Below are 144,179 nucleotides of genomic sequence, written 5' to 3' on the forward strand. Positions count from 1 at the left end.
CATGGCGTCGTCGCGTCACCGCACTCGCATTGCGCTGTGGTGTGTTTGCGGCTGTTCTGAATGTGCTGCCGCTGCCCTTTGCTATGTAAGTGTTGCAGTGTTTTGCTGTCAAGAAAACGATATTCTGTGATCAGTTTGGGTTGTGCGATATGTTTGTGTGGTTTTAATTTGGAAATCAGTAGTGTTTGCAATTGTTATGTGACCAAGGCGGCCATGTTATTCGTGAAGCCGGGCATAGTTGCGTTATCGCACTCGCATGGCACTATGGTCTGTTTGCGACTGTTCTGAATGTGCTGCCGCTGCCTTTTGTCATGTAAGTGTTGCAGTGCTTTGCTGCCAAGAAAACGACATTCTGTGATTAGTTTGGGTTGTGCGATCTATTTGAGCCGGGCATAATAGCGTTATCGCACTTGCATTGCGCTGTGGTATGATAGCGGCTGTTCTGAATGTGCTGCCGCTGCCCTTTGTCATGTAAGTGTTGCAGGGGCAGACCGTCAAGAAAACGACGTTCTGTGATTAGTTTGGGTTGTGCGATCTGTTTGTGTAGTTTAATTTGGAAATCAGTAGTGTTTTCAATTGGAGGGCGCAGAGTGGAGGGCACTAATCAGCTCTTCAAGTTCATTGTCATGTTATGTGAGGTGCCTTTTCACTGACGCTGTAATTAAGGCGTTAAGGGCAGTATAAGGACGAAAGTTAGAGGGAAGAAATCGTGCCTGTATGTCCCTAGCGTCGGGATCGGCCGCTATGCATGATCCTAACAAGAAAGCATTTTGCAGAATGCGAAGAAAGGCGGCAAAATTTCTGTCTGTGCGCACCTTGCCGATCTCCGCAATAGAGCCGTCATCGTGGTATTTTAGTCTCCCGTTTAGCAGGAGTGTTGCAGACAAGGGAACTGGTTCAAACAGGCTTTTTTTTAATGATTCAGTACTAGTGCGGTATCCCAAAAGGTGAGGGCAAGTGCTCGCCCTATTTTCTTCCCTCGCGCTACAGCGCACTGACAGAATTTTGCGTGCACCATACCGTGCTTTTATCGTTTGCGCTTCAGGTTCTCGATTGTGTTTTCGCCCACTTTACCCACGTGATGGGCATTTCATGGTATTACCGGGTACCACATGTGTCCATATATTGTGTCCAATATATGAAACGGCCAAATTTTATTTTATTTGACGCCTCAAATGGTAGTAATGTATTGAGTCCCTTGTAGCTTTGTGCTTGTTATCAATTTTACTATTTGGCGAATGGATACAGCATGTACGCTGCATAACTCGCTTGTGGACACTGCATACGTGAGTCGAGTATGCCCTTGGTATAAAATAACTTGTATGCTTTAGGTAGTACGATTGTTTGCAGTTTGGGACATGTGTCGGAATGTACGCTGTGCGCCCTTCGCGCTTTACGGCGGCCTGCCGAGCTCGTGCGGGTGCCATGTGTGCGCATGGAGTTCGCGAAGCGCTCTCGCAGTTTTTATATATATATATATATATATATATATATATATATAAATGTGTTCTGTTCGCGCGCTTCGCACAACAGGGCATGTCGCATCGCAGTTCTTTGTCCTTGTGCAACACATTTTCCTAGCGTACGTCTGTGCATTATTTGATACCGGTTTCACACGGGGCTCATTTAGCCGCTATCCAGTCCGTTACAAATCGAATTTCTCAGTCGTGATTGGCTACTCTGCGCAAGCTACGAGAGTGAGCCAGTCGCATAGATAATTTCGATCCGGATCGGGCGTGATCGCAATCGAGAGTGGTCGTGTGACACCGGTATTACACAAGGCTCCCACATAGGGAACACTTTAAGTTCAATGCTACTGAGTGAAGAGCAAGTGCATATATATGCCAGTGGTGGTATGTGGGCAAGTCTCTCTGGTGAAGCCAATACTTGTGCATTCAATACATTTCAATTACCAGCGTAGTGCATCAATGTGTCTACTTCGACAAAATGGAGCACCAGTGCAGATATCTGAGCATACCTGTCCAGGGCAGCAAGTGTGTCTACATTGAAACCACTACCAGCATGTGCGGCAGTTATATTTCCAGCAGCGGGACTGCACAATAATCAGTAGGGTGCTCTCAAGCTGTTTATCTATGAAGCTCTGCCTGGACTGTGTGCCAAATATTTTTGGACGTGAAAGTGGGGGTGAATTGGTAAACATCAGTGGAACTGTGCCTGGACTTTGTGGCAAATGTTTTTGGATGTGAAAGTGTGAGTGAACTGGCAAAGAATTTGCTCTGGGCTACATGTGTTAAACGTTTTTCTCATTCAGAGTGCTTTTTTTTTACTTTAGGAGACTGGAGATGTGCGCAAAGTGTGACATGTCAGTGTGCTAATTAATGTATTTGCTGGTTTGCAAATTATTCGTTGCAACTTTGTTTTTGCCAGAGAGGTACAACTTTGCCTCTTGTAAAGGGCTTTTTAGATAAAACACATACTATTTATTATGACCATTGCTTCCTTTGTTACACAAATGCAGCTTCCAGTGCATTCCAGTTTACTTCCATGTTTATGTAAGTTTCTAACATGAGGCTTGCATATTCATTTCTCACGTTCTGGAGTGGCAAGATGCAGCATTACTGTCTCATCGTTCGCTGTACTACAGTAGTGTTCACTTGTTAGACTGAATCCCCCATTTAAGTATTCTGTACTAATCTCACTTTTTGCTTTTTTGTTGTATGGTTATTTTTTCTCGCCATATACCTTCTTTGATATATCCTAAAGGCAATATTTCCAATTTTGCATTGTTCCCATTTTTTTTATTTCTGTCACAGGAATGCTAAGCGGTGGTATTTCTTTTTGTGCTCTTTTCAAGCTTCTAGCTGATAGGTAACATTGCTTGGAAGCAGTTACCATCCGAATCATACTCTTGCATTCTTCAGTCTACTTCTTCCATTCGCTCCGATGTCACTTCTGCATAACTCTAGTCCATCTAATAGCACGTGCACTTTACTATGATAAATTAGACACTTTAGTACACTCCAGGTTTTTCTGTTCATTTTTGTATGTGCACTTGGAATTTTGATTATGTGCTAGTGAATGTTCACTTTCGAGTTCATTACGAATCCTTTCTGCGACTTTTGTCATTGTTGATGTACCTTTACTTCTATTTGCATTTCTCACACAGTTTGTTCGAACCCTGCATAAGCATTACATTTTAATAAAGTGTTTTTGCTTTGTCACAATGTTCTCATTTCATGCACTCTTGGCATGAAGGGCTTGGTCTGGCCACCTGCCAAGACGTGGGCATTTGTTCTTTGCAGGATGTCATTCCCATTGTGGCTGTAAGCATCGTAGCTTACTAAAGGCGGTATTAAGGATTTATTATTCCTAACAGGCTCATTTTCGTGCGACTTGGTAGAGGATGCGCCGGCCATGCAGGGAACAGTGCTTGGCACTGCGCCGTGGCTCTTACAGTCAACACCGACGCTTCTACTCATCTGGGGCGCGATTGGAGATCGTTGTTCGAAACGCCCGATCAGTTTCACCTCACGCGATTGGCCTAGGCCGTGCCAACGGGTGCGGCTGACGACGTCTGCGCGGCATAGGCCAGTCGCGTGAGGCGAAACTAAACGCGTGTTTTGAACGATGTCTGATCGCGCCCGTCACCCGCGAAAATTAGCTTCAGATGATCGTAAACCTTTCAAGACCGCTTCTAGACCAGCTTTTTGATAACGTCCTAAAAACGTTTAGAAATTGGTTACGAATAGTTTTGCCAAAGGGATTACTTGTGTCTTTCCCAATCCTATTTCTAGACCAGCTTTTCGAATACGTCTTGCAGACCTGTTCTAGATCGTCTCAAGAAAGTAATTAAGCCGGACATTAGCAGAGATATACGACGTTTTCCCGCCGAAGTTCTCTCATTCGTGTCTTCTTTAACCCGTTTTTATCGTCTTGGATAAACGCTACGAAAACGTTACGTATCTCTTTTGTGCTACCTGGGTTACTGGACATAATAAGAGTTCTTTAATTATACACTCGCGCACCCGCCGCCTCTCAGGTCGCCTAAGTGGACATTACTATGCTGGCTGATAGCGGCCCCCTCCCACTTCTGCGGCGAAGAAGCCGTACATTTGTATTGAGTGAATAAACAATGGTTTTTACAACAGTACAGAAATAAACGCGCACCATGCATCCGTCTACCGCACGGAAGAGCGTCGCAACATACGGTAGCTGATTCACACAGGCCGTGTAGCCCACTTATCAGTCGTAAAGGGTATTATGGGTAATTCAAAATTTCAGACACACGTGTTTATGTTTACGTTCGCACTCCTTGCGTAATAAGACTCCCAGAACTTCCACAACAGAAAGTAATTTACAACACACAAACGCAAAGAACACAGACATATGTCTCGTTTTCTAATCGGCCGTCATGCAAATGACATATAGCGCGGGAAAACGTGAACATGCTGTGTGTTAGCGTCGTAAACTTCATACTAGGCAAGGAGCTAGCACACCACAATCCCGCGACAGCCGCTAATGAGACCAAGACGGGACCACATGTCTGTGAACGCGCAAACGAAGCCCCTAAGCCACTCTACTCCTCCGCCACCCCCGCTGCACGGCTGCACCACTCGTTTTAAGCACAGCACACCAAACGCACATTCAGCGCTGAACAGTGGGCGGTCGACGCAATTTACATGACTTGCAGCGAGCAGCACATCCCTCGATGTCCGTTAAGCAAAGTCGGACACGGCGACGCCACATCGCGGTTCGCAGAACTTCGCTGCCGAGGCGCTAGGCCGGTTCGATATTTCAATTGTCACCACCGCCGGGTTCTCAAGAAAGCACGGGTCACACAACGCAGATTCTGTATATACTGCCAGAGCTCACCGAGGCCAAAGCCGCACTGCCGCACCGCCACTACTCACGGCTTTCCGCCAAGTAACACAGAACCTACAACCAACACACAAGCAACGCAAGCATAATCACATGTGCAATGTTGAACAACGCGCGGTCCAGAGACCGATCACGCCGAGGACGAACACGCCACGGCGTCGCTCGGCGCCAGCATCGCGCCTTCTCAAAAATCCCTAAACGATGCTGTCCCTAGACACCTAGGATCAGGTCACGTGAGGGATTTTTGTACGACAAATAGACGCACGCCTTTATAGCGTCCTCGATCACCCGCACCGGGGCGCCTTGGTGCGCACTTTCATCCTCGATCAACCGCACCGGTGCGCACCGACCATCCTCGATCACCGGAAGCGCACCCTGTTGGAGCGGTTTTCCATTGCCCCGTCTCTAACCGAGGAAATCGGCAGTGCGCCAGGGTGCAATCCCAGCAAGCAATGCGGGACGCGCGCGCGCACTGCCGACTGCAGAACCGCGGACGCTCTGGCCCGATAGCTGCGGTTGCAACGGAGTTAGCTAGTGGAGATGTCGGCAATGAGAAAGGAAGCGCTGCTAGTTGCCGCAATCGATGAGCTTTTTTCAAGTTCGTCTGACAGCGAAGACGACATGCTGATCGACTTCGTCCAAAAACAATGTGGTGAAGAGCGGCCGAAAGTGAACAGGTTCGTTGAACGGGTCGTCAGGATTAATGATAAAATCCATTGGTGTTTGCTTACAACCAGGTATGTCGGAGCACGCAGTTTGACAAGGTTCAAGCGCTTGCCGCGGATGCTCAGCACCTGCAAACAATAAAATGTTTGCGCGCGCGTGTTCGGACGTTTTGCGCGCCAGGGGCACTGCATGCGAGCACCCTGCACGGGGTGCAGTTTTGTCCTCGATGTTGACCCTCCGCAGTGCGCCACCACCGCGGTGCAAGGCGCACCATTCTGGTTTCGGGGCAACCCCGGGGCAAGGTGATCGAGGACGCTATTAGTTCGGGTTGTCTTGGGATCCCAGCCCACGTGACTTCCTATCAGAATCGGAAGTAGCTGGCTGCCATCTGCCTGCAAGCGGGCTGCCAGAACTCCGAAAATCGAAAAGGCCCTCTAGAGTCGTATATGTATTCAAGGAGCAAGAGCCCCCGGATTTTCTCTCTCGCGCCCGCTCTTACTCGCGCCTGCGCACAAATGATTTCGCCCCTCAAATGAACGCCTTGTGGCGGCGCCTAGCGGTTCTCACTTTCTCGGGCCAGCTTTTCCGCTAGAGTTTTTCTTGACTACACTATGGTGTTCGACAGGATGGCGGAGTAAGGCCAAGAACGCCAACTACCGGCGTCACTGTAGCTTCACGAAGAGTGACGTCAGAATCTCTCACATTTTTCTCCCTCCATGATACCACATTACAAGTTGTCGCGTCACCTGGGGGTTGAAAACAAACTTACCAAACTGAGGTATTGGACGTTGTTAACAAATAATTGTATATATTAGCAATGACAGGCATTGCAAAACACTGCGAATGCATAGAACAAATTTAATACAGTGAACGAACAGCTAGAGAAGCGCAAGCTTTGGTGTACTGGAATCATACTCGGGCATTGCTCAGGCTGAAACAACTGAAACGTTCAACGCTCGTTCAGCCATAGCCAGCTAGCCAGCACTCAAAAAGGTTGAAACACGGAGGAAGGAAACTAAGGAGAGGCCCTACCCCCTCCGCGCGCTAGGAGAAAAGTGTGGCGGAAATGACGTATAGGTTCTCATTTCTTTTGCTGCTTTTTTATTTTTTTTGCTGCATGGCCACGCCTTTTGGGCCACAATGGCGGCGTTGTTCTGATTTTTTGAGGGCGCACACGTGTTGCTCTTGTAGGTTTCGTGCCGTGGCAAAGGCGCTGTGTGGGCGGGTTTGCGTTAGTCACCGTGTCTTGTTGCGCTGTGTTACCTGCACCGTGCTCTGCCGGATGTTGCGCGAGCGCGAGCGCTCCGCGTGCGAAACCACGCGCAGCGCGGCGTGGTTTCGCGAAAGATGTAAACAAGAGAGGAGGGTGGCACAAAAGGCGGAGCATCGCCATGAGCAACGCCAACTTCCGGCTTCACTTTTGCTTCACAAAGAGTGACGTCAGGGCCTCTCCTTAGTTTCCTTCCTCCGTGGGTTGAAAGCTATACTCAAGCGCGGTCGCGCCCTCTGGGTAGCATCATCGACAAGTCGAAGCCAAGTCTGCCAAGTCGACCAAGCTGTGCACGCATACGGAATAGCCGGACGAGCCACCGGGCGCTTAGGCTGCGCTTGCGTTGGTCAACGTTTATGGTGACGTAAACTGCACGGTGGACGATCGCCTTTCTACACCTAGTAACGGCCGTGAGAAGCCGAGTGGCTACTAAAGTGAACACCTGCTGGGAGTTGCCGCCGGAGACGACGTCAGGTACGTAGTTCTGTCGCGGGGCACCACGGTGGTGCCCCGCGTCACCACTGCTCGGCTCCGTGTTTTCTGCACTGTCCAGACACCGTCGAGAAGGTTTGCGTCGCCGTCCAGGCGGCGGCGAAATGTCGCTGGCTGCGGTTGGTTTCATCCTGACAGCTGCAGATGGCCCACACGACCATGTTTGCCTTGGCGACAAGCACTGCACAGGGACGACCGACGACACGGCGCACCACTCCCGGAGAGTGTGGGCATGCTCGTGTGCCGGGCTACTTGCATGCGAAATGCTTGGCAGGCGGTCGTTCTGCCATGGAGGCGCCGTGTGTGCACAGGTTGCCAATCACTTGCCGTCAGTTTTTGTTAGTTCAGGGGCGTACACCAGTACACGTGCGTAATGTTATCTCCAGTAGTCTAAAGTGCGTATCCACCACTCTCTGAGGGTAATGTGTGAAGGTATAGTGACTCCTGCTTGCCAGCTTTATTGCACAAGATGGCTCTAGTTTATAGCACCCAGCTGCTGATATAAATGTTCTGAAGAAAAGTTTTACAGCTGAGCATGCAAGCAATAGAACTAGGTTGCAGTTGGTGCAGCCTGAGCGACATCTGTCCTGAACTGTTTGCTTACCTAGTGTAGTCACATTTGTGTAACGATATGGACAGTGACCACACCAATACTACAAGTAAAAAATGTTTTGGCTCCCTTACGGGAGCTTTGTTGACAATAGTGACAGGAGTTTGTAGGCAACATAAATCCAAAAAAGGTGGCGCAGTCGGCCTGCATAAGCAATCGGGAGGATGTTGTAAGTGCGATTCATTGTCGGCACGGTTATTAAATAGGTAATGATTCAAGATGAAAGCATGCCCATTCGCTTGTACTTGGTGACAATGGTGATTCAATCGAGCAGTACATGAAACAATACAATGTTGCTACCAGAGTAGATGCATGCATTATCTCAGTCAATATAATGGCCAATGGTAGCAGCATTCCTTCCCCTTTTGACATTATAGCAATGTTGCTTAATCCGTGCCAATGTTCTTAGTTTCACCTATGTAAATTTTTCATGCCTGTTGTTTTGCAGTTCTGCTTTAGCACTAGCCAAGTGCTGCCTGGTCCCAAGTTATCGCTTTGCCTGCCTACAACCTTTTTTTCATTTGGTATGCTCCTTTTTTCTAACTTTCTTAGTGATGTCTAAATAATTTTTTTGTTCGTTAGGTAGTCAGTTCACACTTCAAGCAGTAGTGTAGTGTTAACAAGACAGACACAACGAAGGTGGCCGGATGAACGCTACACTTTCAACTAGTGTATTTCCGGAAGCAAGAAAGCAATATAGGTGCACGAGCAAGCGTCATGTGCAGACCTAACGGTAGTGAACTTTTAATTACACATGTATTATTACATTTTATTATCAACAAAATTAATCTGCAGAAGACAACGAGATGGGCATGTCACTGATACAAGCAGCGCTGGGTGTGTGATATACTTCGCACCGTTCACGTGCAGTTGTGTTCTTGGTCCTACCCATTAAATTTATTTAATGTAGCCATGGTTCAAACTTACATTCGCTACAGTGTGCAGATAAATGCGCTGGAGTAGGGCGACGGCAGCAGCTCGCACAGGCGCTCGAGGAGTGGAGTCTTGAACTGCGTCGTCTGCTACGGCAGTGTGCACTGGCCACATTGTCGGGAAACGTGCTACTGCCAAGGGCAGTGTGTGGATTTCATCGTTACTGCGGGAACTGAGCCGATAGTCTTTACTAATCAATGTGCGACGCCAACCTCTGAGTCTTCATTAGTGATAATGGGGTTGTACAAAGTTATTTTGACAGCATGCTTCGTTTGTTCTTTCAAAAAGCTGGGGTACTGAGTGCGTGCACATATATTTCTTCACTGTGTGTGCTACCATAATACGCAGTGACTAGAAAGAGACACCAAAATGTGTGCTTCTCATGCTCGGTATTTGACGTGAAAGGAAAAGAAAGCACTCAACAGTAATAGCTATGTGGGTCAAACATGATGAAACGAACGGTCAAGAATAAAGGAATGCTTAAATTTAAGACAATGAGCTAGAACTGCTTCTTCTGGACCGACAATAATTAATTACACCAGACAGGCCCTGCTCGCTGGCAGAGAAGTGCACGTGTCATGCTCCGAACTTCACTTATTATATATAGTATATAGTATATATAATATAATATACTTAATATACAGGGTGTGTCCTGTCTTCTTCCTTGTGATCGTCTACAAAGCGCATCCAATCTTTCCAAAACCTTGATATCTCGTCATGTCCCCAGCGGCAGCGATGATAGTGCTCATACTGTAGGGCAGTGAGGTTTGGGGGGGGTAGTGTGTAAGATTCCACCTAGTGGACTGCCCACTTCAGCCACTGCTGATTGGCCACGGCCGCTCCTCTCCTCCTCTCTCGTACAGCTGCATCCAATTAACAGCGGCCGAAATGGACAGTCCACTAGGTGGACTCTCACAGAATACCCCCTGAAGGGATTCGGTACTTGACCATCGTCAGCACACCCTACTCGCTGACGATGGTGGACTTGGTGGTGATTTGGCCCTCTTTGAACTGCTTCAGATAAAAAGCAAAGGACCTTAAAAAGCCAACATGCAATGTCATCTCCTTCCTTCAGTCATTTGTGACAGAAGAATGGCACGACTCTCTGCAGATACAGGCAGCTTTACAGGATTCAAGATTGATCTGAATAAAGCTGGTGCTCGGCTGTCTTACCACGTTCCAGCTTTTCCATGGGACCAGAACAGTGCTAAATCGTTTGCCTTGTTCACATGGCCCGTCTGCCGGAGAAACAACTGAAGATTATTGAACTGTGTTTTAGGAACTATACTAAAAAAAAACATAGCAGAGATGACAAGACGGTCGCTTAAAACTGTGAATAGGATACTGCAAGCCTACAATAAAGAAGGGTGCATCAAGGATGCCCCTCGCAGATGCCCGCCAAGGGCCACAACGGACGAGGAGGATTTGTCCATTGTTGCGGCTGCTGTGGATGCCCCACGGGCTTCGCATTGGGAGCTGTGACAATGCGTGAAGCTGAGGGCTATGAGGTCTACCATGAGGCCGTGGCTTAATGGGTCCACCCTAAGGAGCAGATCAGCCACCCAAAAGCCTTTACTTAGTGCCACAAATGGAGCAAAGCGGCTCGGTTTTGCCCAAGAACATGGAGGGTGGACTGTGGAACAATGGAAAAACATTGTATTCAGGTATGAATCCACGTTTACGACCACTGGCGTCTAGTGAGAACGAATTTACCTCGCATGTGGGTTCAGCCTGATTTGCTTTGGGGAGATGAATAATTCAGTCTGAAAATATTTCTCCACTTAAGGAAACAATGCAACTATATTAGGCTAGCAGATTGGCTTAATAAAGTGGCCAAGTGCACCATGATGAGAACTTATTGCGGTGAGTATTGCAGTTTCACCATCGAGCTTGACACTGTGCATGTGCTTGTGATTCGAGCTACTCGCATTCCATGCTGTGAACATAAACTTAAGTGAGGTTTGCCGAGATTCTTAGACAACTTGATTACCTAATGTAAAATATCGGTACTCAATATATGCTTTCTTTCTTTGTCCCAGTTGCATGCTGCAGTACCTGCAACGGGTCGCAGCAAGCAGGCGCACTAGTGTGAGCGTGTTGGCTTGCATTACCAAAGATGGTCTTGGCCCACTGATACGCCCCGAATTCAAGTTCACTGCTGAAAGGTACGGGGCAATCATAGATGATGTACTGATTCCATACGTTCTTAACGGCCTGTTCCCAGAAGGGGACTATATATTGACACGTGTATTTATCTTTATCGGCCGACCACGTTTCGCCGCCTAACAAATGTAATCGCACAGCGCGGGACGCGCCTGCATGTATCCGAAGTTTCTGGAAAGTTATCGATGCTTCTACCCGGCTGTCTGTTGTCGCCGAACGTTGTTATCTGATTTCATCGCGTGACGCGAATGGTGTAGAACTTTGTGCAAGGCATGCAGGTCCTAACGATTAGTCTGGAACCTTCGATGACTGCTGTATAAAAGCCGACGCACTTGACCCGCTGATCAGATTTCCGACGATCGCCGACCGTTTTTGCCGCTATCGTTCTGCTATAAGTGTAGCCTGTTTTTGTGGGCACAGGTTCGCCCAATAAAAGTTAGTTTCGTCACCACCACATGACATCTGGTGGAGGTGCTTGTGCGTTCATGTACCGAACGCTCCCGCAAAGCCGCGATCCAAGCCCGAAGCCCGAGGACAGAACCAACATCGCCCAAGACTAGCGTGCTAGCCGCAGACTGCAAGGACTGCCCCCAGAGCACGGATTTCTACCTGAGACGACAAAGAAGATTGTCGTCAAGACAACCCCAATGGCTGCCCCAGCGTCCCCCGTTATCCTACAATAACCTCGGGACCCACCAACCTTCCATGGAGCAGCGACTGAAGACCCGGAATCGTGGCTGGAGACCTACGAACGAATCGCAACATTCAACAACTGGGACTCCGACGAGAAGCTGCGGCATGTCTACTTCGCCTTAGAAGACACCGCCAGAACTTGGTTCGAGAACAGGGAATCGACCTTGGCAACGTGGGACCTGTTCCGTAGCGGCTTCCTACGCACCTTTACAAGCATCGTGCGCAAGGAAAGGGCTGAAGCTATGCTGGATGCCCGAGTGCAGCTACCAAACGAGAACGTTGCCATCTTTACGGAAGAAATGAGCCGTTTGTTCCGCCACGTCGACCCGGATATGGCCGAGGAGAAGAAAGTTCGCCTACTGATGCGTGGTGTCAAGTAGGAACTATTCGCCGGGATGGTAAGAAGCCCACCGAAGACCGTCGAAGAGTTTCTTTGTGAGACGACGAACATTGAGAAGACACTCGAGATCCAAAACCGGCAATTTGATCGCCGCACGAACTCTACAAGCTACGTCGGGGTTCAATCACTGGCTACCGACAATCTACGCGAGACTATCAGAGCGGTCGTACGGGAGGAGCTACAAAAGCTGTTCCCATCATTACAGCCCCAAGTCGCTTCGATTGCCGACGCCGTGCGTGAGGAGCTCCAACAACAATTTGGAGTAGCCCCTGAATCGCCGCAGCCTGAGCTGAAAGCGATGACCTACGCCGTCAAGGTCCCCCTGCGCGAGCCGCCGCCGCCAGCACGACCACCCGTCGCCCAGCGCACCTACGCGAGGAAGACGGACATTTGGCGAGCCCCCGACCACCGCCCGCTCTGCTATCACTGCGGAGAAGCCGGCAGCAACCGATGGAGGTGCGGTTGCTGTTCATCGAACTGACGAAGATCCTCCGCCGCCAACGCAGACGCCGAAGAAACCATCTCGACGACATAACGACACGTCGCCGTCCCGAGGAAGTCAGGAAGCCAAGACTACACCGACGAAAGACGACTTAACGACGCGACGTACCAGCTTCAGTTCAACACGACGCAGCCGTGATCCGACGCCAAGACCCAACTGCAACGCAAGACAAAGAACCACCGACCTCGACGGGCTTCTAGACGGCCACGCAGTCACCGCCCTAGTCGACACAGGTGCCGATTACTCCGTCATGAGTGGACACATCGCCGTCCAGTTGAAGAAGGTTAAGACTGCATAGGAAGGCCCTCAAATTCGGACCGCTGGAGGACACCTGATTACGCCGACAGAAATGTGCACGGCAAGAATTACCATTCACGACCGCACTTACCCTGTCACCTTCGTTATCCTCCAACAGTGTTCACAAGACGTCATTCTCGGCATTCCTCAACCAACATGGCGCAGTCATCGACCTGAAGTCGAAGTCAATAACGCTGTCGGAAGATCATGCGATACTGCCGCAGAGCCCTCGTAGTCACCATGCCTTGAGTGTGCTCGAACATCAAGTGAGCATCCCGCCTCGCTCCAGCATTGTTATTTCGGTCGGCACCGAAACACCCGCTGACGTAGAAGGCGTCATCGAAGGCGACCAACGTCTACTGCTAGACCGTCAAATTTGCGTCGCAAGAGGGATCGCTCGACTGCACGGAGGAAACACGAAAGTGTTGCTGACAAACTCCAGCCAGGAGTTCAAGCACATCAACAGGGGCACGACGAACGCATACATCGAGGAAATTCTGGAAAACAGCAATGCGTTTGTCCTCTCGGATTCTGCCGCATCTACCCCGACGACCGTAGTTCCCAAGCCAGACTTTGACATAAATCCAAGTCTCCCCACGATTAAGCAACAACAGCTCAGAAGTCTACTTCGACGATACAAAGAGTGCTTTTCGACGTCATCAAGGATTCGACGAACCCCAGTCACAAAGCATCGCATAATAATCGAAGAGGGCACTCGACCTCTCTGCCAGAGCCCTTACCGAGTTTTGACGCGAGAACGTGAAGCTATAAGGCACCAAGTCGACGAAATGCTGCGCGACGACATCATCCAGCCGTCCAAAAGCCCGTGGGCATCTCCTGTAGTCTTGGTGAAAAAAAAGAGCGGAACCCTACGTTTCTGCGTCGATTATCGTCACCTGAACAAGATCACGAAGAAGGACGTATAACCCCTCCCACGGATAGACGACGCACTGGATCGGCTCTGCAACACTAAATACTTCTCGTCGATGGACCTCAAGTCTCGCTATTGGCAAATAGAAGTCGACGAAAGAGATCGCGAAAAGACCGCCTTCATCACCCCAGACGGCCTCTACGAGTTCAAGGTTATGCCATTCGGACTGTGCTCGGCGCCTGCAACGTTCCAGCGCGTCATAGACACGGTGTTAGCAGGATTGAAGTGGCAGACCTGTCTCGTTTACTTGGATGACATCGTCGTCTTCGCCGGAAATTTCGACGATCACCTTAGGCGGCTTGCAACAGTACTAGAGGCCATCAAATCATCAGGGCTCACTCTGAAGCCAGAAAAGTGCCGCTTCGCTTACGATGAGCTTCTGTTCCTAGGCCACGTCATCAGCAAATCCGGAGTACGCCCCGACCCGCAGAAAACAGCTGCCATCGCAAAGTTCCCGCAGCCCATCGACAAGCAGGCAGTGTGTAGATTCCTTGGCATGTGTGCCTACTACAGGCGCTTTGTCAAGGACTTTTCACGCATCTCGGAGCCGTTAACACATCTAACCAAATGTGATGTCCAGTTCAAGTGGGAAACACTGCAGGCCAAGGCATTTCAAGAACTCAAACGACGCATGCAGTCGCCGCCGGTACTTGCACACTTCGACGAGGACGCCGATACCGAAATCCACACTGACGCTAGTAGCCTAGGCCTCTGTGCCGTCCTAGTCCAGAGGAAAGAAGGACTTGAACCGGTGATATCGTATGCTAGCCGGTCGCTGTCAAAAGCGGAAAGCAATTATTCTACGACTGAAAAGGAATGCCTCGCCATCATTTGGGCTACAGCTAAATTCCGCCCTTACCTCTATGGCAGGCCATTCAATGTCGTCGGCGACCACCACGCATTGTGTTGGCTAGCTAACTTAAAGGACCCTTCAGGACGGCTGGCGTGGTGGAGCCTCAGACTACAAGAATATGACGTCACGGTAATATACAAGTCCAGAAGAAAACACTCCGACGCCGACTGCTTATCACGCGCCGCCATCGATCCCCCGCCGCAAGACGACGAGGACGGCGACGCCTTCCTTGGGATAATAAGCGCGGAAGACTTCACTAAACAGCAACGAGCAGACCCGGAGCTAAAAGGCCTCGTCGAGTATTTGGCAGGGAACACCGACGTTGTCCCTAGGGCATTTAAGCGAGGATTGTCTTCGTTCACGCTACATAACAACCTGTTGTGAAGAAGAACTTCTCACCAGTCCGCGCCAGCTACCTTCTTGTTGTACCGTCAGTGCTGCGTCCAGAAATACTGCACGCCCTACACGACGATCCTACCGCTGGGCACCTCGGGTTCTCCCGGACACTGTCGAGAATACACGAAAGGTATTACTGGCCGCGTCTGACCGCCGACGTCGCCCGTTACGTCAAGACATGCCGAGACTGTCAACGACGCAAGACACCACTGACAAGGCCAGCAGGATTACTACAGCCGATCGAACCTCCTCGCCGACCATTCCAGCAGATTGGGATGGATTTGTTGGGGCCGTTTCCGACGTCAACATCCGGGAATAAGTGGATCGTCGTGGCGACGGACTATCTCACCGGCTTTGCTGAAACTAAAGCTCTACCAAAAGGCAGCGCACCCGAAGTGGCGAAATTTTTCGTCGAGAACATCCTGCTGCGACATGGTGCTCCAGAAGTCCTCATCACCGACAGAGGAACGGCTTTTACAGCAGAGCTCACCCAGGCCATTCTGCAGTACAGCCAGACAAGCCACAGGAGGACAACTGCCTACCATCCGCAGACGAATGCTCTCACGGAGCGCCTGAACAAGATCCTCGCCGACATGCTAGCAATGTACGTCGACGTCGAGCACAAGACGTTGGACGGGGTCCTGCCGTATGTAACCTTCGCTTACAACACGGCGGTGCAAGAAACAACACAGATCACGCCATTTAAGCTGGTTTACGGCAGGAACCCGACGACGACGCTCGACGCCATGCTGCCCCACGTCACTGACGAAGAGAATGTTGACGTCGCTAGCTATCTCCAGCGCGCCGAAGAAGCCCGACAGCTCGCCCACCTACGGATCAAGAACCAACAGAGGACCGACAGCCGACACTACGACTTCCAACGACGCTTCGTCGAGTACCAGCCGGGCAACTGTGTTTGGGTTTGGACACCAATACGCCGACGAGGACTGAGTGAGAAACTATTGCGCCGCTATTTCGGACCCTACAAGGTCATTCGACGTATTGGAGCACTGGACTATGAGGTCGTGCCAGACGGAATTTCGCATTCACAGCGGCGCTGTGCACGATCTGAAGTGGTCCACGTGGTGCGTCTGAAACCCTTTTACGGACGCTAACGAACTTCCTTATTTTGTTGTTTTCTTTGCTACGGGTGTTTTTCTTTATTACTTTCGTTTGTATGCAGCATCGGGTCGATGCTTTTTAAGAGGGGGGTATTGACACGTGTACTTATCTTTATCGGGCGACCACGTTTCGTCGCCTAACAAATGTAATCGCACAGCACGGGACGCGCCTGCATGTATCTGAAGTTTCTGGAAAGTTATCGATGCTTCTACCCGGCTGTCTGTTGTCGCCGAACGTTGTGTTATCTGATTTCATCGCGTGACGCGAATGGTGTAGAACTTTGTGGAAGGCACGCAGGTCCCAACGATTAGTCTGGAACCTTCGATGACTGCTGTATAAAAGCCGATGCACTTGACCCGCTGATCAGATTTCCGACGATCGCCGACCGTGTTCGCCGCTATCGTTCTGCTATAAGTGTAGCCTGTTTTTGTGGGCACAGGTTCGCCCAATAAAAGTTAGTTTTGTCGTTCACAGTACTGCTACTGTGTTCTTCAACGTCACCACCACGTGACAATATTCCTTCACAATAGATCACCATGCCATACTGCTTGTGTTGTGCAAGAACTGCTCGAACAGCACGGTACCACTCTCCTGGAGTGGCCGCCCCAATTTCTGGACCTCAACATGATTGAAAATCTCTGGGGCTTATTGAAAGTATCGCTGGTGTGCCATCCTCGGCATGATTTGTCCGAGGATATGCTGCGGTCCACCATCGTTGACGAGTAGGGAAAGCTGCGAATGAACACATCGTTAACCGAGTCACTTTACACCTCACTGCCCTCCAGAATGAGCGCTATCATCGCTGCCACTGGGGACGTGACGAGATACTAAGTTCGGAGCATGATGCCTGCATTTCCCAACCGGCGGGCAGGACCTGTCTGGTGTAATTAACTATTGTTGGTCAGGAAGAATCACTTCCAGCTGATTGCCTTAACCTAAAGCATTCCTTTATTCATGTCTGTTTGTTTCATTGTGTTTGACCCGCATGGCTATTGTTGAGTGCTTTGTTTTTCTTTCCCGGAAAATAAAGACCGAACATGTTAAGCGCACATTTTGGTGTCTCTTTCTTGCGCCGCGTCTTACAGTAGCACACACAGTGAAGAAATGTACGTTCATGCACTCAGTGTGCCTGCCTTTTGGAAGAACAATTGCAGCATGCTGCCAAAAGACGTTTGTAGAACCCCATTATCTCCAATGAAGACTCTGAGGTTGGCATCGCGCAATGCTTAGTAAAGAATATCAGCTCAGTTCCCGCAGCAATGAGGAAATCCGTGCATTGCCCATGACAGTAGCACGCTTCTAGACAGTGTGGGCAGTGTGCACTGCCGTAGCAGACAACGCGGTTCAACGCCGTTCCTCGAGCACTTGCCGCATCGCGATGCACTGTGCTGGGAGTTGTCCCCTAAGTGTAAAACAGCCTGTGCATTCATTCTCATACCGCCGTTGCTATGTTGTTGTGTTCGTTCCATTGTCATCATTCCAGCTTCGTCATCCGATTCTCGTTATACCTTCGTCATAATGCAGTTGTCAGGCTATTGTCATCATACACTCGTCATCACATTGTTGTCATGCTGTCGTCATCACACTGTCATTTTGCCATCAGCATCACTTCAGAATTGTCATCCCATTGTCATCATGTCATCGTCGTCATGCCGCCTTCGTCCCTGCAGGGACGTTTGCGTCAGGGGGATTTGGTGACTTGCGACACCATGTACCTGAGCACATGAGGTTTGGACCCTCCCGAGTGTAGCTGTGCACAGCTTAGCCGTGTCTGGGAAAAGGGGCATCCTGGTGTTTGAGCCGACCATTCGGACCTTTAAAGGGACTGAAAACCAATTTTCATGGTACCTATTTCTTTAAAGCAATGGAAAGCTTATTGGTCCAATCATGAAGTGGTAACTCGAAAAAGGCTGTGGAACATTTATCAGAATTTTTCAATCTGCAGTGAGGATGTAGTCATTAACTGGAAGCATGCTGAAAATGGTGATAGGTGAATGCAATAGCGATTATATGCCAGCATTAGTGGGAGACAGACGACAAGTACGGCCATAACTGTGAGAATGTTGTTTATCAAGTCGATGTTCCTGCGATGCATGTTTTCCGAAGTGTTGAAGTATCTCTGTAATAACAGCTACTTGTTTTTGTGGTTTTTGTGGTTCATCTGCTTTGGTATTTAACCAGTCAAGACAAAAGCAATAGGACCGAAAACGAAACGACACTTTTACGTGTGATACGCAGTTCAGCGTGTTGCCATAGCCATGCGTGTGCTTTTTATTTCCAAAGTGTAGAATTAAGTGCAAGGGTCTAATTATAAAGCAACTGTAATTTTAAGCAATAAAAGTGTTCTTCTTTTAAGTGCAGACTCGCATAGAGTAATCTCATAGACTACATCCGAAGTACTGGGATTTCACCACCAGGTTTCGCCACTTACTGGTTTTTGAGACTTTCTTTGTCAATTTAAAATTATAATTCCTACTTACTGTGAACAGCATGCTGAATTCTATCACTGTAAATCCTGGTAATTTCATTTCCATCAATGTCTTACAACACATTCTCGCCAGTTGTCAGTCCCTTTAAAACCCCTTGGCAGAGGCAATACCTCTTTGGCTTCTGCTTCGCACAGACGGCTCCTCCAGACTGACCCACTTGACTGACCCACAGGAATCGGCAGTCACCTTTTCCGGTCCTCCTCCTAAATCTTCGGTTTTCTCTTTTCTCTTCCATTTACTTCCTACATTTCTGGCGGCAAAGATTAACCTGGTGTGCTGTGGCCTACCTTGGTTATAACACGTGTGGTTATAGCAAAAATGTACAGGTTTCATGGCAGAGCTTGCTTCACCACTACCTCTGCCCTGTTGCCTCGTTGGGCTCGATGGTGAGTGACTGGCATTCATACCGAATACACAATACATTCCATGGGACCCTCCAACCCCTTCTCACCTAATCATACCCAGAAATGGGGATGCGCAAATGCAACGTTTCAATTATTCTTGAAGAAGACGGATACATTCTCGAAATATCACCTGATTCATTGTGAGAACGCCAAGAAGAAAGCGAGAAGCATTTAACCCTTCTTGGTATCAAGATGCCTCACGGAGACCATTGGAAGTGTCTACAAAGCCACCAAGATGGCAAGAAGGGGGGCCTGCTGGTCGAAGTACAAGACAAGACTTGGTACGAGAAACTGACACACCCTGTGGCATTTGGAGACAAATGCATATCTGTCGGCGCACACCAAACAATGAACACTGTAAAAGGTGTGGTTTCAGACGACAACCTCGTGGATCTAACAGAAGTAGAACTCTTGAATAGATCAAAAGAAAAATGTTCTACGTGTACAACGTACCAAATCAGTTGCGATACCAAAGAGCTACCAACCAAACACGTGATACCTTTGGCTCTAGCACAATCCCGGACGCAATAGAAACAGGTTACCTCCAACTGCAAACCAAACTCAACTCAAACTGAAGCACAAAGAGTGATGGAACGAATAATGTTAGGCGGAACATTAAGAGACAGAAAAATAGCGGTGTGGATCAGAGAGCAAACAGAGATAGCCGATATTCTAATTGACACTAAGAGAAAGAAGCGGAGCTGGGCAGGTCATGTAATGCGCAGGTTAGATAACCGGTGGACCATTAGGGTTACAGAATAGGTGCCAAGAGAAGGGAAGCGCAGTCGAGGACAGCAGAAGACTAGGTGGGGTGATGAAATTAAGAAATTTGCAGGCACTAGCTGGAATCGGTTGGCGCTGGACAAAGGTAATTGGAGATCGCATGGAGAGTCCTTCATCCTGCAGTGTACAGAAAAGATAGGCTGATGGTGATGATGATGATGATGACCTCAAACTGCATGTAAGACTGTACATTCCAAACCCACAATGTTGTTTCAAGTGGCAGAGCTTTCGACATGCTTCTCAAAACTGCCAACTGCAAAGTGCGGCACAAAAGATCACTCAGCTGATGAATGCAGTGCTGAAGCCGATTCTGCAAACTGTGATGGCAGCCAGCCTGCATATTCCTGATCTTGTGCAGCCTGGAAGAATAAAAGAAAAATATTGCCATTAAACTGAAAGAGAACATGACAGCGTTTTTCACCTTGATTATTTTTATTTATTCATCACTCATCATTAGTACAGGAGGAGGTCCCGGAGTTAAAAAAAAGCTGTTAGGAGGACCTCCTATTAGTAATTTAACAATATAGTAATTAATACATACAGAAAGAACATCTTTTGCCAATGTGGTGTAACAGGGGGCAGCACCACAACGGTGCCCGACGGCCATCCAAGTCAGGCGCAGCATGCTGAGGCGATCACCGCCCACCCCCACAGTGAGAGCAGCTGAGGCTGCCCTGCCTTCTGTGAAATCGGTCACATCAGAGGCCTCTACTAACGCTGGCAGCGGCCCTTGCAGCTCGGAGGCTAAGGAAGATCCATCAACCTCCGGACTAGCGAGGCCATTACGATTTCAGGGAAGGCAGATCAATGACAGACCAGCTTGTCTGCATGGAAAGGTATTTCTGGGATGCCTTTATCCACAAACAGCTTGTCTTACCAGTATTCTTTGATATGGCAAAAGCATATGATACCATGCGGTGCTTTGGAATCCTTCATGATCTTTATGGAATAGGTATTTGCGGTAACTTACTGACCGTTATTGAGCGACCTGTCTAACAGAATGTTCCGTATTAGAGTTGGAAACGTGCACTCTCGACCATTCACACAGGCAACGCGTACCGCAAGGTGGAGTTCTGAGTTCTACGCCCTTTATTCTAAAGGTTAACTCCTTATAGACACACTTATTGCACACTGTTTCACTTGGTTTATGTGGACGATGTACAAATGTGTTTCAGGTCGTGTAATCTTAGCATATGCAAGAGACAGATACAGCTTGGCCTGAATAAACTTTTAAAGTGTGTGGATGAAAATGGTTCTAAATTAAACCCTCAAGATAAGCACATGTGTTGTATTTTCAAACAAAAGATGTGTATTACCAGAACCCATTACAGTAAACTCTCAGTTGTGCGAACGTCGGTTTATCGAATATTTCATAAAAACAAACTTTTTAAAAATCCTCGGCAGTTTTCTTATAGATTCTATGCAAAAATGTTTCACTTAAATGAATTTCGGAACAGTATTTCAGTTTAATGAACTCGCTCAGAGGACCAAGGCTTATTTTTTAACAAAGTTTTGCGCCCTGCACTGCAGGCGCAACCGATGCCCACCCTCGTCAAACTGTCGCTCCAGCGGCAATGTAACTTCGCTGGAGCTACAGCGCCCCTGGGGCAAAGCAGCGGCGCGGAAAACGAATGGCAATGAGGCATGGCCTCCGAGATTGCCTGCACAAAACGAGCAAGCGTGTAATCTCGGAGGCCATGAACAAAGTAACATCGCTGGCGCTTACAATGCCGCCAGAGCAAAGCGGCGATCTGTCACACCACAAACCACGTGGTGTGTTTTGCTTTCCGACCGCCTAGTCGTGGCATGGTCGTCGTCTCTTTCCAGTCTCATCGGTTCCGCGTGTGCGCACAAAAGCAGCATTATAACTGTTAAGAACCTTGTACTTGTTGATATGTACAAATTCCATTTCACACATTTCTAACACTATGGATGTCATGTCTTTTGCCCCATGAATTGCACTTCAAACTTTCGACTCTGTATGCCATGTCTTATGTTGGTCTAGTGAATATTCAGTTTAGTGAACTTTCAGTTATGTGAACTATTTCCTTCGGTCCCTTGAAGTTCACTCAAGTGAGCGTTCACTATTGACCTCAATGGAGAACAAATATCGGTCAGCCTAGAACACAAATATTTAGGTATTACAGTCGAACCCACTTATAACCATATCGTTTTTAACACTGTATCGTTTATAACAATGAGAAGCTGCTGCACCGTCAACCTTTGTATGTTTTCCGTGGCGAAATAACCCGCTTACTACAATGCCTCGATGCCGCATTATCAGTTATAACGATGAAGTCTGGCTGCTGGGTGTCCGAGCCGAAAGGTAGGGAAGTGCGAAATCATCGAAAAGAAAGAAAAAAGAGAAATTCGAGCCACTGCATGACGGGCCGCTGCTTCAACAGCCACTGCACTCTCATTTTCCAGCCATCTACGTGCACCTCTCTCTTGTCACCCTTCCACCCCTCGAACACGAATGGGCTGCGCCAACTGTGCTGATCGCAGATTGCTCGCATGTTGCTCGCTGGCTCCTCATTCAGTGCAGTTCTGCAAACAGCTCAATCACTTGCGTCCGTTTTTGTTGGTTGCATGGAAATCGTCCCTGGCAACGTGGTTTCCCAGCCTCGTTTGACCAACGATAGGTTTGACTTGCTGCCAAAATGGAAGGTGGCTGATGCGCCTGCTGATCATCGGCAATGCAAGACGTTGCCGGTGAAAACAAAGCACACAGCTGTAGATTTGAAAACTAAGTGCTTCTAACCGATGAGGCAGTCGTCGCGAATGTGCTTGCATCAGATAGTGACAGCAATGTCCGCAGCAATGATGCAGTAGGGCAGGCTGCCTCAACGTTGTCCTCACAGGAGGCCCAGCAGATGATTTAGTTCCTCCGGGGCTTCATTATCGCGAGGAATTTTCCGCTGCACTACGTGGAGCACCTGGATGCCTTGGAGAAGGATGTTGGCGAGCTTCGTGTAAAGCATGCAAGGCTGACGGACATAGGGTTTTCTCGTGCAAGCCAGGAAGAAGTACGTGGCGCGATGCTTGTGGCGATCTCTCTTTAGCATTTCTTTTTTTTTTTCAAGCTGACAGGCTGTCGTGGCAACCTTTTCCCAATTTTTCAGAAGGCCCCCTTCGGGGCCACCAAAGCAATGCCTCGGCACTGCTCGCATATCGCTTGCCACTCATGACACCCTCGTTGCAGTTGTTAAAGCAGCGTCATTCTTTAACGCCGACAGCCGCTACTTGTTACACGCGATTGGAGTGCCCAGGAAGCAGTTAAACAAGTGAACACAATCAGCAGTTGGATGGAGGAAGGTGGTGGGGAGGGTGTCAGGATTGGGGGCTCAATCCCATCGCTCGTGATCCATTGTCAAGATTGGAGTCGGGCATGAATTAGAAGGTAGCTGGCCCATCCCGTCGTCCAACTTATCCACGCTGAGGACGTTGATGAAGGGAAGGACTGCTTCTCATCGAGAACGAGGAATATGGGTTTATTTACAGTATTTATATCAGTCTAACATGACTGTTTCAGAAAGTACATCAGTCTAACATGACTGCTTGAGAGAGAGTGTCTCAGTCCAACATGACTGCTTAAGAAAAGTGTGTCGAGCATCCGCACAACAGCATTTTTTAAACACTTGGTCCTCCCGCGATACAAGGCGACGCGAACGTTCGTTTGGTGATCGCAAACTAGCTGCCTCTCCGCAGGACGGTCTACACGCACAAATGCACACACGTTCGAAGGTCCGGAACCGACGTCAGAGGGGCCCCGTAGAACTCGGAGCCGTTCCGGGTAGCGCGTTGGGGAGTTTGGGAACAATAGTTGGCCCGCCGAACTCATTCCGTCACAACGTCGATTTAGTCACTCTGTGGCTAGAAGTTGGCGGCGACGCTCCCGGAATGTTGCCGTCATAGTCGTAAGTGGGTGGCAATCTTGCACTGCAGCTCGCCGTTCTTAACAGTGCTGGGATGTTGCCGCCATAGTCGTAAGTGGGTGGCAATCTTGCACTGCAACTCGCCGTTCTTAACAAGGGGCACTGGGCCTCCCCACCATTATAGTTTTCTCACATCAGCTATGCCATCCCCCTACTTTGATTTTTTTCATGCAACCTGGTTATAACAATTATCGGTTATAACAATGCAATTTTCATGGCTCTTGAATATTGTTATAATTGGGTTCGACTGTATCTTGGACACAAAACTTAATTTCATTCCCCACTTGAAATATATTAAGGCGAAGTGCCTGAAGACTATGCACCTACTTAAGCTGCATTCTCGAACAACCAGGTGTCTGCTTAGGCTGTATAAGAGTCTAGTACGATCACATCTCGATTGCAGAGCCGTGGTGCACCAATCCGCACTGGAGAGTGCTTAAAAATCCTTGATCCAGTCCACAACCACGGTATATGCCTGGCAACAGGCACCTGTAGGACAGACCCGGTGGAAAGTCTCTACATTGAGGCCAACGAATGGTCCTTACATCTATGCCGAACATATCTAAGCTTCTACTTTTTCGAATGTAAATGAGATAACAAGCATCCATGTCATTCAACTGAGCTCGGCTTGCCTTTTGCCAGACTTCACTGTAACTGCCCATCTGTTCGTGCTCCTCTGTCTGTGTGCTTGGAAGAACTGGCAGAAAAAACTGGCATTCCCCATCAAGAAACAGTCCTAATGACTCCCATCTCTCTTGCTTCACATTGGGAATGGCAGACTATCCAGTGTGATGTCCTTTGTCGCAATATCAAAACGCACGCCTTAGCCGTATATACCTTCACACTTCCTAAAACTCCAGGCAAAGTACTCCTGCTCAGAATTCTTTACAGACTCTTCCAAGTCTACCTACGGTGTGGCTTATGCAGCTTTTGGACCATCATTTTCAACATCTGGTGCATTAAATGCGAACACGAGCATTTTTACAGCGGAGGCATATGCTATCCTCTCTGCTGCTAAACATATAAAGCAAACGAGTATAATAAAGGCTGTCATATTCACAGGCTCATTAAGTGTTGTTAGTGGCATATCGAGCCTACAGAAACACAAGAACTCTATCCTTAATTACCTCTACAACCTTCTGTACTCAGTGTACATGTCCAACCAAAGAGTTGTTCTTTGTTGGGCGCCTGGCCACAGAGGCCTGGAGGGCAACGTAGCTGCTGATGAAAAGGCTACATCTGTAGCTTTTTGTGATGAAAACATTAATACTATACCTGTGCCTTCCACAGACCTTAAGCCATTTTTACAACATAAGCTACAGAAATATTGCCAGAGGCAGTGGGACACTCATGTGCCGAACAAACTACACTTAATCAAACCAAAAATAGGAAAGTGAATCTCTGAGAAAATGACAACAGGAAGTACTGCTTTGTAGGTTAAGAATTGGGCACATCTACAGTACTCACTCCTATCTTCTAACCGGAACTAACCCTCTGACATGCAGTAGGTGTGGCAATAAACTTGCAGACCTTCTTGTTCAGTGCCTATCAGTAGAACAAGAGAGAAAAAAGTACTTCCCTTCCTTCTGCCGTCATAATATACCTCTTTACCCAGCACCCTTTTTAAGGAATGACCCTTTTTTTTTTTAATGTTAAAACATTGAAGTTCTCAGCAGAAATGAACACAGTGGAAATAATTTGGCCAGGCTATCTGTAGTATAGCATCTCCATGGATGCTGTGCTACTCATTTTGCAACTCATTTTCTCATCCAAGAACAACACATTGCCAGTGATCACCAAGTATCATGCTGGTCTTTGGCTACCTCTGGCCTTTGCACCAATAAATGTACATCAATCATCATGCCGCCTTCGTCGTTCCATTGACATCATTCCTTCTTCGTAATTCCATACAGTCATCCTGCTGTTATATCGTGAATCACCTTAGCGAGAGACGGCCATAGCAAAGTGGGCCAGTCACGGAGGCAATGCATGTTGCATACAGCTGAAGTAATTGAAATCTTGGAAGGACCATTGCAGATTCGAAATGAAGGTGTCTTAGGCAATACGGGGTGTCGCTATGTGGTCGCTATATTGCTTGAAAGCTACCTGTACTAAGTTGGATAGTCATCTTAAGATGGATTCCGCCAAAATTTTTTCATCTGCATGTTGTCACTAAAATACTCTGGTCAATATTGTTCTCAGGTTATTAGACCTCGCATTGCTAGAGGCAATTGTGTGCAGGCAAGAAATGGACGATCCAATGTTCGAATGGAGGTAGCATGTTAAGGTGGCTGGGAGTGTCGGTGAAGGATGAGTTTCAAGAGTGGCAAGACACCACAAAGTCCAATCAAAATGATGAGTTAGAAATATATTTCCATTGCAATGTCATTGAAAGGATTGGAAACTATTTCAATGGTGGGAGACTTGCTGCAAGAACATTCCCCAGACTGTCTTTAGTTGTCCAAAGTATCCTCTCTAGATTTTCGGAAGGAGTTGTCGACGTGCCGTTTTGTCTTTAATGTAAAAACAAAAATGAAATAAAGTTTAAACAAGTTCTTGGAGTGGTAGCAAATAAATTCTGGAATATTCAACTACAAATTAATTTGTGTGTTAAGGCATAGTGCAACTAACTACTGTTCTTTTTTTTATTGTTTTTCTTTGCTATTTGTTCAAGGAAGTTGAATATTCTGCTGTAGTTTATAGCACAGTTCGTTCAACTAACTAAATTTAGATTTGCAAGTCTCCATTTTTCTTACATAGATACTTAAAGCCTCAGCAGATGCTGCAAACTGTGCAACATTGGTGAGAGGGATGTGAAAAAAAAAACACAATGCAGAACGTCTTATTCTGTCAGTGCATTTTTCTTTTCAGTGTTATTTTTGCACATTAAGTGGCCGAACATATGTGTTAACAGCCTCTCATATGTTTTTCTAGCAATAGATGGGTTCCGTGTGAATTTACACGATCAAGCAAGCATATCATCACAGCAAGTTGGGCGAGTTGGTAGATTAACATTGTTACATATATTTGCAGTGCAACATAGACAAGGGACCAAAAAAGGATGACACGAGCGCTGACAGCCGAAAGGTTATTGCTTGACAAATTGTTATAAACACTTCGGTCATGTGGTGCATACCAGATATGCAAGGGTGCCAAGAAATCGGGCCATTAAAAAAAAGTTATTTTTTTTTTTTTTGATGCAGCGAAATAGACATTAGGCTAACATATGAGGCGGAATGTATGTGCATGTCATATGCCTCCACCATCTCTTGGCTTGTTTGATTTCCATTTTGAACAGCCCTGTAGTTTGGTGAAACAAGGGTTCACATTGGCAGTGCCTGCAGTGTTGTGGCCAGGTTTGAGCTTGTAGAATTCCTGACAGCATCGCAGTGCTCTCTAAGGTGACTATTTGATTGAGCAGTGTCCAGTCTGTCCGTAGTACACTTTGCCGCACGACAGCATTATTCTGTACACTCAACACAGGACAGACTGCTGTGTGTGCTAATCTGACATGAGGTTGTTAATGCCTGCTGAGGTTTATTGTCCAGATTACACTTCCTACTTAAATTATTTCTTGCAGGAAAGACAGCTCATACCTTGTATTTATTAGTGATTTTCTTCAGTCCATGACCCATCTGGTGTGTGTAAAGAATAATGGCTAGACTAACTTCTTTTTGGTTCTGCTACTGAAGGGGATCACCTTTCTTTATCTTTCCTACAAGCCCTTCACGAATGGAAATAGTGGATTTATGAAAACCACTCTTCTCTAGCCAGCTTAGCTGTAGCGAAAAAGTTAAATTGGCAACACAGTGACAAGAATCTCGGAAAACCAAACCCAAACATGTTGCAGCTACACCTCCTTTTTTTTTTACTAATTTTGAGTGTGTGGATGAATAATTCATTATTGCTTTGCATGCTGTAAGGTTGTACTGCCAACAAATGTGATGCGTGGTGAATCTCAACTTCAAGTTTAAAAACTGGATTTCATTATTAGATGGCAACTTATACGTAAAGCCTAGACCCAATCCCTCGTCATTAAAGGTAGCATGAATATTATTCACTTTTTCTAGACCAATTTGCAATTGTGTAATTACTAAGTAGTCATCGACAAACCTGAAGAATTTAACCAATGCTGCTGTCAAAGTACTCTCAAGTCTCTGGTCTACCTTACCGAGGAAGAGCTCACTTCAAATTGGCACTACCTGAGAGCTGATGCAGATTCCCTCCCTCTGGATGAATGCTTTTACATCTGAAACAACAAAGGCTGAGGCAAATAAAACACCAAAAGCTCGAGAAACAACTGTACTGGCACGCCACATCCATTTCTGAATTTTAACTTGTCGTTTCCTGTAATGCATTCTTCAACTGTCGACATCAGCTGGTCTTGTGGAAGGGAATAGTGTAAGTTTGTGATCTAAACACTAAGGGCAGTGCAATGTCGACGCTTGCCTGCGCGTAAAAATGTTAACGACCTCATCTGAATTCACCTTGAATGGGTTTTCTACATATAGCCCTGTGAGGGGCCTCTGTAAATATCTAGAAATGACATGCTGCCAAGTCAGATGTAGCCTTTTCATCAGCAGCGACGTTGCCCTCCAGGCCTCTGCGGCCAAGCGCCCAACAAAGAACAACTCTTTGGTTGGACATCTACACTTGTCATTTTCTTCAACCTTCCTTGTAACAGATCTAATTGTAGCTATCTTTTCAACGGGATTCAAATATGATTCCTTGTAAAAATTCAGTCTTAGTTTTAGAATCTCCAAGTGCTTATTTGGGACAGTGATGTCTGTCAACTTGAGCACTTTGCTTGCTGGCAGCAGTGTTTCCTCTGGGGGGGGGGGGGGGGGGGGGAAAGAATTTCCCCGTACCAACTTGTGCCAAAGATGCTTGCAGCTTTATTGGCCTTTGCTCTTACTTCCGCAGGTTAGTGGAAAATTTCGCCCATGCGGCCCGTCCTCTGACTGACCTCCTGAAGAAAGATGTTCCTTTCTTTTGGCGCTCTGAACAAGCGTCTGCTTTCTCGCAGTTCATCACGCTGCTCACCACACCTCCTGTTCTCGCCCATTTTGACACCTCCGCTTCGACAGAAATCCGCACTGACGCCAGTGGCTATGGCATCGGCACAGTTTTAGCTCAACGCCAATGTGGGCATGACCGCGTTATCGATTACGCCAGCCGCCTCCTCTCTCCCGCAGAGTGCAATTACTCGATTACTGAGCGCGAGGGTCTCTCCCTCATTTGGGTGGTGGGCAAGTTCCGACCATACATATATGGTTGACCATTTACAGTTACAACCGACCACCACGCCCTTTGTTGGCTTTCCTCCCTCAAGGATCCCACCGGATGCCTCGGTCACTGGGCCCTAAGGCTGCAGGAGTACACATACACTGGTCTACAAGTCGGGTCGTCTACATCAGGACGCCGACTGCCTGTTTCATCATCCTGTCGATGTACCGGACGGTTTAGTTGATGTCGCACCGATCTGCGTTCTTTTGCTCTCTGCCTTGCAAGACATTGGCGCTGAACAACAACGCGATGAGTCGTTGCGCCCCTTTATCGAAAGCCTGCTCTCTGATCCGTCTGACCCATCCCTTCACATGTTCGTACTACAAAATGGCATCCTGTATCGCCGCAACATGCACACCGACGGGCCCGAGCTCTTAACCGTCATTCCGTCTCATCTGCAACAGATTGTACTGCAGCAACTGCACGACGTTCCCACAGCTGGACACCTTGGCGTCACGCGGACCTATGATCAAATTCGGCGACGGTTTTTCTGACCCCCGTCTCAACCGCTCCGTCTGGCGCTATGTTGCCGCGTGTGAGTCATGTCAATGCCGGCAAAGACCGGCTGTGCCTCCTGCCAGACTGCTGCAGCCTTTGGATATACCAGCCGACCCTTTTTTTTGCATTGGCGTTGATCTTCTCGGACCATTCCCTATATCAAATGACGGAAATAGGTGGATTGCTGTCGCTACAGACTATACAACTCGCTATGCCATTACTAGAGCCCTACCGACCAGCTGCGCCTCAAACGTCACTGATTTCTTGCTTCACGACGTTACCTTGCACCACGGTGCACCTTGTCAACTTCTCGCCGATCGCGGCAGATACTTTCTTGCCAAAGTCATAGACGACCTACTTCGATCATGTGCTACTAAACACAAACTTACTACCGCTTACCATCCTCAACCTAACGGTCTTACCGAATGCCTGAACCGCACATTGACTGACATGTTAGCAATGTATGTTTCCTCCGATCATCGCGACTAGAACATTGCTCTACTATTTGTCACATTCGCCTACAATTCCTCGCGCCACAACACAGCTGGCTATTCGCCATTCTATCTGCTCTTCGGCCGTGAGCCGACTTTGCCTTTCGAGACTCTCCTTTCGACCACACTCGACTCGCCGACAGAGTACACTCGGGATGTCATAGCCACAGTGACCCAAGCACGCCAGATTGCCCGCATTCGTCTTTCTGCTTCACAGATACGCCAGAAGTGCCTGCTTGAATAAACGTACGCTCACCAACTGAAAAAATTCAAAACACAGATTGACGTTTCGGCGCCCAATATGGGTGCCTTGTTCACAATGAACGAATGCATGATGTTCTTTATTATATACACGTCGGAAGACGTAATGCGCTTGCGTACAACTCAGGGAGGGGTCCCCGTGTCCAGTTTATCGTGTTAGTAGTAGATTGCATGCAGAATGATTCAAGGAGCAATCGGGATGATAATTTTTTCTCTCTTTTGATGATAGAAGCCAGAAGTGCCGTTACGACCAGCGCCATCAGGACGTGCACTACGAACCAGGTGCTCTTGTGCTAGTTTGGTATCCAACTCTGCTTGTTGGTCTTTCAGAGAAATTCCTCTCGCGGTACTATGGCCCTTGCCGCATCCTTCGCCAGGTGACCCCTGTCACATATGAAGTGTCTCCGCTAGATGCCACAGTGCCTTCACCTTTCTCTGACATCATCCACGTCAGCCGCCTCAAACCCTACCTTTCTCAGACCGATGAGCCCCACCAATAAGATGCTTTTTCCGACTGGGGTGATCTCACAGTCGGTAATGTGGAAAGAAGACAACGCTGATGGTGGTCTTGGAGACGACAAAGAAGAGTTTAGCAGTATCTCTGCTCTATGCTTGTTGGCTCAGACATTAAAAGCCATCTGTAAATAGACGCACGCTTCTTCCTTCCCGTAACAATATGACAGTGAATGGCCAATAGTTTAAATAAGGGAATGATCAAGTTTAAGCTGAGTCACACTTGAATGGTGGTCATAGTTCCTTGAAATGTAACTGGCAGCTCTATTCTGAACTTTTTCCAATGCGTTGATTTGATAAAGAGCAGAAGGGGACCAAGCAGATGAGGCATATTCATGTTTTGAGCGGACGAAAGTTAGGATAATTTGTGAACATTAGAGGGACGGTGACGGAGGTTGCGACGTAAATACCCTACGTTTTTGAGGCTTTCGCACAGGCAGCAGTGATGTGATCATACCAAGAGAGGCCTGATGTAAAGTAAATGCCAAGATATAAGATGATGTCCGGGACAGCTTGTGTACTTCTATGTCATAGGAAAAATAAGTAACGTCACACGTACATCCAAAAGAAAATTTTGCATTTGTTTGTCCTTAGGATCATGAGCCAGGTGTTGCACCAGTTAAGGATAATGTTAAGATCGTCTTAAAGGATGACGTAGTCGGTGAGACAGTTTATTGGTCTGCATAACATGCAGTCATTGGCAAAGATTCTAATACTTGATGATATGTTATTCGGCAGGTCACTTATATAGATAAGAAAAAGAAGCAACCCTAGAACACTGCCCTATGGAACGCCAGAAGAGACGTATGAAGGGTGAGAGAGGAATTGTTAACCATCGTGAACGTGCTTGCGAAGAGAAAGGAAATTCCGAAGGCATGATAAAGTGAGGGAATATAATCGAAGGGCAGATAGCTTAGAAATAAGGCAGCAATGGGTGACATGATCTAAAGGTTTTGCAAAATCAAGAAAGGTGAAATCGGTCTGTAGGCCATTGTTCATGTTGGAATGAAGGTCAGTAGTGAATTTCAGTAGCTCCGTTTCATATGACGTGCCTTTCCTGAATCCGTGCTGGTTTGGAAAGAAGAATTTGTTAGTTTCTAGGTGATCATAGATGTTAGATGCTCAAGAAGTTTACAGAATATGCATGTGAGTGATATCGGAGGGTAGTTTTCAGGTGAATCTGGCCATTTACCATTACATTTCTGTAGCACTCCTGCACGGGCCATGAAGGGCCTGCAGTATATTCAGATAAAAAGAAATCTTATTTCCATATTTAAATATGGGTATCATTCTTGCGATTTTCTGGTTGTCTGGCAGTAGTCCAGATGACAATGAATTTCAAAATATGTGGTATAATATGATGTTAGGTATGAAAAGGGTATTTTTTTAGCACCTTGGAGTTAATATCATCGACACCAGCACATGAAGATGCCTTAAGCTGCTTAATTGTGTTTAGGGACAGATGGTACGTTGGAATGATCTTCCCGAGTGAATACAGATGAGAAAAACGTATTAAACGTAGAACACTCGGAATTTGTGGGAGTGTCACGGCTTGTCGCCCGTTTGTCGTCGGCGCGAAGTTGTCGATGAGGTATACAATCCGATTGGTCATTCTGTATTCGAGCGAACACAGCGAAGCAACCAGAGTCGGGAGAAAGAGAGGCAAAAAATATTTATCGACTGACGAGGATAGACAAATGAAAAGAAACACAAAAAACACAAGAACACTAACACACATGCACTTAATCTAGATCAATGATGAAAACAAAAGAAATACAATGAACAGTTAACAGTGGATATAGAAATTAACGCTACACAAAACACACTTAACGGTGGTCGACTAAACAGAGTTCAAAAGAAAACAAATGATGGCATAGACAAGGCGGGGCAGCAGCAGCAAGTTCACAAAGCGTGGAGTCGACGGCAGAGCTTTCCCGAAAAACGTTGGCAAGCTGATCTCGTTACGGTGGATGCGATTGTTGGACTGGGTTTCCTGGGAGTCCAGGTCTGATGTCTTCCCTTGAGCAGATTGAGCTAACTTGAGGGGAACTAACATGAGCTTTGTTGCAGATGTTGGTTTGTTGTCTCTTACATGAACTAGTAACTCGTAGTTCAGACGTGGCTAGGTGGCCCACGCGATAGTGGATGGCACTACCTCTTTGACGCTTCTCAGCAGATTGTAGGCTCAGCATCTAGACTGCCTTGCTTGGTCTAAAACCTGTGTTTAAATAACTTCTCCTTTCCCTAGTTCCCTATGTTGGGGAATGGCAGATATTGGTGACAATCCAATCAAGTTCACCTAATTGTATCCTGGCTCCTCCCAAGGTCTTGGCCACACCCCCTTTAATTAGGGGAGAGGGAATGGGTGATTCCTCCTGCTGTTAGAGGTCGCACACTTGTATTGCACCACACACGCACTCCCTTGCGTCCATGGCGGGCCTCCATTGTTCGTTCACAAACACAGGAGAAACGACGGCAGCCGGCCATGTGGCGCTGCCAGCACACATACACTGTCAGCAATTCGTGGACACAGGATTGCACAGAGACACCGCATATTTTGGAGTATTTGCACCCCTGCCTTCTTAGCAAGCTTCTGAGTGCACGCGTGGCGCGGAGAATACACAGGGGTTCCTACAAAAAGCCGTCAGGGTGTCACGGTCGCGCCTACGACAAAAAGACGATAATCTCTAAACCTGCCTTCGACTTCTTTCGGCTGCTTGCCCGAGTGGCTGGCAATAACCGTCTTGCTCGCCGGTTCCAATTCCTACGACCTTTCGGTGCCCGTTGATTGGTGCTTCGCGGAATTTAATAATGCTGCACCGTGACAGAAAGGAACGTTGTTTCGTCCAGTAATAAAAACTGGTTAGTACCTTGGTCAGGGGATATGAAGCGCCAGAATTTCTTTGGATTATTTTGCAAAAGGGAAGGCAAATCATTGTGGAAATATTTATCTTTGGCACTGCATATTGCAGAACAGTAACTGGTCAAGCACTGTTTGTATTGTTCCCAAGCAGAAGGTGTACCAGTGTGCTTCGCATTACAATACTAACGTTTTTTTTTCTGTTTCTATGTTTACAAAGATTTGGTGAACCATGGGTCTGATTTATCGTTTAAAATTGTGATAATTGTGATATATTGTTTAATAAGCAAGGACATTTCGTCTCTAAAGAGCACCCAGTTTTCATTTACAAACCAATCTTTTAAAGACAGTAGTAAAACTACATTGCAAAGTGTTTCAAGGTCTACATTCATTTTTTTATAGTCGGCTTTGTTGTAGTCCTGGATTTTCCTTTTTGATGTACCTGTGAATGGTAGAGGCAAGTCCAATGTTATTTCAATTAAATTATGGTCACTGATGCCTTTTTGGCAAGACACTGTCTTAACTGTATCCAGAGCATTTGTCAGTAACAGGTCTAACCTGTTCCCACCACAAGTCGGCTGATCAGTGACTTGAAACAGGTAACACTCTAAGGCTAAGTTGATGAATTCTGTTTAAAGGCAGCAAGGTGATGATAAATTGGAACCAATCAATTAGCGGAAGATTAAAGTCTCCGAAGAGATAAATTACATCAGTGGGACAAAGATTTTTGGCATTAGCGATACTATTAAAGATGCCATTTGACAGCACTGTTTTCATCGTCTGGTCAACGGTTGATCTGGCCACAAGAGCAGGACAGTGGGTTAACCGATGCAGCTGCATCGCCCGGCCAACTCAGCTAGCCTGCAGATCGTAGCCACAGGGACTTTCGGAAATGGTGCCATCAGCCTGTAGCTGAAGTGTCCGGAAGGAGCGCTCGCTCAGCTCACGGGTCGCAGCCGTGGCAGCTGAAGCCGAGCCTCCGCCTGATTTCCGCTATCTCCATGAGCCATCCATCGCATGCGACCTCCGGCTCTTTCTCCTGCTTGTCGTCCCAGAGCATAGCTGGGCTTCCGTCTTCTGCTGTGTGTCCTTTTGCAGCATTGGCTGCGTAGCTCCACATGCATTTTTCTACCTCTTCTTTCATGTGTTCAGTTCTTTTTGTTAGGCCATTTCCTTATTTTCTTGCATCTTCTTTCCCTTTATCTTTTCCTCTACCACTTCGTGGTTTCCTGCTCTTTTGATTTTTAGCTATTTATTTTCTTTATTAACTCCTGACAAGCGTTGACCTATTCCTCAACTGACTTAAACATAGTACCCAGTACCCTCATACTGTGCCTCAAGTGGAGCATTATCAAGAAAAAGTGACCACTTCCTGGTAGCTCTAAATCTTACAATGCAGGATAAATTTTTCCCACATCTTCCCTTATGCAAGGTTGACTCGGCCAACTGGAAACGGTTCCGAGAACTTGCATGTTTAGGCAGGGATGACATTTCTGGTTTTAATATAGATGATGTGGCTTACTTAATGTGTTTCATAATAAACACTGCCACAAAATTCATCTAACAAGCTAATGGACTGGCTAATAAACACCGCATCTCGTGGTGGAATGACGAACGTCAAATGGCAAGGAAAAAAACAAAACAAAGCTTGGGAGTTGCTTCACGACTCTTCAACTGCCAAAAACCTCATTAATTTTAGACCAGCAATGTTGCAGGTAGAAGAACACGTCAGCATGCTAGGAGAGGTAGTTGGGAGAAATATATATCCAGTACTCATTCATAGACTGATGAGAGAAAGATGTGTGAACAAATTAGAAGGCCTGCAATCCCACCCTCAACCCTTAGTAAATACCCAAGACCACAGCATGGTAAACCGGGCAGATTTTGTAGGTGAACACTTTGAACAAATCTTGAGTGCATTTTACTACACATTGTACTACGTTTTACACTTCCCTGTGGCTCAGAGAACATGCAGAGCGACTGCACCTTGAACACAAATGTGCAAGGAGTGAGGCTTACAATAGCCTGTTTAGTTTAGCTGTGCTTCAGGTAGCGATCACATCGTTTAAGAAATGGTTAAGTACTTACACTCAGAAAAACTAAAAACACTTTTATCACTTTTCCATGCTGTTTGGGCAACTGGGTACATTCCATCTGCCTGGAAAGAAGCTATTGTTATCCCCATACTTAAGCAAGGGAAGGACCCATCCCTAGCCAATAGTTACCAGCTAATAGCTCTCACAAGCAGTCTGTGCATGGGTGCATGGGTTTCTGCAATGGGTATTCATGGCAACATGTTGAACACCATTGAAAGCTATGTGTCTAATCACTTGTTTCGTATAAAAGAGGACAATAGTCCGTCTAGAACGTTCACCCAAGAAACCAGTGCGCTGCAGTGAAATGTGCTTAGTTGTGCACTCTTCGTTGCAAAAACGAATTCATACAGTGATTCCACACACCATGTTGTATTCTGTGTACATTGACAACGTGCAGATAGGTTTTAACTCTTTTCTTACCGCAGAAAACGGCAGTTTTTGATAAGTGTCTACATAATGTTCTTTTTTCTTGGGAACATTTTGCTGTACAATGGATTGGTATATATGAAAATGTAGCTGATTGTTTTGTTTTGTCTTTCCAATGTAATAAAATACAAAGTAAGCACTGCCACATTTTTTTATACTTTATTTCTGAATGTTGAAGAAAAGAAAGGAAAACATACATGCGAAGATACAAAATTGCCGCTATACTTCACCACACATAGAGTAACAAAAAACTAGAATATACAAATTATTGTTCCTGTCCTCAGGTATGATTCCTGAAAATTTGAGCCCTCTAGATAAAAAAGTACATTTTCAAGTGACCTTTGACTTCAGCGCCCATGACGCATGTGCCAATCAGCGAAACAGTTGTGCGTAGTGGTAAAACGAAGGTGCGCTTCATAGGTGCTGCAAAAACATTTGACTTCTTTCTTGATGTTCTCATAGCACTGCTTGCAGTTCCTTCAGTTGTCAACCTTCTCAGGCTTGTGGCGAATCCAGTTGGGTAGCAGGTAAAATATGCTGGCCGGTTGATCATTAAGGTTCAAAATTGGCTTGATGAGCATCTCTCGGAAAGAAAGCTGGCCAAAGCGGGCACTCAGGCATAGCTCAGGAATATCGCAGTGCTCTTTGTGATGCTCTTGAAATAGAATAAAACATTTTATGCAAGCAATATCTATGCAGTGGAAAGAGTGTCTTCCACCAGCCCACACATTTACGAAGGACACTGTAGGTGCCAGTGATCTGGTCAGGTTTGTCAACCCCCAGCACACCTGCATTGTACTCGTGCACCAACAAGGACTTTCTTATGTTCCTCGCACTCCATTTGTTACCCACTATTGCATGTCTCTTTGCAGGGACATGTTCATTGGCTGTGTGAATGGTGCTCATTAGAGTTACAGCCCGATGGTCTTTCCATTGAACAAACAAGATGTCCCCTGACCCAACGAATGTCTCCACGTTGAGCTTCCTTTTCCCATTTTGATTCTTCCAGATCGCCAGGGAAGTCTCGACTATCTTTTCTCTTTGTTCCACATGCCAGCGTTTAGCATTGAAGGAGGTGTTCGAAAAGGCGCTTCGAAGTATAAAAATTGTCCATGTAAATTTTGTACCCTTGTTCTAAATATTTATCACAAAGTTTACCGACTACATTAAAAACCAATCCATGCTGTCCTGGTGTCTCCCATTTGCCTGTGCAAATGAAGAACTGCAATGTGTGTCCAGTTTCCAACACAGCTAAAACCCACAATTTGTAACCCCACTTTGTCATCTTGTCACGAATATATTCCCCGATTCCTGAGCGTGCTTTAGATTTCACCATATTTTATTCAACTACAATGGCTTCCTGTGGCTAAAAAGCGGGCCGACGCCTCGGTGATCTGTCGAAGCAGCACCCGTACCTTCCGCAGTTTGCCAGCTGAAGCAACACTATCATCCTCGGGGTCCAAGACATGCAAGAAGGCAAAAAAGGACAAGAAACGCTTCCAGCTCATGATCTTCCCTGGGAGTAGACTACCGTAGATTGTTACGGTGTTCCAATACAAATGGAGCCGAGGTAGTTGCACGATGCCCATGTAAATCAACATTGCAGTGAAATGCAACATCTCAGAGGACGTGACCTCTAACCAAGAGACATCTGGCTGAGCATAGCTGGGCTTCTCAAAAATCTTCATCCACGCGTACTTGTTCGTGTGTGCACAGAAAGTGGCAATCATGTAAGCGGTAAAAAAACATCATGAACATGTCCAGTGCACTGAGAAACCTCCGCATCTCACTCCGGTGCATCACGTCCAAGTGTACGCCAGGTGCACGTTTGGGTGAGAACTTGACTCGGCACGGTGTGTTTGTCAAGATATCTCCTCCATATGTCGTTGACACCCTAAAAGAAAGATGTAAGCAGGTGTAGTCACGTACAAAACGTGCACACCGTATAACAACATCGACATCAGAAGCTATGCTTACCTTTCCACACAAAAGTTGGAACGTCTGGGCTGCGTAGGAGAGTCATCACTGTTGGAGTCGAAATCAGATGAGCCAATGTCCTCTACAGATTCCTCACTACTGCTCACATCGAGATTATCAGCATCAGAAGCAGCAGAATCACTTTGAAAAAACTTATTCTTCAGCGGTGCGCGACACGTTTTTGGCGGCATGTTGCAAAAACTCCATGCTACCTCCTCTGCTGCTTTTTTTTTTCCAACAGGAGCCCTTGCGCCGGGGCGCAAGAAAAAAAAAAAAAATTCGCAGTAGTTCTACTACTGGCCAGATAGTGTTAGGTGTCTGTAAGAGTGGAGTTTTATTTTTGGCGAGGCATTAAAAACCATCGATCCATAGTGATCGATGCTCTATGGCGTGGTAAGGAAAGAGTTAAATCATGCAGTGTTGTTATCTGCACCTGCCAGGTCCTCCCCGCAGGGCCACCTTGAGTTTCAAGGTGGTGGTGGTGTCATCACGGACCCCAAGCTCCCACACCAGAGATGTAATTCACACTGGAGCGACAGGTTGAAAGGTGGCGGGTTAGAAAACGCAAACGGTGGCAGTCGGGGCCTTAGTCAAGCCTTGGCCGACAGATCCTCTGCCTGCCTGCCAGGCAGGGGGTTCCGGAACCTTGCCGAGTGTGGGAGAGTGAACTTCAAGCCGCCTATGTTACGAAGCCCTTAAACTCGAACATATTGTATGGGTCATTCACTTAAACTAAAAAGAAATTATCAGCCCCTGCAGAGGGGTTGCACTGAAGAGCTTCACAAGGAAAAGAACCCAGAGTACTTAAGGAAATTTCTAGTCATTCACTCAACTCATGATCAAGTGCCATTCACCATGAAATCTTTGTCAGCACGATGCATTGAGAGTGCTGTTGGCCACGAGTACAAACAAAGCCAGGAAACTGACATCAGGGAACATGCTTATTAAATTCCACACAAAGAAACAAAGCAAATATCTCCAGTACCTGAATGCAATTGATGACCAGAGAGTGGCAATGACACTGTACTGCAGCCTAAACAGTGTCCAAGGTGTCGTCTCAGAGAGAGATTTGTTAAACGAGAGAGATAGACATTCTGGATGCCCAGCGTGAACAAGGGATCACTGCAGTTCAGCGCATAACAATGAGAAAGGCAAGCAAAGAAATAAGCTTAGAATAACAGAAAGCTGAGCTAGTTGGTAAGGATCCATTATGCAAAAAAGGTGAGGCTACTCTTATGTCCTGTCTGCACGCCTCACCGTTTTTGCATAACAAAGAAATAAACAACCTTTAATCAGACGTCTCTGCCTGAGAGAGTCACTGTAGACTTTCGCAGTTATCCAGTCGGACCATACATAAATAACCCAAGAAGATGCTCACATTCTTGCCATGGGAAACAAGCGTCTGCAAAGTGCAGTGAACATGAACACAACTTGTAGAACTGTGCAAACACCTCCACAAGGTGTCCTAACTGCAGTGGTTCACATGCTCCCTATTCTTTATCTTGTGAAACTTTCAAAAAATAAAACTTTGATCCAGCTAAACGTTCATGAAAATATGTTTTCCTGAAACGCGTAAAAGACATGCACACTTCTTAGGCATGAACTACACCAATGCAGCTTGCTAGGGAGGTGGCGCGGCATCTGGTTTCGACAAGATGTCAATACAGCGTTGCTGATCTGAGCCTGTCCCCCGGATGCCCATGAGCAGCCAGCAGCTGCTCCGAACAAATGTGCCACTGCTTGGAACTTCGAAAGTCTCACAGAACTTGTTCCGGAAGGATCAGCCACTTTGTGCTCTGGCTTCCAACTCGTACAGTATTCCGTTCAAGCCCATGAAGATGGGCTCACTTACCTCTGGGGAGCAGTCACTGCCAATTTCCAAAGACAAGGCCAAGATCACCTAGCCTAACTTCCAAACTAACTGGTTGAGAAGGAGCCATTCTCCTCTGATAAGCCTGCCAGTCTATGGTCGCCGCAGTGCTGACCATATGCTGGCCCAGCCCAGGATCGGTCCACAAGCCCATATCCGGAAAACTTAAAGCAGGAACCGATGGAGGCACAGTTGCTGTACGTAGAAATGCCCAAGATCTTCCACCGCTGGCGACACTTCCAGATATAGCTCAATGACGTAGCCACGACACATCACCATCCTAACGAACCCTAAAAGCAAAGAATACGCCGATAAAAGAAGACCTGACGACGCGACATTCCAGCTGCAGGTCAGCACGACACAGCCGTGATCCGTTACCAAGACCAAACTGCAACACAAGGCAAAAAACCACCGACCTCGGCGTGCTTCTCAATGGACACACAGTTGCTGCCTTAGTGGACACAGAAGCCAGCTACTCCATCATGAGTGGACCCATTTCCGCACGGTTGAAGAAAGTTGAGACTGCTTGGGAAGGCCCTCAAATCGGGACAGCTAGAGGACGCCTAATAACACCGACCGGAATCTGGACAGCAAGAATTACCGCTCATGACTTAACCTACCCTGCCACCTTCGTTCTCTTCCCACAGTGTTCACGAGATGCAATTCTCGGCATGGACTTCCTGAACCAACATGGCGCAATCTTCGACCTGAAGTCAAAGTCGATAACGCTATCCGAAGATCATGCAATAGTGCCGGAGAGCTCTCGTAGTTCCCATGCCTTGAGTGTGCTCGAAGATCACATGAGCATCCCGCCTCTCTCCAGCATTGTCATTTCCGTCGGCACCAAAACACCTGCAGACGTAGAAGGCATCATCAAGGGTGACCAATGTCTACTGCGCAACCATGAAATTTGCATCGCAAGAGGGATTGCTTGACTGCGTGGAAGAAAAGTGAAAGTGATGCTTGCAAACTTCACCCCAAGCACATCAACAAGGCACAACGATCGCATGCATCAAGGAAATGGTGGAAACGAGCAATGTGTTCGTCCTCTCGGATTATGCCACAGCTACCTCGACGACCATAGTTCTCAAACCAGGCTTCGAAATAAATCCAAGCCTCCCCATGAGTAAGCAAAAGCAGCTCGAAAGTCTTCTCTGATGATACAAAGACTGCTTTTCCACGTGATTGAGGATTCAACAAGCACCCCGCAGGGGCGTCTGCGTCAGCAGGTGTTTGGTGTGTTGCGACACCATGTACCCGAGCACACGAGGGTTGGACTCTCCCGCGTCTAACCGTGCGCGGCTTAGCCGTGTCCGGAGAGAAGGGGATCCTGGGGGTTGAGCCAATGCCGGGTGTTTGGACCTTCGTTTGGACCCTCGGGTGCAGCAACACACCCCTTTGTCCTCGGCTTCACGTAGACGGCACCCCCGGACTGACCCACCTGGGGGAAATCTGTAGTTGCCTTTTCCTGTCTCTCTCTCCCTCCAAGCTTCATCTTTTTCTCACTTTTCATCTTTCCTGTCTTCTCCTAGCTTCCCTTTACTTCCAAGTTTCCAGGCAGTAAGGGTTAACCTTGTGTGAATAGCCAACCTGGGTTATTTCATATTTGGTTATAGTGATGACGTACAGCTGGCGTTTGCAGGACCTGTTTTACAGCTCCTGTAGCGTCCCCTCGTAGGGCTCCATGGTGGGTGGCTGGCGTTATTGCCGAAAACTACATTTTTCTATGATAAGTTCCTTTCCTCCCCTTCTTGATCGCCCTCAAAAAAGAGGGCGCACCGAAGATGTGTTCCAGTTCTTTGGACGTCAAAGGCTGAACTTTCCGCGATATCATGGTATCCACTCAGATAAACCTGATAAGCAACTACGAAATATCTCCCCTTTTCTAGTTTCCAAGTCCCTAACTGATGTCCTTGGTCCAGGCTACAAGGTATCAAGGATGGCAAGTGGTGATCTCTTAGAGCTGCATGATCAGAAACAATCTGAAAAATTGCCCAGTCTATAGTGTCATTTGGGGATGTTCTATTGACAGTAACTCCACACCGCACTCTGAACACCACCTGCGGCGTTGTCTTGGATCATGATTTGCTCCAGCTGACAGAGGCTGAGCTCTTGGAGGGCTTCAGTGAGCAGAATGTTGTCAATGTCAGAAGAATTAAGCTGAGAAGGGATGGTAAAGAAATTAAAACAAAGCACCTAATACCCACATTCGATGTCAGAAGAATTAAGCTGAGAAGGGATGGTAAAGAAATTAAAACAAAGCACCTAATACCCACATTCGGTTCAAGTATTCTGCCCGAGTCTGTAGAGGCCGGGTACATCAAGCTCCGTGTCAGACCATATGTGCCAAATCCCCTAAGATGTTTCAAATGCCAGCATTTCGGCCACAGTTTGCAGAGCTGCCGGGGCCGCCAAACTTGCGAAATGCAGTGCCCATGAACACGCCACTGAAGGTTGTAAGAACGCGCTCCACTGTAAACTGTGATGGGGAGCACGCCGCGTACTTGCGGTCGTGCCCATCCTGGAAAAAAGAAAAGGAAATTGTAACAATAAAAGTAAAGGAAAATATAAGTTTCAAGGAGGCACGCAGGCGGGTAGCATACCTGCCTAAGAAAACCTTTGCTGATGTGGCGCGTCAGGGGGCAGCGCCACAATGGTCTCCGGCGGCTGTCCGACCCACACTCAGTGAGGCGACAGTGATGACATACGCCCCCCTCCCCCCCCCCCCCCCCCCCGGCGGCTGCAGCTAGTGCTGCTACGCCAACCCAGCAGACGGGGCCATCGACCCCGAAGGTGGGTGCAGCCGAGGCTGCCCCAACCTCACCGGCCCCTTCCAGCGCTGGCAACAGCCGGCGCAGCCAAATCGTTCAGGGAGCCCCATCGACCTCCGGGCTGGTGGGTGCAGGCACCTTGCCTTCCGAGGCAGGACTCTCTCGGAAAACTTCTCGATCGCAAGAGAATGTGTCCGGCGCCTCGCAAGAGGCAATGGACAGTACACCTATCCTCATGGCGCTCCAAGCACCTAAGGAGCGGCGAGGCTCCCTTGAACGCTCCAGAAAGGGCAAAACCCCGGTTACAGGGCCTCGAAAGAGCTCTGTAATCTAATCTATGAAATCTCTGTAAATAATACTTCTGTTTCTGTACACACAGCACATATTTACTTCCAATATGGATACACAAATAATTCAATGGAACGTCAGAGGTCTTCTTAGAAACCTTGATGATGTGCAAGAACTCATCCACAAACACAATCCAAAAGTGCTGTGTCTACAAAAAACACACTTAAAATCGAAAGACAAATTTCCTCCTACATTATGTTACTTTTCGCAGAGATCACGATGATGCTTTCGCATCATCGGGCAGTGTTGCCATTGTTATTCATAAAAGCATAGTGTGTCAATGTTTGCAGCTACAAACGCCCCTTGAAGCAGTGGCAGTTCGTGCTGTTCTACTAAACAAACTCATCACCATTTGCTCGCTTTACATATCCCCCATTACCAACTAAAGAAACGTGACTTTCAGTCCTTTCTAGACCAACTGCCAGAACCTTATGTTGTTCTTGGCGATTTCAATGCACAGCAGCCTGTGGGGAGACTCCCATATCGATGCACGAGGTTGTCTCGTTGAACAGTTCCTTTTTTCTTCCGGTGCATGTCTGCTGAATAAGAAGGCACCCACATATTATTCTCTCGCAAACAGAACATTTTCTTCAATTGACCTCAGCCTAGTTTCCCCGTGTATACTGCCTGAACTCGAATGGGAAGTTACCAACAATCCTTACGGGAGCGACCACTTCCCCATACTGCTAAGATCACCTAAAGAAAACGAATATCCACCACAAGCTCCTAGGTGGAAGATTGAGACAGCTGACTGAGAGAAATTTCGAACTCTTACTAGTATCTCATGGGCTGACATGTCTTCGTTAGGAATTGATTCTGCAGTGGAGTTTTTTAGTCTTCATAATAGATGGCGCATCTAAATGCATATCAGAAGTAAATGGCTCGGCGTGCAAATGGCGTGTCCCGTGATGGAACGACGAATGTAGGATCGCTCGTAAAAAACAACAAAGCGGGGGGTTGCTATGCGCCTCTCCCACTACAGAGAATCTTGTTAACCTTAAGAAAGTAAAGTCCCAAGGCAGGAGAACGCGCCGACAGGCCAGAAGAGAGAGTTGGCAAAAGTTTTTATCGGGCTTCAACTCGTACACAGATGAGGCGAAAGTCTGGAACAGGGTTAATAGGATAAGAGGGCGACAAACATACTCCTTCCCAACACACAAGGCGATACCCTGCAAGATCAGGCAGATTCACTTGGGGAGCATATTGAGAGCGTGTCAAGCTCAACCAATTATTCACAATATTTTCTCAAATATAAACAAATAGAAGAACGTAAGCCATTCACAAGAAAAAGTGGAGAGAATGAGCCTTACAACCGTCCTTTTAGTATTGCCGAGTTGAGAGCTGCCTTGAGCGCATGCAAGAGCTCCGCACAGGGATCTGACAGAATCATGTATGAAATGATCGAAAACTTATAAAATGACACCCAAGTTACACTTCTCGCACTTTTCAACACCATTTGGGCTGCAGGATACCTTCCAACTGCATGGGAAGAAGCCATTGTGGTCCCTGTTTTGATACAAGGCAAAGATCCTTCCTTAGTGGCAAGCTACCGCCCGATAGCCCTCACAAGTTGCTTTTGTAAGGTACTTGAAAAAATGATTAATCGGCGACTCATTCACATCCTTGAACTGAGCGAAATGCTTGATCCATATCAGTGTGGCTTTAGAGAAGGGCGCTCCACAACTGATCATCTTGTACGTATTGAAGGAAATATCCGGGACGCATTTGTACAAGTCTTTCTTATCCATATTCCTCGATATGGAGAAGGCGTACGACACAACGTGGCGTTACGGAATCTTAAAAGACTTGTCAGAAATGGGCATCCATGGTAATATGCTAAACCTAATAGAAAACTATCTGTCCAATCGTACCTTCCGGGTAAAAGTCGGCAATGTACTTTCACATCCTTTTACGGAAGAAACGGGTGTACCCCGAGGAAGCGTGCTCAGCTGCACGCTCTTTATCGTGAAGATGAACACGCGTCGTGCTTCATTACCACGGGCCATCTTTTATTCTCTCTACGTGGATGATATTCAAATAGCTTTCAAATCCTGTAACCTCGCAGTGTGCGAGAGACAGGTACAGCATGGCCTGAACAAAGTGTCAAAGTGGGCAGAGAAAAATGGATTTAAGATCAATCCTAACAAAAGTTCTTGTGTTCTTTTTACAAGAAAGAAAGGCCTGGTCCCGGATCCTTACTTAGAACTGTGGGGACAACAAATACCTGTCAACAAAGAGCACAAATTCCTAGGTATAATACTTGACTATAGACTCACTTTCATTCCACACATCAAATATCTGAAAGAAAAATGTCTAAAAACAATGAACATAATGAAACTTCTATCCCAGACTACATGGGGTAGCAACAGGAAATGTCTAATGAATCTCTACAAGAGCCTAATTCGGTCAAGATTGGATTATGGTGCTGTAGTGTATAACTCTGCCACCCCGAGCGTGCTAAGAATGCTGGATCCTGTCCACTATCTAGGTATCTGATTAGCCACTGGCGCTTTCAGAACAAGCCAGATTGAAAGCTTATATGCTGAATCGAATGAGTGGTCGCTCCACCTGCAGAGATCATACATCTGCTTTACCTATTTCCTTAAAGTGCAATCTAATCGTGAGCATCCATGTTTTAATAGCGTAACCGATATGACGTGTTCTACACTTTTCCGCAATCGTCCTTCTATAAGACAGCCTTTCTCGCTGCCCCCGCAGGGGCGTCTGCGTCAGCAGGCGTTTGGTGTGTTGCGGCACCACGGACCCGAGCACACGAGGGTCGGACCCTCCCGCGTGTAGCCGTGCGCGGCTTAGCCGTGTCTGGGGAAAAGGGGATCCTGGGGGTTGAGCCGATGCTGGGTGTTTGGACCTTTAAGGCCCCCCGGCGGAGGCAACACACCCCTTTGGCCTCTGCTTCACATAGACGGCACCCCCGGACTGACCCACCCGGGGGAAATCGGTAGTTGCCTTTTCCTGTCTCTCTCTCCCTCCAGCCTTCGTCTTTCTCTCACTTTCCACCTTTCCTGTCTTCTCCTGGCTTCTTCTCACTTCCAATTTTCCAGGCAGCAAGGGTTAACCCTGTGTGAATAACCAACCTAGGTTATCTCATATTTGGTTATAGTGATAACGTACAGCTGGCGTTTGCAGGCCCTGTTTTTCAGGCTCTGCAGCATCCCCTTGTAGGGCTCCACGGTGGGTGGTTGGAGTTATTGCCGAAATTTACATTATTCTATGGCTAGTTCCTTCCCTGCCCTCCCAGATCGCCCTCAGAAAAGAGGGCGCACCGAAGATGTATTTCAGTTTTTTGGACGACAAAGACCGAACTTTCCACGATTTCACGTCATTCATTCAGAAAAGCCAGATAAACAAGTACGCACAATCTCCCCATTTCTAGTTTCGAAGTCTTTAACTGAGGCTCTTGGTCCAGGTTACAAGGCATCAAGGATGGCAAGTGGAGATCTCCTTTTGGAGCTCCGTGACCTGAAACAATACGATAAGCTACCCAATCTAGTGTCTTTTGGAGACTTTCAAGTGACAGTGACTCCGCACCGCACTATGAACACTACACGCGGCGTTGTCTCCGATGACGACCTGCTTCAGCTGACAGAAGCAGAGCTCCTAGAGGGCTTCAATGAGCAAAATGTTGTTAATGTGAAAAGAATAAAGATGAGGCGCGATGGTAGAGAAATTGCGACCAAACACCTAATTCTCACCTTCAATTCAAGTGTCCTGCCCGAATCAATCGAGGCCGGGTACATCAAGCTCCGTGTCAGGCCTTACGTGCCCAATCCACTCCGATGTTTCAAATGCCAGCGCTTCGGCCACAGCTCGCAGAGCTGCCGCAGCCGCCAAACTTGTGCTAAATGCAGTGCCAAAGAACACACCACTGAAACTTGTGAGAACGCTCTCCACTGTGTAAACTGTGATGGAGAGCACGCCGCGTACTCGCGGTCGTGCCCATCCTGGAAGAAAGAAAAAGAAATAGTAACGATCAAAGTGAAAGAAAATATCTCATTCAAGGAGGCACACAGGCGGGTAGCATACCTGCCAAAGAAAAGCTTTGCCGAAGTGGCACGTCAGGGGGCAGCGTCACAACGGCCTCCGGCGGCTGTCCGACCCACAAGCAGTGAGTCGACAGCTACGCCATCTGCCCCCGCGGCGGTCGCAGCTAGCGCTGCTCCGTCTACCCAGCAGACGGGGCCATCGACCCCGAAGGTGGACGCAGCCGAGGCTGCCCCAGCCTCCGAGGCCCCTTCCAGCGCTGGCAACGGCCAGCGCAGCCAAATCCCTCTGGGAGCCCCATCGACCTCCGGGCTGGTGGGCGCAGGGGTCTTGCCCTCCAAGGCGGGACTCCCTCTGAAAATCTCTCGCTCGCAAGAGCGCTTGTCCGGCGCCTCACACGAGGCAATGGACACTACACCTGTCCCCAAGGCGCACCAAGCGCCTAAGGAGCGCCGAGGTTCGCTCGAGCGCTTCAGAAAGAGCAAAACCCCTATTACAGGGCCTCGAAAGGGCTCTGTAATGTAAGACATCCCTTCCGTTTCCGTAAACACAGCACCAATTTAATTTAAAATATGGATACACAAATCATTCAATGGAATGTCAGAGGTCTTCTTAGGAACCTCGATGATGTGCAAGAGATTATACACAAACACAATCCAAAGGTGCTGTGTCTGCAGGAAACACACCTAAAATCACAACACACAAACTTTCTCCGACAGCATGTTACTTTTCGCAAAGATCGCGATGATGCAATCGCATCATCGGGAGGTGTTGCAATTGTAATCGAAAAGAGCATAGCATGTCAACATTTACAGCTACGAACGGCCCTTGAGGCAGTGGCGGTTCGAATTGTTTTGCTAAACAAACTTATCACTATTTGTTCGATTTATATACCTCCACACTACAAACTAAGCAAACATGAATTTCAGTCCTTCATAGATGAATTGCCAGAACCTTACGTTGTACTTGGAGATTTCAATGCGCACAACAGCCTGTGGGGCGACTCTCGTATAGATGCGCGAGGTCGTCTTGTTGAACAGTTCCTCTTCTCTTCTGGTGCATGCCTGCTGAATAAGAAGGCACCCACATATTATTCTCTCGCCAACAGAACATTTTCATCAATTGACCTCAGCCTAGTTTCCCCGTGTATACTGCCTGAACTCGAATGGGAAGTTATGAACAATCCTTACGGGAGCGACCACTTCCCCATACTGATAAGAACATCTAAAGAAAACGAATGTCCTCCACAAGCTCCTAGGTGGAAGATAGACACAGCCGACTGGCAGAAATTTCGAGCTCTCTCTAGCATCTCATGGGCTGACCTGTCTTCTTTAGAAATTGATGCTGCTGTGGATTATCTTACAGCATTCATAATAGATGCCGCGTCAAAATGCATATCCGAAGTAAGTGGTTTGGCATGCAAACCCCGTGTACCATGGTGGAACAGCGAATGTAGGATCGCCCGTAAGAATCAGAACAAGGCGTGGGGGTTGCTACGCGCTTCTCCCACTGCAGAGAACCTTATGAACTTTAAAAAAATAAAATCCCAAGGTAGGAGAACCCGCCGGCAGGCCAGAAGAGAAAGTTGGCACAAGTTTTTATCGAGTATTAACTCGTTTAGAGATGAGCCCAAAGCCTGGAACAGGGTTAATAGGATTAGAGGGCGGCAAACATATTCACTCCCTCTAGTAAATGCACAGGGCGATACACTGAAAGATCAGGCCGACTCACTTGGGGAGCACTTTGAGAGTGTATCAAGCTCAAATCATTATTCGCAATCCTTCCTGAAATATAAACAAATAGAAGAATGCAAGCCACTCATCAATAAATGCCGACAGAATGAACCGTACAATTGCCCTTTTAGTGCTGCCGAGTTGAAAGCTGCCTTGAGCGCATGCAAGAGTTCCGCACCAGGATCTGATAGAATCATGTATGAAATGCTCAAAAACTTACACAATGACACGCAACTTACACTACTCACACTTTTCAACACCATCTGGGATGCAGGGTACCTTCCAACCGCGTGGAAGGAAGCCATTGTGATCCCTGTTTTGAAACAAGGCAAAGACCCTTCCTCAGTGGCAAGTTACCGCCCGATAGCCCTCACAAGTTGCATTTGTAAGGTGTTTGAAGAAATGATAAATCGGCGACTCATTCATTTCCTTGAACAGAGCAAAATGCTTGATCCTTATCAGTGCGGCTTCCGAGAAGGGCGCTCCACAACCGATCATCTCGTACGTGTTGAAGGGAATATTCGGGACGCATTCATACATAAACAGTTCTTCCTATCCATATTCCTCGATATGGAAAAGGCGTATGACACAACGTGGCGTTACGGAATCTTAAGAGACCTGTCAGAATTGGGCATCCACGGTAATATGCTAAATATAATAGAAAGCTATCTGTCAAATCGTACCTTTCGGGTAAAAGTCGGCAATGAACTCTCACGTCCTTTTACGCAAGAAACGGGTGTACCCCAAGGAGGCGTGCTCAGCTGCACGCTCTTTATCGTGAAGATGAACACGCTTCGTGCTTCACTACCACCCGCCATCTTTTACTCTGTCTACGTAGACGACATTCAAATAGCTTTCAAATCTTGTAACCTCGCAGTCGGCGAGAGACAGGTACAACATGGCCTGAACAAAGTGTCAACGTGGGCAGACAGGAATGGATTTAAGATCAATCCTAACAAAAGCTCTTGTGTTCTTTTTACAAGAAAGAGAGGACTTATCCCAGATCCTTGCATAGAACTGCGTGGACAACACATACCTGTAAACAAAGAACACAAATTTCTAGGTGTCATACTTGACTACAGACTCACCTTCGTCCCCCACATTAAACATCTTAAAGAAAAATGTCTAAAAACAATGAACATAATTAAACTTCTATCCCAGACCACATGGGGTAGTGACAGGAAGTGCTTAATGACTCTCTATAAAAGCCTCATTCGATCACGACTAGACTATGGCGCCGTGATTTATCACTCTGCCGCTCCGAGCGCACTAAAGATGCTAGACCCAGTCCACCATCTAGGAATTCGACTGGCCACTGGCGCTTTCAGAACGAGTCCCATACAAAGTTTATATGTAGAATCCAATGAGTGGTCACTTCATCTGCAGAGAACATATATCAGCCAAACATATTTTCTGAAAGTCCACTCAAATCCACAACATCCCTGTTTTAACACCATTAATGACATGGCATATGCTACACTATTTCGCAATCGTCCCTCTGTAAAACAGCCTTTCTCGCTGCGTGTGAGGGAGCTTAGTGAAGAAATGCATGTTTCACTCCTCGAGTTTCGCCTAATGCATCCAGCCAAGCTGCTACCTCCTTGGGAGTGGCAGCTCATACAATGCGATATATCTTTCGTGGAAGTCACAAAGCATGCTCCCGAGATTGAAATCCAAATGCATTTCCGGGAACTCCAGTACAAATACTCCTGCACGGAGTTCTACACAGATGCATCGAAGTCACACGACGGGGTGTCCTATGCAGCCGTCGGTCCATCCTTCTCGGAATCCGATTTACTGCATCCGGAAACTAGTATCTTCACGGCTGAGGCCTACGCAATACTGTCGACCGTGAAGCATATAAGGAAATCAAAACTCAAAAAATCAATTATATATACGGACTCCCTAAGTGTTGTGAAGTCTTTGATATCGTTCTGTAAGCACAAAAATCCTATAATAATTGAACTCTATTCCTTCCTATGTAAAGCATATGTATCTAACCAGCATGTGATAATATGCTGGGTGCCTGGACATAGGGGCATCCAGGGTAACGTTCTAGCGGACCAAATGGCCACATCAATTGCATCACACACTGTTAATTCTACCGCTGCAGTCCCTGTCGCAGACCTGAAGCCTTTCTTAAGAAGAAAACTGCGACACTACTGGCAACGCTTGTGGGACCTGGAAACAAATAATAAGCTGCATGTAATAAAGCCACAATTAGGTTTCTGGCCTCCTGTAACAAAATCACGCCGGACAGATGTCTTATTCTGTCGTCTAAGAATAGGACACACTTTTGGCACGCATAACTTTTTACTTACTGGAAATGAGCCCCCAACCTGTGGGAGATGCGGGGAGAGGCTGACCGTCCTCCATGTCCTCCTGGAGTGTCTGAAAGCAGAATCTGACAGAAAGAAACATTTTCCATTAGCATACCGGCAGCACATTCCCCTTCATCCTGTAATGTTACTCGGCCCAGAACCACTCTTTGACACTAACGCTGTCCTAGACTTCCTGAAAGATGTCGTGTTACATGTAATTAGCCCTATACGTCATAGCGTCTCCTCTTTCCAGAGGATGCCGCTGTGATAGCTATATTGTATAGCACATGCCTCTCGGTCCTTGCGTTTCAAGGGCTCTGGCGAGGCAGTAGTGCTCTTAGACAATTTTAGTCTCGCATATTTTATATAATGCATCATTCTTTTTTAATGCATTTTAGTGATCATAGTACATGTCATTAATCATTGCCATAATTTTATTACGGGTAATTTTTATGCAATTTACACACTCTTTTAGGCCCCTCTACAGCCAAGTCACATGAAATTCACAGAGCCCATCAGACCACGACATATTCATTACCACTAGCATGGCGCTCTTTGGCCATACCTGGCCCTTGCGCCATTAAACCTCAAACATCATCATCATCATCCTTTCTCGCTGCGTGTGAAGGAGCTTAGCGATGAAATGCATGTCCCACTCCTCGAGCTTCGCTTAATGCACCTAACCAAGCTCTTGCCTTCTTGGGAGTGGCAGGTGATAGAATGTGACGTATCCTTTCTAAAAATTACAAAGCACGCTCCAGATGTCGAAATCAGAATGCATTTCCTAGAACTTCAGTACAAGCACTCGGGCACAGAGTTCTACACAGACGCCTCCAAGTCGCATGCTGGAGTGTCCTATGCAGCCGTCGGTCCATCCTTCTCAGAATCCGATGTACTACACCCAGAAACAAGTATCTTTACGGCCGAGGCCTACGCATTATGGTCGGCTGTAAAGCATATAAGGAAATCAAAACTCCATAAAGCCGTTATATATACAGACTCCCTAAGTGTGGTGAAAGCCTTAATGCCACTCTGCAAATGTAAAAATCCCGTACTCACTGAGGTCTATTCCAACCTATGCAAAGCTAGTCTATCTAACCAGCATATCATTATATGCTGGGTACCTGGCCATAGGGGAATCGAAGGTAACGTACTGGCAGACCAGATGGCCACATCAATTGCATCTCCTGCTGTTAATCCTACTGCTTCGGTCCCTGTCACAGGCCTAAAACCTTTCTTAAGAAGGAAACTACGAAACCACTGGCAACGCATGTGGGACAAAGAAATAAATAAACTGCACGTGATAAAGCCACAGTTAGGTTCTTGGCCCTCCGCAACAAAATCACGACGAACAGATGTCCTATTCTGTCGTCTCGGAATAAGACACACATTTGGTACGCATAACTTTTGACTCACTGAAAATGATCCTCCAACCTGTGGTAAATGCGGGGAGAGGCTGACCGTCCTCCACGTCCTCCTGGAGTGTCGGGCAGCCGAATCTGAGATAAAGAAACATTTTCCCCTAGCATACCGGCAGCACATCCCCCGTCATCCTGTAATGTTACTCGGTCCAGAACCACTCTTTGACACCAACGCAGTCCTAGGTTTTTTGAAAGATATTGTGTTGCATGTTATTAGCCCCACACATTCGTAGTGCCTCCTCTCTTCAGAGGAAGCTGCTGTGATAGCTGTTTCGTATAGCACATGCCTCCAGGCCCTTGTGTTTTAAGGGTTCTAAGGAGGCAGTAGTGCTCTAGTAAATTTTTTAGAATCAGATATATTTTATACATCATATCATACTTTTGAAATGCATCTCTATGTTCATAGTACAAGTCATACGTCATCGCCATATATTATTATACGGATTTTACGCACTTTAGAGCGAGTTAAGGCCCCTTTACAGCCACGTCACACCAACTTCATAAAAATCATAATTACACTGCAAACTCATTATCACAGACCTTGCGCTCTTTGGTCATATTTCGCCCTTGCGCCATTAAACATCAAACATTCATTAATTCAACAAGCACCAGTTGCAAAACATTGCATAATAACCGAAAAGTGTGTTCGACCACTTCATCCTTACTGAGTTTTGACATGAGAATATGAAGCTATGGCAACAATTTGACAAAACGCTGCACGATGACATCATCCAGCAGTCGAGAAGCCCGTGGTCATCTCCTGTAGTCTTGGTGAAGAAAAAGGACGGAACGCTTCATTTCTATGTCAATTGTCATTGACTGAACAAGATCACAAAGAAGGGCATATACCCCCTCCCATCGATGGACAACGCATTGGATCGGCTCTGCAACGCTAAATACTTCTCGTCGATGGATCTCAAGACTGGCTACTGGCAAATAGAAGTCAATGAGAGGCTTCGCAAGAAGACCGCCTTCATCATGCCGGATGGCCTCTATGAGTTTAAGGTCATGCCATTCGGACTGTGCTCGGCACCTGCAACGTTCCAGCACCTGATGGACACGATGTTAGCAGGGTGGAAGTGGCAGACCTGTCTTGTCTACTTGGATGACGTCGTCATCTTGAAGCTGGAAAAGTACCGTTTTGCCTATGATGAATTTAAGTTTCTAGGGAATGTCATCAGCATGTCTGGAGTCTGTCCCCACCTACATAAAGTTTGTTTCACATGGCGCGATTGGGGCGAAAAAAGATCGTTCTGCCGTGTACGTCGCAGAGTGATTTTCGCTGACAGCTTTCACATGCGTTTGCTGCAGCGCGATTTCCGTCGCAGCAATGTGCAAGGTTGCCCCCTGTTAACGAAGTATCCATGCCTGCATCGTTAAATAAAAACATGGAAACTAGTCAAATATTCGAATGTTCCTATTAATATTCGATAATAGAATAAGTACATCATTTTTTATGGTTTAGAAGTGTTGAGACTTTACAACAGCTTACAGATGTGGTGAGTGAGACGCTGCACAACACTGCAAGTATGATCGTGCGGCTTGTGCAGTGTCGCTGGTCTGGTTCCATTTAGTAAACTTTAGTTTCGTTGTTACTGTGGAAGCCACAACTTTTTTCCTGGAGAAGTATTTGCTTTTGCAGACCAACAAGCTACTATTGAGTGGGCATGTACAGTCGATCCCGGATATATTGAATTATTGCCTATATCGAGCAGTTGAAAAATCCCCTTGGGAATCCCATACAAAAGTATAGCGCTATTGTTCGCGTATATAGAACTCCTGTGCACCGGCATATCGATGTATCAAACTCCGTGCTGAGCTGCGCCCTGGCAAGTGCGCTTCTCCCACCATACACCACCCCCGCAAGTGCGCTTCTCCTCACGAAGCTCTCGCGATGTTCCCGCAATGTTCCCGCAATCTCACGTGCGCTGCCCCGCACTCTAAGAAAGGGCCGTGTGGGTAAAAGGCACGTGACAAGGAGCACTTGGAGTGCGATTGGGTGTGAAAGGGAAGTGGGAGGGAGAAACCACACTGGACCGCAGGCGCCAGCTTTCTGTGTTTTGGTTGGCTGACACCGCTGGCGAGACGAACGAGGTCAGTGCAGCTTGGTTTTGTGGTAGTGCGGAGATGCAGAGCGGTGTATCTTTCGATTCGCTTTGTTCCTTTTATTCACGAGGCCAACGTGAAGGTTTGAGGTGTGGTGCAGTGAGTTTTTCTTTCCGCTTTTAGCATGTGTTCCAGATCCACGGCCGAGAAAAAACGCAATAATTTGAATTTATCAACAAAGGCCTTCGAGGGATCTGGTGAGAAAAATTTGTCGGTCGCCGCGGCATTCGGAATTCCTCGCAACACCCTGAGTACGATCCTCAAGAACAAAGCCAATGTTAAGCTGAAGTCAGTGCAGTCCAGTCACCCTGGAGCATGTCGTGTGCGCGTCCCAACCAATGACAAGGTCGAGAAGGCATTGTACGCCTGGTTTTTGGAGACACGTGCCAAGAACATAGCTGTTGACGGCCCAATGCTCATGGAAAAGGCCAAATGGTTTGCTCTGGCCTTCGGAGAAGAAAGCTTCACTGGGGGCACTGGTTGGCAGCAGCAATTTAAGAGTCACTACAGCATCGTCGGAAAGACCCTTTCGGGCGAAAGCGAGGCAACTAGCATAATGTCGCATAGAGAAGTGGTTGTCCGAAGAGTGGCCAAATATTTCCGACAGCTTTCCGCCGTCTCAAATATTCAATGCAGATGAGACTGCACTGTTTTGGCAAATGCTGCCAAACAAGACTCTGCATCTGAAGGGCACTGCATGCCATGGTGGAAAGAACAGCAAAGTGCGCGTATGGATTTTGCTTGCTGCAAATATGGATGGGTCATGCGAACTACGGCCATTTGTTATCGGAAAGAGCAGGTCGCCACGTTATTTTAAGAATGCGAAAGGCCTCCCGGTTCGATATGCGTCCAATAAGAAAGCTTGGATGACACGAGATTTCTTCGTTGAGTGGCTACAGGCATGGGATACCGAACTGGAGAAGTCTGGCTGCAAAGTTTGTCTTGACAATTGTTCCGCCCATCATGTCGTCTGGCCGATAAAGCAGATCACCCTCCAGTTTCTGCCGCCAAACAACGGCAAAACTTCAGCCTCTCAACCAAGGCATCAAGGCCAAGACACCACACAAAGTCCACATAGTTTGGTTTTTTATTATCATTTAATTGTGGGGAAAAGTGCTAAAAGTTGCTCAATACAGACAGAAGTATGCAAAAGCTCGCCAAAAACAAAGTGTGAAGTTTTGACATTGCTCAGTGACGTGTTCTACTAATGACACCAGAGGTTGTGTTTGTATTTTTGCATAATATCGATTGTTTGTCATTGTTATGGCTTGTGTTCACGTGAGAGAGGCCTCCCCGCTGGAAGGGGAGTGTACCATGTGATAAGGTCCCCATCCCTGTCCAGTTGCACCTCTGGTGCATTGTGGGCCCTGGCATTGTGGATCCCCAGAAGAAGTATTCCCTGTGGGCATCACCTGTGAATTTATATCGACTGAACAACAGCTTTTTATATTGTTTGAATCTGCAAGGTACACAGGAAAGGTTCGAATGACTCCACGGCAATGTTCTTGTGACAATTAGCTGCTGCTGTCTTGTGCAGGGGTGCCAGACCACCACCACCACGCCTAACCAGGATGTGGGCAGTGCAATGGCCCTCGTGCATCCTTGCTGTGGGGTGAAATCAAGGTAGGCTGGATCTTGTTGAAACAACACTGCCATTTGGGCTAGTTGGAATGTTGGATTTATGATTATGAAGAATTCTGTGCAAAGACAAGGGACAAGAAACTAAAGTACGGCGCTCATGATGTGCTTTTCATTCTTTGTCCCGTGATATTGCACTGAATTTTTGTTAACCATGCATTTTGTTCACTGGAAAAATGAGTGTGCATAACTATCCCAATTGTTTGGGAGACTCCTGAATTTTGACCAATCCTTCCGATTGTATGGACATGGCCATGAGTCTCCCAAAAAACTGATAAAAGTCATGCAGCACAGCTGCATTGTACTTGCCATTATGCACTAGGTAGCTAGCCGAAGTCTATTTTTAAATCTCAGCCATGTGTTTGTAGGCAGTGTACACTTAGCTTGGTTTACTTCAGATCAAGTCATGCATTGGGGAGTGCACGTGAAGCTAACGTCTAATCATCATCATCAGCCTTGTTACGCCTAATGCAGGGCAAAGGCCTCTCCCATACTTCACCAACCACCCCGGTCCTGTGCTACTTGTGGCCATATTCTCCCTGTAGACTTCTTAATCTCATCCACCCACCTAACTTCCTGCCGCCCCCTGCTACGCTTCCCTTCCCTTGGAATCCAGTCCGTGACCCTTAATGACCATCGGTTATGTTCCCTCCTCATTACATATCCTGCCCATGCCCATTTCTTATTCTTGATTTCAACTAAGATGTCATTTAGTCGCATTTCTTCCCTCACCCAATCTGCTCTTTTCGTACCCCTTAACGTTACACCCATCATTCTTCTTTCCATCGCTCGTTGCGTCATTCTCAATTTAAGTAGAACCCTTTTCGTAAGCCTCCAGGTTTCTACCTTGTACGTGAGTACTGGTAAGACACAGATCAGATGTCATACACTTTTTTCTTGAGGGATAATGGCAACCTGCTGTTCATGATCTGAGAATGCCTGCCAAACGCACCCCAGCCCATTCTTACTTTTCTGATTATTTCAGTCTCCTGATCCGGATCCGCGATCACTACCTGCCCTGAGTAGGTGTATTCCCTTACCACTTCCAGTGCCTCGCTACATATCGTAAACTGCCGTTCTCTTCCGAGACTCTTAAGCATTACTTCAGTTTTCTGCAGATTAATTTTTAACCCACCCTTCTGCTTTGCCTGTCCAGGTCAGTGAGCATGCGTTGCCATTGCTCCCCTGAGTTGCTAAGCAAGGCAATATCATCAGCAAATCGCAAGTTACTGACGTATTCTCCATTACTTCTTATCCCCAATTCTTCTCAATCCAGGTCTCGGAATACCTCCTGTAAACACGCTGTGAATAACATTGGAGAGATCGTATCTCCCTGCCTGACGCCTTTCTTTATTGGAATTTGGTTGCTTTCTTTATGGAAGACTACGGTGGCTGTGACCGCTATAGATATCTTTCAGTGTTTTCACATACGGCTCGTCTACACCCTGATTTTGTAATGCCTCCATAACTGCTGAGATTTCGACTGAATCAAATGCTTTCTCGTAATCAATGAAAGCTATATATAAGGGTTGGTTATATTTCGCACATTTCTCTATCACGTGATTAATAGTGTGAATATGGTCTATTGTTGAGTAGCCTTTATGGAATCCTGCCTGGTCCTTTGGTTGACAGAAGTCTAAGGTGTTCCTGATTCTATTTGTGATTACCTTAGTAAATACTTTGTAAGCAACGGACAGTAAGCTGATCGGTCAATAATTTTTTAAGTCCTTTGCCTCCCCTTTCTTATGGATTAGGATTATGTTAGCGTTCTTCCAAGATCCTGGTACGCTCGAGGTCATGAGGCATTGCGTATACAGGGTGGCCAGTTTTTCTAGAACAGTGTGCCCACAATCCTTCAACAAATCTGCTGTTACCTGATTTTGCCCAGCTGCCTTCCCCCTTTGCATAGCTCCCAAGGCTTTCTTTACTTCTTCCGGAACTACTTGTGGGATTTTAAATTCTTCTAGACTATTCTCTCTACCATTATTCTCGTGGGTGCCACTGGTACTGTATAAATCTCTATAGGACTCCTCAGCCACTTGAACTATCTCATCCATATTAGTAACGATATTGCCGGCTTTGTCTCTTAACCCTTTGAGGGTCGAATTATTTTGAAAAAAAACTTTCCCAGGTGGTCAAATTATTTTTTTGCGGATCTTGAATGTCCAAAATGTATTAAGTCGGGAATAAATAGTCAAAAATAATTAGGAACAGTATTTTGGTGTCGGCATCACTCAGAATTGCAAAATGTTCAATAGTATTTCCGAGCGTGGTACTCGTTGTAACACGGGTCTACGCACAGCGCCTTATCGCAGTCTGCACACCTAAAATGCGTGTCTGTTCTCTTGAAGCGAGGAGTTGTGTTGGCGCACACATGCCATCTCTGCGTGCGGCTGCCTTGGGCAGAGGTCTGAGGCACCCTCTTGCGTAAGCGCGTTGCCGCGGAGAGCGAGCATACCTCGCGAACGGCGCTGATAAGCAAGTGGTGATAACCAAGCTAAGAGAAGTGCCAATCAAGATAGAAATCGACTTCCGCCGCCCCTGCGAGAGCGTGCCGACAAAGAGAAAAACAACGTTTCGCGCGCCTCCGTTGCGAACACGCGGCGGAACCGAAACCGCGAAACCGCGTTGCCACTGAGAGCGGGAATACCTCGCGAACGCCGCTATAAGCAAGCTAAGAGCAGCGCCAATCAAGATAGAAATCAACTTCCACCGCCCTGCAAGAGAGTGCCGACAAAGAAAAAAATGACTTTTCGCGCGCCTCCGTTGCGATCACGCGGCGAAACCGAAACCGCCAAAGGGGCGTTGCCGCAGTCTGAGCGACGCGCTGAAGCTAGCAATCAGCTCTGTTTATCTCCCCAAGAAGGTAGCACCAATTTCAAACGCATCTTGTAAGTGCTAAGAGGTGGCAGCACCTCCCGATGAGCGCTCATCGTCATTATGGCGCGAAATTTCAAACGGATGGTCGGAACCGTACCCGTGCGGCAAAGACCTTGCGGGACAGAAAACCGCCGCCGTACATGTACGGCAAAAACCTTCAAAGGGTTAACGCACACATCTGATTCTTGCCTATTCCTAGTTTCTTTTTCACTGCTTCTAGGCTTCCTCTGTTCCTGAGAGCATGTTCAATTCTATCCATATTATACTTCTTTATGTCAGCTGTCTTACTCTTGTTGATTAACTTGGAAAGTTCTGCCAGTTCTATTCTAGCTGTAGGGTTAGAGGCTTTCATACATTGGCGTTTCTTGATCAGATATTTCGTCTCCTGCGATAGCTTACTGGTATCCTGTCTTACGGAGTTACCACCGACTACTTCTATTGCACACTCCTTAATGATGCCCGTAAGATTGACGTTCATTGCTTCAACACTACGGTCCTCTTCCTGAGTTAAAGCCGAATACCTGTTCTATAGCTTGATCCAGAATTCATCTATTTTCCCTCTTACCATTAACTCATCGATCGGCTTATGTACCAGTTTCTTCCATTCCCTCCTCAAGTCTAGGCTAATATGAGTTCTTACCATCATATGGTCACTGCAGCGCACCTTGCTGAGCACATCCACATCTTGTATGAAGCCAGGGTTACCGCAGAGTATGAAGTCTATTTCATTTCTAGTCTCGGCATTTGGGCTCCTCCACGTCCACTTTCGGCTATCCCGCTTGCAAAAGAAGGTATTCATTATCCGCATATTATGTTCTGCAAACTCTGCTAATAACTCTCCCCTGCTATTCCTAGAACCTCTGCCATATTCTCCCACTGGCTTGTCTCCAGCCTGCTTCTTGCCTACCCTGGCATTGAAGTCGCCCATCAGTATAGTGTATTTTGTCTTGACTTTACCCATCGCCGATTCCACGTCTTCATTGAAGCTTTCGACTTCCTGGTCATCATGACTGGATGTAAGGGCATAGACCTGTACGACCTTCATGTTGTACCTCTTATTAAGTTTCACAACAAGACCTGCCACCCTCTCGTTAATCCTATAGAATTCCCGTATGTTACCAGCTATATCTCTATTAATGAGGAATCCGACTCCTAGTTCTCGCCTCTCCGCTAAGCCCTGGTAGCACAGGACATGCCCGCTTTTGAGCACTGGATATACCTGTTTTGTCCTCCTCACCTCGCTGAGCCTTACTATATTCCATTTACTGACCTCTAATTCCTGCAATAGCACTGCTAGACTCGCCTCACTAGATAACATTCTAGCGTTAAACATTGCCAGGTTCAGATTCCAATGGCAGGCCTGTCCGGAACCAGGGATTCTTAGCACCCTCTGCTGCGTTGCAGGTCTGACCACTGCCGTGGTCAGACCTGCGACGCAGCAGCTGCTGGAGCAGCTGCTGCTGCTGATTTACAGCTGCTGGAGACTGAGGGCCGTGGTTTGATTGTTGTGCTCGTATAGGAGGTTGTAGCCAAGTACTGTACCAGGGTGGCCAATCCTGCTCTGGGGAGGGAATGCGTTACCGGTTATGACCGCTGGGATCAGGTTGCACTCCAGGCCGGTTTATGCAATTTTATCAACACACAGATACTATTTTATTTGATTTTTATGACTTTTTTTAATCCGGTAGAAAATTATGCGGCAGCGGGATTCGAACCACGGTCCTCTTGCACGCGAGGCAGATGCTCTGCCTCTACGCCACCGCTGCACTGCCACTGCCTGCAACGCCTAATATGGGTTGCATAATGGCTGGAACCTTAAGTGAGCTTTGTTGCAGTGGAGGTGTGTTATGGGGCAAAGCACATTAAGGGAACTGTCATTGGATATAGCGCGTGTTCCTTTATGATGCCCACTTGCCACCATTGGTTGCAGTATGAGCAGTAAGACGTCTAATAACTGTACTGGCACCCATTCAGAGCAGTTTCAGACGTTGGTGTGGCCCAGGAAAAAAAAGATTAAAAAATTTGTTTCTTTTGTCATCATCATAATTCCCCCCGCCCCTTTTGGCCCCCTCCGTTCCTCCTCTGCTCTCAAATATCCTGACTTTCGAGATTCATAGGTTGGCAGGTATGAAATTGTGGTACGGGGGAGGGGAGAGAGAAAGAAAAACACTTTTTTTTTTGCATCAGAACATCTTATGTGATGAACCAGTCTGTTACTTGTATATTGAATGAAATCCCCATGAAAACTGCAATTTCGTTTTGTTCCTGTAAATGACGTGGTACTTGCAACCTGCTGGGAATATCAGCATGTTCCAGGAAGATAAGAGCTTTGCGACCTCTTACATATTGTGGTGTGGGTGGTCTGTCCACAAGTGCATCGTCATGTGAATAAGCGCACCTTTCATGGCTGAGCACATCTCCCAGTTCATTGCAGCATAGGCTTCTCTTGTTATGTAGTCGGCAGGTTTAGCAAAATAACTGGTTAGAGCAGTTGGTCCGCTCTAATCTTGATATAGCCTGCTGTGCAAAACTGTTTTCTAATGAAAAAGCGCTCTGCATTTCTTTCGAAAAGGAAGAGAAGTGCCTTCATACTTCAGAGGTACTGATAACCAAGTTTGTGGTACTTGTTTTCTTTTATAATGCGACAGAAAGCTTACTGTCGGAGTGCTCAGTCCTGCAGTGGCAATGCAAGAAGTGTTGTGGAACATTTTTCATATTATTGGCGATGGCAGTTATGTAAACATTTGAGGTGCATTTGCGCCATCAGTGCTGTTCTCCTTGTATTGGCAGTGCATGCGCAGCTTGCACGTGCAGGAGGGCTTGCAGTGCGTCTGGCTGCAAAGGCAGCGTACCCAGGAGGCCAGTCATCTCTGCAGCTGTGTGCTTGTGCTACACCACACTAAACGTCGGGCTAAATCTGTCTACAGTGAAATGTTTATTATGACCCTCACATTAAGAAAAAATTTCAGATTAGCGAAGCCGTATAGTCTATTGTTTAAATGTACAAATATTTTGTTACTGTGAATTTAAAAACACCAAATATTTCGAAGTGACATAAATTTTACTATTTCTGTTTTAGTAGCGCCTCGGAATAACAAATTTGTAACCAGAAATATTGTGCACATTTTGGACTTGCAAAACTGAAAAACTATAGGCACACCACTATTGGCTGCAGATGTTCTCGGATGGCTGTGATTACAAATTCGTGCCAGCCTTATCGTCATTGCCTGCAGCCTGGAGAAATAAAAACAACACAGATTGGAACCGTTGACACAGTACCATGAACTGCAAGATCACGATTGCACCCATTGCTTTGCTCACTATCGTAACAATCGTGAAGGATTGATAAGTGAAATCACCGACAAAAGGTGGGTTTGCTTAAAATGCCACCTGAACCCTAGATCAATCAGCGAGCTGGCCATTTACGCAAGGAAAGCGATAAAGTTTGTGGATGCTTGGGAGGCTATGGTAATGTTTGGCAACGATGCACATCATATGCAAATGATGCAAGTGCCTGCTGCTCACTTTTCTGCCAGCCATCGGCTTTATCTGTGAGCTTAGGTGTAGCAGTGTACGCTCGGTGTACACTTAGGTGTACACCCTGAAGAAACACACCAGGTTCATGTTCAACGGTCTGTCCATGCTCCAGACAATCACTGCATCATGATTGCCGTTGCCCTGCAGCATCATGTTTCATCCATCACAGCAGTGGAGTGCATATGTATGGCTGGCACACTTGAGTAACGTTAACAGATCCGACGTCTGTATAAGCTCTGTGCACATCAGGCAGAGATGGCTTCATATAAATGCACATTCTCACTCCCATCCTTTGGAGTCCTTGTCATTGGCATAGACGCATTTGTAGATGCACTACTTCCAAATTTCGTTTTTAATGCCAATTTGCAGGTTTCCCATACAATATGTTAAAATAGCGAATGATTTCTGAGGTTTCTGTGGCATTCCTTATATCAAGATTTCACCGTAATGTTTTCATTGCGCACTGGTGAACGCCGACAGTTTTTCATCGTTTTCATCTCATGCACCACTGTGCAATGCCGATATTGCCATTGCCGGCATTTCTTATCAACACCTGACTTTACCTTGATATATCCTGTCATTTATCATGACATATCCTGTAAGGGCTCTTTCCAGGCCTGCAGTAGTTCATAAATAAATCAATAAATCAATCAATTAGTGTTTTGCACAAGTTTTATGCTCTGACAAATTTGAGCTGGCAGTGATGCTACCTGGGATCCCCTTCTGCTGGGAGCTTCAGTATGTCTAACGATACAGCTATCACACAGTGGTCACTCACATCATAAGTAATAGTTTCAGCAGAATGTCTTGGCACAGCATCAGTGAGAGGTCAGTAAACAGTAAAACCTTGCTACAATTAAATTAATGGGATGCACTTGCAATTTTGTTGAAGCTGTATTTCTTTTGTTGTAAAATTATACTAAAGTTGCGTACCAATTTTTCAGATGCCTGCTTTTTCAGACCTGCGCAGTTATTTGAACTTTCCAGTGGCACTGCCACCATAGAACAAATGTTTAATGGCAACTGGAATTTTGGATGCCGAACGGTGTGCCACGTAACTTTTTGGGCTGACGTGCGCACGATGTCACAGACTTGGCAGCTGTAATGCTGCGAGTTGGGCAGCAGCGAGCATCACTGGTGCCCACATTTTTATTGTAGAAACGTTTCTGTGGTCTTGCTAATTCCGTACGGCGGCTGCAAAGACATTTGCATCTGCTCGCCACCAAACTGCAATTTTGGTCGTGGACTGATGATGTGGCACTGCTTAGGACTAGACGCACAGCAAGTTGTTGCGGAAAGTTTACTCCTGGAATACTTGTACCAGTAGAGCACATTGATGATTCAGCTTGAGACCATGGGCTGGACTAGTGGCCGTGCTGATGGGCAGAAAGTAGGGTCCATGGTGATAGGCTGGCAGCTACAACTACGCCTGCCAAATTTGTATGTGCGCTTGACTGGACATAATGGTGTAAGCATGCATGTGGGCAAAAAAACGAGAAACTAAACTTGCACAACACAGCCTAAACTGGCAGCGTCGCGGAGTCGAGGCTGTCATGGTTGTATGCGCATTATCTGTTTCATGTCGATGCTCAATGCGCATGGAGCTGCGCAACTGGTGCTCAAGAAGAGTACTTGTGACCAACAAACACTGGTGGCCTGCATGCTTACGCGTGTGTCTGGTGGAGCCCACCTGTGATAGTAAACATCTTTGTATGCCACAGTATACAGGGTTTTCGACTTCCTGCAGGGTAAATAAAAATTTGCAAGCTGCGCTCTACTTCGTGGCAATTTGATCGAAGCGGAATACCACACAAAAGCTCTTTAGTTGTTGCAAGAATTTCTTTGGGCCTCTGGTCGGGAATGGAAAATACTTCACTGTAGAATAAAGTTTGTTGAAGTGGCATTCATTGTAGTGGGGTTTGACTGTAGCTGATCTTAGCTGAATAGCAGCTCTGAGGTGGTGCTTATAGCAACTTTAAGGTGTTGCTCATTGCAGATGTCTATACACCAAAGGCCATCTGTCACCAATAGGATGGAACAGGACTTCATGTGACACGGTTTGTGGGGCAAAATGGCATCCTCGGACAACAATGGAGCCACCGTAAGACTTCAGTTTAACTATTTCTCTTGCTTTGTTTTCTTAAACCCATTTATGCTTGCAAACCAAAAGGAACATGAACATGCTGCCTCAGTGGAGCTGTTCCCACTAAGGTATATAACTTCACCTAATAAAACCTTTAGACTGAGTATTTTATTTGCGACAGTATATCAAAAAATATCGAGATTGCTTAATTTTGTATTAGACAGTCTTTGTTGCATCACTGACACTGTGAAGTGAAAATCAACATTTTGAAGCAGTTTCATGGATGATTTCATTGCTGTTTTGCAATTCCAGCTCTCGCAGATCAGCACTTTATTGTTTTTCATATTTGAGTACTGCAGTTTTTTCATTGCATTAGCTGAATGTGCTACCAGTGAACAAGGCTCAGTAACTGGTTGTTACACTACCAGCAAAACTTTAAAAGGGCTCAATTTATTTATTTTGCCTACATAGCTTCATCCATTTACTGCTTATAATGTAATTATCATTAAAGCATGATCACTTTATTATAAGTTAATACATCAATCAAGCAGACAAAGTGGAGTGGACGCATTCTGATGGGGCTGGAATGCAAAAACAATCATGTACCGTTCATTCGGTGCATGTTGAAGAATGCCAGGTGGTCAAAATTAATCCGAAATGCCACACTATGGCATGCCTCATGATCAGGTCATGATTTTAGCACATAAATCCTCAGAATTAAATTGAAATCGAGCATACAAGGATGCAAGTGGTTGGCAAAGTGGCAAGACACATGTTAGCCTCTGCCTTCCTTGCAGCAGTAAGGTATACCTGAATTTTTCATCAAGTGCTTGATTTTCTGAAAGAACATGTTTTGGCAAGGGCAATATTGTAGCAATGTTTATGGAGTTAGTTTTAAATGAGCAATATCCTAACTAAGCCCTCTTGTGGTCATGTACAATACTGTAAAATCTTGCACAAAGTATGAGCCTGGCTATAATGCTAGAGACAATTTTTGGGTTGTGAAAGGGGAAAGTACACATAATGTCATATTGTAATGTAGTAGTGACGGTAAAGAACACGGTAGCAAAAATGTGAATGACGAAACTAAATACAGTTAACCTCGATATAACAAGCTTCAGTATTACGAAATTCTTGATATAATGAAGTATTTAACTTTTCATAACCTCTTGTCCATAGAACACCGTGTATTTAGAACCTCAATCTACAGAAGAATAAAAATGGGTTGGTGCGCATTCGACAGAAATTGTCAGATCCTGACCGGAAGCTTACTATTATCATCAAAGAGAAAGTTGTACAATCAGTGCATTCTCCCGGTAAGGTGAACAATCAATGCATTCTACTGGTGCTGACATATGGGGCAGAAACTTGGAGACTGACTCGAAAACAAGTTAAGGACGGCACAAAGAGAGATAGAACAAAGAATTTTAGGCATAACATTAAGAGACGGGACGAGAGTGGTATGGATCAGAGAGCAAACAAGAATAGCTGATATTCTAATCGACATTAAGAGAAAGAAATAGAGCTGGGCAGGTCATGTAATGCGTAGGTTAGTGTGATGACCCACTTATGGGGGCAAAGGTTCGTGTACTCAATGGTTCGGTTGGTTCTCTTAGGCGGAGCCTCCGAGAACCCAATTGAGGACAAAGCCGTTGGTTTGAACACACACACAAATACTTTTAATCAAACTAAAAAAGGCTTAAGGTAAATAGAAGGAAACAGAAAGCATGCCTAAAATAAACATTCAAGCAGACATTGCGGCAGAGAACACATATAGGGCTTGCATGAGGTTAACGAGTGCGCGAGTCCGGGCTTGCCACGAGGGCGGGGACGCGTCACAGTCTCGACGCGGCGACAAGCTGGCGAAAGGAGTGGTGCCAGTCTCACCATAGGCCGTGGTGTAAGCTGACCGACCGGGCGACCGGACTGCGCCAGCTCTGGCTAGGCGAGGAAAAGTGGGCGGCTTGGTGGCAGGAGTGGACGGCGGCGGCGTTCTGGCCGAGCAGTTGGATGTACAGCTCGGGCCCGCAGCCCGACTGCTCCTCTCTTGCCCACGGCGCGGAAGCTCGAACGCCGGCCTCGGGCAGCAGGTGGCACGGCAGACGGGGGTGGCGTTCTGGCCGGGCAGCTGGCGTAGAACTCAGGCCCGTCGCCCGACTGTTCTCGTCCTGCCCACTGGCGCAGGAGCTCACCGGCCTTGAGGAGCTGACGGCACGCTCAGGTAGACGGGCGACGCATAGGAACAGGTTGGCTGGAGGCCCCGGTCGGGTGAAGTCTTGGTGGGCTCGGGTCCGGAACCCGACGGCCCGTCTTCAACGCCCGCTCCGGTGGTTGACCTCCTGCCGTCGCTTCCCGGCACTCTCCTGGCGTCTCCCCTGCGTCTCCTCTGCGTCTCCTTGCGTGTCCCCCTTGCGTGTCCCCCCTCCGTTCTGCCAGCGCACCACGCTTTTTCTCCTGATCTGGCCGATTTGGCATTCTCGGATTGGCTGCCTGACGCCCCGTGGTCTTTCTTGATTGGTGAGGCTTTTCTTCCTTTAGTTGCTTTTCATGCGCCGCGCGCGCACGTGCTGGACGCTCTTCGGCGTCGTCGCTTCTCCTTCCAGCACGGAATCGGCCGCGGCGCGCGCACTCCTTGTCGTCTGCTCTTGACCGTCGCGATCACCGCACCATGTCGCGCACCACACATCACTGTTAGATAACCGGTGGACCATTAGGGTTACAGAATGGGTGCCAAGAGAAGGGAAGTGCAGTCGAGGACAGCAGACAACTAGGTGCGGTGATGAAATTAAGAAATTCACAGGCGATGGTTGGAATCGGTTGGCACAGGACAGAGGTAATTGGAGATCGCAGGGAGAGGCTTTCGTCCTGCAGTAGACATAAAATAGGCTGCTGCTGATGATTGTCACATAGTAGTGAAGGTGAAGAACGCAGTAGTACTGTGAATGATGAAACTAGTGTTTTATTGGGCGAACCTGTGCCCTTAAAGAACAACAATAGCGGTGAACACAGTCGGCGATCAGCGAAAATCTGATCTTTATACGCGAGTCATCAAAGTTTCCAGAGTAATCGCTGGTGCGCACATGTCTACCAACTGGGAAAACCGGGAATTCTCAGGGAATTTGAATAGTCTGGAAATACTCAGGGAATTTGTGCTTTTATCAGAGAAAATTAGCTGTAACTTTATTGAAAAGAAACGAAAGTCATGTTAATGCTGGCTCCAATAACAGGAATTGCAACGAATCATCATTGATGCCGTGTCATTGGCACGAGGTATTGCCAGAGTAGTTAGCGATCGATTTTCCAGACGCCCGATTTTTCGAACATGCCCGATGATTGGCACGGCTTTGCAGCACCACCACGTACTCCATATAGTCAATGTATATTGCCCTGACTGCAGGTCTGAAATGGCATTAATCAAAGCCACCACCGCCGCCATTTTGATTATCTCGCCGCCTCGAACCGGCACTCTCGCACGCAGATCCGCTGGCAGGCGTAGCCACCACCGCGGCAATGTTAGACCTAGCTGCTTCTACGTTCACTATTAAGCTTCTTGCCATGTGGGGCTGTTTTTCATTTAGAGACTTCGCCACTGTCAGCAATGGCACCAACTCCGCCTTTATAATACTCGCGATTGACTTCGAAGCTTGCAGAGCACAGCGCGTTGCGTAATGCCAGTCTCCAAAAGTTAGCTTTGTCTTAGTACAGCAATGTTACGTGGTGAAGGATAACAAGCGTGGGAAGGGGCAATTGTCAGAGTACACAGTATGTATTCCTTAATTATACACACGTGCACCCCCGTCTCCTGTCACAGTACGAGCACCGATATGCATAATAAGTGTACTGGCAGGCCTTGAGAGCTTTTTCGGACGTGCCTGTGGTAATTTGAGTTCTTAAGGGCAGTTAAGGACATGCATTCATTTTTTTCGAACTTCCCGATTTTTCGGACACTCTCGTGGCTCCTAGGGAGTCCGAAAAATTGGACGTTTAGTGTACAACTGGCCAAGAAGATGCTTCAAATGGTCCGTGGGCCGAACGCGTAGTGGAAGGAGGATGAGAACGGAAACTACCGACGCACTGAAGAATCAACGGGAAATTAAGCGTGCCGCCGCCTCTTTGAAGGAGCTTGAGCTAAAGAAAACAAAGTGTTGGCTGATGGCTAGATGCAGGTGTCCTTCACTCAAACCAAAATAAACTCTTTAAAGCAGTGAAACACAACACTGACATGTTGTGTACGGGCTGAGAGTATGTCAGGACAGTTGAGGTTGACTTTCCAACTGCTGAGAGAGAGAGAATCTTAGTTTCGTGATCATAATCATAAAATCATAAAATCAATCCTAAAATAATTGTGTAAAGAGCGATCAATGGAAGATAAAAAGATGTGGCACAACACAGGTGCAATGCAGGAGGAACCAATACAAGTGCCTCTTTTTTTGCACACACATGTGGTCATCAAGTTTGATGAAAGTACTCTGAAGTAAAATTCTAAAAGGGCTAAAAAGTTCTCTACTGACATGCTGCCAGTGTGTTGAAAAGCAACAGGGCCCATTTTCATCTGTGCACTCTCTAACTGCAGCAGACAGTTCACAACGAGGCACAGCGTAAAAGAGCCCTTCCGCATCAATAGAAAAAGGCAAAACCAATATCCTTGTTGTCTTGAAGGAAACGCACCACATCAGCTAAACTTTTTGTGAGGAATGGGTCGCTTATCTCAAAGTTATTCAAGACTTTCAGCAAAAACTTGTTAACACAATGCTGCCACATGCCCTTTTCGTTCACAATGGTACGAAACGGAGCGTCGGGTTTATGCATCTTGCTGACCATTGCAGTAACTGTCCCACTTGTGAAACACGTTTCCGTAGTGTGAAAACCCTAGGCAAGAGCAAGCAAAAAACCACTCGTGAAATGTTAAAGGCATTTTTTATCATAAAAGCTGGCCAGTATTGTGTAAGCGAAACATTGATTTCACTGTACAATGTAGAAATAAAATTTCTTTCGCTGCTGGTTTAATCACTTCCTGTTCGACAAATCCCAACATCGCGATGCTCTCGTTCGGAAGTTGCATTCAGCCTTCTGGCAGAGCTTCAGCCTTTTCCTTGCGCACGACACTCGTAAAGGTCTGCAAGAAGCCATTGCGGAACAGGTTCCATGTTGTCAGGGTCGACTCTCGGTTTCCACACAATGTTCTAGTGGCCTCTTCTAAGCCGAAGTATACATGTCACAGCTTGTTGTCGGAGTTCCAGCTGTTGAATGTGGCAATTCTTTGCCAAGTTTCCAGCCAGGTTTCTGGGTCTTCAGCTGATGACCCATGGAAGGTTGGTGGGTCCCGAAGTTGTTGTAGCAGAATGGGGGATGCTGGGGCAGCCATTGGGGTTGCTGACTTTGCCTTGATCCCTGTGGTCTTCTCGGGAAGAGGTCCGAATTCTGGTAGCATTCCTTGCTGCCTATGGCTTGCTTGCTGGCCCTTGGCAACACTGGTGTTGTCCTTGGGTTCCGGGCTTGGATCATGGCTTTGCTGGGGCGTTCGGTATGTGAACGCACTAGCACCTCGACCAGATGTCACATAGTAGTAACATTAAGGAACACATTAACAAATAGTGACAAAACTAAATATTTATTGGGCAAACCTGTGCCCACAAGAACAAGTTACACTCATAGCACAACAATAGCAGCAAATGCAGTCGGCGATTGTCGAAATCTGACCTGTGAATGAAGCGCGTCGGCTTTTATACATGAGTCATAAAAGGTTCCAGAGTAATCGCTGGGGTCCACAGGTCTTCCAGAAAGTACTACAGAATTCACATCGTGCGTACAATCAGACTACAGAAGGTGCAGCGACAACAGACAACGGATAGAACCATCGATAACATTTGAGAAACTTCCAATACATGCAGGCGCATCCTGTGCTGAGATATAACGTTTAACATTTGTTAGCTGGTGAACTGTGGTCACCAGAGAAGGATGAAGAAGCACACGTGCTGCACCTTCTGTAGTCTGATTGTATGCACGATATGAATTCTGTAGTACTTTCTGGAAGACCCGTGGACACGATTACTCTGGAATGTTTTATGTCTCATGTATAAAAGCCGACGTGGCTAAAGAACGCTCGCATGCACAGCTGCAATAAGTACGACACAAGGCAAGCTATGCCTGGGCCCCAACCTGGCTCATACCGTATTTATTCGAATCTAGGCCGATAATTTTTCCCAAATAATCATATGCAAAGCTCTAGGGTCGGCTTAGATTCGAGGATTTTAAAAAACGCGCCACTTTGTAACTGAAACTGATAAATATGGTCCATAACTAACGCCATCTAGAAAAGTCAGTATTGCAACCGCTACTAGCCGGGCCAGTAGTCAACTGAAGTACAAGAGCGATATTGCTTTGACCTCTGTCATATCGGAGCTGGTTCTATGGTATCGGCATGCAGTGTGGCGTTATCGTAATGGCACACTATAGTGCCGCTTTCAAACCAAAAGTTGTGCTAGCCGCAGAGGCACGGTAAGCCAGGCGGGACTTCAGCATCGATGAGAAAAATGCCCGACGTTGGAAGCGGAAAGGGGAGATACTTTTGCATGTGCCGCAACAAGGAGATGACAGCGATAAGGAAGATCAGCACGCAGTAACAGAGAGGAACTGTTCACCAAGATTGCGGCACGTTTCGACGCATGTGATGCTGCACTGTATGCACATGCATGAGCGCACGGACACGACCATGCACGTGTCCGCAAGCGTACGTGTGGTCAAGGCTAACGGCGGTGACGACGTTGAGTGAGCTCGGCATGTTCATATTAAATTAATGCTGTTATCATTTTGTAAATGCTGCCCTCACTTTTTTTGCTTGGCCTACATTCGAGGTAACTTTTTTTATTTTTTCTGGCTTCAGACATTCAGGGGTCGGCTTAGAATCGGGGCCGGCCTAGGTTTGTGTAAATACTATAATTTACACCTAGGAAGGTGACAAGCGGTCACTGACAGCTTACACAGCGACCCTGGATAATTTATTAGTTTACTGCGTTGAGAAGTTATGAGCTCACAATCTACCCTTGTAATATCAGGCTCGAACAGTTTGGTAATGCTAATAAAATACTAGAAGAAAGGGCCAACCAAGTGTTCATGCTAAAAAAGACAAGGTCCATGTACATTGTTTAAATGATTTGATAAATAAATGTTGATTATACAGTTGAGCCTCGATATAACAGTCTATCAAATCGGCAATTTGCTTCGTTATATCAAAATTTTGTTCAATTGAAATTGACCTTTTATGCAAATAAGTACACTCACCGACTGATTTTTGTTATACGATAAGAGGTCTCAGAATTTTCCAAGTTATCGGGCAATTGAAAAAAGCAAATTTGAATGGCAAAACATTTTATGTTAATAAATTTGAGAGTCGGCCACAAATGGTACGGTTTCATGCCACGTATGTTGACAATATCTTCTCAGCGGTACGAATTAAGTGAAGTCAGCCACACTTTCATGTGCACTCCACCCCCGTGGCTGCTAGCGTTGCTCAAACTGGGACGGCACTATCAGGAAAAGCACCGACAGCGGGAGCGAATACGTTGTCTGCCTCTCGCTCCAAAGGGTCACCGAAACTGGAGATTACACAACCTCCAATACTAAAGGCCCGGTAAGACGGATTCTATGGTGTCACGCCGTCTCGGCGCACCCACTCTTTGCATACGTGGCAGATTACCTCTAAAGCAGGGTGTGCAGCTGCATATGCGCTCAGCCGTGCTTACAGCTATGCGCAGGCACTGCGGGAATGCGCGCCATCTTGCCCCCTGTTGGAATCGCACCGCTGGCACGAGTTGTTGGAACCTCAGTGCTGACGCCCGTTATTGCAAATGGGTCGCAAGCCCCAAGGGTAGCGTTGGCCTGGCGGCCTGGGGCACAACTGGAAGCATCCGAAGGTCCCGGCAAAGCATGAGTCGACTGGTGACAGAACAACTTGTTTATTCTAACATCGCAAAAGAGCGGGCGGTCAGGTCGACCGAAGTGGAGAGACGGGAGAGCACGTAACTCAACAGAAGAAATCGGAGCCTCTCTCTTGGCGTCCGGGGGCAGCTGCTCTTATACTTTCGCAGTTGAGGGCAAGAAGGAAGGCCTCGTGACGAGACCACGTGACGGCGGGTACGGACAGACTGAGAGACACGTTGAGACGAGTGTAGTGACGCATCGCCAAGCTGGCGCCTGTCAGACCTCCTCGCTTCACACTTGGGGAGCTCCTCTCCCCGGCTGCCGCGCTTTGACAAGCGTGGGCACACACACACACACGCACACACGAAGACACGTGGCACTGAAACACGCCTGGACGCGCTTGGCGGGGAGACTGCGGGAGCTCCGAACGGGCCAAAATGTCCGCCGCTTTGAACGAAGCTCCGGCGTCCGTTGCATCCGCGCCGGCTATACCGCGCGTTGTAGGCGAAACGTAACACCCCTCAGGCACTTCGCGCACACTTGATCACGTTACTGCGAGCTTGCTCCCCTCCCCCTCTTTCCCTCTGCTCGCACGAGAAGGTGGCATTCGTCAAGCCACCATCTTCTCTCACACTTTCACTCATACCTAAAACACACAGTGTGCAGAGCGCGATAGGATCTTATCCCACTTGGACTTTATACACAACATCATGTGGCTCTACTTCGGTGGTTGCTCTTGTCGTGCGTTTCCAAAAAGCAGCTTAATGATTGAATAATTTGACCATCTGCATTCACGAGTTTCCATTTATTGTCTCGGCATTCCTGTGCTGCGGCAGTGAAATTTCGTTGTATTGAAATGGCATACGAACACAGTTTATTATATTGAGGTTCTAAATACATAGTGTTCTATGGACAAGAGTTTGTAAAAAGTCAAATACTTTGTTATATTGAGAATTTTATTATATCGAGGTTTAGCTGTATGTCTTTATTCAGCCTATTTCTCATGCTTATTATTGACCTATTTCGTGTCTTAATGATATTCTATTTCACGAGCAATTATCTTGTACATTGGGTAACCTAGGCCGCCCTGTGGCTTAAGACACACTTGTATTCTTTGCAAGTCTCGGCAGCCGCGTGTCTGTGTTGGGCAACTGTGTCCCACTCCAGGGCCTCCAAACATTGCTAGAAGTCACACCGCTCGTTGCAGGCACAATGCGATTCACGCATTGGGGCAAGACTGGCTTCTCAACCTTCAGCAGTTGCCTTGACATGTGCCAGGCACACGAATTGTCGAGTTGCCGAGTGTAATGCATGTCAGCTCCCTGGTGTTTCCTCTCTTCACTGTCGACAGCTGTCTTTCAACACAATGGCATGTTGCGGTGATGAGCCGCTTCGCACACTCTGAGCGCTGCATCAAGACTTCAATGTGGCCGGCGCCTCGGGTCCGCGCACCATCAAGGTCTACAGCGCAGCTCTGGCGCATTTCTCCGACCCAGCTCTCCTCCCTCCAAAACACCAAGGTGCCACGATGCCCGTGCCCCCCCTTGTTAGACTGCCGGTACACACTTGGTGAGGGCTTGGCAGAGGGCCATAGTGACACAGAGACTCACTACTCTCCCTGCTTATGTCTATTTAGGCTTCTTATTTATCGTATATACTCGTGTAATGAACGCGCTTTTTCTCAAAGTTGGGGGGGGGGGGCACATTATAATGCGGGATACATTTTATGGGAACATTTTTTGATATGGCATAAATTGTAAAGATAGTAATGATTTGAAAAATGCATTAGTTAGCTTATCTTTGCAGTAAAAATACAGCCGCGAACCGTTTATTTGGACCTCACGGGGACTGCGGAAATGTCTGAATAAACAGGTGTCCGAAAAAGCAGATTAATAAAAAAAAAAATCCTTTATTTCCACGCACTTATTCGGGCTCGGCAGTAGGCTTGAAGAAATCGTGAATGTGCCGTTGCACGCTGTTCCGTTTACGTGCAATCAGATAAGCCTGAATCTTGGACAGGGTCGTATGGTCACTATAGGCAGCTGAAAGCACAGTCTCTGCTTGTACACGCTCCGCATGCAACGGTAGCGTAGCACATGGTGCGTCATCTTCCGATTCAGAGTCATCGTCTGCCGGTGCAGCAGAAACCTGACGAATGATCTCGCCGTCATCGAGTTCTGCGCATATCAGTGCAGCTGTGTCAGCACCTGTGAAACTGTCAAATGAGACGGTGTCCGGAATCGCAATGCAACCACTGCGCAGGTCTCGGCAGAACATTTTCCGCATCAGTAGGGAGCACATCGGAAGGCGACAAATCCTAGGCCTTCGGCACCCGTTTGCCAGCATTCCCCAGCACAGTGTGTACGGGCACTGTCGGCGCCATTAGACACTTGACACGATGTTGACCGTATGTCGCGTTGGATCACTGCAACCTCGACACAGCACACAACGCAAACATCACTGCGCCGTCACGCAGACACCAGTCGCACAAATGAAAAACATGACCTACTCGCAGCGTCGTGCACCAAGAAACAAACAAATCAGCTCCTGGATTGTCTTGACATGGCTTACTAAGCCGATACCGGAACTGCTGTAGTCACGAACCAGGCAGAAACAGTCATGATGAGCAGGGATTTGCAGTAGCGCCACTTCGTGGGGCAGCAAGAAGGCTCCGTTCAAAACAAAAATGTCATTCAGCAAGTCGAACCATGCACCGGTCAGAGTCGGTGCATGGTGCTCTCGATCGAGTTGGCTCAAGGAGTGTCCGAAAAATCAGACGAGATGTTGCGAGGTGTCCGAACTTTCGGCAGTTGTTATACATTATGGTCTATGGGTTATGGTTATGGCCTATGCCTATGTGCCATGTGCATGCCTCGCAGATAATGAACTGAACCATTATTGCACAGGGTGGATTGGCTCACTTTCATTTGACTCGCCTTCGTACATTAGAAATGTGGAGATACAATGAAATATACAAATGCGAAGATACAGCTTGATAAAAGGCAAAAATGTGTCACTGGAAACAAAGTTAGCTGCACATATACACAAAACGTTGCAACAAGATATTTAGATATACGTATAAGCAATAAATCTACGTACCTAAGAAAAAGTCACTATATATGATGCGTCAAACAAGGTAAATAAACATGCTGCGCAACCACAGATTCAAAAATCACAGCCCCCCTCCCCTCACTCCCCCGATGTATGCCGCGTGACGGAAGGCGGCACGCTTCCTCCCCGCTTTTCTCCCTTGCGCACACAAACTGAGCCACCATCGTTGGCTCACCCATGCCCCCCCCCCCTACGCTTTCACTCCCACATACAGCATGTAGCGCGCGGTCACGATGTTACCACCCCTGGACTTCATACGGAACAGGAGGGTGACGGCAGGAATGCGCCTGGAGTGTCCATATAACTGCTATCGCAATAATATAATAAGAATATCTGGCAACTAAAGTGTCCCGTGGCCCATTGCTTTCCGCAAAAGTAATAAAATCGAACTTTCACCATGCGACAATTCCCTGCGCCACAAGCTTTTTTTTCTTTTGTGGCGCGGGGGGCGCCGAAATGAAATAACGCAAAGGAAAGCATGCTGACTACAATCGAATGCCTGCTTTGGGCACCTAGTGTGGCTACCGAAGGAACATCGAAGAAAACCTGAGACGCATGGTCCACAGAGAACCATACACATACCGCTCGGTATCCTACACCGGCGAGACAAAATCTTTCGGAGCCCGCAGGGTCGTCTGCGCAAGCAGGCGTTTGGTGTGTTGCGACACCACGTACCCGAGCACACGAGGGTTGGACCCTCCCGCGCGTAGCCGTGCGCGGCTTAGCCGTGTCCGGGGAAAAGGGGATCCTGGGGGTTGAGCTGATGCTGGGTGTTTGGACCTTTAAGGCGCCCCGGCGGAGGCAACACACCCCTTTGGCCTCTGCTTCACATAGACGGCACCCCCGGACTGACCCACCCGGGGGAAATTGGCAGTCGCCTTTTCCTGTCCCCCTCTTCAATCTTTTTCTTTTCTATCTTCTTTCTTTTACTGTCCTATCATCTCTTCTCTTCCGTCACTTCCTAATTTTTCTAGGCGGCTAGGGTTAACCTTGTGTATGTTCCCTTCCTTGGGTACGTTATATTAGGTTATAGCAGCAATGCACGGCTGGCGTCTGTAGCCTTACACGTTAAGTGCTACAGCGTCCCCCTGTTGGGCTCCATGGTGGGTGGCCGCCATTGCTGCCAAAAATGTCCGAAATATTATGGGAACACCTGCTTTTCCGCGTCTGCTTGATCGTCACCCTCAAAAGAGGGGACGCACCGATGAAATTCTAAGCCTCTTCAAACCAAAAGAAATTTTCCCCCGATTCCAAGTTGTTCACAGCGAAAAAACAGAAAAACCAGCTAGAACCGTATCTCCTTTCCTTGTTGCAAAAGGCTTGACTGATGCACTTGGCCCAGGCTATAAGGTCACCAAAATGTCGAGCGGGGACCTCCTCCTTGAAATACATAATAAAGAACAGCACAGCAAACTAAACAATCTTGTGGCATTTGGAGATATTCCTGTTACCGTTTCCCCTCATCGGTCTATGAACACAGCACGCGGTGTAGTATCTGATGCAGATCTCATTGACTTGTCCGAAACAGAGCTGTTAGAGGGCTGGAAAGAGCAAAATGTCACTAACGTACAACGAATCATTATCCGAAGAGAAAATAAAGAAATTCCTACAAAGCACCTGATCCTCACATTTGCCACTTGCGATCTGCCACAAACAATAGAAACTGGATACACAAAGATAGCTGTCAGACCATACATCCCTAATCCAAGAAGATGCTTTCAATGCCAAAGATTTGGCCACGGATCGCAGAGCTGCCGTGGTAAACTCACATGTGCAAAATGTGGAATCCAAGGCCACGCCTCAGATAAATGTGAAGCAACACCTCACTGTGTAAACTGTGAAGGTGAACATCCAGCATACTCCCGATCTTGTCCCAACTGGAAAAAAGAAAAGGAAATAATCACGCTAAAAGTACACGAAAACATCTCTTTCAAGGAAGCACGAAAAAGGTGCTCCGCATTCCACACCACAACATACGCCGATGCGACGCGTCAGGGGGCAGCGCCGCACCGGCCTGCACCACCTGCCCAGCCCGCGCACAGCGAGTCGCTGGCTGTGGCATCCCCCGCCCCCGAGGTGGAAGCAGTTAAACCTGCGCCACCCACCAAGACACAGAGGCCGGTTACCCCGGGTACGTCGGGCCTCAAGACCACGCCTCGCCAGGCGAGGTCTGACAAACAAACTAGGAGCCCGCACGTTCGGGCGTCCAGTGCTTCCCAGGAGGCAATGGACACAACTCCGGCACGTTTGGTGCCAAAAAACCGGCGTGGCTCTCTCGAGCTCGCCAAAACAAACAAAAAACCCATAACAGGGCCAGACGACGGTCCTGTTACCTAAAGTACACCACAGCACACCTGAACACAGAACACTTCTCATCCCAATAAAATGGCTGTACAAATTATTGATTGGAATGCCCGTGGCATTCTAAACAACTTAGATGACATAAAAGAAATAATACAAGAGTTTAATCCTAGGCTGTTCTGCGTTCAGGAAACACACTTGAAAACATCAAATACAAACTTCTTAACACCATACACATTATTCCGCAAAGATCGCGACGATGGCCATGCCGCGTCTGGTGGCGTGGCTATTATAGCTCAGAAGTCAGTTGCGTGCCAACACCTCCACCTTCAAACAAATTTTGAGGCAGTAGCGGTTAGGGCGATTCTATTCGACAAGTTGGTTACGGTCTGTTCCCTCTACATACCACCCGAACAACACTTGCAACTAAGGGATCTTGAAACTCTAGTCAATCAGCTTCCGGAACCATTCATTTTAACAGGTGATGTGAACGCCCATAATACGCTATGGGGCGACTCGCGCTGTGATGCAAGAGGGCGTACTATAGAAGACTTTCTCTTATGTACCGGCGCAATTCTTCTGAATAAAAAAGAACCCACCTTTTATAGCCCTACACACAAATCATATTCATCAATAGACCTAACCATAGCTTCTCCATCTCTAATGCCGTACCTTGATTGGAAGGTCCTGAAAAACCCCTACGGAAGTGACCACTTTCCTATTCTCCTAAAATTAACAAAATGTGCTGAATGCCCTCCACAGATTCCCCGATGGAAAATCGACTCGTCGAATTGGGAACTGTTTCAGGAGATTACATATTTACAATACGATGGTCTGAGCTCTTTAAACATAGATGATGCTGTGGCATATTTAACAGGTTTTATTATTGACGCCGCTGAAAAATGCATAAAACAAACTAACGGCCTTGCTAATAAGCGTCGTTTGCCTTGGTGGAATGACGAATGCAAAGAGGCACGGAAAAAACAAAATAAAGCTTGGAGCCTGCTATGTGACTCTCCAACTGCGGAGAACCTCATTAATTTCAAGAAGGCAAAATCACAGGGCAGGAGAACACGTCGACATGCTAAACGAGAAAGCTGGGAAAGGTACATATGTAGTATCAATTCTTACAAGGATGAGGGTAAGGTATGGAACAGGGTGAACAGATTAAAGGGTAGGGAAACACAACCGCTTCCTTTAGTAAACGCTCAGGGCAACACCATGAAAGATCAGGCAGACTTCCTGGGCGAGCATTTCGAAAATATTTCCAGTGCATCACACTATGCGCCAACTTTCCTAAAGTTCAAGGAACGCATAGAGCGAGAGCGCCTTGAACGAAAATGCGCACCAGATGAACCTTACAACAGTCCCTTTAGTCTCGCTGAACTGAAGGCTGCTCTCATTTCCTGCAGCAACTCAGCACCAGGTGGCGACCGCATAATGTATGCAATGATTAAGAACATGCATCCAGAAACATTGAACACACTTCTGTCTCTTTACAACACCATGTGGGTATCTGGGCATATTCCATCGTCATGGAAAGAAGCGATTGTCATCCCAATTCATAAGCAAGGCAAAGACCCCGCATTAGCCATTAGTTATAGGCCGATAGCACTAACAAGCTGCATGTGTAAATTATATGAAAAAATGATAAATCGGCGTCTAATCTATTTCCTGGAAAGCAACCGTCTACTTGATCCCCTTCAATGTGGTTTCAGGGAGGGTAGGTCAACAATAGACCACCTTGTTCGCATTGAAGCAAATATTAGAGAGGCTTATATACACAAACAATTTTTTCTCTCTGTATTTCTGGACTTGGAGAAAGCCTATGACACAACATGGCGATTCAGAATCCTCCGAGACCTATCTGCGATGGGCGTACGTGGCAATATGCTAAATATGATAGAAAACTACTTGACTAACCGCACGTTCCGCGTTAGAGTGGGCAATGCCCTGTCCAGGCTATTCACTCAAGAGACTGGCGTGCCACAAGGGGGCGTGCTTAGTTGCACCCTCTTCATTGTGAAAATGAACTCCATCCGCAAAGTCATTCCATCCTCACTGTTTTATTCAATATATGTAGATGATGTGCAACTAGGATTTAAGTCTTGTAATCTTGCTGCCTGCGAGCGCCAAGTCCAACTTAGACTGAACAAGGTCTCAAAATGGGCAAACGAAAATGGCTTCAAGCTAAACCCCTCCAAAAGCTCCTGTGTACTTTTTTCTAGAAAGAGAGGCTTGATACAAGATCCCGATATTATGCTGCATGGACAACATATACCACTCAACACTGAACATAAATTTTTAGGCCTAATACTCGACTCAAAACTAACCTTCATTCCTCATATCAAGTATTTGAAAGCTAAATGCCTTAAAACAATGAACATCCTGAAAATACTGTCACATACAACATGGGGAAGCGACAGGAAATGCCTCATGAACCTCTACAGGAGCCTTGTACGATCGCGGTTAGACTACGGTGCCGTTGTGTATCACTCAGCTACACCCAGTGCTCTTAAGATGCTGGACCCTGTGCATCATCTTGGTATCCGCCTCGCCACTGGCGCCTTTAGGACGAGTCCGATTCAAAGCCTCTATGTCGAATCGAATGAATGGTCGCTCGATCTGCAGCGGTCATATTCTACATTTAAATATTTTTTAAAAGTAAATGCTAACAAAAACCATCCTTGTTATTCCACCATAAACGATATGGCCTCTGCAACACTCTTTCATAACAAACCTACAGCCAGAGAGCCATTCTCGATCCGTGTGAAAAAGCTGAGCGAGGAGATGGATGTTCCTATTCATGAAAATAGTCTAGTGGCTTCTGCCAAGCCGTTTCCACCGTGGTTGTGGCGAATCATTGACTGTGACATGTCATTTGTGGAGGTAACGAAGCACGCTCCAGAGGCGCACATTCATATGCATTTTCTGGAATTACAATTTAAATACCCATGTCCAGAGTATTACACAGATGCGTCTAAATCACATGCTGGCGTGTCATATGCAGCCGTAGGCCCTTCCTTTTCCGAGGCCGATGTTCTGCACCCTCAAACAAGCATCTTTACAGCAGAGGCGTATGCACTGTGGTCGGCTGCGAAACACATCAGACAGTTAAAACTACATAAGGCGGTCATATACACAGACTCATTAAGCGTTGTGAAAACATTGATGTCATGCTTCAACCACACAAATCCAGTAATTGCAGATCTTTTCTCTCTCCTCTGTACTATGTATGCCTCTGGCCAACATGTGACGATATGCTGGGTGCCTGGACACCGAGGTGTTGAAGGTAACGTCCTGGCAGACCGAATCGCTACGTCCGTAGACACAAAAGCTTGCAACATGTCCATAGCCGTCCCGGTCTCAGACCTAAGGCCATACTTACGGAAAAAACTCAGAACCTACTGGCAGCATAAATGGGACGCTGAAACCCTTAATAAACTCCACATAGTTAAGCCACATTTAGGATAGGGCACACTTACGGTACACATAGCTTTTTGTTGAGTGGCTGTGAACGTCCAATGTGTAGTAGATGTGGGGAGACACTCAGTGTCCAGCATGTCTTCCTAGAATGCCGCGAAACACAAGTCGAGAGGAAAAAACACTTCCCTTTAGCATACAGTCAGTGTATACCACTTCACCTGGCACTGTTTCTAGGCAGAGAACCGCTATTTGACATGCAATCTACCTTGGCCTTCTTAAGCGACGTTGACACGCTCCACGTTTTCTGTCCGAGAAATTCGTAACACGGCCTCTTGCGAGAGGCCACGGTTGCGATGTCAACCTTTGGTATAGCACATGCCTCCGGGCCCTTGTGCTCAAGGTATCCGCTGAGGCTCTTGTGCTACTCGTCAACAATCACCTGTCGATTTATATTCATGTAACGTTATAACACCATTGTTGTACATCCCATACTTACATCATGCCCTACTTCAGTCATTCTCATATTTTTATTCCTTATGTATTTTAAGCAATTTATAGCTCTGAGTTTTAGGCCTCTCTACAGCCACGTCACATCAGCCATTAGTCAATTCAGTGCTCATCACCACTGCCTTGGCGCTCTTTGGCCAAACCTGGCCCTTGCGCCACTAAACACAACACATCATCATCAAAATCTTTCGGAGAGGTTGCGCTCTTTGAGTCCCTGACGCATTGCAATTCGTTGAGTCCCTGTCGTGATGGTGGCGAGCGACCATGCATCGTTTATTTTTCCCCTCTATTAGTCAGAAAGCGTCCAAAACTCTGCCAGGCGAATATCCACTCGGCCAGAGAAAAACGAACGCGCATCAAAGTACGCCGCTCTGTGGTCGATGCACCCGAGAAAAACGCACATGCTCTGGCTGGTTCAGCAGCCCGCAAGTAGCGAGAAAAAAAAAAAAAAAAGAAGAGGCTCAATGTGTCGTCGCGAATAGAAGTCCGAGTAGAAAAATAAAGAATGTAGTTACCTTTGCTGGCTTTAGTGTCTTGACATGAATGCTTTGGCGCAGGATAAAAAGAAGGTTGATATTTTTTTCTGTGACATGATGGCACAAATGAACCACCACAACGCTTCGTCTCATCGGGCCTCGCTGCGTGCTTTGTCAACTTGTCTGATAGTGTGTTGATTTGGCTTCTCTCGTTGTATGATGTAATGTACGTCTTTAGAAAAGTCAGTACACCTTTGGCGTCAAATGTTTATAACAACATTAAACCCACATAGTTTCAGCATTGAAAATCTAAAGCACGACTTTGGATATGCCAATGCACCTTTCACATCAAAATTTTATCAGAACTCTATACCCATAAAGTTTCAGAATTTAAATCCAAGCGCTCCCTAGATTCCGAGGTCTCCACAAGATGCCGCGACAAGTCCACTCGCCATCCAAAGGCCTTAGAAATTTCGTGCTCGGATGGAGCTCCTTGGGTTACGATGCGACTCCCGGTACATGCGCGTTGCCGCGAAATCCAGCCCGATTTCGCAATGTTTGCACTAAAATGTATTTTCGAACATGAAAAGGACATTCTACACAAGATCAAGCATGATTTCCAGCGCCGTGGGTTGCTTTGGTCGGCGGTACATGACAGCACGAAAAAATTTCGGGGGGGGGGGGGGGTGAAGCTCCATAAGCCCCTCCCCCCCCTGGCTACGCCCCTAAGTGGAACCCAGTTATAACAATATTCAAGTGCCACGAAAATCCCATTGTTATAACTGATAATTGTTAGGACCAGGTTGCATGAAAAAATCTAAATAGGGGGAAGGAGTAGCTGTTCCTAGAAAACCATAATGGCAGGGAGGCCACTTTCCTCCATCCGGCTTCTGATTGTGTTGACTCATTTTACTGTTTAAATCTGCTTCCTGCTTGCATCGACCGCGTGTTAACAAGCCGCGGCTGTCGGCGTTTGAGAATGGCACTGCTATAACAACTGCAGAGAAGGGTCACGGGCAGCAAGTGACATACGAGCTCCGCCGAGGCATTGCTTTGGTGGCCCCAAAAGGCGCCTTTTGGGGCCACCAAAGCAATGCGTTGGCGGAGCTCGGTGCCCCAAAAGGCGCCTTTTAAAATTATGCGAGAAGGTTGCCGTGGCAGCATCTTAGCTTGAGAAATCTAGAACAAACACTGGAGTGAGGTTGCCACAAGCATGTCACCACGTAGTTCCCACTAGTTTGCTCGAGAAAACCGCATGTCCATCAGCCTTGCTTTCCTTATGCCAAGGTTTCCGATATCCTTCTGCAAGGCATCCAGATGCTCCACGTAGTGAAGCAGAAGGTCCCTTGTGAAAACAAACCCATGATTGGCTGAATTATCTACAGGACCTCCCGTGGGGACAGTGTTGAGGCAGCCAGCCCTACTGCATCAGCACTGCCGTCGTGGCTTTCACTGTCACTATCCGACGTACACACGTTCACGATGATCGCCTCATTGGTTAGAAGCACTTCGTTTCCAAATAGCAGTCCGCATTCTTTTCACCGGCGACATCGTGCATGATTGTGCCCATGATCAGCGGGCAGATCAGCCATCTTCCGTTTCGGCGGCAAGTCAAACAAGGCTGAGAAACAATGTGGCCAGGTACGACTTCGACTCAACAAAAACTAGCACGAGCGACTTAATCCATTAGCAGAATTCACATCACATCACATCACTTTATTTTCCTTAAAGACCCCTTTCGGGGTGTTACATAAGGGGTGGGGTTTACAAGATGCAGGCGTTCACAGAAGTCGAAAATGTGGATGGACAGGTTATGGCAGCGACATGGTGGGGAAGGCCGTTCCAGTCAGTTGCTGTTCGTGAAAAAATGAGTTCATGAAGGTAGTAGTACGGGCTCGTGGACGCAAAACTTGAAGAGGGTGACCGATGCGATGGGATCTGCGTGGTGGGGCTGCGCAGATGTATGGTTCTTGTCTTAGGCGCGAATAAAAAAACTTGTGATACAAAACAAGACTGGCAATGCGACGGTGAGCAGAAAGATCCAACAAGCCCGATTGTAATTTTAGAGATGATATGCTAACGTCGTATGAGTATGAAGAGTGAATAAATCTGGTAGCTCGGTTTTGTACAGCTTCGATGGCATTTGTTAAATATGCTTGATGAGGGTTCCAGATGGGCGATGCGTATTCCAGTTTAGTTCTGATAAGTGAGATGTATGCTTGTAGTCTGACGTGTTGAGGGGCTTCCCTCAGGTGAAGTTTTAAGAAACCTAATGTTTTATTAGCCGATGATATTAGGTTGGTTACGTGCAGTCGCCAAGATAAGTCATCAGAAATGGTGATACCCAAGTATTTGTAAGACTGGACGAGGTCAACAGGGGAGTTAGAAACGGAATATTCAAAAACAAAAGGGTTGCGACGGCGGTGAAAAGACATGTACTTACATTTGTTAGGGTTGAGTGTCATCATCCACTGCGAACACTAGTTTAGCACGAGGTTTAGGTTTGCCTGAAGGGATTCTTGGTCAGAAGGGTTAGTTACCGAACGATAAATAACGCAATCATCAGCGAACAAGCGGATATGGCAAGATACGAGCTGGGGTAAGTCGTTAATGTAAATGAGGAATAACAAGGGACCGAGGACGGAACCCTGCGGGACGCCAGAGGTGACTGGGAGCGGGTTGGAGGATTGGTTATTAATGAAGACAGACTGAGAGCGATGCGTGAGGAATTCGTTAATCCACGCGATGATGTTTGGATGTAGGTTTAATTGGGAAAGTTTAAGAAACAAGCGTTGATGACGTACTTTATAGAACGCCTTAGCGAAGTCTAAGAAGATGGCGTCAGTTTGTAGATTAATATCAAGGTTGGCGTGAATGTCATGAAGAAAAATGGCTAGTTGAGTCTCGCACGAAAAACCCTTACGAAAACCATGCTGTGACGGATGAAAGAAGTTATTGGAATCTAAGAATTGCATGATTTGGGAGTAAATGACGTGTTCCATGATTTTACAGGGAATACTTGTTAATGAAATGGGCCGATAATTAAGAGGAGAATCAGTATTACCTGTTTTGTGCACGGGAACGACCTTCCCCACTTTCCAGTCGTCTGGAATGGTTCCTTCGGAGAGTGATTGTGAATTGCGCAGAATGAGGGCCATGTAATAAAGAATCAACTGTGAGGGCTGAGCGAACAATCTTGGAGCAGAGCCGGCAGTGTTGTCAGCGCAGTTGGTGCAGTCCATTTGTGTTCGTAGGGGTGGGAGGGCGATGGGAGAGATTCATGTGAGGCTGCGTGCATCTCTCATAGGGAGAAGTGCACGGCAGCAGTTCAGGTGGCAGGCAATCGTGCAGCGGCTCGCATTTCACTTTTTCTTATTTCTTTTCAAGGATTTCGCATTTCACTACCTTTCGGCACAGACACCCAGTAGCCATACTTCATCGTTATAACCGATATTGCGGCATGGGGACATTCTAGTAAGTGTTTTTTTTTCCCCATAGAAAACATACAGAAGTTGACTGTGCAGCAGCTTTTCATTGTTATAAACTATATATTGTTAAAACCGGTATCATTATAAGTGGGTTCGACGATACTTGCATATTTTACTCAAACAAGAGAGCTGTAACACCACTACCACTTTCTTCTGTTTAATGCCGCTCGATGATTGTGTGTGCATTGCGGCCGCAGTGTCGGCTTTCATTCTACTATGTTATTGTATGGTTCCCTTTGGAGAACAAACATATTTTTTCTTCAAGCAGCATGTATCTCACGTGTGTATTTTTGCGCATATAGTTTTCCATCAGTAGGTCTTGTGAAACGCAGACGGAAAAACATATGTAAGCTTCCTGCTCACCGCTTCAAACAAATAAAAGGTATGTGCCCCATCCGGTGTCCTGTACTCAGATTTACGGGCAGTATTCTTATAGAAAAAAAAAAAGAAAGAAAACCAATGCAACATCCCATTCATGTTTCTGTGTTCCTCGCGTAACACAATGCAGAGTAATTGGTACGGGTTCTTTTATTGCAGTCGGACATCGGGCTCTGAAAACAGTTGTAGGTAGCCATTATATGTATATGCTAATCTTTGGCCCGTAAGCCATGTGAAATTTTTTCTCCAGTCCATGCTTAACAACAACAACAAAAAAAGGGTAGCCTAATTAGTCGCTACATAGAAGATTTGTCATTGTGCTGCTAAACTTGAGCTCGCAGGTTCAAACCAGGTCGAGGAATTCAATGGGAACTAAGTGGAAAAACACTTGTGTACTTCTGTTTAGGTGCACATTAAACAGCTGCAGTTGGTGAAAACTGAACAGTGTGCCTCATAATCATATTGCCAGACGTAAAACACCAGAATTTTTTTAATTAATAAAATACAAAAAAAAGGTAGCTGCGTCCTTCAGCTTTTTTCTGGGATGTAAACTAAAGAAATTATTGTCGAGCCTGATTTCTGAGAAAAACATGTGGCGCTTATTTTATATTTCATTACTAAATTTAATACCCTTGCCAACTGTATGTCTGCTCAACTAAACAGCTTCTTGTATTATAAGCGGCTTCTTTCAGTTATCCGGTGCACTATCATAAGAACAATAATAAAGCAGTTAAAGGAACTGCATGCCTCACATACATGTTGAGATATTTGTAGATCTGCTGTGTTTGTTGAAGAAGGCAAGTGTGGTACTAGATTAGGCACCCAGTTTTAATGGGTTACAGACATGGTGAGACTGTAAAAAAAAAATGCTTTCCTTGCCTGATTCAAGTTAAGAGATTTACAGGTTGCCCCAAAACAGGGTGTTTATATTGAATGACAGCTGTGAATTTGTTCAGCAGAATAGCACCCGTGTGTTAATGAAGAGTAATTACATGGCATCAATTCAACAGCAAGTTGCACCCGTCGTCAACCAATGTAAATACCTCGGCGTATACATAAATGATCGGAAGCCTTACGCAAGCATCCACCAAGAAACATGAAAATAAAGAGGAAGTGGAAAGCAGCAATAATGAAACAGAGCACTTTGGGGCCACAATAAATATGAGGTGCTGCATGGAATCTGGAAAGGAGTAATGGTTCCAGCACTACCATTCGCAACTGTCATTCTGTGCTTAAAATTGGATGCCTTGTCAGGGCTGGTAGGCCTGTTGGCTTTGGGAGCCCGTGACAAAACCACAAATGAGGCAATGCAGGGAAACATGGGTTAGGCCTTGTTTGAAGTCAAAGACAATTGCAGAGCGAAATTAGTTTTGAAGTAAGGCTCAGGAACATGGATCAAATAAAATGGACAGCTAAAGTGCACAAGCATCTGTGCCTGAAAAGCGTGGACACAGAATGGGGGGAGAGGTCAAGAATGTTGGCCACCAAGTACAGAGTAATTGAAGATGTAAATGGACAACCACGGGTCATCAGGAAGTGAGAGAAACAGAGACAGTGAATCGGATGCAGAGAATGGAAACAAAAAAGACCATGGAGATTTAGAAGAATGCGAAGAAAGAAATTAGAAGAGAAAATATGTATAACATAAAGGAAATTGCCTTGCTATTGGAGGCTCTAGCTGGTTGCCTAAGGACAAAAACATACCGGAGGAAATATTTGCGACAAGATGAGGCAGGTGTATGCTGCAGCAAAAATCCGGGGACCACTTGGCTAATTCTAATGAAATTCGAAGGGATTCACCCAGAGAGACCCCTCAGTAACATATTGTCACCCAGCTATTACAACTAAAACAGTTTACCACCGACAGATTGGCAAAAAAACGTCTGCCTTTAGCGATGGCTGGTCCTCGGTCGTTCTCGCCTTAAGGGTCCCGTGTCATCACGTGCAAACTTATTTCGCATCATCGCTCCCCTCTCATAAGTGACCGACCCGGTCGCATTAAGGGCAGTGGGCACGCACTATGGGTAAGAGTGCCAACATGAAAAGACAAAAAAAAACATACAGGAATGTACACAATGCTGAAGCGGTTTGTGAGGGTTGCTTATTCCTCACGTACGTAGTACGGCTTCATCCGTACTATGTGGACGACTTCAGCACGGGAACGGCGTCGGTTCAAACCAGGATCAGAGCTTTGAGGCACCACCTCGTAGTTCACATCACTGAGGCGGCGTACAACTTCATAGGTTCCGAAATAGCGGCGCAACAATTTCTCTGAGAGCCCACGGTGTCGGATAGGTGTCCACACGCGGTCGCCTGGTAAGTACTGAACATTCCGTCGGGTCCGGTTGTAACGGTAGGCGTCGGTACTCTGCTGGGTGCGGATGCGATTCCGAGCAAGCTGGCGAGCTTCCTCGGCTTTCTCGACGAAATCTTCAGTGGTGTCATTCCTTGTGGTTCCGTGGTCTACCGGGAGCATGGCGTCTAAGGGGGTTGTAACGCGACGTCCGTAAACAAGCTCGAATGGTATAAACTCGGTGGTCTCCTGCACAGCGGTATTGTAAGCAAACGTGACGTATGGCAAAATTTCATCCCATGTTTTGTGTTCCACATCAATGTACATGGAGAGCATGTCGGCTAATGTTCTGTTTAGGCGCTCTGTTAAGCCGTTAGTTTGGGGATGATAGGCTGTGGTCTTTCGGTGGTCGGTGTGCGTCAGTGTGACAACTTGTTGCAATAACTCTGCTGTAAACGCTGCACCACGGTCAGTAATGAGTACAGCGGGTGCACTGTGGCGAAGCACGATGTTGTGGACGAAGAAGCTGGCGACTTCAGCAGCAGTTCCCTGCGGCACAGCTTTCGTCTCCGCATAGCGAGTTAAATAGTCAGTTGCCACGATTATCCACTTATTTTGCAAGGATGATGTGGGGAACGGCCCAAGAAGGTCCATTCCCACTTGCTGGAAGGGCGCCAGAGGTGGATCCAAAGGCTGAAGGAGGCCGGCAGGCTTGACGGGTGGAACTTTACGCCTCTGACAGTCACGGCACATTCGCACATAGCGCTGAACCGACAAAAATAGGTGTGGCCAATAGTATTTTTGCCGCATGCGTGCTAAGTCCTCGTGAAGCCTAAGTGGCCAGCACAGGGATCATCGTGACACGCCTGTAAAACTTCCTCGCGCAGTGCCGTCGGAACGACGAGAAGGAACGTTTCCTGGCTGTTGTCGAAATTTTTCTTGTACAAGACATCGTTTCGCAGGCAGTACAACATCAATCCTTCTGAAAGTGGGCGTGGGACAACAACGTCAGCTCCCTCGAGATATAGGATGACTGGAAGCAGCTCAGAGTCTGCACGTTGATAGTCAGCCATGCGCACCACGTCGACGACACCAAGAAACCGCAAATCTAGCTCCAAGTCGGAGGATGTCAAGGGAATAGGAGAACATGACAAGCAGTCAGCGTCGCTATGTTTATGACCGGATCTGTAGACAACAGTTCTGTCGTATTCCTGGAGGCAGAGGCTCCAACGAGCAAGGCGACCTGGCGGGTCTCGTAGATCGGCAAGCCAGCAGAGCGAGTGGTGATCGCTGATCGCTCGAAATGGCCGGCCGTATAAGTAGGGTCGAAACTTGCTGATGGCCTACATGACTGCTAAACATTCTTTTTCCGTTGTTGAATAATTAGCTTCTGCTTTTGTCAGACTATGACTCGCGTACGCAATTACACGTCCTGCGCCATCTTGCCATTGAACCAGAATGGCCCCGAGTCTTACGTTGCTGGCGTCGGTGTGTATTTCAGCTGCTGCGGTGTCATCAAAATGCGCCAGCACTGGAGCGGATTGAAGGCGTTTACGCAATTTGGTGAAGGCCTGCTTTTGGTCTTCCGTCCACGCAAAGGGGGCACATCTTGTCGCATCAGTCTCGTGAGCGGTTCGGCAATCCTTGAGAAGCCTTCAACGAAACGACGGTAGTAAGCGCAGAGGCCCAGAAACCGCTGAACAGCCTTTTTGTCTTTAGGACGAGGAAACTCGGCAACGGCAGCAAGTTTTTCTGGGTCTGGTCGTACTTCTTGGGAGCTGACCACGTGGCCTAGAAAGTTGAGTTCCTGGAAGCCAAAGTAACATTTTTCAGTATTGATGGTGAGGTTGGCCTTGTGTATTGCGGTAAGGACACTTCGTAGCCGGGGGAGATGTTCATTGAACGTGCTGGAAAACACAAGGTCGTCTAGGTACACTAGACACGTCTGCCACTTTAGTCCAATGAGTACAGTGTCCATCATTCGTTGGAACGTAGCAGGAGCGGAACAGAGACCGAAAGGCAGCACTTTAAATTCGTACAGCCCATCGGGAGTCACGAAGGCGTTTTTTTCACGGTCATGCTCGTCCACTTCGATTTGCCAGTAGCCTGACTTTAGGTCTAACGAAGTAAAGAACTGAGCATGACGCAGACGGTCCAAAGCGTCATCGATCCGTGGCAGGGGATAAACGTCGCGTTTGGTGACTCGGTTAAACTGTCTGTAAACGCAGAAGCGGAGTGTGTGTTGTCTTTCTTTTTTACTAGTACGACAGGTGATGCCCACGGACTTGTCGACGGCTGGATGATGTATGACGTCATCATTTAGCATTTCTTGAACTTGACGCTTAATCGCCTCCCGCTCCATAGGTGACGCGTGATACGGATGTTGACGAACAGGCCGCGCCGACTCCTCTGTAACGATCCGGTGTTGCGTAACGGAAGTGCGCTGGACTTTGGATTCCATGGAAAAACAGCCAGAGAATTCCGTCAGTAGGCCCAGCTGCTGACCCTTCTGTACATCTGCTAAGTCAGCATTAATGTGGACGCGGCTTTTCAGGCTGGCGTGAGTTGTTGCATCCGGTGAAGTCGTAACGTGCCGATGTCGGATGTCGGAGAAGTCAGCAATGTCATTCAGGAATGCCACAGCTGTACCTTGAGGGACATGCTGATACTCATGGCTAAAGCTTGTCACCAAAACTTGCGAGCACTTATGCGCCCCGGGCAAAGCAGATTTGTCTTTCGAGCAGCAGCAGGATATTTGCCTCCGCAATACCCTCATAGCCGTCACATGCATCGCAGGTGACGAGGTTCACTACGCCGCTCCTTGGCGGCACCGTGATGTTCTCGTCAACAATCCTCAACGCGTTGACATACGTGTCATCAGTGCTGCTCCCTGCTAAGGCCTGCGCCGTCGAAAACGTTACCCGCGACTTTTGTAAGTTAATCACAGCTCCATTAGCCTGCAGAAAGTCCATTCCCAGAATTGGGTCCCTCGAACAGCTTGGGAAGATAACGAAATCTGCGAGGTACGTAAACGCACGAATGCTCACTCGCTCTGTGCATCTTCCTACAGGGCTTAGCAGATGGCCTCCTGCAGTGCGAATCTGCGACCCAGTCCTCTCGGTAGAAACTTTCTTCAGCTTGCAGGCAAGGTCCATGCTCATAACTGAGGTGTCCGCTCCAGTGTCAATTAACGCCGTTATTTCTTCGTCGTCTATGGTGACGGGAATGTTCGACGTTACTACCTCTTGTAAGGTGTTTGACTTCGTCTGTACGTCTGTGTTGTTCTGTTTTCGTCGTTGTCGTCGTAGTGGAGGATCTTGCGCACGGTCGTCGTCAGTGGCCTCACCTCCGGAGGTCGCTGAACTCGGTTTTCCCGACCCGCCGGGCTAGGCGAGCGGCGTCTCGGAGCGCTGCGAGTAAAGGCTTGGCTTGGTGATGGTGACCTGTAACGAGCAGGAGACGACGAACGGGGCTCCTGCCATCGCTGATCAACATTGCGACGATTCGCAACAAAACTCTCTATTTCCGGCGACCGCTCACCAGGTCATGGACGAGGTGCATTCGGCGGGAATCTACGGAGCCCCACATGATGATAAGGACTCATTCTGTAGATGTGTCCGGCTTCGCCACAATGAAAACAAAGCGGCTTGTAGTCTATGGTGCACCAGACGTCGCTCTTCCTACTCCTTGCTTCGGCGATGTGCGGTAGGGCTGCGAGGCGGCCTGAAGCTTACGTCCATTTGTTGAGTGGGGTGTACCATGCTGCACGCACTTGAGGGTGGTGGACGGCGTACTGCATAACTCATTTCGGTGTGCGGTCCTTGCTGTGGTGCCTCATACGGTCCAGGAATATGGACGGCCTGTCGGCCCTTGGCGCGCACCATTTCCGCAATGGAAAGTTGTCCCACAGGGGCAGTGGTCGTCTGCATCTTCTGCAGTTCCTCCTTGCCCTGATGAGTTCTCGCAAGGCGCCAACGTTGTTACCGAGGGTAACGGCAGAGAGCTCCTTTGAAATCATGGCGTCGCGGTTGTTTTGCCTGGCCCGCTGTTGAAGGGCCTTTTCCATAATAGTGGCTTGGAACTCTGCAAGTGTCGTAGGCGGATTTCGAATGAGGCCAGCAAAGATTTCCTCTTCGACGCCGCGCATGAGATGGCGCGCCTTCTTTGTTTCAGTCATAGAAGGGTTCGGACGTCTGAAAAGCCGATTCATGTCTTCTACGTACGCAGTCACTTGCTCATTCGAGCCTTGAAATCTTGCCTCCAACGATAACTCTGCGCTCTCCTTCCTGTCCGCCCTGGCGAAGGCATTGAGGGACTGCCTACGAAATTCTTCCCATGACATCAGTGTCGCCTCGTGGTTCTCAAACCATGTTTTCACGGAATCCTGAAGAGCGAAGTACATGTAGCGTAGCTTACGCTCGTGGTTCCAGTCGTTGAGGTTGGCAACCCGGTCAAAATGGTCAAGCCAGTCGTCGGTGTCCTCTGAAGCACTTCCGTGGAAGAGGTTCGGCCTCTGGGTGTGATTGACGACAATGTGCGATGCCGCAGGAGTGGCAGGAGGTGGTTGGTTCGTCATTCTAGTTCGTTCGGGTAGCAGACCGTGCTGTGGCTAGAGTCCCTGGAGACGTCGGCTGGCACGTACGTGCACAGGAGTAAGCTCGTCTGAACTACTCACCGGGCTTAGGTCTGGGGTATGCTCCGGAGATCTTAACATCGACCATACCCCGCACGTTCACCAGAAATGTCACCCAGCTATTACAACTAAAACAGTTTACCACCGACAGATTGGCAAAAAAACGTCTGCCTTTAGCGATGGCTGGTCCTCGGAGAGCGCGCGCGTAACCACGAACTTCATTGTTCTCGCCTTAAGGGTCCCATGTCATCACGTGCAAACTTATTTCGCGTCAATATAACTTCCAGAAGTTCTTGGATTTAAAGTGGGCAGAAGCATTAACCATTCAGCAGTCGAGATTAGCAAGAGATTTTTACAGTATTCATGGAAAAAATGCAGGGAAGATATTGATGCAACCAGGTACATTATAGCATTGGGACCAGTAAAAAGTAGACAGAGAAGTTTTGACGAAGTGAAGAAAGCCTAAGAGAAGTATACAAACATGCTAGAATGAAATGTATATGTAGCATGCCTAAGTAACTCGAGCAGGCTTGGTGGCTATTCGTCACCACCCTGTTTCAAAGGCGATGCAAATAAATAACCATCACCACCACCAGAAACAATACTTTTTTTCCTTTTTGTTTATTTCCAGTAAAGATGTCGCTTGCACACTGCAGGAAAGCCCTGCACAGTCGTACAGTGGGAATAGCTTCTGTGACCGATGCCACAGTGAACGCGTGAACACAGTTTGCATTTGCTCATTTGAATGGCAGCCAGCTGGCAAAATTAGGAGAGGGCTAAGGTCTCGTTTCTGTACTGCGTTCCGTAAACTCCACAGAGAGCAGAACGAGAGCACTGTGACATTGAATTGCCTTGCGTGCCAAAGGGATCCGTGGCAGACAAATGTGCCTGTGTGTGCTGTTCGGGCTCTGGCCCCATTCTCAAACATCTCCAATAGGGGCTGGCCCAGTAATGCTACTGCTGCGCTAAATTGCACCAAGAGGGGAACCCTGTTACGTCCTGCTACCTTTCTGCAAAATATGAGAACTCTGCAACCATCCTTCGCAAGAAAAGTGTGTTGCTCACGCTTTTGAAAATGAAGTATGTCCTCCGGCGCCATTTCTCCGCACCATCAAAAGCAGCATGGTGTGGACCAGCAGCTGTGTTAGCTCCATGGTGGACTGACTCAAGCCTCGCCAACTAACCCCCGTATTCAGACATGCAACTTAAGTTGAATCCCATGCTTGACTTGATCTCATGATCATCATCAGCCTGGTTACGCCCACTGCAAGGCAAAGGCCTCTTCCATACTTCTCCAACTACCCCGGTCATGTACTAATTGTGGCCATGTTGTCCCTGCAAACTTCTTGATCTCATCCACCCACCTAACTTTCTCCCGCCCTCTGCTACGCTTCCCTTCCATTGGAATCCAGCCCGTAACTCTTAATGGCCATCGGTTATCTTCCCTCCTCATTACATGTCCTGCCCATGCCCATTTCTTTTTCTTGATTTCAACTAAGATGTATAACTCACGTTTGTTCTCTCACCCAATCTGCTCTTTTCTTATCCCTTACCGTTACACCCATCATTCTTCTTTCCATGGCTCGTTGCATCGTCCTCAATTTAAGTAGAACCCTTTTCGTAAGCCTCCAGATTTCTGCCCCGTACGTGAGTACTGGTGAGACACAGCTGTTATATACTTTTCTCTTGAGGGATAATGGCAACCTGCTGTTCATGACCTGAGAATGCCTTCCCAACTCACCCCAGCCCTGATTTCTTCTGATTATTTCAGTCTCATGATCCGGATCTGCGGTCACTACGTGTCCTAAGTAGATGTATTCCCTTACCACCTTCAGTGCCTCGCTACCTATCGTAAACTGCTGTTCTCTTCCTAGACTGCTAAACATCACTTTAGTTTTCTGCAGATTAATTTTTAGACCCACCCTTCTGCTTTGCCTCTCCAGATCAGTGAGCATGCATTGCAGTTGGTCCCCTGAGATCTGAGTGACGCTTATCGTGAGCGCGCCGAAGGAAACTCAGTGAGTGTCTTTGGGCACGTTAAAGCGAGGCGTCATCTAAATCAAGTCAAGCGTGAGCTTCGACTTCAGTTACATTTCTGAATACGGGGGTAATCCTGGCTTGTATCACTGTTTGATTGTTGTGTTCACATAGGAGGTCAAACAGGCCGCCATTGGAATATGAACCTGGCAACGTTTAACGCTAGAACGTTATCTAGTGAGGCGAGTCTAGCAGTGCTATTGGAGGAATTAGAGGGCAGTAAATGGGATATAATACGGCTCAGTGAAGTTAGGAGGCCAAAAGAAGCATATACAGTGCTAAAAAGCGGGCATGTCCTGTGCTACCGGGGCTTAGCGGAGAGACGAGAACTAGGAGTCGGATTCCTGATTAATAAGAACATAGCTGGTAACACACAGGAATTCTATAGCCTTAACGAGAGGGGGGCATGTCTTGTTGTGAAACTTAATAAGAGGTACAAAATGAAAGTTGTACAGGTCTACGCCCCTACATCCAGTCATTATGACCAGGAAGTCGAAAGCTTCTATGAAGACGTAGAATCGCGTTGGGTAAAGTCAAAACAAAATACAGTATACTGATGGGCGACTTCAATGCCAATGTAGGCAAGAAGCAGGCTGGAGACAAGGCAGTGGGGGAATATGGCATAGGCTCTAGGAATAGCAGAGGAGAGTTATTAGTAGAGTTTGCAGAACAGAATAATATGCGGATAATGAATACCTTTTTCCGCAAGCGGGTTAGCCGAAAGTGGACGTGGAGGAGCCCGAATGGTGAGACTAGAAATGAAATTGACTTTATACTCTGCGCGAACCCTGGCATCATACAAGATGTAGACGTGCTCGGCAAGCTGCGCTGCAGTGACCATAGGATGGTAAGAACTCGAATTAGCCTTGACTTGAGGGAACGGAAGAAACTGGTACATAAGAAACCAATCGATGAGTTAGCGGTAAGAGGGAAACTAGAGGAATTCCGGATCAAGCTACAGAACAGATATTCGGCTTTAACCCAGGAAGAGGACCATAGTGTTGAAGCAATGAACGACAATCTTATGGGCATCATTAAGGAGTGCGCAATAGAAGTCGGTGGTAACGCCATTAAACAGGAAACCAGTAAGCTATTGCTGGAGACGAAAGATCTGATCAAGAAACGCCAATGTATGAAAGCCTCTAACCCTACAGCCAGAATAGAACTGGCAGAACTTTCTAAGTTAATCAACAAGCGTAAGACAGCGGACATAAGGAACTATAATATCGATAGAATTGAACAGGCTCCCAGGAACGGAGGAAGCCTAAAAGCAGTAAAGAAGAAACTAGGAATAGGCAAGAATCAGATGTGTGCGTTAAGAGACAAAGCCGGCAATATCGTTACTAATATGGATGAGATAGTTCAAGTGGCTGAAGAGTTTTATAGAGATTTATACAGTACCAGTAACACCCACGAGGATAAGGTGAGAAAGAATAGTCTAGAGGAACTTGAAATCCCACAAGTAACACCGGAAGAGGTAAAGAACGCCTTGGGAGCTATGCAAAGGGGGAAGGCAGCAGGGGAGGATCAGGTAACAGCAGATTTGTTGAAGGATGGTGGGAACAGTGTCCTAGAAAGGTTGGTCGCCCTATATACACAATGCCTCATGACCTCAAACATACTGGAATCTTGGAAGAACGCTAACATAATCCTAATCCATAAGAAAGGGGATGCCAAAGACTTGAAAAATTATAGACCGATCAGCTTACTGTCTGTTGCTTACAAAGTATTTACTAAGGTAATCGCAAATAGAATCAGGAACACCTTAGACTTCTGTCAACCAAAGGACCAGGCAGGATTCCATAAAGGGTACTCAACAATAGACCATATTCACACTATCAATCAGGTGATAGAGAAATGTGCGAAATATAACCAACCCTTATATATAGCTTTCATTGATTACGAGAAAGCATTTGATTCAGTCGAAATCTCAGCAGTTATGGAGGCATTACAAAATCAGGGTGTAGACGAGCCGTATGTGAAAACACTGAAAGATATCTATAGCGGTCACAGCCACCGTAGTCTTCCATAAAGAAAGCAACAAAATCCCAATAAAGAAAGGCGTCAGGCAGGGAGATACGATATCTCCAATGCTATTCACAGCATGTTTACAGGAGGTATTCAGAGACCTGGAGTGGGAAGAATTGGGGATGAAAGTTGATGGAGAATACCTTAGCAACTTGCGATTCGCTGATGATATTGCCTTGCTTAGTAACTCAGGAGACCAATTGCAATGCATGCTCACTGACCTGGAGAGGCAAAGCAGTAGTGTGGGTCTGAAAATGAATCTACAGAAAACTAAAGTAATGTTTAACAGTCTCGGAAGAGAACAGCAGTTTATGATAGGCAGCGAGGCACTGGAAGTGGTAAGGGAATACATCTACTTAGGGCAGGTAGTGACCACGGATCCGGATCATGAGACTGAAATAACCAGAAGAATAAGAATGGGCTGGGGTGCGTTTGGCAGGCATTCTCAAATCATGAACAGCAGGTTGCCACTATCCCTCAAGAGGAAAGTGTATAACAGCTGTGTCTTACCAGTACTCACCTACGGGGCAAAAACCTGGAGGCTTACGAAAAGGGTTCTGCTGAAATTGAGGACGACGCAACGAGCCATGGAAAGAAGAATGATAGGTGTAACGTTAAGGGATAAGAAAAGAGCAGATTGGGTGAGGGAACAAACGCGGGTAAATGACATCTTAGTTGAAATCAAGAAAAAGAAATGGGCATGGGCCGGACATGTAATGAGGAGGGAAGATAACCGATGGTCATTAAGGGTTACGGACTGAATTCCAAGGGAAGGGAAGCGTAGTAGGGGGCGGCAGAAAGTTAGGTGGGCGGATGACATTGAGACGTTTGCAGGGACAACATGGCCACAATTAGTACATGATCGGGGTAGTTGGAGAAGTATGGGAGAGGCCTTTGCCCTGCAGTGGGTGTAACTAGGCTGATGATGATGATGATGACACAAGTTACACTATTCACACTTTTCAACACTATTTGGGCTGCGGGATACCTCCCATCTACATGGAAAGAAGCGATTGTGGTTCCTGTTCTGAAGCAGGGAAAAGACCCTTCCTTGGCAGCAAGTTATCGTCCGATAGCTCTTACAAATTGTCTGTGTAAGCTTTTTGAAAAAATGATTAATCGCAGACTCGTACATTTCCTTGAACTCAAGAATATGCGAAATCCCTATCAGTGTGGCTTCAGACAAGGGTGGTCGACAACCGATCATCTTGTGTGCATTGAAGGATATATCTGCGATGCATTTGTACTCAAACAGTATTTCCTCTCAATATTCCTCGATATGCAGAAGGCATATGACACAACATGGCGTTACGGGATCTTGCGAGACTTGTCGGGAATGGGCATCCGTGGAAATGTGTTGAAAATAATTGAAAGCTATTTGTCCAATCGTACCTTCCGTATAAAAGTCTGCAATGCACTGTCACGTCCTTTAACGCAGGAAACTGGTGTACCCCAGGGAGGCGTGCTCAGCTCCACTCTCTTTATCGTTAAGATGAACACACTACGTGCTTCACTGCCACTGGCCATTTTTTATTCCGTATACGTAGACGATATACAAATAGGTTTCAAATCCTGCAACCTTACAGTGTGTGAAAGACGGGTACAGTAGGGCTTAAACAAGGTGTCCAAGTGGGCAGACCAAAATGGATTTAAAATCAACCTGTACAACAGCTCTTGTGTTCTCTTCACAAGAAAGAGAGGCCTGGTACCTAATCCCTGTGTAGAACTGGGTGGACAACAAATTCCCTTCAACAAAGAGTACAAATTTCTAGGTGTTATTCTCGACTCCAGGCTCACTTTCATTTCACACATAAAATGTCCTAAAGAAAAATGTCTAAAAACTATGACCTTACTTAAAGTTCTATCCCACACTACATGGGGCAGCGACAGGAGGTGCCTGTTGAATCTTTACAGGAGCCTAGTTAGATCACGATTAGATTATGATGCCGTAGTATATCACTCTGCTGCACCGTGTGCGCTAAAGATGGTAGACCCCGTTCATCATCTGGGTATCCGCCTGGCCACTGGCGCATTTAGAACAAGCCCGGGGGAAAGTCTATATGCAGAGTCAGACGAGTGGTCACTACATTTTCAGAGAACGTACATCAGCTTCACCTATTTTCTCAATGTGTGCTCCAATAAAGAACATCCGTGTTTCAAAACTGTTAACGATTTGACGTGTGAAACACTTTTTCATAATAAACCCTCTATGAGACTTCCTTTCTCACTGCATGCAAGAGAACTTAGCACGGAAATGGATGTCCCTGTTCTCGAACATCGCCTAATGCCTCCAGCTAAGCTATTACCGCCCTGGCAGTGGCAGGTGATAGACTGTGACGTATCCTTTGTAGAGGTCACAAAGCACGCACCTGACCTCAAAATCGCTATGCATTTCCGTGAACTTCAACCTAAGTACAGCTGCTCCGAATTCTACACAGACACGTCAAAATCACATGCTGGTGTATCTTTTGCTGCTGTTGGTCCCTCTTTTTCTAAATCTGACTTATTGAACCTGCGAACAAGTATCTTCACTGCAGAAGCCTGTGCAGTACTGTCTGCAGTAAAACATATACAGAAATTAAAACTCGGCAGAGCAATTGTATACACAGACTCGCTAAGTCTCGTAAAGCGCTAATTTCATCACAAAAGCTTCAAAATCCTGTTTTCATTGAACTTTACTCCCTCTTATGCAGTATTTATCTATCACATATACATGTAGTAATATGCTGGGTACCTGGCCATAGAGGTATCGAGGGTAATGTACTGGCTGATAAAATGGCCACATCACTCACATCACTAAACACTTTCCCTACAGCTGCTGTCCCTGTCACAGATCTGAAGCCTTTCTTGCGCAAGAAACTGCGACAACACTGGCAACGCATGTGGAACGCAGAAATAAACAATAAACTGCACGTTATAAAGCCACAGTTAGGTTTTTGGCCCTCCCCAGCAAAATCACGGTGAACAGATGTCCTATTCTGCCGCCTCAGAATAGGGCACACATTTGGTACACACAATTTTCTGCTTACTGGAAATGAACCGCCAACCTGTGGTCGATGTGGTGAGAGGCTGACCGTCCTCCACGTCCTCTTGGAGTGACGCAAAGCCGAATCTGAAAGAAACATTTTCCTCTTGCATATCGTTATTACGTACCTCTACACCCAGCTATGTTTCTTGGTAAGGAACCATTTTTCAACACCAAAGTAGTCCTCAATTTTTGTATGAGGTTGCCCTACATGTTATCAGCCCAATAAATTCGTAGCACATCCTCTTTCCAGAGGATGCCGCTGTGATAGTTGTTTTACATAGCACATGCCTCCAGGCCCTTGTGTCTCAAGGGCTCTAACGAGGCCATGGTGCTCTAGTGAATTTTAGAAACTTATGCATTTTTTATATCGTATCATTATTTTGCAATGCACCTTAATGCTCATAGTACACATCATTTGTCATCGCCATAATTTTATTACATGTACAATTTACGCACTTTACAATGACTATATTTTAGGCCCCTTTACAGCCACGTCACGTCAACTTCATAGAACCCATCACTCCACTGCGAAATCACTATCACTTGCATGGCGCTCTTTGGCTATACCTGGCCCTTGCGCCAATAAAAATTCATTCATTACATCCTCGGACAAAATTGATTGATCAAATCCAGGGCATATTGAGTTCTATTCTAGACGTTGTTCTTGTTAGTGACCATTTCCTGAACGACCAGGCATGCACCGAAATCTTACGGCATATCCGATCATAAGTTAGTCCTATGCACACTCCCTCTACCTGGTCTTGTACGACACTACAGCCCTGCAAAAGATGTTCTTGCATTCAACAGAGCAGACAACGATGCAATAATCACATATCTCACTGACGAATTTCTCGTCTTTTCAGATCTTTGTTGGGATAAAAACTCATCGACAGATCATATATGGTTGCAAGTCAAAGCACATGTCATGCATTGTATTGAAAATCTTGCCCCACTAGAGCGCAAACTTAAAAGAAAGTATATAATCCATGGATAACCCGCAGAATAATTCATGTTAAACGTAAAATTAGTAGGCTTAGGAAAGCTAAGAGGTCTGGTTTAGCTGCCAATGTCACTGCTCAGATTTCCGCGTTATCTAAAACATTGAAAAGCAAGGTATGCGTTTCCAAAGTGCACTACTATGGTACCACTCTATCCAAGTTCATGGAAACGTCACAAGCAAAATTTTGGCGTTATGTAAATGGTAGACATAACGATAGAAAGGCTTCTCCTTCAACAGAAACAAAAGATAAGGCAGATCAATTCAATCGCTACTTCCAGTCGATTGTTACAGTCGATAATGGACAAGTGCAACATTGCCCGATTATCCCATCTACCAAAAATAAATTACTGGGAACCCCAGAAATAACGAAATAACCGACAGTGGTATACTGTGTCTGCTATTAAACCTTGATAAAAAAAAGAGCTGTGGCCCAGACGGGACACCGGACGCTTTTCTCAAACGGTATGCAGAACCAGTTAGTATCTACGCTTAATATTCACAAAATCTATCCTGGATTCACAGATTCCTTCTGAATGGAAAGTCGGAAAAATAATCTCAGTGCGTAAATCCGGTGACAAGGCGATCCCATCGAACTACAGGCCCATTTCCTTGATGTGTACCAGCTGTAAAGTACTGGAGCATATTGTCCTCAAATTCATCAGAGTTTATCGAAGACAATACTCTGCTACACCCCAACCAGCACGGATTTCGGAGAAGCCTATTGACCATAACGCAACTCGTCAAGATAATGCACGACTTGGCCCAAGGCATTAATGAACACTCCCAAATTGACACAATTTTTATGGATTTCTCAAAGGCGTTTGATCAAGCTTCCCATGAAAAGCTAGTTTTCCAGCTGGTCTGCAAACTTGGGGCTGGGCCAATGACTCTATGGATATCAAGCTATTTGTCCGGCCATCAACAATTTGTGCAATGCAATGAGCACGTTTCTGACACATTAAGTGTCACATCTGGTGTGCCGCAGGGATCCGTCTCGGCACCGATATTATTTTTGTTGTTTATAAATGACTTGGCAGTGAACATTAACGCAAATATTAGGCTATTCGCAGACGACTGCGTACTGTATAAAGAGGTCAAAAGCCACAGTGACCAAATTGAGCTGAACATTGCCCTGAATGAAGTAGTAAGTTGGTGCTCTAACTGGCAAATGGTGGTTAATTCAGACAAAACAGTTGCAATGTCAATAACAAAAGAGAAAACAAACTTAGCCTTTCCTTATGGTTTTAATAACGTCACGCTCCAAAACGTAAGCCAGCGCAAATATCTTGGTGTAATAATAACTTCTGATCTCAGTTGGGCAGTTCACATGGAAGCTTTAACCGCGAAAGCAACGCAAAAATTGTTTTTTCTTAAGTGGACGCTGCGGCACGCTGACCGTGACACTAAGCTTTTAGCGTACACCACACTTGTCCGACCGATTCTAGAATACGCCAATATAATCTGGTTCCCCTTCACAAGTAGCAGTATCAGCATGCTTGATAACGTGCAGCGCAAAGCGATTAGATTTATTTTTAACCGCTATTGACGCCTTGATTCCCCGACAGAATTGCTGCGCCGTGCAGGTTTGCCCTCATTCCAAAGTCGAGCTAAAATTCACCGCCTGAAATTCTTATATATGCTACTGCACAACTATTTTAATATAGACCACACAAAATACGTCGAAACTAAACAAGGCACCTACGTCATACACATGATCTCACACCAAGAATATGCGTGCAACAACAATACATTCTATTATAATTTTCTCCCTAGATGAATTCGGGAATGGAATACTCTTGACCGACTTGTAGTCGAACAGCAAAGAATTGATGATTTCCTTGAGATGTTACATAACTCACTTAATACGTACTCATCAACCTGATGTCATTTATTTGTATTCTACACATGATTATTAGTTTTTTTCTATTGGCATGCTTGTCAATACTCGTATTCATACTTGCTGTTGTACGTACGTTTTTTCTTCTTATATGTACTTGTTTAGCAATCTACCCCTGACAATTACTATTATTACTGTTTCTTTCTGTACCCCACTCCTGTAATAACCCTGTCAAAGGGTTGACTGTATCTTAAAATAAATAAAAAATAAGCAAAAAAATTCCTTGAACTCAAGTGTATGAGAACGCTTGATCAGACTACTGGTAACTTTGACAAAGTGTTCAGTGATTCTGTGGAGCGACGTCGTAGTGAACCTATTCACATTGACATCAATATGCGCTGCTAAGCACAAGGTCACGAGATCAAATCCCAGCTGTGGCGGCCACATTTCGATGGAGGCGAAATGCAAAAATGCCCATGTCCCATGCATTTGGGAGACGTTAAACATCTATGGGTGGTTAAAATTAATTTGGAGTCCCCCACTATAGCATGCCTCATAATAAAATCTTGGTTTTGGTATGTAAAAACCACAGAATTCAATTCAAAAATTTATATTGACATCACATACAAAGCAGCACTAAAGTTCCACAAGTGCAGGCCTGTTCCATGCAATACGAAATACTTTTCAGGGAGAGCTCGACCGACTTTCCCGAGCAACTGGTCTTCATCTTCAGTGACAGCTCGAGTCATTGTACATAAGAAGAATGGTACTCTTCATTTATGTCGGAACTTCTGGTGCAGTCTGAATCGGTTGTAAGAGGAGGGAAGATCTCCAAAATTGACCTTCAACAAGCATATTGAAAACTCCAAGTGGAGGACATCTCAGCAAAACTGCATACCGTTGCCGCTATCAAAGGACTGTGCCGAATCAAGTGAATGCCATTTAGAACTTGGGTGACACCACTGCCATTTCACCAATTCATGGATATACTTTTCAGTGGCATCGAAGGCACAGCAGCTTACTTAGATGACATACTGGGGACCAGAACTTCGGAACAAGAACAACGCAAGATACTGGAATAAGTGCAATGGCGGCTGAGTGACACTGGTCTCCAGATAGTGAAAGCTAAGTGCAAATTTGGAGTCTTGGAGATGAAATCCCTTGACTACAATGTCGATGGAGGCTCTGCAAGTCCTACAAAGGAGAAGCCTCGGGCCATCATAAAAGCAGCAGAACTATGCAACAAAAATAGATTACGGGGGGTTCTTGGCATGCTAAGTTTCTACTGCCAGTTCCTGCAAGACTGCGCTATGATTGCCGATAGGTTACATTGCTTGCTCGATAAGGACGCAAATTGGCATTGTGGTGAGGAAGAATGAACAGTGTTGAATAAACTTTAAGGGGCCCTTGAACACTTTTCAAGCCACTGTCTTTCTGTTGCAAATTGCATAGGCTGACGGTTGGAGATTTTTGCGCAGCTCAAAGCACTGATATTAAAATATTTAATATTTTAATCATGCAAACAAATCACTACATCGCTGCTGCCCGCATCATCACCCGAAGCATCATTGACGTCGCCACTCATTTTTCCTTGATTAGTTAAACAAAAATTTGCATATTGTCACGTGGTAGTGGCGTTAAAGAACACAGTAGCAGTACTGTGAAAGACAAAACTAGCTTTTATTGGGCGAACCTGTGCCCACAAAACAGGCTACACTTAAAGCACAACGATAGCGGCGAACACAGTCGGCGATCGGCGAAAATCTGATCAGCGGGTCAAGTGCGTCGGCTTTTATGCTGCAGTCGTCGAATGTTCCAGACTAATCATTCGGACCCAAGTGCCTTCCACAAAGTTCTACAGCATTCGCGTCACGCGATGAAATCAGATAACACAGGGTTTGGCGAAGACAGACAGCCGGATAGAAGCATCGATAACTTTCCAGAAACTTCGGATACATGCAGGCGCATCCTGCGCTGTGCGATTACATTTGTTAGGCAGCGAAACGTGGTCGCCCGATAAGCATAAGTACACGCGTCAATACCCCCCTCTTAAAAAGCATCGTCCCGATGCTACAAATATAAGAGAGCGAAACACAAAAGGACACTTATTAAACATAAATAACAAAACAACGAAACGAAACAAAGTCCAAAGGTCAGTTACGCGAAGTCCCAAAGTTCATTATCGCTGGTAGTACGGCTTGAGTCGCACAATGTGGACTATTTCTGGTCGTGAGCGGCGCCGCTGTGATAGCGAAATGCCGTCTGGCACGACCTCATAGTCCAGTGCCCCAACACGTCGGATGATCTTGTACGGTCCAAAATAGCGACACAAAAGCTTCTCGCTCAGTCCTCGTCGGCGTATAGGGGTCCAAACCCAAACACGGTCACCGGGCTGGTACTCGACGAAGCGTCGTCGGAGGTTGTAGTGTCGGCTGTCAGTACGCTGCTGGTTCTTGATCCGTAGGCGGGCGAGTTATCGGGCTTCTTCGGCGCGCTGGAGAAAGGTTGTGACGTCAAGATTCTCGTCGGTGACGTGCGGCAGCATGGCGTAGAGCGTCGTCGTCGGGTTCCTGCCGTAAACCAGCTTAAACAGCGTGATCTGTGTTGTTTCTTGCACCGCTGTGTTGTAAGCAAAGGTTACGTACGGCAGGACCGCGTCCCGGGTCTTGTGCTCGACGTCGACGTACATTGCTAGCATGTCGGCTAGGGTCTTGTTCAGGCGCTCCGTGAGACCATTCGTCTGCGGGTGATAGGCAGTTGTCCTCCTGTGGCTTGTGTGGCTGTACTGCAGAATTGCTTGGGTAAGCTCTGCTGTAAACGCTGTTCCTCTGTCGGTGATGAGGACGTCTGGGGCACCATGTCGCAGCAGAATGTTCTCGACGAAAAATTTCGCCACTTCGGCTGCGCTGCCCTTCGGTAGAGCTTTAGTTTCAGCAAAGCGGGTGAGATAGTCAGTTGCCACGACGATCCACTTATTTCCGGATGTTGACGCCGGAAACGGTCCCAACAAATCCATCCCGATCTGCTGAAATGGTCGGTAAGGAGGTTTGATCGGCTGTAGTAATCCTGCTGGCCTTGTCGGTGGTGTCTTGCGTCGCTGACAGTCTCGACATGTCTTGACGTAACGAGCGACGTCGGCGGTCAGACATGGCCAGTAATACCTTTCCTGTATCCTCGACAGCGTTCGGGAGAATCCGAGATGCCCAGCGGTTGGATCATCATGTAGAGTGTACAGTACTTCTGGACGCAGCGCTGACGGAACAACAAGAAGGTAGCTGGCGCGGACTGGTGAGAAGTTCTTCTTTACGAGCAGGTTGTTTTGTAATGTGAACGAAGACAATCCGCGCTTAAATGCCCTAGGTACTACGTCGGTGTTCCCTTCCAAATACTCGACGAGGCCTTTTAGCTCCGGGTCTGCTCGTTGCTGTTTAGTGAAGTCTTGTGCGCTTATTATTCCAAGGAAGGCGTCATCATCCTCGTCGTCTTCCGGCGGGGGATCGATGGGGGCGCGTGATAGGCAGTCGGCGTCTGAGTGTTTTCGTCCGGACTTGTAGATCACCGTGACGTCATATTCTTGCAGTCTGAGGCTCCACCTCGCCAGCCGTCCTGAAGGGTCCTTTAAGTTAGCTAGCCAACACAACGCGTGATGGTCGCTGACGACTTTGAATGGCCTGCCATATTGGTAAGGGCGGAATTTTGCTGTAGCCCAAATGATGGCGAGGCATTCCTTTTCAGTCGTAGAATAATTGCCTTCCGCTTTTGACAGCGACCCGCTAGCATAAGATATCACCCGTTCATGTCTGTCTTTCTTCTGGACTAGGACGGCACCGAGGCCGAGGCTACTGGCGTCAGTGTGGATTTCGGTATCGGCGTCTTCGTCGAAATGTGCGAGTACCGGTGGTGACTGCATGCGTCGTTTTAGTTCTTGGAATGCAGCGGCCTGCGGCGTTTGCTATTTGAAGTCGACATCAGATTTGGTTAGATGCGTTAGCGGCTCAGCGATGCGTGAAAAGTCCTTGACAAAGCGCCTGTAGTAGGCACACATGCCAAGGAATCTACGCACTGCCTTCTTGTCGATGGGCTGCGGGAACTTTGCGATGGCAGCTGTTTTCTGCGGGTCGGGGCGTACTCCGGATTTGCTGATGACGTGGCCTAGGAACAGAAGCTCCTGGTAAGCGAAGTGGCACTTTTCCGGCTTCAGAGTAAGTCCTGATGACATGATGGCCTCTAGTACTGTTGCAAGCCGCCTAAGGTGATCGTCGAAATTGCCGGCGAAGACAACGACGTCATCCAAGTAAACGAGACAGGTCTGCCACTTCAATCCTGCTAACACTGTGTCTATGACGCGCTGGAACGTTGCAGGCGCCGAGCACAGTCCGAATGGCATAACCTTGAACTCGTAGAGGCCGTCTGGGGTGATGAAGGCGGTCTTTTCGCGATTTCTTTCGTCGACTTCTATTTGCCAATAGCGAGACTTGAGGTCCATCGACGAGAAGTATTTAACGTTGCAGAGCCGATCCAATGCGTCGTCTATTTGTGGGAGGGGGTATACGTCCTTCTTGGTGATCTTGTTCAGACGACGATAATCGATGCAGAAACGTAAGGTTCCGTCCTTTTTCTTCACCAGGACAACAGGAGATGCCCACGGGCTTTTCGACGGCTGGATGATGTCGTCGCGGAGCATTTCGTCGACTTGTTGCCTAATAGCTTCACGTTCTCGCGTCGAAACTCGGTAAGGGCTCTGGCGGAGTGGTTGAGCGCACTCTTCGGTTATTATGCGATGCTTTGCAACTGGTGTTTGTCGAATCTTTGATGAAGTCGAAAAGCAGTCCTTGTATCGTCGGAGAAGACTTTTGAGCTCTTGCTGCTTGCTTATGGGGAGCCTTGGATTTACGTCGAAGTCTGGTTCGGGGACTATGGTCGGTGGGGTAGATGCGGCAGAATCTGAGAGGACTAAGGCATTGCTCGTTTCCACAATTTCCTCGAAGTACGCGATTGTCGTGCCCTTGCTGATGTGCTTGAACTCTTGGCTGAAGTTGGTTAGCATCACTTCCGTTTTCCCTCCGTGGAGTCGAGCGATCCCTCTTGCGATGCAAATTTCACGGTCTAGCAGTAGACGTTGGTCACCCTCGATGACGCCTTCTACATCGGCAGGTGTTTTTGTGCCGACGGAAATGACAATACTGGAGCGAGGCCGGATGCTGACTTGAGGTGGGATGCTGAGTCCATATCCGGAAAACTAAAAGCAGCAACCGATGGAGGTGCGGTTGCTGTTCGTCGAACTGACGAAGATCCTCCGCCGCCGACGAAGACGCCGAAGAAGCTACCTCGACGACATACCGACACGCCGCCGTCCATACGACGACGAAAGACGACCTGACGACGTCCCATACCAGTCACAGGTCAACGCGACACAGCCGTGATCCGACGCCACGACCTAACTGTAACGCAAGACAAAGAACCACCGACCTCGACGTGCTCCTCGACGGCCACGAAGTTACCGCCTTGGTGGACACAGGGGCTGATTACTCCGTCATGAGTGGACACATCGCCGCCCAGTTGAAGAAGGTTAAGACTGCATGGGAAGGCCCTCAAATTCGGACCGCTGGAGCACACCTGATTACGCCGACTGGAATCTGCACGGCAAGAATTACCGTTCATGACCGGAGTTACCCAGCACCTCCACCAGACGTCACATGGTAGTGGCGTTAAAGAACACAGTAGCACTACTGTGAAAGACAAAACTAGCTTTTATTGGGCGAACCTGTGCCCACAAAACAGGCTACACTTAAAGCACAACGATAGCGGCGAACACAGTTCGCGATCGTCGAAAATCTGATCAGCAGGTCAAGCGCGTCGGCTTGTATACTGCAGTCGTCGAATGTTCCAGACTAATTGTTCGGACCCGCGTGCCTTCCACAAAGTTCTACACCATTCGCGTCACGCGATGAAATCAGATAACACAGGGTTCGGCGACGACAGACAGCCGGATAGAAGCATCAATAACTTTCCAGAAACTTCGGATACATGCAGGCGCATCCCGCGCTGTGCGATTACATTTGTTAGGCTGCGAAACGTGGTCGCCCGATAAGGATAAGTACACGCGTCAGTATGACGACTGCACTGCAGCAAAAACATGATAAATTCTTTTTATTTTTGTTTGCTGTACTTAACACATACAGGCAGTGTCATAAAAAAATCGCTACAACCACAAAATACAATAGGGGTACTGGCTTTTCTTTTGCCTCTGGTATTGCTTCATACCTCTGGCCTTTGAGCCCTAAAGCTTCTATTGTCGCTTGTGTGTTCCCTCGCTGCCTTCTTATGGTTCATGTTGTGCAGGTTTCTCACCTCTGTGCATTGTTGCCACAACCTTTTTGTTGTTCACGGTGCTGTGCTAAACTGTAGCTGAACTACAGTGAACTAGAGTAGCTGAACTGAAGAAAAAAAGACATTGCACAGTCCAAGGTTGCTCGACCAGTAGTGGCAAACATGAAATGTGCTTGAATGTACGTAGGTACTTTTTTTATCATGGTAACAGCGTCAGCACCTCACCGGAGTCTGTGTACATGGAACATGTAATCAACAATGGAGTGCGAACTTCCACTAGGTAGGCATTTCAGGCAGTGAGAGGTTTACGTCAGTGGGTAAGAGAAATGGAGACAGAAGACTGTGCAAAACTGGACTATGAGTGCATGCATTTTTTTCTTGTATTTAGAAATTTCTTGGCTGAATAACTTTGCACTGCATACACTTATCGCTGCTATTCTTGAATTTCTCTCTCCAACCGTCAGTCAGCACGACCCGCAACCAAAAAACGGTGACTTTGAAAGTGTTTGAGGGCCCCTTTAAGGACTTGCTAAGCACAGCTCCTCTGCTACCGTGATATAATGAGAGACAACTGCTTGTTCTTTCGTGCAGCGCATCACCTGATGGTGCGGCCTCAGCTCAATGGTCACAACGGCGAGGAAGCTCCAATCGCTTACGTTTCTCAGACACTAGGGACGAGTTATTGAAGCTATGCACAAATGGATAAAGAAAGCCTCGCTATCGTATTTGCGATGAAACTTTTTGACGAATACTTGGGAAGTCGAAACATGATCACAAACCTCTGTCTTGGGTTATGGATGCTTAGACGCTAATTATACTTTTACTACGCATGAGATGGGGCACCATGCCTGGCTGTTATCAGCACGATTTGCGATACAATGTGCTTACACATTGTGCTGCTGGTAATAACATGAGGACACTGAAGAATTTTTGAAGACGCCAGGGGAAATTTCTATAATAGCTTTAAACAGTGCGACAGAGGACACAGGAAAAGAACTACAGGACACAGCACCCTGTCCTATGGTTTTTTTTGCTGTGTCCAGTGTTGCACTGTTTGAATCTTGTTTACAAGACGTACCAACCATCCCAAGTGAACACGTTGAAATGTCAACATTTGGGACAGTGCACAGGTTTGCGTAATGCTGCGAAACAATATTCAGTAGCTTAAACAAGCGTGCATAAATTGATATGTTGTACTATGCAAATCAAATAAATGTCGCTTGCCTTTTGCTTTAAATGATGTATCATTTATCGTTTTGTGCCGATAGCATTTCAGTGCAGCAGAAAAGGTCATCTTTAGTTCATTTGACAGTGTCACACTTACAATTGCAACTATTGCAACTATGGAATTTTTACAAAGCATTCGCGAACTGTCAATCATTGAACCGACTGTGTGCAGGCACCGAAGGCAGAGGAGGAGAAGGACCACTCGGTGCTGCAGCGGCCCATCGTGCTAGGTGTGCAGGGTGTGCGGCAGATAATGCAGTGCATGAGCAGTGGCAGCCGCGAGGTCAAGGACGTGCTACTCAACGAGTGCAGCGTGCTCTTCGAGTGCAAAGTGTGCCGCAGCCTGTTCCGCAGCCTGGCCAACCTGTTGGCTCATAAGCGCGTCTACTGCACGCAACACTTGTGTGAGGCAATGCCACTATGTGCGCTCTCGGCGCCATCGGAGGAGCCGCCACAGCCGAGCACCACTGCCGAGTTGCAGCTGATGCCCATTGTGGGCACCGCGAGCGCTGTGTACCAGCGGGTGCACCATGAGGGCAAGCAGCCGCAGCAGCCGCAGGACAAGGGACCGTCCTCGAGCCAGGCGACCTCATCTCGGACGAGCTATCTGTCGGCGCGCAGTGACTGCGACCTGTCCCGGCTGATGTGCCTCAACTGCGACACGACGTACACATCTGTCAAGACGCTCTACTTGCACATGGTGTCATTGCACTCGACTACGCGCCGCTACTACCCGTGTCCCTTGTGCCGCGCCAGCTTTGTGCAGATGTGGGGAGTCACACGCCACCTTGTAAGTGTGCATGGTCAGACCAAGGAGCAGATTGTTCAGCTGCGTGACAGCATCCGTGGTGGTGTCCAGCTGCGCAAGAGCCGACTGCAGCACATGGTCGACTGCCTGCTGCGTAACAATGGCACTGCCACGGTCTGCAGCCGGTGCGGACGGCCAGCCACTGCCTGCCCTTGCCACCACCACCGGGCGGACCGACCAGCCAAGGCCCGCCGTAAGGGCGTGCCGCGGCGTAGGCTGCCACTCGTGTCGAACGCAGACAGGACTAGTGGTGCTGCCACCGTCGACAGGACAGTGCAGCAGCAACAGCGCAGTGCCAACAAGCGCATCTCACCGGCCATGGAACGCAAGATCCTGGCCATCATTGACTACGACCGGCTAGCATGCCTGCGGTGCGAGCGGCTCTTCTCAAGCTTCTCGAGCCTTCGCCGGCATGCGGCCGTGCACTTGGGCTACAGCCGGTACCAGTGCACTCGCTGCAGCTACCAATCGTACAACCGTGCCGACTGCCGCAGCCATGTGCAGCGCGTGCACGCGGACGCAGCGCATGATGCCGAGCGCATGATTGTGCACGTGCCGGGCGAAGAGGAGGGCGGCCACCCAATGGCTACGCGCTTCCCGCGCCTCGACTCGCTCTCTACACTGGTCACTCGCTCGGGCGCCTACCCCAAGAGGCCACCGCCTCTCGGGCCTCAAAAGTAGCACGCTCGGTTGCTTCGCCTCACAATGGAGTAGATTGCGAAACATTTGCAAGAGCACTTTGGTAGACCACAGAGCTCTGCAATGAGCAGTTACCTTGCTTCTGTTATATTCATGGCATAAATATCTGTGGTGAAGAAACTACACTGCTCACTTTGCGCAATTTATGGTTTGTGTGGGGCATCGTGCAAAACAGTTGTCAGAGGCTCTCTTGGAGCATGCCTTTGGTGCACAGTGTTGGCAAGAACTGCACTTGTTTTTGTTCGCAGTGCAGTTGCAGGAAGCTTTAGCTGTTCTGTATTGTGCCCTCTGAATTCGTTACACCTGTGCCAACATTATGTTGGTGGGATTAGCTCCTTGACAAACAGGAAGGCTGGTTAGAAGCTAGTGTCGTCGTACAGCTAGCAACTTGAGCTTCTTGTGCTTGATCTGTCTTGTAATGTTGAATGGGGAGATACATTGCAGAGTGACTGCCACCTTTATCCACTTTTGGAATTCTGCTTCCTCACATCCGCTGGCGAAGCAACCGGAGCGTGCAAACAGATGGCGTTTTGGAGACCACGGTCCCGGTGATCACAGTCGTGTGCGATATTGCGAGGCCGCGTTGCACTTGGCTCGGCCAAGGACTATATTAACAAAGTGGCTGCTTGGGCTGAGGCATCTTTAAGGCTCTTCAGCGCATCGGTAACAACACGGACTAAAAAGAAGATTTAGACCAGCACGTGTCCATGTTTCTTTTTTGGTCTCCGTTATTACTGTTGTGCTTTACACACCCTCGAAGACGATATGAACGCACAGGCACAATGCGTGGTTGTGTGCTAGTACGGGGTTATGGGCTTGCACGTGCAAAGACAGGACATTAACGAAAGGCGCAGCTCAGGTGCGAGCCCCCCCAATGTACACAAAATAAAAGGAGTGTGAATTGGTGGATGACAAGCTGCCAGGGGTATTACTCTACAGAGTAATAAAATCGGGCCGCTCAGTTAACCCCTTTCTTGTTCTACGGAGTGGTGTGTCATCGCACGGTGAAGATGAGAGTGTGACACTACCACTAGTCGCCTACAAGTTGGTGACGTCAGCAAGCAAGGTTCTGACCAGGGAAGTTGGCTATTGTGGCTTTGGACACTTATGGCCAGATCTGCTGTCAAAATAGCTCAATGGCAACATTTAATTGCACTTTCTATTTTGTAGCAAGAAGAGAAAAGGCAAAAAGCAGCGTCATCATCAAACCAGAATGCGATACGGACTGACTCTGACCTGACGAGCTGACCTGACTCTGGAACACTCTGCGGAGTGTATTGGATGGTAACTCTCGTGCTTAGAGATGACGATTACCCTGAGAATAATATAGTGCGGTGTAGATTTATTGGTGGTAGACAAGTGTGAGCATATTCTGTATCATGGAAAGACTGATCAAAAAGTAAAAGTACCTAGTGAAGCTCGTCCTTTAACGCACGTTAAAGGTAAAGACCAACTGCAAAGAAATTTATCCTTGGCTATATTGGCTATGAGTAGTATGTACTATTAACGCAAATGCGGTAAACTTGTTGGGCTTCTAATATTCTTATAAACAGCCTTTAAATAGCAGAATGTTGCTGGGCAAGTTAGCACTTTTTAATAAAAGCCTGAGGAGCGCAAGCATGTACATACAATGTCCAGCGAAAAAAAAATAGAAGACAGGTGGAGTGCCTCTACCAGCAAGCTGCTCTTAAAGAAGTACTGACACAAAATTCTTTGGGCTGTTTTTTGCACTCAGCTACTGATCCAGTAATCATGCTAAAGAAACTTGCTTGCTCTAGTGCCGATAATTATATGCTCGTATCTCACGACCAGTTGTGGTTTCGATTTCTAGAAACCCTTCGTGCTCCGTGACATGAGCGGTGTGCTTGTGAACAGCAATGATCACGTGAGTGCACAGGCCTGTGATGCACTCCAGTGCACCGTGTAGCATGCCAGCTGTGTTCCTGTTTCGTCTGCTAGTTTGGCGTGAAAACTGTGCATTGCTACACCATCGTAATGCTTCATTGGACAGAAGTCCACTACACAATGTGATACCAGCATTAGATAGCTTTAGCCACGTTTTATCGTGTCCGCATATTTCATACTGTTCGTGGTTTGCTGGGCAACTCTAGCGGTGTACGGCAGGAACAACGCTGGTAGTGACGCAGTGTCTAACTTAGAGAGCACGCAAAACTAATACTGCAACTTTACTGCAACTTGCATATTCTACTTATCTGCTATGTGAAGTGTTGGCAGCGTAGAGTTTCCTAAAATTACTAGATGGAAACTCTGCCACTGCGATCGTTCAGCCACCATGGCAATGATGGGTAGTAGATGGATTTGTCTGACCTTCATGCCTAGGGCTTCAGACGTTCTTGTGGCTTCATTTATTAAGCTTTATCTGGAACTAAGATTGAAAATATTTTATACTCTGTTTTAATGCAGAGGGTAATAAGACAAGCTTTCTAATCACTGTTAATTGTAGTGGTTCTGCTTGTCAATGCATCCGTGGCCTAATGGTTTCAATATCAGGCATCTGTGTTAGAGGCCCTGTGCTTGAATCCTACCGTCGGACAATTTTAATAATGGTGATTTAATTATTTATCACAGAGTACTTTCTTAAAAATTATCGCTTTACAGTCTCGAAGCCATTTGAAGGCCAAAGGAAGAAGTTAGGCAAATCCTTGTACTACGCATCATTCCCATCATAGAGGAAGGAAACAAGTCACGCACAAACTCCTCCAGGAGCTGTCTAAGTACTATACGTAAGGGTGCTACTTGCTGCCGGGTTTCATTATCGAAGTTTTCAGCCCTTATTGGTCGTTATCAACCTTATTGGACTAGATTCGAACCTTATTAACCCTTCATCATCATCAGCCTGGCTATGCCCACTGCAGGGCAAAGACCTCTCCCATACTTCTCCAACTACCCCGGTCACGTGCTAATTGTGGCCATGTTGTCCCTGCAAACTTCTTAATCTCATCCGCCCACCTCACTTTCAACCGTCCCCTGCTACGCTTCCCTTCCATTGGAATCCAGTTCGAAACCCTTAATGACCATCGGTTATCTTCCCTCCTCATTACATGTCCTGCCCATGCCCATTTCTTTTTCTTGATCTCAACTAAGATTTCATTAACACACGTTTGTTCCCTCACCCAATCTGCTCTTTTCTTATCCCTTAACGTAACACCTATCGTTCTTCTTTCCATAGCTTGTTGCGTCGTCCTCAATTTAAGTAGAACCCTTTTCCTAAGCCTCCAGGTTTCTGCCCCGTATATGAGAACTGGTAAGATGCAGCTGTTATACACTTTTCTCTTGAGGGATAATGGCAACCTGCTGTTCATGATCTGAGAATGCCTGCCAAACGCACCCCAGGCCATTCTTATTCTTCTGATTATTTCAGTCTCATGATCCAGATCCGCTGTCACTACCTGCCCTAAGCAGATGTATTCCCTTACCACTTTCAGTGCCTCGCTAGCTATCATACACTGCTGTTCTCTTCCGAGACTGCTAAACATTACTTTATTTTTCTGCAGATTAACTTTTAGACCCACCCTTCTGCTTTGCCTGTCCAGGTCAGTGAGCATGCATTGCTATTGGTCCCCTGAGTTACTAAGCAAGGCAATATCATCAGCGAATAGCAAGTTACTAAGGTATTCTCCATGAACTCGTATCCCCAATTCTCAATCCAGGTCTCTGACTACCTCTTGTAAAGGCACTGTGAACAGCATTGGAGAGATCGTATCTCCCTGCCTGACGCCTTTCTTTATTAGGATTTTGTTGCTTTCTTTGGTGCAGTCTTAACTTTCTTCAACTGGGCGGCGATGGGTCCACTCATGACTGAGTAATCGGCTCTTGTGTCTACTAAGGCAGTGACTGTGTGGCCGTCGAGAAGCACGTCTAGATCAGTGGTTCTTTGTCTTGCGTTGCCGTTAGGTCTTGGTGCCGGATTACGGCTGTGTCATGTTGAACAAAAGCTGGAACGCCGCGTCGTCAAGTCGTCTTTCGTCAGTGTATTCTTGATTTTATGGCTTCATCGAGATGGCGGCGTCTCGTTGATATATCGTCGAGATCGTCTCTTCAGCACCTTCGTCGGCAGCGGAGGATCTTCGTCAGTTCGACAAACAGCCACCGCACCTCCATCAGTTGCTGCTTTTAGTTTTCCAGATATGGACTCATGGATTGGGCCCAGGTTGGGTCAGTGAATGGACGGTGCTTCGGCGACAGGTAGTGGCCTGGTTACGGAGAACGGGACGGTCGTCGAGGGCTCCACTGAGTGGCGGTGAGGTAGTCGGCGATATCGCGAGGTCGTTTGCCAAGCTGTGGTCGCGGCGCATTAACGGCAAACCCTCGCAGTCCCATCTCCCGGTATGGGCATCGGCGGTAGACGTGACCCGCTTCTACGCAGTGGTAACAGTGCGGGCGGTGGTCAGGAGCGCGCCAGACGTCTGTCTTCCTTGGAATTCTGCGCGGGGCGATGGGTTGGCGAGCTGGCGGCGACGGTGGTGGACGACGGAACTGTGGCGTCACTGTGCCCTGCCGCGATCGCGGAGGGGGAAAGTGACTGCGGGCTACAGCGGCGTACGTCATCGCTTGCGGCTGATTCTGCAGCAATTCAGGGGCTACTCTGAGTGATTGTTGGAGCTCCTCGTGTACGACGTGCGCAATCGAAGCCAATTGAGTCTGCGACGAAGGGAACAGCTTCTGAAGCTCCTCCCGCACGACCGACCTGGTAGTGTCACCAGGTCATCGGTGGCGAGCGATTGAACTCCGGCGTAATTTGTTGAGCTCGTGATGCGGTTGAATTGCCCGCTCCGCATTTGCAGTGTCTTCTCGATGCTGGTGGCCTCCCGAAGAAACTCGTCGACGGTCTTCGGTGGGCTTCGTATCATTCCGCCGAAAAGTTGTTCCTTCCCATCACGCATGAGCAGGCGGATTTTCTTCTTCTCGGGCATTTTCGGATCGATGTGGTGGAACAGACGGCTCAATTCTTCCGTAAAGATGGCAACGTTCTCATTAGGTAGCTGCACTGGGGCTGGGGTGTCTAGTAGAGCTTTGGCTCGCTCTTTTCGCACGACGCTTGTAAATGTCTGCAGGAAGCCGCTGCGGAACAGCTCCTACGTCGTTAATAGGTGGAGACATGAAAATGTTCGTTCATGCGTTCTTCGATTCAAGCGTTGCGTAATGCTTCAGGAAGCACGATACACACCGCGCGATTCCTATATACCTGATAAATCATTTAATAATAGCATTACTATGTCGAGCGATTTCGGTTTCGCTTTCTGGGCTCCGGGTGATGTGACGTCGTAGGAGAGCAAACGCAACAGGGCTTGGTCACGTGGGTCACAACAAATAGTGACGTAAAACTATGCTGTGTCGTCTGCTCGCGCATACGCGTGTTCTGCCATAGAGGTAAAGAACTGGCCACTCTAAGTGCATGTCGCGGTTATTATAATTGTTGCGAAGAGCGACAACAACGGTAAGAAAATGTTGCGGCTTGTGAGAGTCGGTGATTCAGTCCGAAGCGCCGTAAGCTTTAGCTTTGAAGTGAACCGGAAAATGCCTAGCGTAGGGTGCCTCGATGCGCGCGCATCGAGGCACCCTAGCCTAGCGACGATATCGGCGCCGCCGAACGATCAGCGACGGTGAGACTGCCGTTGGTGCCAGAGTGACCACTCCTCGGTCGCTGATTGGCCGCTTCGCTGTACGGCTGTCGCGCAAATGGTTCCCGGGCCCATCCTCTCAACGGCAAGGAAATCTAGCCGTTCGCGAGCAAAACCGCCGTCGCACGGCGGCCCGCGAACGGCGAGCTGCCGTGCCTGGCCTTTACGCGTTGAGAAACGCCAAGCGAACGAGAGACCGCTCCGAGCTGCCCAACTATGCGATTCGCAGATGCGACGTCGACTGCTCTCCGCTACAGCGCTGTGCATGTCTCGGTTAGCCAGGGGCCAGGGTTAGCTCGGTTACAGTGTTCTAGAAGCCTGTAGCATAGAGAAAGAATTTTTAGAACGGCAAAAAGCTGACTTGGTAAGGATTCGTAACGCAAAGAAGGGGTTAGGCGTTCAAACACGGACACAAGAGGAGAAAAGTCACGAATGCCGCATATCCTAGTCCCTTTCGGAGCCGGCCGGCTAGTAACTCAACGTGAAAAGGCCCGTCCACGTTACCGACACGGCAACTCGCCGCAGGCCGCCTTGAGGCGTTCGTGTTGTCCACTTCTCTCCTCGTGTGTCCGTGTCTGCACGCCTTACCACTTCTTTGCATTAAGAAAGGATTTCTATATGCCTGTAGCTCGGTTCAGCAGGCTCCGTAAATCGGCATTTCATCGCTGCTGATCAAACGTCACGTTCTTGTGCTAGTGTGCTATGACGTCAATATTTTCGTTCCTCCGCTGTGACGTCATAACAGCCGCGCTAGCGATAGGTCTCGACCACGAAGGGAGCTTTTAGCGACTTTCTGGAGCTGAATTAAAATTATTTTGAAATATTTGCAGCGTCCAATACCTCGTTGTGGGTTTCCTCGCATACAGAAGCAGCTTACAACAGGCTTTTTATAGCCTCAAAATTTGGTGTCTCAACACCTTTAAGGTGGCTCCACGTCCTGGCGGCATCTTCCAATGCGAAAAAGACATGGCGTAGCTTGTCGTCGCTGTTCCAGTTGTTAAACGTAGCGACCATCTCGTACATCTCAAGCCGGCTTTCCGGATCTTCCGATGTTGAACCGCGGAAGTTCGGAGGCTCCCTATACTCTAAGAACAGTTTACACCCTTTGGCTTGCCCCTTCTGCCACACAAAAGTAATCATCTGCCTTGATGCGTTTCCTTTCTTTATCGCTGCGAGCCCGGAACTTTCCAATAACGAACTGCACGCGCGTTATCAGCATAGAACAGTTTACACCCTTTGGAGTGCCCCTTCTGATAACGCGCGTGCCGTTCGTCACTAGTGGATCAATAATACTTGCAGAACGGAGTAGTGCCTTCCGCGTTGTTTGTATTTTCAGTGGAAAGCATTACAAATCTATTCGTTTCTATGACCAACGTGGATCCGACTGGCATGGCGGGCACCAGGACATTCACGTGCGAGCTGGACCCCAGTTCGAACTGTCCAGCGAGCGTCAAGTGCTTCCGTGTTGACCGGCCGTGTTGGCGTACGAGTGGATCGCCAACTACAGTCAGACTACCAATGCGACATGGATTGTCGACTCGGAAGAATATCCTGAATGAATGTTTTATTTTTTGAAAGTGAACTAAGGAAATTTGCTTGGAAGTTCGAATATTCAACCAGCCAGCATGTCAGGCCACGCAAGTGTCGCATGGGCATCTGCTGTACAACGTAAGCAAAATACACAGGATTTTGGAAGCAGCATGCACCCTAGGCTGGCAACGCTATTTCGTGTACTGCTTGTGATCACCATTTTAAAGCAACATTCGCTGGAAAATGTTCGTATGCTGATCCCATTTCGTTATCGATAACATTTACAATTTTCGTTAAAAACCACGCTTTAATGTTGAATATTCTAATGAACTGGGGAATTTTATTTTGGTATCGCACGTGTGAGGCTGACGGTGTAGCCGTGCCAGCTGATAACGTCGGACAAGTTTTATTCTTCCTATTCATGCTCCGCAGCCATCACGATTAGATAAGGCTGATTATTCCCCAGGGGTATTCTAGCTGCATGGAATTCTTATCCATTTTAAGCATATGTTTTCCTTTTTCAGTTGCATTGGGGCCCGTGATGGCCAAATAATAATCGCGCTACTACTAATCAATTCTTGGCCGTGCCGTGCACTCGTCTGAGCGACGTCGTCTACCGTGATAGGGTCGTTTCGGTGGTCAGTTCCCGAATCCGAGATATGGTCGCACAGCGTTAAATTTATTAAACCCCCAAACTAAAAAAAAAACAGATTCCTCTCAGCGTTATACTCTGAACGCGCCTCTGTTATATGCATTACTAGTACACTGTAACTCGACAACACATCGTTTCTTCATTCGCCGGTATTGTGGACTCGAACATACTTGCGGCCCGCAAAGACTACGCCATTCACGCACGTGGTACGGTGGCGTCCTTTCTTCGTCGGCGCGAACGCAGTAACAGTCATTCGAATCGTGGCGCCAGTTAATGTACGAGGAACGACGTCGACGAAGGGCGCATCAGCGATTGTGTGTCGCTCAGTAGTTCAAATCCTGAAAACCTAACAGCATTAAATTCACAGCTGGCACTCGGAGCGGCGCGAAAGGCAGCACAGAAGTTCCTGAAAACCGGCGCATTAAATTCACAGCTCGGACTGGCGCGAAACTCGACACACTTGAACTAGCGTGGAGTAATGCATTCGTCAAACTGGACCACCGGTGCGTCACGCAACGTAAAGGGCACTTTGGAAGAGTTGCATTCATCACACGCCAGAAGTAGCGAAAAGAGCTTCCGTAAATGAACATTTATGCTGCTGCTATCACGACTTCTTGCCTGAAAGGCGCCATCGAAAGAAACTCGCGGCGCGCCTTGACGTCCGAAAACCACGTGCGCGCGTCAGCTAGGGCGTTGCCGACGCTAATGGGAAGAACCGCGCAGGCAATGCGTGACCTCATGGCGAGATGGGGCTGGAGTTGCGCCGTCCTCCTCGCTCTCCTTTCTCTCGCGTGTGGAATCATCCGCGGAAAGCAAGATACGCCGCCGGGGCTGCCATTGGGGATGACTTGGCGACGATCTTCCTGGTCGTTTCAGGCAAAAGTCTGTGCTCGGGGGGCAGTCCTGGCAGCCTGCGGCTACCTCGCTGGTTCTTGGCGACTTTGGTGTTGTCTTCCGCGTTCGGACTTGAACCACGGCTTTGTGGGGGAGTCCGGTACATGAACGCAAAGCGCCCCCACCAGATGTCACGTGGTAGTGGCCGTAAAGAACACTAGCAGTACTGTTAAAGGCGAAACTAAGTTTTATTGGGCGAACCTGTGACCACGAAGACAGCCTACGCTCAAAGAACGGCGACAGTGGCGAACACAGTCGGCGATCCTCGAAATCTGATCAGCTGCTCAAGCGCGTCGGCTTTTATACATCAGTCGTGCCTTCTACAAAGTTCTACACCAATCGCGTCGCGCATGCATGCAATCAGATTACACAAGGTTCGGCGGCAACAGACAGCGGAGCATCGATAACATTCTAGAAACTTCCGATACATGTAGGCGCGTCCTGCTCTGAGCGATAACATTTCTTAGAAGCTAAACGCACTCACCCGTAAAAGGTAAACGCCTTCACGTGTCACTATCATGGCTTCAACACCTGTACCGTTTGCGCGACGGCCACTGAGTGGCCTCGTGCTTGGCGTGAATACCACGGCGACGGCGTCCGGGGCGCGCGCGGCCGTGTTGCTGGCGTCCGCGTGTGCCCCGTACAATTCCGAGCCCTGCAGTGGGCGTACCACACGCCTGGCCCACATGAGCATATCCCAGCCCACTGTTGGGCGGAGTCCTCATATAGCCAAATTTAGCGGTTCGAATCTTGGTGTGTTTCTTCTTTCTTTCTTTTCGATTTTTATGTAGTCTTGTTTGATACTCGCATTATTTTCCCTCGCCTGCGCGTTCCGCTGCCTGATTCACGCGTGCGGAGGGACGGATTCCGGGGGGTGATTGGAAGTTGCGGCTCAGGGGCACATTCTGCTTGTTTCGCCTGGTGGCCTCTCTTCATCTGAGTCTATTGTTTCTTGTGTTTCTGAATTCTTTTATTCTTTCTGCCTTAGTGTACTCCTCTTTGTTGTTGCTTTCTTCGCCGGCAATGATGATCCGTTTGGTTGCGCCGTTCCATTCTGGTGGACATTGCCCTGTGATTATTATTTTTTAATAGTTTTACATTTTACAGCTTTTCTTTTCTGGACCCGCCACTTGCTACATTGCTGCCCTCGGGAACCTGATGCTGACCCAAGCCTGCTGTCTGTATTTTCTCTTCGGGCACTTGCTACCTGGCACTCGTGCTTTTCATTCGCACCTTATGATTCCTTTTCATTAAACGCCCTACGCAAGGCCTTTGTACCCTCGCTGACCGGGCCAATTAGGACACTCAGAGTTACCCTGCCCACCTTTTCCTTTTCCCATTGGCTTTTATCTTAAATTGTGCGCTTTGGGTTTTTTCAACCCCTCATTTCTTCTTTTTCATTGCCATTAAACCAGTTATTGCTTCTCAGTAGGTACGGGTTTCCCCATATTTTTATTTATTTACTTTCACTACTTCCGAGGAACAGAGGAAATCTGGGTGCGGTACTACACCAGCACCATGGCACAGACTAGAGGCCGCTGGCTTTCTTCTCGAAGTTCCTCAAACAAACAGAAGCTCGCTACAGAACCTTCGACAGGGAGATGTTGGTTATCTATAGCGCTTTCAAGCATTTCCGTTTTTTTCTTGAAGGCTGTAGCTTTTACATACTGACCGGCCACAAGCACCTTGATATTCAAGAACAACAGTTCCTCGTACTCGGAACGTTAGCCTCGGCAACTTTCCTTTACCTCCGAATTTTCTACGAACATCCGCCATTTCTCTGGAACCAAAAATCAGGCAGCTGACGCACTGTGGCGGATCCTCGCATTGCCTGCTGGCTGTGCAGGTTTCCAAGCTCTAGCCACCGCCCAGTAAAACGATGCCGAGCTGCGCGAATTGCGGGGAAAAGGCTCGCCTCTCCAGCTTGCGGAAGTGTCGCTTCCCTACACGACGACATTGATCACGTGGGACACATCGCAGGCGGCTGCTCGCCCGTTCGTGCCCCATCATATGAATATTCCATTCGAGCACGCGTGCTAAGCCATCCCGGCATCAGAGCGACACAGAGGCTTATCACGGACCGCTTCGTCTCACAAGGGATCAACAAAGAGGGTGGGCAAGAAGCTGCCGAGCCTGTCATGTGAAAGCGAGTCGGCACACGCGTTCAGCCGTTCACCAGAGCGCCGTTTTGGTCACGTGACTTGGTGGGGCGTCTTCCGCCCTGCCGAGGTTTCACGTACCTTCTCACGTGTGTCCACCGGTACTCAAGGTGGCCTGAGGTGACGCCTCTACAAGGCATCAGCGCCGAATCAGTGGCGGAAGCATTTGTTGCTTCGTGGGTATCGCGGTACGGTTGCCCTTTGCGAGTAACTACTGACCGAGGCCGACAATTCCAAAGCTCGTATCTTTCTGCCTTGGCGAGACTGCTCGGCGCGTGCCTGCATAACACCACGGCTTACCACCCACAGGGCAACGGCATGGTCGAGCGCCTCCACCGACAACTGCAGGCGTCATTGACCGCCCCGCTCAACAGACTGGTGGAAAGGCTACCCCTAGTGCCACTGGGGATGCGAACAACAATCAAGGATGACCTCGGAGTCAGTGCTGCCGAGATGCTGTACAGATCAGCAATCCGCTTTCCAGGCCAGTTTTTCGGCACCCACTCCGCCGGCGGCGGCGCAGCACTTCGAGCAGCTACATTCCTGGCTCGACCAGCTTCGACCTACATCCCCACGTATCGCCCGCGGCGCGCGCTTATACTGTGCTTAGTTTTCCGACAATGGAAACAACCACGCACGGCTTTCTGCAGTGCGACTAAATCAAGCCACCGTTGACGCATTCCTATGAAGGCTCCTTTCGCGTGGTTTCGCGTTAAGAGAAAACATTGAAGATTGACGTACGCGGCAAAGAAGGGTCAGTGCAGTGCGACAGGCTGAAGTCCGCCTATCTTGAACATTGACGCTTCACTCCTCCCGCCATTCACACCCAAGCCTACGGCATTCTAGGGGGGGAGCCCTTGCAGCGACTGTCTGTCACTCTAATTTGTCTGTGAAATTTAGTCAGTTCGCCTGACCTCCACGTGGGGGTCATTGCTCTTTCCTGGGATGGCTGCCCGGCTGGGACGCCACCACTGCCACTCGGCAAGCCTGTGCCTCTGAGTTCTCAATCTGCCAAAACGTGTATTGCATCCGCTAAAGCAAGCTCCCAGCAGTTACTTCACGCACTCTCCGGTACGTATCTCAGTACGGATATAGTGTCTTTTCTTTCACGCCAACTTGGGCCAATGGGCACGCGCCACGGACGCTCTTTAGCGATCCTCTTTGACGCTGAGTTGAGTCACAAAGTATGTTTTACTGGGTATGTCCTGCTATTCAATAAACCTTTTGGACGGCAACTTAGGTTACCGATTATGTGCTGCTGTTCAATGAATGGAAGCGCGAAAAAGGTGTGCGCTTGCAGTGCACGCCTCATACACGACGCATTTGGTGGACGATGTGTCGCTACATTGCTTCAGTGCTAATTGCACTAATACCAACAGTCGTCCTAAGATGGCTTCTGCGAGAACTTTCTTACAGTCAGGGCAAATTATTGGCTCTTGCGAAGCGCGCCTAAGCTACGCGAAAACTTGTTTATACATACATGGACGATACATGGGAAACATACTTTGAATGCCAATGTATTTCGTAGCAGATTTGAAAGGTTGATATCTCGAAAATGGTGTTCGTCATAGCTTTTACGCTGAGGATAATCGCTTCTGTTAAGCACAAGTCAACTTTTCTACCGCGCGGCTTATTTCTATTTATTATTTTTTATAAATACTGCGATCTTTTATAATATCTTAGAAGGGTAGGAACATACAAGTACGCTCATACAAACATGCATTACAAGCAATCTTGCTGACGCTTGTATTCGACATGGCAAAAAGAACACAATACTGACACGTGTACTTATGTTTATCGGGCGACCACGTTTCGCCGCCTAACAAATCTTATCGCACAGCGCGGGACGCGCTTGCATGTATCCGAAGTTTCTGGAAAGTTATCGATGCTTCTATCCACAGTCTGTTGTCGACGAACCTTCTGTTATCTGATTTATTCGCCTGACTCGAATGGTGTAGAACTTTGTGGAAGGCACGCGGGTCCCAACGATTAGTCTGGAACATTCGACGATCCTGTATAAAAGCCGACGCGCTTGACCCGCTGATCAGATTTCCGACGATCGCCGACTGTGTTCGCCGCTTTCGTTGTGCTATAAGTGTAGCCTGTTTTGTGGGCACAAGTTCGCCCAATAAAAGTTAGTTTTCTCGTTCACAGTATTGCTACTGTGTTCTTCTACGTCACCACCACGTGACATCTGGTGGAGGTGCTGGGTGCGGTTGCTGTTCGTCGAACTGACGAAGATCCTCCGCCGCCGACGAAGACGACGAAGAAACCATCTCGACGACTTCATGACGACACGCCGCCGTCCCGAAGAAGTCGGGAAGCCAAGACTACACCGACGAAAGACGACTTGACGACGCGACGTTCCAGCTTCAGAACAACACGACGCAGCCGTGATCCGACGCCAAGACCCAACTGCAACGCCAGACAAAGAACCACCGACCTCGACGTGCTTCTCGACGGCCACGCAGTCACTGCCTTAGTCGACACAGGGGCCGATTACTCCGTAATGAGTGGACACATCGCCGTCCAGTTGAAGAAGGTTAAGACTGCATGGGAAGGCCCTCAAATTCGGACCGCTGGAGGACACCTGATTACGCCGACAGGAATGTGCACGGCAAGAATTACCATTCACGACCGGACTTACCCTGTCACCTTCGTTATCCTCCAACAGTGTTCACGAGACGTCATTCTCGGCATGGACTTCCTCAACCAACACGGCGCAGTCATCGACCTGAAGTCGAAGTCAATAACGCTGTCGGAAGATCATGCAATACCGCCGGAGAGCCCTCGTAGTCACCACGCCTTGAGTGTGCTTGAAGATCAAGTGAGCATCCCGCCTCGCTCCAGCATTGTTATTTCGGTCGGCACCGAAACACCCGCTGACGTAGAAGGCGTCATCGAAGGCGACCAACATCTACTGCTCGACCGTGAAATTTGCGTCGCAAGAGGGATCGCTCGACTGCACGGAGGAAACACGAAAGTGTTGCTGACAAACTTCAGCAAGGAGTTCAAGCACATCAACAAGGGCACGACGATCGCATACATCGAGGAAATTGTGGAAACCAGCGATGCCTTTGTCCTCTCGGATTCTATCGCATCTACCCCGACAACCGTAGTTCCCGAGCCAGACTTCGACATAAGTCCAAGTCTCCCCGTGATTAAGCAGCAACAGCTCAGAAGTCTGCTTCGACGATACAAAGGCTGCTTTGCGACGTCATCGAGGATTCGACAAACACCAGTCGCAAAGCATCGCATAATAACCGAAGAATGCGCTCGACCACTACGCCAGAGCCCTTACCGAGTTTCGACGCGGGAACGTGAAGCTATAAGAGAACAAGTCGACGAAATGCTGCGCGACGACATCATCCAGCCGTCGAAAAGCCCGTGGTTATCCCCTGTTGTCCTGGTAAAGAAAAAGGACGGAACCCTACGTTTCTGTGTCGATTATCGTCGACTGAACAAGATCACGAAGAAGGATGTATACCCCCTCCCACGGATAGACGACGCATTAGATCGGCTCTGCAACGCTAAATACTTCTCGTCGATGGACCTCAAGTCTGGCTATTGGCAAATTGAAGTCGACGAAAGAGATCGCGAAAAGACCGCCTTCATCACCCCAGACGGCCTCTACGAGTTCAAGGTTATGCCATTTGGACTGTGCTCGGCGCCTGCAACGTTCCAGCGCGTGATGGACACGGTTTTAGCAGGATTGAAGTGGCAGACCTGTCTCGTTTACTTGGATGACGTCGTTGTCTTCGCCGAAAATTTCGACGAACACCTTAGGCGGCTCGCAACAGTACTCGAGGCCATCAAGTCATCAGGGCTCACTCTGAAGCCAGAAAAGTGCCGCTTCGCCTACGATGAGCTTCTGTTCCTAGGCCACGTCATCAGCAAGTCTGGAGTCCGCCCCGACCCGCAGAAGACAGCTGCCATCGCTAAGTTCCCGCAGCCCACCGACAAGAAGGCAGTGCGTAGATTTCTTGGCATGTGTGCCTACTACAGGCGATTTGTCAAGGACTTTTCACGCATCGCTGAGCCGCTGACACAGCTAACTAAATGTGACATCGAGTTCAAGTGGGAAACGCCGCAGGCCGACGCATTTGAAGAACTCAAACGACGCATGCAGTCGCCGCCCGTACTTGCGCACTTCGACGAGCTCGCCGATACCGAAATCCACACTGACGCCAGTAGCCTAGGCCTCGGTGCCGTCCTAGTCCAGAGAAAAGATGGACATGAACACGTGATAGCTTACGCTAGCCGGTCGTTGTCAAAAGCGGAAGGCAATTATTCCACAACGGAAAAGGAATGCCTCGCCATCGTTTGGGCTACAGCGAAATTTCGCCCCTACCTATATGGCAGGCCATTCAGAGTGGTCAGCGACCATCACGCGTTGTGTTGGCTAGCTAACTTAAAGGACCCTTCAGGACGGCTGGCACGGTGGAGCCTCAGACTACAAGAATACGACATCACTGTAACATACAAGTCCGGTCGAAAACACTGAGATGCCGATTGCCTATCACGCGCCCCCATTGACCCGCCGCCGCAAGATAACGAGGACGACGACGCCTTCCTTGGAATAATAAGCGCGGAAGACTTCGCTGATCAACAACGAGGGGACCCGGAGCTAAAAGCCCTTGTCGAGTATTTGGAAGGGCACACCGACGTTGTCCCTAGGGCATTTAAGCGTGGATTATCTTCGTTCACGCTTCAAAACAACCTACTCGTGAAGAAAAACTTTTCACCAGTCCGTGCCAACTACCTTCTTGTTGTTCCGTCGGCGCTGCGTCCAGAAGTACTGCACGCCTTACACGACGATCCCACTGCTGGGCACCTCGGATTCTCCCGGACGCTGTCGAGGATACATGAAAGGTATTACTGGCCGCGTCTTACCGCCGACGTCGCCCGTTACGTCAAGACATGCCGAGACTGTCAACGACGCAAGACACCACCGACAAGGCCAGCAGGGTTACTACAGCCGATTGAACCTCCTCGTCGACCATTCGAGCAGATTGGGATGGATTTGTTTGGGCCGTTTCCGACGTCAACATCCGGGAATAAGTGGATCGTCGTGGCGACGGACTATCTCACCCGATTCGCTGAAACAAAAGCTCTACCGAAAGGCAGCGCAGCCGAGGTGGCGAAATTTTTCGTCGAGAACATCCTGCTGCGACATGGCGCCCCAGAAGTCCTCATCACCGACAGAGGAACGGCTTTTACAGCAGAGCTCACCCAAGCCATTCTGCAATATAGCCAGACAAGCCACAGGAGGACAACTGCCTACCATCCGCAAACTAATGGTCTCACGGAGCGCCTAAATAAGACCCTCGCCGACATGCTAGCGATGTACGTCGACGTTGAGCACAAGACGTGGGACGCGGTCCTGCCGTATGTAACCTTCGCTTACAACACGGCGGTGCAAGAAACAACACAGATCACGCCGTTTAAGCTGGTTTACGGCAGGAACCCGACGACGACGCTCGACGCCATGCTGCCCCACGTCATTGACGAAGAGAATGTTGACGTCGCTAGCTATCTCCAGCGCGCCGAAGAAGCCCGACAGCTCGCCCGCCTCCGGATCAAGAGCCAGCAGAGGACCGACAGCCGACGCTACAACCTCCGACGACGCTTTATCGAGTACCAGCCCGGTGACCGTGTTTGGGTTTGGACCCCTATACGCCGACGAGGACTGAGCGAGAAGCTCTTGCGTCGCTATTTCGGACCGTACAAGATCATCCGACGTATTGGCGTACTGGACTATGAGGTCGTGCCAGACGGCATTTCGCTGTCACAGCGGCGTCGCTCACGACCTGAAATTGTCCACGTTGTGCGACTCAAGCCGTACCACCAGCGTTGACGAACATTGGGACTTCGCGTAACTGACTTTTAGACTTGATTTCTTTTCGTTGTTTTGTTACTTATGTTTAATAAGTGTCCTTTTGTGTGTCGCTCTCTTATATTTGTAGCATCGGGACGATGCTTTTTAAGAGGGGGGTATTGACACGTGTACTTATGTTTATCGGGCGACCACGTTTCGCCGCCTAACAAATCTTATCGCACAGCGCGGGACGCGCTTGCATGTATCCGAAGTTTCTGGAAAGTTATCGATGCTTCTATCCACAGTCTGTTGGCGACGAACCTTCTGTTATCTGATTTATTCGCCTGACTCGAATGGTGTAGAACTTTGTGGAAGGCACGCGGGTCCCAACGATTAGTCTGGAACATTCGACGATCCTGTATAAAAGCCGACGCGCTTGACCCGCTGATCAGATTTCCGACGATCGCCGACTGTGTTCGCCGCTTTCGTTGTGCTATAAGTGTAGCCTGTTTTGTGGGCACAAGTTCGCCCAATAAAAGTTAGTTTTCTCGTTCACAGTATTGCTACTGTGTTCTTCTACGTCACCACCACGTGACAATACAAACAAAAAGGAGCAAATTAATTATGTGCGATAGAGTAAAGAATGCAGGTGAGCCTGTAAACGGGATAGAGAATTTAGTGTAATGACTTCATAAGGGAGTTCATTCCAATCAACTATTGCACTTGTAAAATAAGAGTATTTGAAGTAGTTGTTATGCGCTGTTAACGGGGTTACGTATAGAGGGTGTTTATGACGAATAGCATAACCAGTTAAAGGTGTTAAGATGTGCAGGATATCTATATGGCAGTTGCTATTCACCAGCTGGAAAAAGAATTTCGATAGGGAAACATGATTTGTTCTCTAATCGAAAACAAGGCAGTACGTCTAAGGAGATCCATTATAGAAATTCGACCGTAAGAATTGTAGATAAATCGGACAGCTTTATTAATTCTAATTTTTCAATATTTCCTTTTGTGTAGGGGCCCCAATTGACTATCGCATAATTTAAAGCAGGACGAACTATTGTGTTATATGCCATAAGGCGGACAGCAGGGGTCGAGAATTTTAACGACCCTCTTATAGTGAACAATTTGCGAAGACAAATACATTGTCAATATGTTTCGACCAGGAAAGATTGTGAGATATGTGGACGCCGACATATAGTCAGATACTATGAGATATAAGTATTCTGGGGAAAATAGCGGAAAAGTACGTTCTTTTTCTTGAGTGTTATTGTCATAAAGACGGCTGTTTCATAATTAATTGCCTTTGACGGCACCATAAAACTGCTTTGCCAAAGTAACTATTTAGCCTGATTTGACCTTTGGGGGAGTCAATTTCGTCATATAGTATACAGTCATCTACGTAAAGTTTAATTCTGGCAGATAGAGTATTGCAAATGCCATTTATAGCAACTAAGAACAAGAGAGGCTTTCCTGGGGAATGCCAGAAACAACAGGTAATGTGTCGGATTAAGTCTTGTTTATCCTAACGAATTGGGAGCAGTTCGTTAGGTACGCTTGTAACCACTGTGATACTTTATTGTTTCTAACTAAAAAACTCAATTTGCGAATATATTTGCTGTGGGTTAATTTGTTGAATGCTTTACTGAAATGCATGAGTATATCGTAGGTTTGCTTTCGATTATTTATTCTGTTTGCAAATCGTAAATTTTTCCGCTGAGTGTTTGTGGAAAATCCCCGTCGACATCCGTGCTGAATGTCCGTCAATACACAGCGCTCACAAAAAAAAGAAACAAATTGCATGCTTATAGATTATAGGTTCGAAAATTTTGCTTGTCCTCGAAATCAGAAAACTTGGTCGACAGTTCCTCGAGCGATTCGTGTTCCCCGATTTATGTAACGGTCTTATTATTGCTGTTTTCCAGTCGTCCAGAAGCACGCCATTCTAAAGCAATTTACTAAGCAAAATTTCGAAGTACTTCGCACACCATTTGGCACACCGTTTTGAGAACGCATGTGGTATACCGTCTGGTCCGGGGTATCTTTTTACATAAATTTTTAAAAGTAAGTGACATATACCATGCTCAGAAATAAAAAATACCAGGGATGGAAGACCGATCATGTAAAAAGAAGGCAGGCAACCATCATTCTTTGTATGTAGACGGCTGAAATGATTGTTAAAAGCAGAGGGTACTCTTCCCACCTGGCATATCGGAAAGGGAAGAATAAGTCATCCTCCTCCAGAAACTTCCTAGCGACGCTTTCGTAAAACTAGGAATCTGCGCCTGTAAAGTGACACAGCAGGTCACGAGCGCACAAACAAGGACAAAGTGAGGAATACACAGCACAAGCGCTTACTTCCAGGTGATCGTGTATTTAATAAACTGCGTCATTTGAACACTTTCCTTCATGACATCACAAGGCCGAAATGCCGACATCAGGTGGCCATGCTCAGAAACTTAGTTTCCTTGGACGACAGAAAAACAGAAGGTGTGCGGGCACACGACACGAAAGTAATTCTGCTTATCTTTTATGATGGCTGATTTTAAAACATTTGAGGCTTCTTCAGTGACACTTTCAGAATTTGAAGCTTTGAGTTTTTCGCAATTTTTAAGCCGTTTAAGATTACGTTGCTGGTGCAACGCTTCCCGGGAAATTCAGGGATTCCGACGCGTAGTCTTTTTCGCGATCTTTGGAACAGACTGTCGCACACAGTTGAAAATCATGTATTTAAATAAAAGTCACAGATCGTTCACGCTAGCAGTGTTCTATTTAAAGCCATTGAGATGAAATGCCAATGTACCAAATTCGGGTAATACTGAATCATTTTCAGTGCACCTTGCAGCGACGACACTACCGCTTGGTGATCTTAAATGCCGTCTGGGACGATACGTTAGACATCATCTTGTGTATTTCCACTTACAAAAATAGATCGAGAGCCGCATTTGAATCATTGTGGATTCTGGTGAAATTCTTAACTACGTGTAATAAGTTCTAATTAGAAGCAATGTCAGTCACTCCAATATCAATATTTGTAGTGAAGCGTGACGGGAATGTGCTCCAGTCAACATTTGGTAGGTTGAAGTCACCGGTTAAGATAAGTTTCATTTCATTCGAGTGATTTATTTTCTGAAATTGCCCAAGAACAGATATACGCCCTATTTTTGGCGCACTTGTGTTGCACAATAAACATAAAACTGAAAAACAAAACAGAATATGTGAAACAACAGTCGTACCAAATGCAACAAAAATTGAATTAATCAAATACAGTTGTCAGTTACTGAGGAAATACTAGAGCGTAATGTATTAAGATCATGACGCAAGGAATTTTCTTGGGTTACGAGACGTGTTATAGCCTTAGAGGTGGAAGAGGAATTCACGTAAAAAAATGCTATGATTACGCAAGTTACGGTAAGGCACACAGAACGTTATAGCTAACAGTAACCGCGAAGAGGAGAAGCGATTGTGAATTAGTTTAGACAAGAATAAGTAATCACGGTATTTCTGCCTAATTTCTAGGAGTCTAATATTAAACATGTACAGTACGCGCTCATAGGCACAAAATACACGGCGTCCTAGAAATGTATAGGATACGAATGAAACGTCGCTGAACACATTCAATTTTTACAACCCTGTTCAAAGTAATACAGCTACATACAACAGAACTAAACTAAACTTACTCTCGCTCCTTTCAAACGAGTATTATCAAGTAAGTATTCCTATAGTAAAGTGCTCATTTTGCTATTGAAGGAAACAAGTGTCTTAGATGAATGCGCGCAAAGTTGGAAGCACACCAAATCACAACAGAATTCACATCTTCCTATAATAATTCACAATCCTGCTCTGGCTCTATTTCACCGTAAAGTTTAATATTGTCAGCCTACAAAAGGAGACGCGATAAAGCAAACTTTCTTGAAGAATATAAAGAAATATATTGAAAAATAATGGGCCTAAGATAGACAATTACGGAACACCGGAACTTGATTCATAAGGCAAAGAGTACTTAGCACCAACGGGAACACAATTTAACCGAGTTGACAGATAGTTTTAATCAGCGTGCGCAGGCTGGTACTAACGCCGCAACTCAAGAGTTTATGGATAACAACTAGGAAGGAACAGCGCCAACTAAGACGATCACGAGAGGGAGAGCGACACAGGACAAGCGCTTGTCCTGTGTTGTTGTCTCTCTCGTGATCGTCTTAGTTGGTACTGTTCCTTCCTAGTTCAAGTATGCACCAACTAGCCCAAATGAATGTTGTTCTAAACTATGGATAAGAATGCATATCATATTGACCTCAAATAAAGACTGGGACAGCGGAAGAGAACACAAAAACCGCTGTCCCCGTCTTTATTTGCGGTCAATATGATATGCAGTAAAGACCAACTAAGCCAAACTGAAGTTCTTATTGATAAGAAGTTCATGAGAAACATCAAATGCTTTTGAGAAGTCGAAGTTTATCGCCTTTAGAAGTCGAAGTATAAGGTGTCTAACTGTATGAGGTTAGCAACAGCGGGTCCAGCAGCATCAAGAAAACAAACAACGTTTGTTTCCACAGACCTACCATGAACAAAGCCACCTTGGTATAGGGTAATGCTATGCTGAAAGAAAAACTACAGATGTGTAAACGCACCTATTTCAAGCACTTTTGCAAGCGGGCACAAGAGGGACACGGGGCGACAATTTTTGACGTCGCTCATGCTGCCACTTTTATGAACTGGTACAAGTATTGTATTTTTCCAAAAGAAAGAAATGCACGTGTAAGCAAAGCAGGAATAAAGACGTGTGTAAGGAGAGGAACAAAAATAGAACAGCCTTTGATGACAAAACTTGGTATACGGTCGTAAGGAAGAAAATGCTTTGGTTTCAACTTACTAACGGCTGCCGCGATATCATGTTCTGTAAAACATGAAATGTTGAGAGAGAGAGAGAGAGAGAGAAAGCAAGGACAGGAAAGGCAGGGAGGTCAACCAGAAGAGTATCCGGTTTGCTGCCCTACACTGGGGGTGGGGGAAAGGGGAATATAAAATGGAGAAAGGGAGAGAGTGAGCACTGAGTACGTGTGGGCGGGACACTATGCACAGGGACACTATAAACGCTCTCTTAAACCGGTGTACCTCAAGTATTGCAGTAATGCACGATTCGCTTTTCGTGCCAGTGACGGGTGGGGCCACGGTCCGAGTATCTTTGACTCGGTGAAAGGTCGTAAGTCTAGTCGGTGCAAAGTTTCCCGCAGAGGGAGGCGTTGTATATCGTAGCGGGGGCAGGTACACAATAGGTGCTCGATGGTCTCCTCGCACCCACAGGAATCGCACATCGGGCTCTCGGCCATTCCCAAACGAAAGGAATATGAGCTTGTGAAGGCTACTCCTAGCCACAAGCGGTACAGTAAGGTTGCTTCACCGCGGGAAAGGCTAGATGGCACTTGTAGCCGTAGCGTGGGGTCCAGTTTATATAATCGGCAGTTGAAGGCACCTGAACTCCAGAGATCTTGCGACTTTTTGCGTGCATGTAGGCGAAGTTCCCTGGCAGCGTCCGACCTCGCCAAAGGTATTGAACGCGTCTGGGTATCTTCGCGGGCAGACCGGGCAGCCTTGTCTGCTAGGTTGTTGCCGACAATGCCACAGTGAGCAGGAATCCATTGAAATGTAATGGTGTGCCCTCTTTCCAGAGCATGGTGGTGCACTTCCCTGATGTCAGATATCATCTGCTCGTATATTCTGTGACGTAGTGCAGACTTGATGCTGTGAAGGGCTGCCTTAGAGTCACAAAATACGACCTATATCTCTGTTGGCTCTTCGGTGACGTACATCATAGCGGCATGGAGAGGTGCAAGTTCTGCCGATGTCGATGTAGTCGTGTGCGACAATTTGAATTTAACTGTAACCTTCTTGGCTGGAACGACGAATGCGTCAGTTGAGCTGGCACGTGAGGTCGAACCATCGGTATATATATGTATGCGGTCATGATAGTAATGATAGTAGGTCGTGTAGTAATAGGAGCGTAAGTTGCTTCAGAGCCGGCGATGAATGATTGGACTTTTTTGTAATTCCAGGAATATCAAAATTCACTTGAGGCTGTCGTAGGCACCACTGGGGAGATGAAGGCTTTGTCGCCGGTGTAAAAGATGACGGTATGCACTCTTGATGAGCGCTAATCACTCGTGAAAAGGTCGCTTGAGGTCTTTCGGCTGGTAGGGAGGTCAAATGATGGTCGGGAATCCTTGACAGATGGCGAATGTGCGCTCTGAGAGAGTCGAACACTACGTGTTTCTGGATCATACGGTCCCCAGCGATGGCAATTGTTGCTGCTGTTGACGTGCACCGAGGCAGCCCTAAACACGTGCGTAGGGCTTGACCTTGTATGCTCTCCAAGGCGCGAAAGTTCGTCTTGCATGCATTTGACAACACTGGTAGACTGTAACGTAGGAGTCCGAGAAACAGTACCTGTAGAGCTGCATCATAGAACGGACTGGTGTACCCCAGTTTATGCCGCAGAGAAATTTAGACCTGAGCAATGGCAACCAATTTCTTCTTTAGATAGACGCAGTGAGGGCTCCACGAGAGGTTGCGGTCAATGATTACACCCAGAAAGCGATGTGTCTTAGAATAGGATACCGCTTGACCATTGATTGAAACAGGATACGATGACATTTGTTTGCGCGTAAAGCCAACCAATGCGCACTTTTCAGTAGACACGCTGAGGCCTTGTTCTCGTAGATAAGACGCCGTCATGGTTGCCGCCCGCTGAAGCCTGGCTCGTACCTGAGGTCGAGTCACCGCAGAAGCCCAGATGCAAATGTCGTCGGCGTATATTGAGACTTGAACTGACCGCGGTAGGTACTCCGCTAGTCCTACCAAGACGAGGTTGAACAGAATGGGGCTCAACACTCCACCTTGCGGCACACCACGCCTGATGTAATGTTCCGAAGTTGGGCCGTCTTCAGTCTGTAAGAAAAAGCACCTCTCACTTAAATAGTCCCGAATCCATTGATACATCCGGCCACCAACTCCAACAGCCTCAAGCGAGTTCAGTATGGCCTCATGGGCGACGTTGTCGTATGCTCCTTTAATATCTAGAAAAAGTGCCACTGATAGGCGCTTGAGGCTTTTTTGATTTTGGACCCAAGTTACGATGTCAATGACGTTGTCGATGGACGAGCGACCTCGACGAAAGCCCGTCATGGCGTCCGGATAGATGTTGAATCGCTCTAGGTACCATTCCAAGCGAGCAAGAATCATTTTTTCCATCACTTTACCGACGCAGCTCGAAGGCGCAATCGGACGGTATGATGAGAGCTCAAGCGGAGTCTTTCCAGGTTTCAGAATGGGGATCAAGCGGCTCGATTTCCATTGTCTAGGAACGGCGCCGTTCTGCCAAGACTCATTGTAGTAGCTGAGCAGCTCATCACGTGCGTCATGTCCAAGGTGGCATAGGGCAGCATACGTGATGCCATCAGGTCCTGGTGACGACGAACGCCTGCAGGTCGCCAACGCAGCATCGAGCTCTTCGAGTGAAAAGAGCACGTTTATTTCTGGTACACGTGCCTCAGGGATGTCATTCAATGCTGCGTCAGTAATGGTGGCCGCGGACCCAGCAACCCGTGCACAGAACTCTTCAGCCACTTGAAGTTCCGAGCGGAGTTGGTATAGGGCCAGAGCAGCAAAGGGCTTCCTTTGATGCGGAGATGAGCGAAGTCCCCTAACAGTTTTCCATATGTGCGAGAGCGATTTTCGGGGATCAAGCGACTGACAGAAAGTTTTCCATAGCTTGTCATCCAGTTTATCTATACGACGCTGTACTTTCTTCTGTATGCGTCGGGAAGCCCTCAGATCCAAGACGGACTTCGTGCGCCGATACCTCCTCTCCGCTCGTCGGCGTTCCGCACGAAGCCTCTCCAGTTCCATATCCAAGTCTGTTCGCCTTGCTGACCTTGTGAGAGAGTAGATGGATGTTTTCAATGTCTCTGCGATTGCATCTTCGATAGTGTGTGAAAGGCCTTCTCGACATGCGTCATCCATATCCTTCTTAAACTTTGTCCAATCAAATGTACGCAAGACAGTAGAGGAGCGTTGCTCAACTCCTCTGATCTTTATGTATGTTGGAATATGGTCACTTCCATGTGTTGAAATGGTCACTGAAATGTTCACTGAAATGGTCACTGAAATGGTCACTGAAATGGTCACTGAAATGTTGAAATGGTCACTGAAGCTATACTGCCAGTCACCAGAGCTGGGAGCATAGCCTGTATTTAGGAAAACCAAGCAAAAATATTCAGCGAATGGATAGGCGATATTGTCGCAGTTTCTAAGAATTCCACCAGATGGATAATTTATTACATTAATTTCAGCCAGGTCATTCTTGTAATCTTTTAGATAGGACCAGAAATGTTTTGGATCGCATTTAACGCGCTCTTCGACAAAATTCATGTATGCATCACTGTCTCTATGCATTATGCATTTCCCCTGGCTTCGCAAACACTAAATATATTGTACCACTCCGATGATTCTGTTTTCTTGAACTCCCTATGGTACCTCAGCTTTTTACGAAGTAAACCGTGTAATTCCTCAGAAAACCACGTAGGATAGAGACGAGGATGAAACTCCTTGCAGGGAATGAGCGCTTCTAAAGCACATTTTAGATTATCAGTAAGGATGCTAAATGCTTTGTCGATATCTGTGACACTGTACAATTTAGACCAGTCAGCAACATTCAAATAGTGGTAATGACCAAGACAGTCGCCGTTAGGAAAAACAAATGAGCGAACAGGCTCGCTCAACACATGAATCGCCTTTAGAAAAATTGCGAATTCGAGCGAACCGTGCCAGTGGTCAACAGGAACCAAACTGCTAAAAGCAACAGGAAAGTCAGAAACGCAGAAATGAGCCCGAATCATATCTAAAACATTGCCATCGGAATTTGGAACCGTTTAAAGACCGTTAATCCGAGAGATTCGATAAAGAAGAACAGCGCATGACAGCGACGGGATGATCAAAACACGGATTTCGCGCATGAAGAATCCCAAACAAAAGACGGAACGTTGATATCGCCAGCTACCAGGGCATCATATTTTGCGACGTAAATAACTTCAACGAAGTTGTTCGTATGCTAAGAAAACTGCACGTTACTCATGTTACAAGGGAAGAAGGCTGCGCAGAGCAAAATAATTCTTGCCGCTTTTAACTGGAATTTCAACTCACACAGTCTCTGGTACAAAATCAATGTCCGCACGCCTTATAACGCTTGTTCTGGACGGCAGTTAGCACACAACCGCCGTATTTAACGGGTGCATCATACACGTGGTTGCATCTGCAAACTGTGCATCCCGCTGGAAAGTTGTTCTTGAACGGTAAGTCTTCGCAAAGCCAAGCTTCAGTTAAGCATATAAGATGATTTGAACAGGCTTCTCGAAGAAATAGGAGGGTTTCGTGCGTAGACAAGGAACGCTTGTTGTAAATGGGCGCACATGTATTCGCTTAAGCATTCCAAGTTTTGCAATAGGCGAGTTAGGGGGCCTGTGTATGGCTCCCTAACTCCACCTTTCTTTCAACCACCTTTCTTTAAGAAAGGGCTTTGATTATTTTTATTACCTCCCTAACACTCAACGAAAAGTCCTCTGCTATAGAAAGCTTAGTCCTTATAAGCTTTTTGCACTCTTTCAGCCGTGAACTTCTATCGCGATAGTCCAATAACCTCTATATCAAGGGGCGTGCTTTTACTTTTTTCTTTCCGAGCGTGTGACATTTTTCCGCGTTATTAATAGTAGGTCCAAGCATTTCCTTAAAATATCGTTCTTGTGATATTTAAGAGGTTGTGACTTGTCTTCCCCTCTTGTTCATTTAGGCCTTACGCGATCAAATTTTCCTCTAACTCTGTTTTCCAGTTCATTAGCTTTACAAATAAAACTTGGAGACGTTCTTTTCCAAGTCGGTTAGTGTTGTCTTGATATTAGTAACATCAGTGTGCAAGGAACTTAAGTGCTCAGTTGAGTTTCTAAGCTGAGCATGAGGTCTTTTAAGTCAGCGATATCTGTTTCAATTCTACTCTGTTTAGACAATACATCATCGATAGAAGCAGTCGAGCTACTTTGCCTGATAGAAGTTGCGATGATATTGCCGTTTCCGATGGCCGAGAGTTTGACTCAACATCGCCACATGCCAAAAGATTCATTTTGAAAGGTAACAAAGCAATCGCAGCACTATTTGCAATGCGGTTATGACTGCGATATCATTTTGCAGGAAAATACCTATATACTAACCTGCACCAAGAAGCAGAATAGGTTTCTGAGCATATTGCTTGCTGTACTGCTGCCGAGTCCACACTGGTTGATTCCTCTGGCACGTCTTCTTTACGAGGCTTGAGGACCCACGCGAGATGACGTCACCGTTGAGAGCGCAGGCGCCGAAACCATGGACGGTGGCCAAATGAGGTGGCTTTTTTGGCCGCCAGTCGTCGACCGATAATTGCAGATGCACGCCGTCGCCTATGTGGTCGGCCAAGTCCATAATTTGCGCAAATTCACAGCGGTGGCCGGGCTACTAGAGCAGCGCAAACCTGCACCACGAATCAGAATAAGTTTCGGAGCATACTGCTTGCTGTGCTGCGGCCGAGCCCACTGTTTTCAGATTTCACAATTGCAACACCTGCCCTAAAGTGAGTATTGAAAAGGTAATTAGTGAGTACTTTAATTAGCGACCTAGACTGCGATTTTTCATGCGGGTAGTTTCCACCTCTTCCACCCGAATAGACGGAACATACGATTTTCTTTTTAATGCCTTGAAACATCTCGGTGGCGTACTTTTGCAAAGCGACGCCTTCTGTGCGGTTCATTAAAGTAACGCATCCTTTGTTAGACATGCAAATATTTGAATAATCTAACTGCTCATAGGCTGCTATCGAGCACAGTGTCTTCATTCGAGGGGATGTTGCTCGTAGGGGTGCTCTTTCATATGAATAAACAGCGGCCTTCTTTGGTGGTATGCGGGTTCACACGCGTTGGTGCTCCAGTTGTTTCTTTGTCGCATGTTGACCTTCGTTGCCGAAGTGCCAGGTTTTCTTCTCGGTGCGCTTTTTTTTACGATAGCACGTCGTTATGTGTGGATCAGAAAACTGCATCAACATAATGCGGGCAGTTTGATAGCAAAGGCAAACGAGTGAAGACGTGTCTCAAGACGCACTTGAGATTTTTTTTAGCGGGCAGCATTAGAGAACGTAAGGTGCGACAACTTAGTATTCTCAAAAGGTGGAGGATGTGCGCGCTGCAGCTTGCACTATCATCACTCCGGCGCTGCGAGACTCGCATGCATCACGAACAGAGGCGCAGCTGTATAAAATTTGACGGAAAAACTGTTTTTTATACCAATAGTCATTATTTCACGAGATATCCGTGCAATGGTTTCAGAAAAGTAAAGATCGACACATATGCCAGGTGTCACTCGGAGAAGTTGTCGCTAATCAGTGGCTAGAGCGTGCCGTGCCCCAACAGACCTGCTCGTTCGGCTCTCACAAAGCAACGTACAGTGTAGAGGTTGCAATGTTTGACACAGTGGCTGATCAGATGTGCGTCCAGGCCGTGCGGTAGTTGCACGGTTATGGCCAATTACTCGAGCACACGTCATGCCCACGTGACGATGCCGTAGGGGCCACTATTTGAACATTTACAACCTCGAAGTCTCAAGTCCAAAAAAAGGAACTCGTATGAATGTTTCATGGACTTCAGGGAACAGATGTCCAATGTTGTATAACTAGTTATGCACGTGTCTCGTAAAAGATCTAACTTACACTTCTTATACACGCTAAAGACTACCGCGCTATCACAACTTGAATCTCATAGGTATCTAGGCATAGAAATAACAAGTAATCTAAGCCGGTCAAAGCACATCACGTCGCTTTCTGCAAGCGTTTCCATATCACTAGGTTTCATCAGGCGATCAGTCACGTTTGCTTCACCCATGGCTATACTATCCGCATACGAAACTTTCATCCGTACCAAACTTGAATACGCATCCCCTATCTGGAACCTCCATCAAGAGTACCTAATCCAGGCGTTAGAGGCAATACGAAATCGAGCTGCTCGTTTTATAACATCCAAATATGATCCTGGGTTGACCGTTACTAACATCAAAGCTTCGATTGGTCTGACCCCTCTGGCATCCCGTCGTAAGATAGCAAGCCCGTGCCTTTTTCATAAGCTATATTATCATGTTCGTAATTTATGTGAGAGCCTAATTCTGCCGCCCATGAGATAATCACGACGTCTGTTTAATTGCCACAGTATTCAACACATTCATTGTTCAACTAAAGCTTTCAATAAATCCTTTCTCCAATCCGACTGCCATATCGGATTGGAGTGTACTTCCTGATGGTATCGTCAATGAAAAAAAATTCTGTAGAATTTAAACTGTTATTGTTACAAAAGTGTTGACCACAGCCCCAGTAGTAAAACCTTTGATATGCTTTTTCATTTTCATTTGTTTACTGTGTTTACCAGTTCTTGCAATCTGTATTAAGGTGTTTTATCTTTGTGACCCGCGGTTACCATTTGCTGCCCTCCCCTTATGTTGTGGCCCATCAGGGGCCCTTTTTAAGGGTAAATAAATGATGATGATGATGAAAGTCCCAGAATAGTATACGGATAGGCACCGGCACGCAATATACACACACGCACGCACACACACACACACACACACACACACACACACACACACACACACACACACACACACACACACACACACACACACACACACACACACACACACACACACACATATATATATATATATATATATATATATATATATATATATATATATATATATATATATATATATATTATAAAGGCGAAGGTAAAAGGGTGAGAATCCGGTAGTGGTCTGAGTCGCGGCGTTGGAGGAGTAGGTGACAAACGGAAGAACTAGGTCCCATGTAGAGTGATCAGGTGAGACATACATGGCGAGCATGTCACCAAGAGTTCGATTAAAGCGTTCCGTGGTACCGTTAGTCTGTGGGTGATAAGCAGTGCATTTACGATGAATAATGGCGCATTCAGCAAGCAGTCGTTCGATGACTTCAGATAAGAAGGCGCGGCCTCTGTCGCTTGAAAGTTCACGTGGACCTCCGTGACGAAGAAGAAAACGACGAAGTATGAAATTGACGACCTCCTGCGCTGTAGCATTTGGTAGAGCAGCAGTCTCCGCATAACGGGTTAAGTGGTCTACCGCAACGATTATCCACCTGTTGCCGGTAGGAGTCAACGGAAGTGACCCGTAGAGATCTATGCCCACGCGATCAAAGAGTCGGGATGGGCATTGTAAAGGCTGGAGTTCACCGGCGGTACAGTGGCTGGAATGGGAAGTGTGATTACCGCCAAGCGGCTCCTACGGGAACCCTCCGTGCAGCCTCATGATGCATCCGTGAGGTGGCGCTCGCCGTCGTTTACACGTCAAGCTGAGCGCATGGGAGGCCTATATGCCCACGTTTTCAGCACTTCTTGGGTCATTTTGAGTGGTTTCCGTACGCTGTGCGCTTTTTCTGGCTTGTTGAAAATGTGCATGTGATGAGCCGACGTCAAAGCCACTGTTTTGTGCCCGGTTGCACAACCGGGTACAAATCGTGCAAGGAGAAGCTGTCGCTTTTCGGTGTGCCCAAGGACGAGGAGCTTTTTCTGAAGTGGCAGAGGAATATCCCAAGAGCCGACAAGCCCCTTGAACGCAACGCCGCTGTTTGCGAACTTCATTTTGATCTTCAGTTTGTGTTACGTCATTTCGAACACAACATACAAGGTGAGACGGTGCGTTTAGAAAGAAGCAGACCGGTCCTTCAGCCCGATGCCGTTCCAACGAAGTTCCCGAACGTGCCTAAGTACCTCTCCAAGCCCGTGCCCAAGAAGAGAAACCCAAAAGAGCGACTGGACCCCCAGGTCGTGCCTTCGAAGAGGCGGCGAACAGTTCCGCAGGCCAGCGACATTTCAGCAGAGGCACCCGCACCTGCCGAATCGGACCTACCAAGAACTTCGGATGCCAGAAACGTCACCCTCCCATCAGACAAATGGGGAAAGCATGTTTTTTATGAAGAGCCGCTAACAGTGTCGTATAGTGTGTGCTTGCCAGGGCCGAACATGGGTCTCCTCCATGCTCAGAAGCTTGTTTTGTTCCGCAGCGAGGGCACCGCCGTCAAGCATCAGGTGTTCGTCCGGGGTGTGGAACTCACGGCGATAGACGAGAAATGCGATCCAGCATCCGTGCTGCAGGAGGTTGATAGCATGCAGGTTTGTGCAGGGGCGGGGTTACTGACTAAGTTCTCCCATGTTAGCTGCTCAAAAATGATAAAATGGAGCGAAGGCTTTTATCATATACAGTGCAAAGGTGCCGTGAGCGAAAATGAGATGCGTTGCGTCGCCTGCAAGTATTTGAGAAGGCTTCTTATTAATCAACGGTGCCGGGAAAAGAAGCGAAATGTGAGTTATGATTATGGAAAGAAGTTGAGGGCAAGAACCGAAGCAGTGAGACGTCTCAGAGCCAAAGTAAAGAGCTTGGATCGAACCATCACTCAAATGAAGCAGGAGAATGAGGACATTGAAGAAAGTACTGTGCTAAAAAAGATCGAAAAGCTTCCACACAAACAAAGAGTTGCAATCATGCAGTGTTTTGAGGCTGGAAGCCGCAAATCTGTCAAAGGGATGCGCTATAATCCAGAGTGGATGCTAGAATTTATTATAATGCACATGAAAAGTCCACGTCTCTACGAACATGTACGAAAACAAAAAATACTTGTGTTGCCTAGCCGCACTTGTCTTAGGAAGTATATGAAGAAATACGAAAGCAGATTTGGATTCAATGCAGCAGTGCTTTCTGGCATATCAAGAAAAACGCAAGAGATGGCTGAATTTGAGTGCCATGGTGGCCTTATTGTCGACGAGATGAAGCTTGCAGAAAACTTCGCTGTCGCAAGCGGCTCTGGTAAAGTGGACGGGTTCGTTGATCTTGGCCCCTACACTCCTGATGCTGACAAGACAGTTACTTGTGACCATGGACTGGTTATTATGTTTCAGCCTCTGTC

The 144,179-nt window shown here is 47.3% G+C and overlaps 1 protein-coding gene across 10 annotated transcripts; it reads left to right on the forward strand.

The window, feature by feature from the left end:
* The first annotated feature begins 6,986 nt into the window (after positions 1-6,986).
* LOC126538411 (uncharacterized) lies at positions 6,987-114,231 on the forward strand. 10 transcript variants are annotated; one of them, XM_055074778.2, is made up of 7 exons: positions 6,987-7,249; positions 8,326-8,401; positions 10,850-10,975; positions 20,419-20,679; positions 56,296-56,381; positions 64,810-64,914; positions 111,089-114,231. In XM_055074778.2, the coding sequence occupies exons 6-7, from the start codon at positions 64,885-64,887 to the stop codon at positions 112,403-112,405; spliced, it is 1,347 nt and encodes a 448-aa protein (XP_054930753.1). In that variant the 5' UTR covers positions 6,987-7,249; positions 8,326-8,401; positions 10,850-10,975; positions 20,419-20,679; positions 56,296-56,381; positions 64,810-64,884; the 3' UTR covers positions 112,406-114,231. The 10 variants fall into 10 exon arrangements, with proteins under 10 accessions (XP_054930753.1, XP_050041202.1, XP_050041201.1 ...); XM_050185245.3 differs by lacking the exon at positions 20,419-20,679; XM_055074779.2 differs by lacking the exons at positions 6,987-7,249; positions 20,419-20,679 and adding an exon at positions 7,260-7,578.
* Positions 114,232-144,179: the final 29,948 nt, after the last annotated feature.

Source organism: Dermacentor andersoni, chromosome 4 (assembly GCF_023375885.2).
Source record: "Dermacentor andersoni chromosome 4, qqDerAnde1_hic_scaffold, whole genome shotgun sequence".
Taxonomy (NCBI): Eukaryota; Metazoa; Arthropoda; class Arachnida; order Ixodida; family Ixodidae; genus Dermacentor; species Dermacentor andersoni.

Excerpts from the sequence above, each read along its gene's own strand:
- LOC126538411 (XM_055074778.2), top strand. The coding sequence starts at position 64,885 with ATGGCATCCTCGGACAACAATGGAGCCACC. Across the intron at positions 64,915-111,088 it reads CGGACAACAATGGAGCCACC|GCACCGAAGGCAGAGGAGGA; the intron begins GTAAGACTTCAG and ends GACTGTGTGCAG.